General features: G+C 37.2%; 1 protein-coding gene across 1 annotated transcript; it reads left to right on the top strand.

Moving 5' to 3' along the window:
* The first annotated feature begins 77,083 nt into the window (after positions 1 to 77,083).
* Positions 77,084 to 130,610, top strand: LURAP1L (leucine rich adaptor protein 1 like). The gene is made up of 2 exons (XM_072596594.1): positions 77,084 to 78,113; positions 129,887 to 130,610. Exons 1-2 carry the CDS (start codon positions 77,829 to 77,831, stop codon positions 130,247 to 130,249), a joined length of 648 nt encoding a protein of 215 aa, XP_072452695.1. The 5' UTR covers positions 77,084 to 77,828; the 3' UTR covers positions 130,250 to 130,610.
* The last annotated feature ends 11,742 nt before the right edge of the window (positions 130,611 to 142,352 follow it).

Below are 142,352 nucleotides of genomic sequence, written 5' to 3'. Positions count from 1 at the left end.
ATATTCTAACATTTCCAAATTTCAACCCTAAAACAACCAAATAATACAATTATTATTCTCTCCTCTCCCTCACCCCCATTTTGTACAGAAAGCATTCGTTTGTGTGTATTGTTCTCTCTGGAGTACTTTCCTCATTCACCCCCTCCTTTCCTTCAAGTGAAAACAAGGTTGTGGCACGTATGCCCTCACGGTCCTACCTCACCTGAGATAGTCTTAAATGTAATGATGCAGAACATAGCTATAGACTATGTTCTCTCTCTCTGTGTTCCAAGTAACCAAGATGCATATATGTGATCTAGTAGAAATACCACTGCATGTGGCATCAGAAGACTTAGGTTCAGATTTTAACTCTAATATTTAATATTTACTTATCATTGGGAAAGTCACTTTTCCTCTGAAGGTATCAGATTCTTCTGTGAAATGAGAGGATAGATGAACTCTAAGTTACCTTTTAGCTCTAAAAACTATTAATTCATGAATGTAACCTTCATTTCAGCTTTGTCTAGAATCTGGTCTACCCTCAAAAGACTTGGATCTAAGGTAATATTTGTGTCTCCTCTTCTTCTTGAGTTTCCACCACCATCTATACAACACCAAATAGACCATAAGTTCCCTTACCTCATTTTTACCCATTTCAACTTTTGTTTAAGTGGTATATTCCAAAATTTGCTGAAGAAAGGAATCACCTTATTATTACATGTATACTTCAATATTGCTGGTGCAAAAACAGACTAGCATGGACCCACTGGGTCTACTGTTTTACCATCATCCATGATTTTATCAATTTGTATATTTTTCCCTACCAATATTCATGCATATATTATATGTCTAAGTAGGAAATTTTATGAGTTGCTACATTTGAAACAATTCATCATCTGGTGGTGCGTTTCTCTTGTAATGAGCTTTCCCAGTTTATTTAGGCTGGTCCTTGAACAAAAAATATACGATTTATTGCCCTTAAATGGCTTAACCATCAGGGTTCTACATCAACAGAGCAAAGAGTCCAGATTGTGATGAACATCACCCCACCCCCCAAAGTGGAGCCCATTCTGGATAAATAACATGCCAGCTTTCCATCCATTTGTTTACATTAGCATCGTTTGCCAAATCGACATCCTTCTTGCTATTTGGCAAAAACCAAATGTGAAAACATGGCTTACTCAGAAAGAGGACTTCTTTTTAGAGAGTTTTGGTTAGAAAAAGCAGTCAATTTCTTACATTGCTTCTTTAAAAATCATTTTTTAAATTCTATTTCCCAATTGTGTGCATTTCCCTTTGCCCCTAATTCTGTAGGACAACAAAAAGAATAAGTGAAAATGATTATAAAATGTCTTTCAGATATTAAATTTTGTAAAAAAGGAAGCAGCATAACATAATAGCTAGAGGACTGGTCCCATAGCCGGGAAGATCTTAGTTCACATTCTGTCAGTGATAGATACTGTCTGGGTAACCCTGGACAAGTCACTTGACTTGTCAAGGTTCTAAACAACTCTCTAAGACTCTAAATTGCAGAGATGCTCAGCTGCATTAGCTGAGGCTCATCTGAGTGCTCCCTATAAAAATAGAATTACACAAACACCTTACCTAAAAATGAGAAACAGTACAGTATGGTGGATAGAAATTTGGTCATGGCAAAAAAACAGTTTCAAGGTAATAGTACATATTAGCTATGTGGCTACAGGTAAGTTACTTAACCATTCAATCAACTCTTAATTTGATCAAAATGTTCTTTTAATTAATCTTTTGTGTTAATCTTTTAAATATTGCCTTGACTTTAAAGCCTCACAAATTCAAGTACATGGAGTTATGACTGGCTGATCTACATTAGGAAAGAATGTTTTCATACTGAGTTTCTAACACAGAAGAAATCACAGACCTGAACCAAAAAACTAAATTAATTTTTTAAAAATGAGTCCATCAGGAGTGCTAAATTAGTATCTCATTAATAGAAAAATGTTTTAATCCCCTTACTTTTTAGCACACTTTTTGAAATTTATGAAGTTTTCTGCCATGTGCTAAATAATTTTTCCATAATAATGTCTTCTGCAGCATTCTTCAGATTTAAATTCCCATTATCTAAAGTTCATTTAAGCAACTAAGATTACCACAAGATGGCAGTTTTGAACCTCAAAATCAACCATGACTATCCAATGAGCAAAAGAAATTAATATTAAACATTACCCTCCTTTCTTTTGAATATTATTTTGTTTTGTATGAAAGCAGCTTGAGAGTGTTTTAGATTTCTAAGTCACTCGCAAGGTGCCTCTCTGTTAAACAAGTCTAGCCACAAAATCTCCCAATCAACACTGTCACTTATTATCAAGTGTTTCAGGACCCCAAATGAAGAGTGAGTGGTAGATCACCCAAATGACTTCATGTGCCCTAAGTGACACGGATACGAACTTGGATCCTGATCATATGTGACAGGGCAGTAACCAGTGGACCTCTAAGAGAAACTCCTCAACTTGATAGCTAAGAAGACAAAGTCAAACACCAGCAATTTAGACTTCAGAAATTTGAGCTTGAAGTCACTGCTACAAAAAAAAAAAAAAATGATATGCAAAAAAAAGATTACCCAATTTCTAGCCATACAGGGAAAAGTAATGCAAATAAATGAAAATCCTAAGAGTAAAGGAAGAAATTATGTTTAAAATGAAGTTATCTAAAGACAAGAGAACCTGAAAAACTGGAGACAAAATCGGGATTGTTCTTTCCAGAGATTAAGAAAAGCAGAGGAGTGATGGTGTAAAACGGAGTCTTGCATATGGTCTGAGGGCCTGGGTTGAAAGGTTTGTTTCATTTTGTTTTTTCCCTGTTACTGCCTGTGTGAAATCAAGCAAGCTATTTCACTATTTTGTGCCTCGGTTTCCCTATCTGAAAAAAATGAAGGATCACTTCCCACTCTATATCTTTGTTCTGTGGGAAGAGATACCACATTGCAGAAAGTCATTTTGATCATTATAACTGAATTTTCTAAACATAAATTAAATATAGATTTTCCACATGCTCTAAAATCAGGGCTACTTGGGTGTTTCTTGCGTCATAAACCTTTTGGCAGTCTGTTGAAGCCTTCTCAGAGTAAAGTTTTTAAATGAATAAAATAAAATGCATAAGATTAACAAGGAAAGCAATTATATTGAAATTTGATTATCAAAATATTTTTAAAACTCTATCCGCAGACCCCAAGTTATGTGCCTCAATTTCACTTGTACACTACATGGACTCACATGGTTTATGGTGTTCTGTTGCATGTTGATTTCCAACTGAATGCTCCTATCCTTCCACTGACAACCGGGAGCATGTCAAAGCTAATTATCTGCCATCACGCCCTGTTGCATGAGCAGCACCTTGCCTGCTGCTGCTGGGACCTTGGTGCTGTCTGCTGCCTCATTTGCATGGACTTCTGAGTGTCTCTGCTGTGTACAGATCACACAGAATGCTGCCCAAGGGCCAACCGTGGGCCCACATGAATTGGGAAACATACCTAAGGCTCTTCTTTATTGCTTCAAGAGTAAAAGCAGGGCTCTTACGCAGGTTCACATACCCTGGCAGCAGAAAGGGTCATCTGTTGCCTCATCTGCTTTTTGGTGTCTGGGGTACAGTGCCAGATCGGCAGAGGACTTTGCTTCTGCTCATGCAAATGTCTGTGGGAGGCTCCTCGGGTTGGCAGAGTTTTCCTCTATCCCCCCAATTTGTGGCTGCACCGTCTGTCTGCCACGTATGTGCTTCAATCGCTTGTGGAGGAAACCTCAAATTAGATATTTCCCATTTTCAGATCTTCTATTTCTGCCTCTTTTCCTTGTAAGGATCAAGAACTTCCCCAAGCATTTTAAATGTTCCTTCCTCAAATTCAATTAATTAAAATGACATTCAGTTTTTAAACTATAAAGGAACAATTATTTATATATCTTTAAGATATTTCCAACCAGACCTCTGTAGGAACATATATGCTATTAATTTAGGGAATTATTCTAATATTCAAATATTTTATATCATTTAGATAAAAGGAAAATATGTATATATTATATATGGTATACATAAGATACAGTGCTTGCAATATGTAATGTATTGTATTATAAAGAAAGAAATAGTAGAATTCAGAGATGGAAGGAACCTTAGAGGCACTTTACTTCAACCCCATATTTTACTGTTGAGGAAACTGAGTCCAAGGACATTTAATGACTTTCTGAATGCCAGTCTTCTGATTGTGGAGCCAGGATTCCTTCTATCATAACCCTGATTCCGAATAAACTACTTGTATGCGATTCAGACATATTGCCACTTTTTGGATCTCACTAAATCTCTTAACTCCCTAAAATTTCTGGATTCACTTTATTTGTTTTATAAATTTAAATGAATTACAATTAACTTTCTTTTTGGAGATTTTAGAGGAATTGTCAGAGAAATGTCATGATATATTAGAGCAAAAACAAGAGAGTGGCTGGGACAAAGAAGGGAAAACGTATTATGCTACAATGGAACAACAACAAGATTCTTAGTCCCAAGTCAGAGGTTCAGATTCTGGATCACAAGATGAATTAAGTATCAGATGGAATTAAGAGATAAAGGACTGGATGATTATCAACTATTTTGGGGAAAGCTGGGGTGCTATGGTGGTGAGGTTTCTGAACATATAGTCAGGCAAACTGGTGTTCAGATTCCATCTCTGCAACTTTCTAGCTGCGTGACCATGGGAAAATTGTATTATCTTTCAGATTCTCAGTTTAACTATATGTAAAATGGAGATGATTTTATTTTATTCCTTCACTCACACCATTGTTGTGAGGAAAAATATTTATGTTGTTTTATACAACTTAAAATAAAAAAATGTGAGTTCCAATTTTTATTCATCATTCATGTAACCTGGGTCAAGTTATTTCTTGGGCCTTAGTTTTCACATTTGAAAAGTAAGGAACTTTAAGAAGGAAGAGAAATATTTTTCTTTAATGAATCCCAGAAAAAAAGGGGATTATTTTTTAAAAGATTAGAATAGTATTAATCTAATGGTCTCTAAGTTAATTTTCTTCCATTTCTAAATGCTATGATCCTATACTATTTTAGCTAAATTGTGTGTGGGTGTGGGTGTGTTATTCAGTAGTTTCAGTCATGTCCAACTCTTTGTGACCCCACTTAGTATTTTCTTGGCAAAGACATTAGAAGTGGTTTGCCACTTCCTTCTCCAGCTCATTTATAGATGAGGAAACTGAGGTAAACTGGGGTAAGTGACTTGCCTAATATCATATAGTAAGTGTTTGAGGCCAGATTTCAACTCAAGTCTTCCTGATACCAGGAAAGCTAGGTGGCACAATGGATAGAGCTTGGGCTCTGAGTCAAAGAAACTCATCTTCCTGAATTCAAATCTGGCCTCAGACACTAACTAGCTATGTGACCCTGGGCCAGTCACTTAACCCTGTTTGTCTCAGTTTCCTCATCTGTAAAATGAGTTGGGGGAGGAAATGGCAAACCACTCCAGTATGTCTGCCAAGAAAACCCCAAATGGGGTCATGAAGCGTTAGACATGACTAAAACAATGATTGAAAAACAAGGACACCCTCACTCAAGGCCCAGAGCTCTACCTACTGTGCCACCTACGTGCCATAGATAGATAGACAGATCAATACATGGGTGTGTATGTAAGTATATATGTATGTGTGTTGCATACATGTATGCATGTAAATTACATACATGCATGTGTGTTTTGCTTGTGTGTGTACATACACACTACACATATATGTACAGTCTTTGGTTAGTGCATTAATTTTCTCCGCTTTTTATGCTACCTCATTGGACTAATAAAAGGAATTGTATTATGATTTTAAGGTGTTAAAAATGTTAGAATAAAGCACATGAAAAGAACAATAACAAATAACCTTGATATTAAATGTTGTATACAATGACCAAGTCTATCCTCAAAGAAATGTATGCTTCTCCTTTTCAATGGGGAAGAAGCAGGAAGACTGCAGATGTTGAGCATTACATATACCATTAGTTCCAGTTGATATGAGGACTACATTTGCTCAACTGCAATTCCGTGGTTAGTGGTGGCGGTACTGGTCGCGTAGGTGGCGGTGTTCTATTTCTTTATAATTTCTTTGTTGTTGTTAGAAGGGATGATTTATTATGTAGGGGAGGGAGGAAGAGACAGTCAGAAACAAACATGATACAAAATCAAAAGATATCAATATAATTAAATTTTAAAAAATACTAATGTTCACTAGCTGTCATTTTCTTTCTAAAAGATGATTATTTTATTTCCTAATGTTTCCATGAAATTACATTTGGTTTCTTGCTTAGAAAGCTAAGAAATAAAGAGCACAGTGCTAGCACAAAATGGACTGACCCAAAAGAAAACTCTAAGCCAGTGTCTAAAACTCTGAAAACAAATACCTTAAAGTTAGTATCCTCTAGATGTCAGTATAGTACTGAATCTTGCAAATTATAATTTATAGTGAAAATAAAAATCTGAATTTATACTGGACAAAATAAAATGTGTGAACTGTGCTAGTTAATGCATGTTTAGTGGAACTAAAATATCTGCAGATAGTTTTGAGGGTTTTTTTCCCCCAACTGTAATTAAAGTCATTAATTTCTAAAAATAAATAAATAAAACTTTAAAATTCCATACTGCTCAGTTAGGGAAAATTCTAAATGTTATTAAATTTACATTGTTAAAAAATACTCCAGATTAAATTGCTAACTAAAAAAAAAATTGTAAATGGAAAGGGAATCACACGGATGAAGAAATTTTAAAGTGAAATTATTAACACTCGTAATCAGAGAGACAACACAGTTCAGTAGCAAGATAATATATTTAGAGTTAGATAACCTTAGGTTCAAACCTTGTGTCTTTATGCAAAATTTTTCCCTCTCTTATAATTTTGTAGAACTCCTCATATATAAAACAAAGAGGTTGGCTTCTAGACAATAAAGAATTTTTTTCTTTTTCTTTTTTTGTTTTTGTATTTGTATCACCAGTGCCTAGCACTGGGCCAAGAACACAGCAGCCATTTATACGTCTGTTTATTGATTGACTCTTATTATCCCCTTCTGTCTCTGGATGCATGTAATTCATTCAAGGTCCATATTCTTTTCCCTCTACCGACACAGGAAATAACCCTAATAAAAAATAAAGTTGTCAAGTCAACAAAACTTAATATTAAGTACAAAATAAGCGTTTATGATATACTAGGCACTGTGCTAAGTGCTGGGAATACAAAGAAAGGTGGGGGCTGGAAGTCTCCGGCCTCAAGAACCTCATACAGGAGACATAGCATAAAAATAACTATGTGCATGTAAGATACATACAGGGTAAACTGGAAATCATCTCCCTGGGCCAAGGGCTAGGGATAGACTGGGAAAGACTTCTTATAGAAGGTAAGATTTGAGCTGAGTCTTGAAGGAACCCAAGGAAGCCAAGAGGTGAGATGAGCATGCAAAAGGCAGGGGGGAAATCTATGAAAAGATTGTCAGGAGATGGAATGTCTTTTGTGAGGAAGATCAGGGAAGTCAGTATTAATGGATCGCAGAGTACATGAAGAAGAATGAAGTTGGAAGGGACCAGGTTGTGAAGAATTTTAAAGCCAAACAGAGGATTTTGTATTTGATTCATTTGATTTATATTGAGACAGCTAGGTGGTTCAGTGAATACAGGCCTGGGTCTAAAGTCTGGCAAACCAAAATTCAGACCTGGCCTCAGACATTTGCTAGCTATATGACCCTGAGGAAATCACTTAACTTATGTTTGCCTTAATGTACTAGAGAAGGAAATGACAAACCACTCCACTGTCTTTGCCACAAAATCCCCATGGACAATATGGTCTGGAGGTCACAATAAGTAAGACATGACAATGAATGATTTCATATATTTGATCTTAGAGATAACAGGGAGCTACTGTAGTTTATTGTGTAAGGGAGTGAAAAATTTCTGTGGCAACTGAATGAATGATGGCTTGCAGTGAGAAGAGACTTGAAACGAAGAAAACAATCAGAAAGAAGGCTATTATGACAGTCCAGGTATAAGGTGATGAAAGCCTGTCCCACTTGACAGTTGTATCAGAGTAGAGAAGTAATGTAGATAAAAGATATTGTATTTGAATATTTGCGATGAGTAAGAAGGTAAGGATAACACCTAGGTTGCATGCCTGAATGACTGGGAAGATGTTAGTTTCCACTGTAGTAATAAGAAAGTTTGGGTTTGGGGTGAAAGACAATGAGTTCTGTTCTGGACATAATGAGTTTAAGATGTCTACAGGACATTCGGGTCAAGTTGTCCAATAGGCAGGCAGAGATTTCAGACTGGAGGTCAAGACAGAGAATTAGCTGTACAAAAATGGTAATTAAATCCCTGGGCACTGATGACAACAAAAGGTCTCTTGGGATGGAATGGGATGGGATGGGATGTCTAGTAGTCATGACATATATGAAGATTCAGCAAAAGAGACTATGGTTGGGGGGGAGGGAGAGACTGGGCAGTGATCAGACAGATTGGAGGAAAAGTAGATGAGAATAGGGTCACCAGAACCTACAGAGATCATCCAGAAGAAGAAAGTAATGACAGTGTCAGAAGCTGTAGAGAAGTGAAGAAGGATGAAAATTGAGAAAGAGGGCTTCAGAGTTGGCAAGTAAGAAATGGCTGGTAACATTGGAGAAACTGTCTTCAGTTTAATAAGGATAAATGTCAGACTGCAGAGTTTAGAATGAGTGGAGGCACTATTTGTAGATGACTTTCTCAAGGAATTTAGCCAATAAAGGGAGGAAAGAATTATGATGACAGCTAGTGGGGAATGGCTGGATCAAATGAGGGTTGTTTAAGTATGAGAGTGACATGAACATGTTTGTAGATAAAAGGGAAGTATCTAGTAGACAGAGAAAAATTGAAGACTTTTAAGTTAATTTCACTTCAGGTGTCCTCCACTTAAGGTCACTGGAATCAAATGTAATAGAATCAAGTGTAACAGACTCAGGTTGTGAATTGCAAATTTAGGACTTAGCATTAAAGACGTCTCATCCCACAATAACTCTTGATACAGTTGAATGAGCAAGGAACAAGTCCCAGATTGAGATTAAGTAATTTGCCCAATTTCACCCTGGTAGAAAGAGACAAAACTCCTATTTAGACATCGGTTCTGCTGGAAGGGAGAGAAGACAACAGAAAGCTTTACCGAGAAAGAAGAAGCTAAACTGAACTTAGAAGATAATAAGTCTTAGAACACATAAGGAGGGTGTACATTCCAGAGAGGTGAGGGAGTGGGGGGGGAGGGGATAGAGGCTTATACAAATAACTGAAGCTGGAGATATTTACTTCAGTTCCATTTTGAATTGAACAGAGAAGGTAAGCTGAGTACTGTGAGATAAGGTAGGTAAGTTGCATAGAGGCAATGTCTATAATACAGTGAATGGCCTATTGAACTTAGAACCAAGTAGGTTGGAATCAAATAGTAGAGGAATTTAAATAATGGGAAAAGAAGTTTGTAGCTACTGAAGCTTTTTGAGCAAGTCAATCATTTGGTCATCTCTGCACTTTAAGAAGATTATTTGGAGAGCTGTGTATATGATAATTTGGAGATAGAAGAGGCTAAAAATACGAAGACCAATTAGCACTATTATAATCATCCAGCAAGAAGTGATGATGCCTAAAATAGAGTAGTAACAGTGAGTGAAGAGTACGTCTCAAGTCTCAGCTAAAGTCCCACCTTCTGTAAAAAGCTTGTTCCAGTCCTCCTTAATCTTAATGTTTCATCTGAGACTACTCCAATGTATCCTTTTTATATGTAGTTTGTACATATTCATTGTTGTTTCTCCTTGTGTTATCTTTGCCATTAGACTGTGAGCTACTTCAGAACAGAGACAGCTTTTTGCCTTACTTTGTATCCCCAGAGCTTTGCACATTGTATTGCTATCAAATCAAAAGAGATAGTATTTAAGTGCTTTAGCATGGTGTCTAGCAGGCACTTAAGAATTGCTGGTTGACTAAAGAGAAAGGGACAAATGTTATGCAGGTGAAATTGTCAAGACTTAGCAACTGACTAGATATTCAATTTAGCTCAACGCAACAAGCATTCACTATTTACTATGTGCCAATTCCTGGGTCAGATTTTAGGGATACAGAGGCTATAAGGAAATAGTCTCTACCCTCAAGAAGCTTTCATTCTATTGGAGAATGACAACTGAGGATGAAGGGACTTTGGAAGTGTAATGGTCATTTAAAATGGGAAGATCTTCCTCATTCATTAATAGGTCCACGTGACCCTCTGTGAGTCACATGGAACCTGTGGTGGGAGGAGTTTACTGAATGGGTGGAACAGGAAAAGATGAAGCTAGAGCAGAACTGAGAGGAACTTAGTCATGAGAGCAGTCAGAACTGAAGAACCAGGTAAGCCCACAGCTGGCTGTGAGTGTGAGAAGGGCAATTTGTTTAAGCGAGTCTGTTTGTGATTGGTTTAATGGAGCTAGTTTGTGGGAAGCCTAACAAGGGGAAAGGTTGGAGCTGGTTTTGTTCTCTGCATTGTTATTGTGTATAGATTTTTGTTACTGCGATGGATTTGGCTTTCTGGTATCTGAAGAAATGTTTTGGTTCTGTCTTCTGTGTTGTATTTCACTATTCAGAATTGTGTTGGGATATTCATGGCCACTGTAGGCACTGTGAATATCATGTTGGTGCTACAGAAAGGAAGAGTAAAAGATGACTATGAGGTTACAAATCTGGGTGAATAGTAGAACAATAGTGTCCTTAGCCGAAACAAAGAAGGCTGGAACAGTAGTAAATTTAATGGGAAAGATAATTATTTTAGGAATGTTGAGTTTCAGCTACCAATGGAACCTCCACAGCAAATCAATAACAAGTATTTAGTCAGTTCATCAATAAACATTTTATTTGTTCAATCACGGCTCTTCATGACCGCATTTGGGGTTTTCTTGGCAAAGATACTGAAGTGGTTTGCCTTTTCCTTCTTCAGCTCATTTTACAGATGAGGAGACTGAAGCCATTAAGTGTCTTGCCCAGATGCTAGTAAGTATCTGAGTCTAGATTTGAACTCAGGTAGATGAGTCTTCCTGACTCCAGGCCTGGCATTCTATCCACTGCATAACCTATATGCCAAGTACTATCTAAGGATACAAAAAAAAAAAAAGTAAAAAATCTGCACAGAGATGGCAATTAAAGCCATAGAAGTTGATGAAATCACCAAGGAAAAAGAGAAAGGAGGGGTAGGGAAATAAGAACAAAAATGGAGAGGAGCCTGTTGAAATATTTTTGTATCTGTGCATTGCTCACCTATTTCTTTATTCTCTTGGGGTATAGGCCTGAGGTATAACTGGGTCAAACAGTATTCCCAGTTTTGTGGGAATTAGTGTACACCAACAGTATGTTAGTGTGTCTGCCTTCTCCCAAACGCTCCAATTTTTGCCATTTTCCTCTCTTTTCCTTTTTGCCCATCTGATAAGCTGAAGGTTCAACCTCACAGTTGTTTTAATTTTTTTAATTGATTTTTTTAAGTTATTAGTGATTTCAATTGATTACTTGGATTTCTTCCTCTGATAACTGCTTTTTCAAATCTTTTGACCATTTATCTTTTAGGGTATGACTCAGCCTTACAAATTTAGATTCATTTTTTATATACTTTGTATATAATATCTTTATTATATTATAAAATATAATTATAATATTATGTATAATATACAATAGTATATAATGAAATTATAAACTCTAATTATAAAATATATCAAAAAATAATATATTTATAATACAATATCTGTATTAGAGAAACTCTTTGCAAAAATTTTTCCTCAGTTATGTTTTCTTTCTAACTTCAACTGCCTTAGTTTTGTATGGGCAAAAACTCTTTAGTTTTATATAATCAAAATTATTTGTTTTATATTCTATGATCCTCTATATCATTTATTTTGGTCATGAACTTCCTCTTTCTTTCTCTTGTTCTAAACAACTGAAAAGCAATTTCTTCCTTGCTCCTTTACTTTGCTTTGTGATGTCACCTCTAAGTCATGTATCTGCCTGGAGTTTATCTTGCTATACAGTATGAGATGATGATCATTACCTAAATTCTGTCAAACTGCTTTCCAGTTTTCCCAAAATATTTTGTCAAACAATGACTATTCACCCCAGAAACTGGGGTCTTTGAATTTATCAAATACCACACTACTGTAATCATTTCCTTCCATAAATTATGAACTTAATCTGTTCTGCTGATCAAGTTCTCTATTTTTTTAACCAATACCAAATCATTTTAATGATTTCTTTGTGGTACAGTTTGAGATCTGGCACTAATATATCTTTTTCTGTATCTTTTTTTTTTTTTCATTATGAGCTTTATGAGCCTCTGTTCCTCCTTAGTCCTTTTCTTATCTAAGGTATTTTCTATCATCTGTGCCAATGTATCTAATGGTATCCTTATTTTTTCACTGTGTCAAAACATCAAGAATATAACCATGTTGGCTCAGAGAAAGGATAGCTTAAAATATCTTTACAGCAGTCAAGTTTCATAAGAGGGAAATTTTTTTTTCCTTTACTTGCCCATTTAGAGCAGTTGGATCAGTTATTATATCTAGATGTAATAGAATCTACTTCCAAATTCCTGGATTTCTTTTTATTAGACTGTAATGAAAAGTTTGTTTTAGGTCACAACTGTCACTGAGAGCAAATAAACTGGTAGATTCTTCTTTTCCACATGGTAAGTAGTTCTCTGTGAGTTTTCCCATGGCTTGGTGGTGCAGTAGATAGAGCATTAGCATAAAGTCAGGGAGAACTGAGTTCAAATATGACCTCAGACACTTAACTAGCTGTGTAACTCTGGGCAAGTCAGTTGGTCTCTTTCTGTCTCAGTTTCCTCAATCGTAAATGGAGATAATAGCACCTACCTCAAAGGATTGTTGTGAGACTCAGAGGAGATATTTGTAAAGGGTGTGGCACCTCTCATAGGTGCTTAACAAACACTTGTTCCCTACCCCAACTCTTATTGCATGTCATTTTCCCCATTTGTACTCTGCCTTCTATTTCTTCTGCTTTATTGAAACACTTGCTTCTCTATGCTACTAGAGACATACTAGTGTAGTACAATATATTAAGAGATTGAATGAATATTGGAGGTAATAAACAGAATCCAGACCCTGTTTCATTTCTGGTTTTATGTCTCTCGAATCTTGCACAACAGACTGAGAACATAGCTATCTCTTACTAATTCTTTGCTGATTGATTTTTACAGATGAGGAAATTGAGGTTAAGAGAGATTCCAAAGCTTATTTCAAATTACTCTCCTTTACTCACACTACAGTAGAGTTAACCTGGCCTTTTTCTGTTCTTTACATACTGACATTTCTTCTTTCTGTACCTTCCCATGTTAACCATCATACATGATATATCATCCCTCTTCACCTTTGAACCTTATTATCTCTAATTCCTTCAAACTTTACTTCAAGGAGCAACTCCTTTATGAAGACTTCCCTGGTTCCTCAGGAAAGTATCATATTTTTCTTCCATATGTTTATGCCCATAAATACACATGTTGTCTCTCTCCCTCCCCATGGAACATAAGCTCCTTTTGTCTTTGCATTCTAGTGCCTAAAAAATAATGAGCATGTAACAAATACTTGTTTGATTGACTTCCCAAGTTCACATCACCTCTTTTGTACAGAACATATGAATATTTGTAGATAAATAACAAGTATAGAAATATACCCTTTAATTAATTATAAACATACATGTACAATTTAATAAATATAATATTTGTTATCATTAAAAGTTTTCTTTCTATAAGACATTTTTTATCACCGGTAACAAATTATCTAGTAGAGTCACTATTTCACAGAATATGCCTGTTTACTCACAAGAAAAAGATATAAACTGAGTCTAGATCTAGTTCACTATTCCAGAGTCAGTTTGTATTTCTCTGCCTCAGGATTCAGGTACCTCAGGGTATCACTGAGCATTTGTAGTGGCTTTCTCTAGTGTCATTGGCTCCAAACTCCCATCTGTGCCACCCCCATCTTTTTAACCATAGTTTCATTTGGCCACGTAATATCTATTAGCTTTTACAAAAGGACATTTACTCTTAAAGTATAGTAAGAACAAAATACAAAACAAATCCCTTTTCAATTGTGGAGCCATGCTCTACCCTATACCACCTAGCTCACTGGGCAGTGTAGGTTCTCTCTTACAACAGTTTCTACAGTTCCTTGGTCCCATCAAGTTCAGGTTCAAATGTACCATCGATACCTTAGTCCTAGTCTCAGCAACATCTGTGTGAGGTCCTACAGTCTTTGTTCCTCAAGACTGACTGTAAAACCAGACATCAACTCTTGAATTCCAGGCTTCCAGAGACTAACTCCACTAGCTCTTTGTAACTCACAATGTTATTGCCTCCAAATTAATTTCCTTCCTCTTTACCTGCCCCTTCCAAAAAATGACAAGGAAAAGGACCAAAGCTTGTTCTTATAGGATCGCGTTAGCCCCAGAGGTAGAGTGTCTGTGGCATTTGCCACATTATTGTCTCTCTCCAGATGCCATCAGTTAAGCAGTCAACACCAATCAAAGAAATCCTCTGAGAGAGAGAACCAGTGAGAGATTACTAAGGCTCTGAATGAGTGTCATTTTTTAAATGCACCTCTAGCTCTTGACTATACAACCAATCAAAAGCTGACATTTACCACATGGCTAACATACTGTAAATAGTTACTGAATGTCTACTCATGTTCCAAAGTTTTTCCAAGGTGCTTCAATTGCTCATCATCACAACTCTCTCAGAAGCAAGCCCCCCCTGTCTCTTCCATGTGGGGAATAACACCAGAGACACTCTGCATTCACTAATCTTCCATCACATTTATATATTTAGGGGAGCCAAGTTTTCTAAGGATGATGTTCTTTATGCCCCAAAGATAATAAGTCGTAGAGCTGGAATTAGAATCCATATCTTTTGATCTTGAATCTGTCTTTCTTTCCACCATGGTGCACAGTTCTCAAGGTTACAGAAATTGTAAGACATTTATTGCCAGGGTTTGAACCCATATCCTTCGACTCCCAGTCCTGGACTCTTTCCACTGCACCAATGCCTCTAGACAGAATATTTCTATCTTTCCTTCCTCATCTATACAGCTTCATTTTCTTAATGTTTTTAACAATTTTTTTTTTTTTTACAAAATCAAAATAGTCTACTCTCCCACACTAAAGAGAGTCAAGCATTCCCTCCGTCTAGTCTTGAATGAGTGTCTGAAAGGGCTGACGTTTTGACTTAAAACTCCCACCAGATGGCAACATTTCAGAGTATTGTATCCATTCATGAACAGAGGCTATCTATCTATCTATCATCTATCTATCTATCTATCTATCTATCTATCTATCTATCTATCTATCTATCTGTCTGTCTCTCTACCTATCTATCTATCTAACAATATCTATCTATATGTGTATATATATATATATATATGTATATACATATATATTTACATACTATGAAGTTTCAGGAAAATCATCTAATTTATTTTGAAAAATTATGACGCTCTAATAAGATGGTACAAAAGAAATGCTTGTATATGTGTATATATATATATACATATGTGTATTCATATATATAACCATATATATTCATAGTATTGACTATTTTAGTGTCAATATACAAAATTGTGTGCGTATACATACACGTGTGCATATACATTTTTTTCTCATTTTAATACAACTTTAGAATTTTTCAAAGTAAACTAGCTGGTTTCCCTAAAAGCAAAAAGTTAACACTATCCCAAAAGCAGTTTATGTCATTTTTCTTTTGACAAATTTCCTTTTTTTTTTATTCCATGGAAGATATTATTAACATGATTTCGCTTCTTCCTTTTTGGTAAACACCTTGTTTTTACAAAATGCTGCCAAAAACAGAACTAGGGAGAAAGTGTGTCAACAAATCAGTTTCTTCCATTGTTTTTGTAAAAGCAAAACCAAATAAGGGAATTTCCATTAGACTTGGTAGGGGAAAAGTAAACAAATAAGTATTTTGTGGGGCCTGTGGAACATCCATTCATAGCAGGAAGTTCTATCCACATGTTTGAGATGCTTCAGGTTCAATTCTGCCTAAAGGCAGGCAGCTGGATGGACCAGATAATTTCTCGAGATCCCACCTGGACCTAAAGTCAAAAGAGTTAACAAAGTGCAACTCCATGATGAAGTGGAACCTTAGGAATGAGACCACAGGGTCTAGCTACCCAGGTGACCTAAGATTAACAGAGGTATATGTGCTCTATCACCTTTTCTGCCCTTTCTTAAACTGATTCCAAGGCTCCACCCTGCTATTTCAATAAAATCTACCCCTAAATCTCCAGTTCTTTAATGTCACCAAGTTAAAGGAAATGAAATTTGTTTTCATTGAATGAGATTTGAACTAAAGCTATTATTAGACTCACTATGTTGATATCTAGGCCCTCCTTTTCCTGCTCTGTATAATGCTATCTTCCCTCCCCCTCCCTCAAGTGCATTTGACTTCCCATTAACTTATCTGAATTTACCTAACCAAATTCCCTCAGCTGAGGCCAGCGGAAATTCTGTCCAGAGTTCATCGTTTAGTGCCTTATATTTTCGTTTATTATATTTTCACAGTTAATAGCCTAACTATACAGTATTGCAACAGTAAAAATCAGATCTTTCTGGGTAAAGGCCTCCTTATTCAACATTTCCTATGCCCTAATTTGTATTACCACAACTTAACACAGGGCTTAGCACATGCTATTGTTCAATTGTGTCTGACTTTTCATCACCACAGCATGCCGATACCATCTATAAGGTTTTCTTGGCAAAGATATTGGACTGGTTTGCCATTTTCTCCTCCAGTAGATTAAAGCAAACAGAGGTTAAGTGACTTGCCCAGGATTACACAGCTAGTATGTATCTGAGGTCAGAGCTGAACTCAATTCTTCCTGACTCCAGGCCCAGGGCTCTATCCACTGTCACCTAGATGCCTAGGCCTAGCACCTAGGAAATGCTTAATACATGTTTATCGAACTGAATTGAAACTGAAATGGCGCTATGGGAAACAAATTGGGTTTGGAGTCAGGAAACTTGGATTGGATTCCTTTGTCAGTTACTTACTTTCTGTCTTACTTTGGACAAATTTATAGCTTTCAGTTTCGTCATCTATGATAGGTCAGACTAAATGATCTCTAAGGTCCCTTCTAGCTCTGCCAATCAGAAAAGTTCTCATTCAGGAACAGGCAAAGCTGTAGTACCTGCTCCCCTTGCTCCTTCAAAACATCAGCCTCATCTCTGAGGCCTAAAACTCCGCTATTAGAGTTTGTTTTGTTTTGTCATAAAACTTGTGTTACTCATTAAAAATGCAAATTTAATTGGAATAGGTAATTATTTCATCCTTGAGAATAATTTATATCTTTGTACAAATGACCCTAAGACCCCTTTCTTATGGTCAGATTTTGATACTCCAAAAGTCTGAGGAGAGAAGGAATTTGATTGGAGGTAGAGTGGTAAAGAAAGGAGAAGCTAATCTAGGCACATTTTGTTCCTCCTGAGATTTTTTTCTAAGGTAAAAACTAAAGAAAGAGAACAAAATTGGAGTAATATACATAAAAGAAATATTCTTAAATGACCTAAATTTTTAATAGCATTTATTTGTGGTAGATTAGATAAGTCATTAGACTTAGAGTCAAGAAGACCTGAGTTCAGTTTCTGAGCTATGTGACTTTGGGCAAGTTGCTTAAATTTTCTCAGCCTCAGTTTCCTCATTTATAAAATGAGGATAAAAATAGCAATTACTTCACAGGATGGTTGTGAGGAAAAAATGAAATATATATATTAAATATGTATACATACACACACATGTATATGTATAAGCACATATATGTATATGTGTATGTATGCATACATATATGTATATATGTGTGTATACATGTATGTATATATGTGTTTATATATGTGATTTGTAAGCCTTAAAATACTTTATTAATATTGACCGTTATTTCTCCAGACCTCTATATTTCCGATCTTGTTGATAAAACGGACACACCAAATAGTTGCAAAATGCCTATCCAAAATTAACCCTGCTCTCTGAGGACCAGGCCTGTTATATTCTATCTCCCCTCCCCTCCCCACACAGACACTCTGAAGAGGTCCAAGGGGTTCTTTTCCTTGCCATCAGCTTAACCTCCAATTGAATATGTGCCTCCATTTTGGGGTACCTTGGGTCCATTTAAACACTTCACTTGGGATTCCCTTTTACAATGACATTTACTTCACAGATATTGCAGAAGCAAATACACAAACATTTTTCTAACACTTTGGGAGTATTTCCCCCTAACCATCTATGTCTCTGGGGAGGGAAGCTCAAAATCTCACAGTATACCTCAATTCCTACATGGATGAATGAATGATTAAAGGGGCCATCCTTTGAGCAACTACTTAAAGAAGCCTATTCATTGAATGGGTATATCTCACTCAAAGTGAGAATGCTATAAGACCTTAGCCTGAAAGGACTCACATTGCATCCTAGGACATCCCTAGCCATCCTGATGAATATCAGGCCACTGAATCCAGATGGCTCAGAAGAAGAAAATGAGGTTGGTGACCTTGCACAGACCTCCCTGCCTCAAATCAGTCAGTTGCAAGCCATGTCATCATCTTGATGTCATGGTCCTCTTTGAGAATGAAAGACATACACACAACATGAATGAATGAATGAAGCATTTATTCAGCATTTACCATGTGCAAAATACTGTGCTATGTGCTGGGAATACAAATGGAAAAGCAAGATAGCCCCTGCTCTCAAGGAGCTCACATTCTGATAGGGGATATGACACATACTGAAGGATTGTACTGCAAATCAGATGGAAAGGTTCCATGGTCCTTAGAGTATAGTGGCAAAGCAAAGAGTAAAGACTCTTCTTTAATGTTATTTCCACTGAAAAATCATATCAGTTTCTGATATTGAGCCATTTTAGAAGGTGAAAGACTTTGGTGACAAGAACTATTTTTTCCACATCTCTAGCAGATGCGCTTATAGCACCTGCGGAACAAGTTGTTAAGCTTTATCTCCATAGCGGTTGCTTCTAGGATGATGGCTTTGGATATGAGACTCAAAGGCTCTTGATTTCAAGGTATATAGCATTACTCCCATCAAGTTCAAGTCAAAAGCCTTTCTGAACTAATATTTTCCAACATTTGCTCCACTGGACTTCGTTGCTGAGCTGGCTGCAACACCAGACTTGGGTTCCTGGATTCCCAGATCCTAATGATTCAAGTGGCCAGGTTAGAAACTCCACTCCCTGTAACTAGAATAGAATGAACCAACCAAAAGGTCAAAACCAATTCTAGTTCTTCAGGCTATGTGACCTAAGGGTGTATAGCTCTCAGGTTCCCCCTACCCATAGAGCATGATGTCACCTACTCTGAGTAAAGGAGTCCTCCATCTTTATACGTAAATGAAAGAAAACCTCCTTAGCAATTGCTCAGTCACTTTTAAAGAGACTGCCAGTTTTGTCTATGCAGCCCACAAAAAGAGCTGCTCTCAACCACATGGCATGACAATTCAAAACATCCCATCACACATGCCCCTCTTTTCCACTTTCCCAGAAGAAGGTCTTCCAGCATCTTCCATGTGGATGATGCCATCCTAAGTATGCCCCAAATCCCCTATCATACAAGAATTTGTGGCTATTCCTAGAGTTCCTTCTAACATAGAATTTAGAGCTAATATGGAGTTTGGAGGTCATTTAATCCAATCTTTTCATTTCATAACTAAGAATACTGAGGCCCAGAAAGGTAAAGTGATTTGTTTGAGGTCATACAAGTAGCAGAGCTGGAATGTAAATCCAGGTCTTCCTGCTCCAGTGCCAGAGCACTCTCCACTATGACATACTGCTGGAACCAAGCGTCTAGCAAGAGTTTCTAGAAAGCAATCAGGGTTATTCCTTTGTATACATTTCTCTGCAAACCAGAAGATTATCTGTTGCAGTGTTCCTGAAGACTGCATCTTTCTTTCCCATCAAAAAAAAAGAGAATACAAGTAAATGATAAGCATGATAGAAAGGTATTTAGAGTGTTTATATACCCCATTCTCTTCCCAGAACTGAAGTATTGGTTTAAATTGATATCTACTCAGCTTTCTTCCCAAAATGTCTCCATTTGCTGTAACTAATAATATTTTACAAAAAGTTTCAACTCCAAGAGATTTAAGGAGTTCCATCATAGCCCTGCCAGATAGATGTTAACATGCTTTTTGGTGGGGAAAGGAACAAAACCTGATACAGCCTAGTCTTTTTGTATGTAAATAAGATAATAAAGTGCAATAAACTGATAGGCAAAATTTCATCACTTTAAAGAAGGCAGCCATCCTAAAAAAAAAAAAAAAAGTTAGACCATGCTCCAGTGTCTTTTCATTGAGGATGACCCATATAGAAAACACATTCTTATTTGTTTGTTAATATTCTAAATTTCTAATTAAATTTCTAATTAAAAACTCAGGGTTCTATAGCAAGTTAAAGTAAATCCAGTTTTTCAACAAGTATTTATTTAACAAGATACTATGGTTGAGTATCTTGGGTGCTGGAAAATATTTGAATGCTTCCCACAAGGGGTTAAAATTCATGCAGTGTCTGAGGATCATAGAATCATAGACTAATAGCTGAAAGGGACCTTAAAAGTCATCTATTCCAATCTCTTCATTTCATAGATGAAATCTCAATCCCACTGAGGTTAAGTGACTTGCCTAAAGTCATGGGCATTAAACAACAGAGCTAGAATTTGAATCCAGGTTCTCTGATTCAAATCCAGCCATTTTTCCTCTACACTGTGTTTCTGGGATTTTGCTAAAAGGCCTGGGGGAAAACAGTAAACAACAGTAAAGCTTCAAAAAGGCAGGAAAGATAAGGTACATTTTTAGAGAAAGGAAGAGAGAGATAATCTCCACTATTCCTTCTAGTTCTACATTCCATAATTCTGAATAGTCTAATTTGGCTAGAACACATATAGAGGATGTGCTAAATAATTCAATATCATTCAACAAACATGTACTGTGTTTAAAGCACTATGTTTTGCTAGCTCTTGTAGGAGATATACAAGTTAAAAGGAAGCAGTGTGCCATAATGAAAGAATGATGATTCTAGAGCCAGAGAATCTGAGTTTAGATCCTACTCTTATACATAAATCATCTAATCTCCCTAGCCCTCAGTTTCCTCACCTATAAAATTAAGTAGGAAAGAGAACATACAGTAAGTTCTTTTGTTCAAGATTGTATTCGTCTTTTTCTCTTACATTGTCCATATTTCTCCTATATCCATCATTCCCCTGTATTAAAAAAAAATCAGATCTGATATACAATGTTCCAAACCCATGGAGCCTCATTTCAGCAAAGGAGAGGAGGCATAGATCTCCTCATATCTCTAAAAACAAGCTTGATCTTTATAATTTCATAATATTCAGTTTCAATTGTTTTCTGGTCATTGTTCTTCCCATTTATAGTGTTGTATTTATAATGTGCCTTATTTTCCTGACTGTTCCTACTTCACTTGGTATCAATTTATATAAGATTTCCCTCAATAGTCACGAGACTTGTTGTTCCTTACAGAACTATAATATTCCTTTTCATCATGTACTACAATTCACTTAGCCCCAATCAATGGATATTCATTAGTTTCCAGTTCCTTACTATGACTGAAATGTTATTACAAATATTTTGGTATATATAGACCTTCTCTTTTTGCCAATGACTTTTGTGGAGTATTATTTGTATAATCCTAAATTGTTTTCCAGAACTGTTTACACACACACACACACACACACACACACACACACACACACACACAAATTCAAAGCTCCACTAATCATCACATTACTGTGCTTTTTTTTTCACAACCCTTCCAACATTAACTATTCCATCTTTTGTCATCTCTAATTTGCTATAGGTCTAACCTCAGGGTTATTATGATTTGCATTTCTCTTTCAGTGAATTCTATCTCTCCTCATGTGAAGGTAACAAAAGGGGAAACACTGACTATTTTTTGGTGGTATGTTTGCTTTTAAAGCACTAGATTAATATGTCTTCATACTGCTCCACTCCCCCAGTGCCTCAGAGGAGAGACAGACTGAACCATTAAAAACAAATGGAAATTGTGTGTATGTATACATGTTGAATTATATAGAGCCCTGGGGTTCAATTCAGTGATACTTTGGTATGAGTTTTACAGATGTATTAGTGAACTAGTTTGGCCAGTTTAAAACAAAGATCCCAATAGCTAAAATATCCTAAATAACTTTCAGTTTTCAGAGGAAGGGAAAGGAGTCATGAATACTCAGGATATGATCTGATTTGAACAGAAATTTAGTAGTTAAAATTTGAAGTGACCTAAGAGGTCATCTACTCCAGGAGATGTTGATCTTTGAGTATCATTCTGAGCAAGCCCAGACACCCCCTTCTCAGAATCATGTTTGGCTTTTTATTTGATTCAGAATTGATGAAAATGCTAAATTTAAATTTTATATACTGATTAGTAGGAAAAAAAAGAAGTAATTTTGCCCACCCAAATTCATGGACCCCCTGACACCTATCCACAAAAACCCTTGAGATGACCATGAAGTCCAGGTTAGGAAACCTTGATCTAGTCTAATCTTTATTACCCAAAATATGAATTCTCTCTGCAACAACCTCAGTAAACACTTGGCTTTGGGTATCTATTTTGAAATTCCTGGAAATTAGGTTAAAAACAACTATGGATAGACTATGTATACGCAGAGGCATTTCTATATACCAGAAATAAACTAAAAGTGATGTTTAAAAGTTTATAGTCCTCCATATACTTAATACTAGATTCAAACAGAATCTGTGAGTTTGTCAGAAGAAATAACTTCTAGCGTGGGAATTCCCTCTACCAAAGAAATGGCAATTCCTCTATGGCTTTTTTTTTTTTTAGAAAATCAAAGAGAATTTCTTTATGCAAATAGAGATTAAGTGACTTGCCCAAGTTTCCCTTATCCCAGGTTGCTTCTATAAACGAATAATATTTGAGTAGGTTAACATATGGAAATTACTTTGCAAGCCTTCAAAGCTATATAAATGCTAGCTATTATTATTGTTTTTGTTCTTATTAGCTGTTCATGTAACATTGCACCTCCCATCACTTTTCCACTGAGGTGCCATCTCTTCTTTGAGGCTTTTCCTTATCCCCTCCCTTTTCAAATCTAGTGCTCTCTTCTTTATCTAGAGATTATTTTGCACATGAGAGCCTGGAATAATGTATATAGAGCAATAAGGACTTTATTTCCAAGCTATATAAAGAACTGATTCAGATTTATAAAAATAAGAATCATTTCCAAAGAAAAAAATTGTCAAATGATATAACATAAAGTTTTCAAAGGAAGACATCTGAGCTATGAAAAACTATATGAAAATATGCTTAAAATGACTAATAATTAGAACAAGCAAATTAAAGCAACTCATCTTCTTCCTCATACCTGTCAGATTGGCAAAGTTGACAAAAAAGGAAAATGACCAATGTCAGAGTGGCTACGGAGAGAGACACATTAGGTGGAGTTTTAAATTGGTCCAGACTTTCTGGAAAGTATTGTGGAACTGTGTCCAAAGTTAGTACCATATACTACATACATATCTTCTGACCCAAAGATGCCAGAACTAAGCCTTTGCCTCAAAGAGATTAAAGAATAAGGAAAGGGCCCATTGTGTAAAAAAATGTTACTAGCAGTTCTTTTTGAGGTGGTAAAAGCTGGAAATTAAGGGGCTGCCTAACTATTGGGAAATAGCTGGAAAAAAGATGGCATATGAATGTAATGTAGAATGAAGTGGGCAGAACCAGGATAGTAATTTTTATCACAAAATCATAAAGAAAAACAATTTTGAAAGATTTAAAAACTGATCAAAACCATGAGCAAATATAGTTCCAGAAAAGTAATAATGAAATATGCTTCCCCCTTCATGACAGAGATGTGAGATTCAGGGTTTAAAATGGAATGTTTGCTGTTGTGCAGTCATTTTTCAGTCAGATCTGACTCTTTGTGACCCAATATGGGGTTTTATTGGCAAAGATTCTAGAGTGGTTTGCCATTTACTTGTTCTGTTCATTTTACGCATAAGGAAACTGAGGTGAACGGGTTTAAGTGACTGCCCAGGATCACACAATTAATGTGTCTGAGGCCAGCTTTGAACTCAGGAGTGTGAGTCATCCTGACTCCAGGTCCAGCATTCTGTTCACTGCTGCTCAGACTGGGATGTATATTTCCTTAATGTGGCCAATGATGGAATTTGTTTTGTTTGACAATTCATATTTGTTACCAGGATTTTGATTTTTGAAGATTTAAAATGTGGTAGGTGGGAGGAAGAGAGAACAGATTTTTTTTAATTTTTTTTACTTTGTTTTCCCCTATCAGAATGTGAGCTCCTTGAGGGCAGGAGTTGCCATATACCTGTCTTTGTGCCCTTAGTGCTTAGCACAATGCCTGGCAAATAGTATGCACTTAATAAATGTTTATTGTCTCTGGCTGAATTGAAAATGATTAGGAATCAAAATTTTTTTAAGAACATAAGCTCCTAGAAGACAAGTACTTTTGCTTTTCTATTTGTATCTCTGGAACCTAGCTCACTGTTTCATGCATACAAAGGCTTTAATAAATGTTTTTTTCCATTCATTCTTTTTCTTTTAATGGATAGAAAACCCACCTTGGAATTAAGAAGACCTGATTTCACATCTCATATCTAATATATTAGTATGCTAGATATGTGTGTCTGTAGGCAACTTATTTAATCTCTCTAATCTATATTTCACCACTGGATCCAGATGGCTCTGGAAGAGAAAGTGAGGCTGGTGACTTGGCAATCCCTCCCTCACTTAAATTTAATTCACTTGCATGTCATGGCATCACCTTCTTGATGTCATAGTCCTCCAATAACAAAGGCCAAACAGCAACAAATAGCCCCTGATAATTATCTAAGAATACAGTACCAAAACAGTTGTAGATCTCTTGTGATGTGTATGACTGTTGGGCAAGTCATTTCATCTTCTAAATGCCCCAGGAAATTCTTAAGAAACTTAGTGGCAGCTAGCTAATAGCTAGCATTTGGATAGTTCCTATTATGTGTCAGAAACTATACTAAGAGCTTTACAAATATCTTGCCATTTAATCCTCACAACAATCCTAGGAGATAGGCAATATCATTCCTATTTTAGAGTTGTGAAACAAAAGTAAAGTGACTGGTCCAAGGTCACACAGCTGGTAAGTGTCTGAGGTCAAATTTGAACTCAGGTCTTACTGACACCAACCCCAGGGCTCCATTCCAAAGTGCTACCTAGCTGCCTAGTTTTAATACAATTGTTGATCCACACTGGTAAGAGTTTCCCTATAACAATGAAATCACCTGCCCTGACCAAAGTCAATAGTATATTTTGTTCTATTTGTATGGATATTATTATTACTTGTTGCCCCCACCACCACCAACTACCACTGTTACCACAATAGTATGCAAACTCCTTGAAGGCTGAAACTGTTTAATTTTTGCCTTTTGTACACCCAGGATCCAGTACAAAATAGCAAGGACTTCATATATGTTAATTACATTTCAAAGTATCATGTTACGTTGTATTGCTTTTCACTTTGGAATGTGAAAATTTCATTAGACTGGACAGAGAAAGAAAAGGGCCAGAAGGTGAATATTTCCTCCATTCTCCAGATATGTTGAATAAAGGGCTATTTTTTTTTTTTTTTGGAAATCCTTTAATGAGATTACCATTCAGGATATCTGAATAGGTAATTTATACATCCTGGGAAGTGACAAAAATATGTTTCCTGCTGCTTCCTGAAGACAGTGACTAGGAAACAAAATCATCAAGTTAGATTTGCCAAAGAGGTGTAACAAGATACAGTCTCATTGTTACATAAGGTATCAAACATCCAACCACAAATCAAGTTTGTTCATTGTAACACATGACAAAATTCTGTGCACAGTGTGAAATGAGCGACAAGTCAGAGATTGTGCACACATGAAAATCTTTCTGCCCCTATAAACAGCTATATAGAGGTTACTAGAAACTGAGCTAGAAAGGACCTTAGATGACATCTAGCCCATTTTATAGATGAGGAAAATGAGGTTCAGAAAGGTCCAACAACTTGTCAGGGGCCTCACAGCTAGTGTCAGAGGTTTGACTTACACATAAATCTTTCAAAATCTGACACTGTCTACTACATTATACAGCCTTGGATGTAAACCAACATTTGAATAGATAACCTTTCTCAGGAAAAATGGATGTCACAGGAAAAATCATGTCCAAAACTGTTAAAAATCTAAACAGACACACAAACAAAAAACATTGTCTGAATCCTTCAGATAAAAGAAAGAAAAAGTTTTAGAATCTGCTAATTACACTCAGATAAATGACTATTTCAATCTTTTTCTTCAGAAAAATTCAAACTTCTTGAAAAGAAATTTTGAAAGAAAGAATTAGGTTTAAAGAAAAAATCAGAATCAATAAATTCTTTTTTAGTACCTTGATTTATTGAATATGAATTAATTTAAAAAACTACTGAGAGTCAAGGATCCATTTCCTCATTCTTTTCAGATAATGCAGCTGAATCAGATGATTCAGCTTAACCTACCAGCCTAAGCTCTTTATATAACTGAGCCAACTGAAAACTAATTCTATTTTTGCCCTTTTAATGGACTGTTTCCCATTGGCTTCTCATTTTGAGCCCTTACAGGCCATTGACAATTTCTTTCAAAACCCAGTTCGAGACACAATGACCCTTACATAGAAACAGTCACTATAGCAAATGTAAGTACAGACAGGGAGTATTCATAGAAACCTTATTCTCAGCTTGGCCTTTAAAAAAGAAAACACCCCGATTTGCTAACTGTTCAAACATTTTGGAAAGCCTACCAATTCAGATCTCGCATTCACTAAAACCAACAAGCTACAAGGTATTAAAGATATCAACTTGTCTAGAGAAAGAAATGCAAAGTTATATATAGAATCTAGAAGACCTGGCATCCAATCTCAGCTCTCATTCATGTCTGTGTGACCTTGTACAAGTCACATAAATTTTCTGAACCTCTGTTTTCTTATCTATGAAATGGGGTGAAGAGTAGTCTGAAAGATAAATTCCACATTACATATTCACATGTGGGACCTCAATTTTGACTGTCTTAAGGGAAAGTGTTTGGCAAAATTGTGAAGCAAAGTTTCTCTTTAGCACCCTCTGCTGTCAGCCGCTTAGAGTCATCACCCCATTTTTCTCTCCTAAACGCTAAACATATATCCTGTGCCTCATTCCTACTCCCAGAGGCATGTCAATTTGTCATTAAGGTCTAGCTGATAATAACTAAGGTATAATCTCCACCTGTTAGTTTATAACAGCTAAAATGGAATCCCTTCCAGAAATATTTTCATTTGAAGAAGAGATGAAAAAGGTAGAGAAATCTTCAAGACCCGACCAATACGAAACAATCATGTTGAAAAGAAAGGTACTAGAGTTAATTTTCTAGTAATTGTTGATGCTGGTACCCCTCAAATCATGCTACCATAGGCAAGAAACATACTCCTTTTAATTCATGAGAACAATCTTGCAATCTATTTTAAGTATATGTTGGGATTAGATGCTATAACCACTCTGTAGCTGGCCTGAATTATAAAAGGAAATCGTAAATGAGGCCTGCAATGTTCAAACTAGGGGGAATTTATAAAAATGGACAACAGTCTATTGCTCAAAAACTAATAACAACGTTATTAAGGATGGCTAGAAGTATCTTTCAACAAAATTTGTCCTCATGCTTTCTATTTCTTTTAGGGTGACAGTCAGAGAATGAACATCTCATACTTATCCATTTGTAATCATGTAAATTTAACAGGGCAGTTGGTAGCACAATAGATACAGTGCAAGTCCTGGAGTCAAGAAGATTCATCATCCTGAGTTCAAATGTGACCTCAGACACTTACTAGTTGTGTGAACCTTGGCAAGTCATTTAATCCTGTTTGCCTCAGGTCCCTCATCTATAAAATGTGCTGGAGAAGGAAATGGCAAACCACTCCAGTGTCTTTGCCAAGAAAACTCCAAAATGGGTTCATGAATGCTAGACACAACAGAACAACAAAATTTAACAAAGTTAAGTCAGACTTTTTTGCATGTTACCGTCAATAAAAATCTACCTTTTTGTACTCTTGTACATACGTATAATACAAGAGTTTCAGGAATGTCTAGTATGTTTTATGGTGCCAACTAATAGTAAAACCCTTCAGTCTGCTAAAAAAGCCACAAAGTTCCCTCTGTCTGGCCAAATTTAGTCAGAGGGAAGTGAACACATTTTGAAAGGAAGTGGATATTCAATGTGATTGGCTGACATCCAACAAATGGAATTGAATCAATCCTCCTACTTGATTAAGGAGCTGAATTGGTTGGTCCTATCTCTTTTGACTATTACCATGATCCACATGACCAAATACATCATTTGCCATTAGTGAGCTAATGCCTCAAGCAGTCTATTCCCTTTAGGAATCATAACCATTTCATATCCTGTGTATCTGCTGCCCATTTCAGATCTCTCTAATGTAATGTTTTCAGAACTTGCATAAGATAATCATCTAATATGCTATTTTTATATACAATACAGCTTTACTAGAGCTCACATCATAGCTAATACAACACCAGAGTTGGTAGGGATCTCAAAGTCCATCTACTTCAACTAGAGCCAATCTGAAAGCCCTTTGAAAATATTCACAGTATGAGGAAGACATTGGAGAAAATCCACAGGAAGATCACCATATTGGTAAAGAACCTCTATCTCATAACATATGAGGTGAGGGAACTGTCTGTGAGCACTGTCATTTAGCAGAAAATTTTGATTTCTTATGGTTGGCCTTAGATGGTAGAACTTAGAACAATTGATGGAAGTTGAAAAGAGTAAGATTAAATTTGAAGCCAGTTAGAAAAATTGCTTAATAGAACTATCCAAAAGTAAAGTGAAGTACTTTGGGAAGTAGAGGGGACCTCCTCACTGTCAGTCTTCAAACAAAGATCACTTATTGGGCACACTTTAGTGCGGATTCATTTCCTAGTCCTAATGTGGGTTGGACTAAATAGTTGTTGTGGTCTCTCCCGAATCTGAAATTTTGTGACCATATGGTCCCAGAAAAGTGGTTAAAAGATGGAAAGATGGTTTCATCAAAAGTTATATATAAGTCAAAATCTCCTCACCACCTCAAAACATCTAGAAAGTAAATATGAAGTCATACAAAGTAAAATAATAACAACTAAAAGAGCAGAAAGGGGGGGAAACCCTTACAATGGAATTCTCACACACACAAAAAAAAACAACAGAGAAAAATCAATTAAGCAAAGAGAAACTTCCTAATACAATGTAGGAGAAAGTAATGAGAAAAGAAATGTCAAAAATTAATTCTGCATTAATTACAACTAGAACCTCAGAAATCAGAATGGATGGACCATAATATCTCTAACTGATTAGAAAGCATTATAAAGGAAATGAAAGAAGAGAAAAGAAATAAAATCAAAGGGGAGCAGAGCCAAGATGTTGGAGTAGAAAGATGCACATACTCTAGTTCTTCCCCTACAGCCCATAAAATACCTGTAAATAATGACTTCGACAAATTCTAGAGCAGCAGAAGCCACAGAACAATGGAGTGGAGGAGATTTCCAGCCCAGGGTGACCTGGAAGGCCAATGGGAAAGGTCTGTCTCACTGGACACAGAGTGGAGTGCAGTCCAGCCTTGACTGCATGGCACTGGGAGGAGCAAGACCAGAGCAGGCCTCATGGGCAGAATCCCCAGAAGCAGCAGTGAAGGTTTGCAGATCCCTCAATCCACAAATACCAAAGGCACTTCAAAGGTCAGTGAGAAAGGAGCAAGGTCCTCCCCTAGCCCCAGCCCCAGGTGGTGGCTGTAGCAACAGCAGCTTCCATTTTTGGAGCCTTCAACTTAAAGCCCCTGGGGTAATTGAGCAGCTGATCTGAATCTCAGCCATGAATATGGTTCTGGGGTGTGGCAGAGCTGGAGGCCTCTGAGGAGTAAACTCCTCTCCCTTGATTGTGCCACATTGGAGGAAATGAGAACTTACAGGTCCCCAGAATGTACCCTACTCTTGACAAAGGACCCAAAAGTCAAGTAACTGGTTGGGGAAATGCCCAAAAAAAGGGGGAAAAAATACAATTATATAAGGTTATTTTCTTGGTGAACACGTATTTTCTTCCATCCTTTTGGATAAGGAGGAATAATGCTTACCATGAAGGGAAGACATAAAAGTCAAGGTTTCTGCATCCCAAACATCTAAAATAAATATGTCATTGTCTCACACAGTGGAAGAGTTCAAAAAGGATTTTGAAAATCAAGCGAGAGAGGAGGATGAAATGTTGGGAAGAGAAGTGAGAGTGATGTAAGAAAATCATGAAAAGTGAGTCAACAGCTTACTAAAGGAGACACAAAAAGCTGCTGAAGAAAATAACACCTTTAAAAATAGGCTAACTCCATTGGCAAAAGAGGTCCAAAAAGCCAATGAGGAGAAGAATGCTTTAAAAAGCAGAATTAGCCAAATGGAAAAAGAGGGTCAAAAGCTCACCAAAGAAAATAGTTCTTTAAAAATTAGAATGGAACACATGGAAGCTAATGACCTTATGGGAAACCAAGAAATTACAAAGCAAAACCAAAAGAATGAAAAAATAGAAATAATCTGACATATCTCATTGGCAAAACAACTGACCAGGAAAATAGATCCAGGAGAGACAATTTAAAAATTATGGGACTACCTGAAAGCCATGATCAAAAAAACAGCCTAGCCATCATCTTTCATGAAATTATCAAGGAAAACTGCCCTGATAGTCTAGAACCAGAGGGCAAAATAAATATTGAAAGAATCTACCGATCACCTCCTGAAAGAGATTCAAAAGGAGAAACTCCTAGTAATATTGAAGCCAAATTCCAGAGTTTCCAGGTCAAGGAGAAAATATTGCCAGTTCCTAGAAGGAAACAATTCAAGTATTGTGGAAATACAATCAGGATAACACAAGATCTACCAGCTTCTATATTAAGGGACCGAAGGGCTTGGAATATGATTTTCCAGAAGTCAAAGGAACTAGGATTAAAACCAAGAACCACCTATCCAACAAAACTGAGTATAATACTTCAGGGGAAAAAATGGTCCTTCAGTGAAATAGAGGACTTTCAAGCACTCTTGATGAAAAGACGAGAGCTGAAAAGAAAATCTGACTTTCAGACACAAGAATCAAGAGAAGCATGAAAAGGTAAACAGGAAAGAGAAATCACAAGGGACTGATGAAAGTTGAACTGATTACATTCCTACATGAAAAGCTAATATTTGTAACTCTTGAAACTTTTCTCAGTATCTGGGTAGTTGGAGGGATTATACACACACACACACACACACACACACACATACACACGCACACACGCACACACACACATAGAGAAAGACAGAGAGCACAGAGTGAGTTGAATAGGAAGGGATCATATCTAAAAAAAAAATTAAGGGACAAGAGAGGAATATATGGAGAGGAGAAAGGGAGAAATAGAAGGGGCAAATTATCTCTCATAGAAGAGGCAAGAAAAAGCTTTTCCAATGGAGGAGAAAAGGGGGGAGGTGACAGGGGAAAAGTGAAGCTTACTTTCATCACATTTGGCTCAAGGAAGGAATAACATGCATACTCAATTTGGTATGAAAATCTATCTTACACTACAAGAAAGTAGGGGAGAAGGATATAAGCAGGGTAGGGGGGATGATGGAAAGGAGGGCAAATGAGAGGAGGAGAGTAATTAGAAGTAACACTTTTGGGGAGGGATAAGGTCAAAAGAGAGAATAAAAGAAATGGAGGCAGGATAGGATGAAGGGAAATATAGTTAGTCTTACACAACCTGACTATTATGGAATTCATTTGCAAAACTACACATATATAGCTTATTATAAATTACTTGCCATCTCAGTGGAGATGGATAGGGAGAGAGGAAAGAAGAGAAGTTGGAACTCAAAGGTTTAGGAACAAATGCTGAGAATTGTTTTTGTGTACAACTGGGAAATAATAAGAAATACAGGTAATGGAGTACAGAAATTTATCTTACCCTACAGGACAAGAGAGAAGATGGAGACAAGGGAAGGGAGGGGTGTTAGAAGAGAGGGCAGATTGGTGGAAGGGGTAATCAGAATTCAAGGTGTTTTGGGATGGGGGGAGGAGAGACATGGTGAGAAAATTTGGAACTCAAAATTTTGTGGAAATGAATGTTGAAAACTTAAATAAATAAAATAATTTAAAAAATACAATGATCCAAGATAATTCCAAAGGACTTGTAAAGAAAAATGTCTTCCACCTCCAGAGAGAAAACTGATGAACTCTGAATGCTGATTGAAACTTATTGTTTTTCATTCTATTTTTCTTTTCTTTTTCCAACATGGCTAATGTGGAAATATACTTTATATAACTTTGTACACACACACACACACACACACACACACACACACACACACACATATATATATATATATATATATATATATATATATATATATATGCTTTTCATCACATGTATAATAAGTATCATAGTGCTTCCATTCTCAAATAGGGGGGATGGGAGCTAGTGGAAGGGAAAATGTGGACCTTAAATTCTAAAAATAAATGGTTTTTAAAATATTAATATCTGACACTCTAAGAATCAAAAAAAAAAAAAAGAAATAAAATCAAAGCCCTTAGTGAAAAGGATGAAGATAAGACCAAAGAGCTTAGATAAGAAGCTACAAAATCTTCTCAAAACAACATACACCTCAAAAAACTGGAGGAAATAAAAGTTAAAAATGCAATATGAAAAAAATCATTAGATTACAGTTTCTTGAAGAAAGTATTCATGATATGTAAGTATGAGGCTTTTGGTTCCTCTACAAGCTTTTGTCCTCTCATTTCTTATTCTTCAGTTATGTTTTCTAACTTTTGTTTAACCTTTTGCACTAATTTTAGTGAATATTTTCATAAAGATATCAAATAAAATATTAGAAAGAGGAGGTATTCAAAGTTGTTTTGCTATGATCTGTTGAGATTTATACTGAAATTTAAATAATGATTCATTACTAGGAAAAATATGTGTCTATAAATAGATGAATAATCTACTATGTTAATAACAGAAACAACAAAAATCCCACAACTTTATCATTAGATTAATGCAAGGATAAAAAATCAAGGAAATAAGAATAAATCAAGAGAAAGTAAGATCATATATCTTTGCTAAGGATAGGCTGATTTACTTAAATCTAGTGTATCAAAAAAAATTAAGACAATATTTTTCAATAAAGTAACAGGGTACAAAATAAATCCACAAAAATAATCAGTTTTCTGAATTTTAATAAGATAGCCCAAAGGAAAACTGTAAAAGCAACCCACTGAAGATTATACCAAAAGCATTCAATAAAGAGCCACTGAAGTAGTTCAAGTGAGAGATGATGAGGATCTGAAATATATGACAGGGACTCTATAAATGGTGAGAAGTCAACTTCCAAAGACATCATGGAGGTATAATTGACAAGCCTTGGCAACTGTAGTAGTAAGGAAATTTGTAGATCTTCCCTACCCCTTAATAGGCCCATGTGACATGCTTTGAGCTTTGGCCCAACCCACAGTCTGAGTCACATGGAGCCAATGGTAGGAGCTTGCCAAATAGGTGGAGCAGGAAGGGTAGAGCTGAGAGAGAGTGAGGCAGAGCTGAGGCAGAGCAGCTAGCCTGAATGAGAGAGTGTAGAATTAAGCCTAGGAGAGGCCTAATGGAGGGAAGGCTTGAGAATGGTAGTGCTTCCTTTATTGGTAATGTGTACAAACTTCATTGTTACCATGATGGAACTGGTCTTCTGGTATCTGAATAAATATTTGGGTTTCATCTTTGAGGAAAAGAGTTTATATTTTGTGAATTTGCCTGGAAATACGTATGCATATCCATAGCGGCCACTGTGGGTGTCACATTGGCACTACAAATGGCAGCAAGGATGAGATCATGAAATATAAAACCTCTACTTGGAGATAGAAAGGCTCTAGGGAAGTAAATGAGTATCCTGGGATGGAAGGATTTACCTTATTCCTCCCTGGCAAGAAAATAGCATAAAAGCACAGGACTTTGTTAAAACTGGGAACAGAGGCTACAGAAGGGAGAACCCAGAGATTTAGAAAGATTTTGGCAAGGAATACCAATAAAAACAGGGAAAGAAATGGCAGGCATGTGTAGAAGAGGATGGGCATTGTTAATGAACTATCAAATTATATGTAAAAATAGAGACAAATTGCTGGAGGAAAAATTTCAGCTCAGAAAGAAGTTACCTAATTTGCAAGAGAAGCTTTCTATGCTACAGTGTCCAAACTTTCCTTTAAAAGAGCAGGCTAGAAGCATAGAAGAAAAAGGAGCTATGAGTTTAGCTCAGAAAAAAAGAGAAAAATTAACAAGAGGAAAGTGAATACAACTCTTGCAACTGCAAACAGTGTTTAAGGGAGTAACTGAGGATTTTACACAGCAAGAGGTAACAGATATTTTAAATTGATTCACCGAAAAAATGGGAGAATCAGTGATGAAGGAGCCAGAGGAGTATGGATAGATAACACAAGTTGTTTGAAATTCATAGGTATTAGAATCCTTTTGTACAACAAGATTTTAGGGATTACCATATTCAAGGAGGTAACAATGGAACTAATCTGAGGGATGCAGTAAACAGTATTCCACTGACTCTATATGGCCTAGTGGAGATAGACCCTGGTATTCACCTAGAGACTGTGTAAGAACGTTAAAGTAAGAGGTAGCGAAAACCGCAATAATGGTCAGAAATGGCCACACTTATCATAGCACTCCTTTAACAGTTCCTCATGGAAATGTAATAGTGAGCAGCTCTTCCTGCTTATAAGCATCTAATTTTGACTCTACTAATTGGGGAAATAGGGCACCTTCTTTTGGAGGTGCTGGATAAGATTTTACAGTCGAATGACTCAGGGGAATAGTGAAAAGATAAATTTCCTTAAAAGAGAAGAATAAATAGCCAGATGATTCTATCAGAATAGATTAACAAGGAAAGAGCTGTTTACTGCTTTATGAAGAACAGAGATAGATTTTGGAAGAATAGATGATATTCCAACTAACAAAATATATATGATATACCAAGAAAAGGGACTTAGTATTAGATAGACTAGGGAAGTAAGAACTGCCCCTACAGATCCTCCTGAATCATTGTACCCAAGTTCATCACACCCACAGGTAGAATAGGAAATTGGCTGAGCCCCAGCTCAGATTAAAGAAATACACAGATAGGATTACATCTGCCTTCTTACTGAGCCAGGAATTCTGCACCTCTCTAAACTTTGCTTGTACTTTGCTTTTGATAGAATTAAATGCTGCCTTCTTAGAAGTGGATGAACTATCCTGCTGGTAAATCCTGCGGAGTTCTCATTTTTCATTTAGCAGCTTCTGAATTTCCCCATTATTTTCATCAAACCAGTCTTGGTGTTTGCAAGTTTTCTAACACAGATGAGCAAATGTAGTGCTGTACACCTAATCTCTGAAAACTGCCCACTTCTTTTCTGCTCCACTGTTGCCAACTGTATGTTGGCTCAACTTTCCCTCCAAGTTAGCAACATACTGTTCTCACCCAGAGAAGAGCTCTAATTTGTTGACATTAATTCTTCTGGTAGTCATTTTGCCTTGAGGGCAGTACTTTTGATGAATGAGAATATTTAGCTTGGAAAGGATAAGTCTATGATCAGTCCAGCATTCTGCACCACACATTGCCTTTGTCACTCTCACATCTTGTCTGTTTCTTCTCCTTATAATCACATTGTCTATTGAATGTCAATGTTTACTGTGAGGGTTTTGTTGAAGTTTAGGTAAACTGAAGGCAGTGCTGGTGGTGAGAAGGTCATGTGGTGCACAAGTCTTCAGCAGTAAATGACTATTGCTATTGCTATTTCCAACTTCATTCCTCCCTAGGAGACCCTGCCAAGTCTAGTAGTCTGAGCCTACTCTAGCATTAAAGTCAGCAGGATTATAAGCTTGTCCACTTTTGGCATATTGACGATAAGGGTCTCTAGGTTTTCATAAAATTTTTCTTTGATTTCATCAGGGTTTGTCATGGTGGGAGCATAGGCACTGATGATGGTGGCATGGCATTTTCCTGTGAATGGCAATCACATTATCATGAGCTTGTCATTCACTCCTTTTGGCAGGCATACCAGCTTGCTGATTAGATTAGTTTTGATTGCAAAACTCACACCAGCTTCCTGGCACTCCCCTTCACTGTGCCTTCTCCAGAAAAGGGTGTATCCAGCTCCAATTTCAGTAATCTGGCCTTCATTTGCCAACCTTGTTTCACTCAAGGCTGCTATTTGGATGTGATTCCTGTTGAGTTCTCTTATAACAAGAGTAGTTTTTCTTTCAGGTCTACTGGATTTTGTATTGTCTATTAGTGTACACATGTTCCATATGCCAATGGTGAGTTTTCATACATTTTGTACATTTTTTTGTGTTTCAACCACCTAGTGGGATTCCTAGCCTGCTGCAGTAATCAGGCCAGGGTTGGGTAAGCAGACAATGTTTAGGGTACATTTTATAGCCCCCTTCCTCACTCCAGGGGGTGAGCAGTGCAATCCTTAAAAGGCTGCTCAGACACCCAGGGGGCTGTCGAGTCCCACTGATGCTTCCAGTGAGTAATGACCCTATGGCCTAGGCTGCCTGTATGCAAGGTTGTGACTACAGCTCCCAGTGTTTCCATACCTGGTGCTTTATCACTTGCCTGTCACCACAGGACTTTGAGGCATAATAGTGAAATGGTATGGGTGATGTCTTTTGATTCGTGAATAAATTGCTTTTAAGTGAGGCAGAGTTGCATGAAGTCATCAGCCTCACTCTGTCCTCCAGAGCCACCATAGTCCAGTAGCAGGACAGAGTCAAGATGGCTGGTGATGGTTCAGGATGCAGTGAATGACCTTGGTATCTTCAGTGTCTAGCCAAGCTCTAAGGGCTCCACATCGCCTGCTTCATCTGTCTTCATGGCCATTGGAACAATTGTTCTAATCTGCCTATTCCACCAGAGGAAGTCTTTACATGCTTGGGGTAGACACCCCCATAACTCACCAATGGGTTTGAGAACTCTTGATTACCTTCAACCTGATTTGGCCTGTTTGCCCAAATGGTTTACCTCTGTGGCCTCTGTGCATGCTATAGCTTCTTGGAGCCCCAGGTGAGAGTTAAGTGGAACGGATGGACATCAAAGGTGGAGAGAGTCCCAAAAAGGGCTCAGCAGCCATCACATCAAAGGTACTGGTCCTCCCTGAACACAACCTACACCCCTGGAAGATCTTCTACGCAAATAAGTATAATGCAAGGAAAATTGGGTTGGGAATTAGCATACTTAACTGGAAGTATAAGGGAAGGTTTCACAAAAATGGCTGACAATTTTGAGTATTGCAAGTGTATAAGGATTCTGAGGGGTAGAGAGGAGGAGGAAATGCCATGGGGAATGACTTGGATGCATTCACTGAGACAGCTCTATGGGAATGCTAATGTAATGGGAAACCATTGAAATTCTGGTGAAACGGATTGGTCATATCATCTGGCAGTCACAGAGGGAAAATTGGAGAGGAGAGGGAGTTGAATCAGGAAGCCTGATTGGGAGCCTAAGCTAGAGGTGTTGTGGGCCCAAAATGGGTTGTGGCTATATGGTTGGAAATAAAGATGAATATAAAAGAGGTGACAGCATTAGAATCAAGAAGATTTGGTAAGATCTACTAAGGCTTCCTATCTCACCTCCAAAATTTTCAGGACTTTTCTGGATGTCTGGGTTTAGGGATACCATGACATTAACATTCCTATGCTATCACCCTCACTCCCATATGACAACAGCACTAGATTTCCTCCTGGTCTGAACCCTTGCCTTCACCACTACTCTAAAGGGGGACATATAACATCCTTGAAAATGTAGTCCAGCAGTCTCTCTCCTGATGACTAATGCTCACTAGGTCCCACCATGGGAAATGAAGCCCTGGGGATGCTGCTCCTTGCTATTTCTCAGCTGTGCTGACTATTATGATGTTTGCACATAAGCTATGATTATCTTTGTAGCATTTGTTTTGTTTATTCCCACCATAAATAGTGCAAGGAGAGATAAACAAGTGATCTCTGAAGTGATATTTCTTGTTTCCCATGTCTGCATTCTGAAATTCACCCTTCCAACACTTTCATTACGTCTCTAGGGAGAACTGGTATGCCATCCTTTCCTTTAGGTGTAACTTCTCTGTCCTCTGGTTTTATTTATTATTTTTGTTGAGATCAGGCCTGTGTTTTCACTAGTGTAGGGTAGAAATTATATTTCCAGGTGAGGAAATTACCTCTACCAATGCATTTTGGTGCTTTCTAAGCAATTTATAATCTTGGAGAATTGAATAGGGACAATAAGATGCTATGACCTAACCCAAGGTCACAGAGCAAGTATATGTTAGAGGTGGAATTTGAACATAGGGCTTCCTGATTCTGAGGTCAACTCTCTATCCATTATGTTAAGATTCCTTCAGTATATGGTGAGGTTGTTGATAAGGATGATTTATCTCTTCCAGAAATCTATCAATTCTTTGGCCACTCCACAAAGATCTCACAGTCACAGAACCATTAGTTAAAAATCATGTTTTTAGTGTTTAAAAACTATGATTCTTTGCCATCTCTGCCTCTTTTTTTGTCATTCTGTCACCATCATGATGGAAGCAGAAAATTGAGAACAATTTTGCCATTTTTTTCTTCTGCTTCATGGAGTCACCATGGCCAAAACAATATATCATGTAATGGTCAAACTTCAGTCCTTTTTCATAAAGTCTATCACTAAGGCTATACTTGAAGTACCCAGGATCTGTACTGTGAACCCAGGATCACCTCCTTTCTATGATGAAGAATTAAAGTAGACCTTTGAAGGAAATATTCTTTCTTTCCTATGCATCAATGCAGCCCAATGTAAAGGTCAGGATACAAAACTGCAAGGAAACAGCAGAGTTTTACTTCCCTCAATATGAGTAGCTTTTTCCTTTTGTAGTGCTGCCAAGATGGGGAAAGGGGGGGGGGGGGGTTTCACAGCTGTACTCCTAGTTAAGGGTTCTTTCCAGGTTGCCAAGCTGTGTCATTCACATCAAGCTGACTAATAAACATCCTGAGCCTTGAGTATGAATGAAGAAAAGACATATATATTCAACACCCTACCATAAACTGGATCCAGAGGAAGAACAAAGCTGATGACATCAATGAGGGATATCAGCTGTTTAAATGTGGCCTCCAGATATCCTTAAGAGACCCAGACCACTATGAGAATTCAAAAATATAATAAACAGAATGTGACTTCCTCTTCTCTTCTCTATTGATACAAAAAAAATTCCAGCTCTCAATGAACCGCTCTGAAGATGGAACTTTGTTACATCTCATTAGACTTGAGCCTGGCAGATTGACTACCAATGCATTTTTACTTCACTTTTATGACCTTGCTTAGAATTAACTTCCACATGAAGTTGCAGTAGAATGTCTACCAGTTCTTAACATTCAGACCTATCATGAAGTCGACTGGCATCAGACTAGATCCAGATGAAATCTCTGCTAGTTGAGGGAAAATATTATTATAAGCCAGGCATTAAGTGCCCTGGTGCTGGTTCATGGGAATGGGTTTTCTGATTGTTACAGGAGGTTATGAGAAAAATACTAGGAGAAAGAAATGTTTTCATGATGACACATGCTTTTGTATGAGTTTTTATGACTCTCAGTGTACTCACTTGTGGCGTGAGACACTGCCCTTTGTCAGCTATTTATTTTGTATGATCTGCTTCATGTTCATAGGCAGCTGGTCAAATATTTCCATAACTACCAGTAAAAAGCTCACACTTGATAGAGTGTAAAGATACCTTGGTATAAACAAATCCTAGAAACAAATTCTCCTTATATACATGTGCATAAACACATATGCTCAGGTAAATGACTTTCTTAAGCTTTTTACATCATAATCTTTAAAATCTATTATGACCTAATATGTATTATATATAGTGATATAATGACATAGTTCACTTTTATCATAAAAGAAGACTAATTTAACATTTCTGATAGAAAAAGTGAGGCACTCCAAATGGTCTAATAATAAAATGTGTGCATAACTATTTAAAGATAGAAATTAGGAAATGAAATCTGAACACCCAAGAAGAATCTAGTAATTCTAAAACTCTAAAGATGCTCAGAATGCAATGGTTTAATTCAATGAACTCTGAAGCTTTATAGAATTGGAGATAAGGGCATTCATCAACCTCATCAGAAAAACTTTCAGCCTTTGTACTGCTGGCCATGAGACAGCCAGTGTAGTCTAGGGCAAACAGAATTGGACACCAGAGATCAAATCCCCAGGATGCTTCTTACTGCTTCCGTGGCTACAAATAGCTAGTTTCTTTGTGCCTCAGCTTCCTCATCTGTAAATAGCAATGATGATGATTGTACTTTCTTTAATTCTTTCGTAAGGTGACTGACATCAGTGAGCAATATATAGTGATGGGAACAGAAAAGAAAATGTCTAAGTCAGTCATTCATCATTCATCCACCTGATTTGGGTGCTGTTTTAATGGTGGATGAATGTGGCTCCAGGGAGTTGGCTGCCTATAAATTATGCAATTGAGTAGTATTCCAAGATTATCTAATGCCAGATACTCTAAAGGAAAATTGCTATTTTCCACCATATCTTGCTGTCCTTGAACAGTACTATTAAAAATTCCCAACAGTTTATTGCTAATTTTATGTACTAAATTATATACATGACTGTATGGAATACTCATCACAAGAGCAATGATGTCAGTATCCCTCAAGCTTGTCTAATCTTGTTAAGAGTATTTGATTATGATAGAAAACAAGAAAAGTTAACACGATCTTGGTCTGCATCAGAGTTTCCAGGTACAGAGAGGCAGTAGCTCGCCTATGTTCTTCCTTTATTAGACCTAATCTGGAGTACTGTATCCAGTTCTGGGATTCATGATTTAAGGAAAACAGTGATAAGCCAGAGAATATCCAAACAACAGCAACCAAGACAGTTGGTCCTTGAGTCCATTAAATATGAGAATTGAGTGAAGGAAGCAACCATGCTTAGTGTGGAGTAGAATTAAGAGGGATATGATATTTTGGGGAAAGAGGTATTAGACTTGTCCTGTTTGGTCATAGAGGTCAGAACCAGGAATGATGAGATGAAAATTTCAAAGAAGCCAATTTGAAGTTGATGTCAGAAAAAATTCTAAAACAAATGGGTTCAGTTAAATTATTTCTATGATTCCCTGGAGTTCTAAAAGTCTACAATTTTGGGACATATTGATTGTCCTTATTCTTATTTTTTCAGGAAAGTAAGTCCTTTGAAGGAAATGGAGTAGTGTAGTGTTGAAAGAGGTGGGGGGTGACTACTTTTGCATAAAGAAAAATAGTTGAATCAAAATGATAAAGAACATAAGAGATTGTCTTTTTCATAGCTGAACAGTTTAATGCCTTAAAGGAATAGGGAAGAATATCTTTTATTTTATTATCAACACTGCTAAAATACTGGTGTAAAGTTTTCAGATGAGATTCAAGCAGTTTGGGCCAGAAAATGAACTGTGGAATAAATATAAAGACTTAAATTATTTTATAAAGAATGTGAGGGGGTGTCTCGTTTCTGTGTGAATAGTTCAGTTGTTTAAAGGCATCTTGGTAACAGTGAGGTGGCAAGGTGGATAGGACACAAAATCTGGAGTTGAAAAGATCTAAGTTCAAATTTGTCCTCAAAGACTTAATAGCTTTGTGAACCATAATCAAAACATTTGCCTTCTGTATGCCTCTGTTTTCTCATCTATAAAATGGAAGTAGTCACACCACTGACTTTCCAGGCTTGTTTTTAGAACAAAATAAAATAGTATTTGCAATGCACCTTGCAAATCTTAAAGTGGTATATAAATGGTAGCTATTATTATTTAAAAGGATTGGGAAATAATTTCCAGTTGTTAAATACTGAAGACTATTGTTAAAACTTAGAGCATCAGGGCAGTATGTTCTCAGCTCATTTGCATGTGTTCTAAAACTAAAACCATAAAAAAATATATAACTCTTTAGCAACTGAAGAATGATTAAATCAGGACTATTGATTTCATTTGAGTTAAAGTGGTAAGGGAAGTAATATTCCTCCTCAACAGGGTAAGCTCTAGGACCCTGCGATGCTTTACTTGGGTTACTCTTAAAAGTAGCTGTTCTCTGGTAACTTAAATCTGCCTATGTGAGAGTAGATTGGTGTAAACAAGGCAACTAATTGCCTACCTAGGAAAAATCTATTGCTTTTCTCCCTGTACTCTGTGTTTCCCCACATACTGGTTGGTTTTTTCGTATTTAAATGTTTCCCTTTGTTTCTGCTTCCCCCACCCCCTCACATGCCTTTGTGGGAAGTTTGAGGTTCTACTTTGTCAGAGACACTCCCACTTGGATGTTACATATGAAGAGAAGGAAGGTTCATTTCTTAAGGAAATAACTTTCTGCATAAAAATCTGTTTATTTTGAACTCAGAGATTTGTATCAATGTGTTCTGAACTTTAGTGACATTTATTTTCATAGCATCTGAAAAAAAACAAACAAAATATTAATATTGTAAACAAGATTATAAAAACTACCTTAAATTTCTTTAGGAGGACATTGTATTTAAGGGTTTTTGCCAATGTCACTTTCCACTAGGGCTTAGGAAGTACTCAGGGACACCAAGAAGGTCCAAGAACAGGGTTCTTGCTCTACAATGACAAGTTATTGATACTGATATATCTGAAAATCTATTAATCAGAGGTGATATTGAATACAGTTTCAGACATTTTACATACATTATCTCATTTAATCCTCACAACAACTTTGTGAGATTACTTTTGTCATTTAGCAAGATATTATTTTCCTTAAACTACTGAAAGTAAAGGTCAAAGGAAGACATTTCCCCATGGCTCCATACCTTGTAAGTGTCAAAAAGCAAAATGTGAACTCAGTCTAGTCTTCACAGTTCCATTTCAATGTAAATGACCAAGCTCAACAGGGGAGGAAAAAGAATACTTTAAAAAAACTACTTAGAAAAATAAATTGAACAACCCATAAATGAGCTCTCAAAGGAAAAAAAAGCCTCCAGACCAGTTACAAGCTAATTCTGCCAAATTCTAATTCTACTAAAATTGCGCTAGAATTCTACCAAATTCTAATTCTACTAAACTTTTAAAAAAAGAACCAATTAATTCAAATACTATGTAAAGTACTTGAAAAATAGGTAAAGAAAGAATTCTACTTTTCTTCATATGACACAAATATGATTTTGATACCTAAACAAGGCAAAACAAAAACAGAGAAAAAAATGATAAGCCAATTTCCCTAATGAATAGCTATTTAAAAAGTTAAATAAAATACTAGCAAGGAGATTATGGCAATATATAACAAGGATCATACACTATGTATGATCAGGTAGAATTTATACCAGGAATGCAGACTAGTTCAATATTGAACATATCAATAACATAACTGAATATATCAATAATAAAAACATCATAATTGAACACATCAATAACAAAACCAACAAAAATGATATTATTATGTCACTAGATGCAGAAAAAGATTTTGATCAAATGTAACATTTATTCCTGTTGTTAAAAGAAATCACTAGAAAGCATAGGAATAAATGGAGTTTTCCTTAAAATTATAAGTATTATCTATCTAAAACAAAGAGCAAGCATTACTTGTAATGGTGATAAACTAGAAAATTTCCCAGTGAAGTCAGGGGTGAGCAAGGATGATCATTATCACCACTATTAGAAATGCGTTAGAATATAAATATATCAGAAATGCAATCTAAAGTAATAAGATAAAAAAAAGAAATTAAAGGGCTAAGAATAGGCAATGAGGAAACAAAGCTATCCCTCTGAAGACAGTATCACAATATACTTAGAGAATCAATTAAAAAACTATTTGAAACATTAACAATTTTAGCAAAGTTGCAGGATATTAAATAAATCCACATAAATCATCAGCATTTCTATATATTACTAACAAAGTCCAGCAGGAAGAGAAATTCCATTTAAAATAACTGCAGACAATATAAATATCTGAGTGTACCTGCCAAGATAAACCCAGGAACTACACAAACACAATTACAAAATACTTTTCACACAAATAAAGAGTGATCTAAATAACTGGATAAAAATTAATTGCTCATGGGTAGGCCAAGCCAATATAATAAAAAATGGCAATTCTACCTAAATTAATTTGTTTGTTCGGTGCCATATAAATCAAATTAACCAAAGAATTGTTTTATAAAACTAAAAATAAAATGTATCTAGAAGAACAAAAAGTCAAGAATAGCAAGAGAATCAATGAAAAAAATGTGAAGGAAGGTGGCTTAGCAGTACTAGATTTCAAGCTATATTATAAAACAGTGAGGTACTGGCTAAGAAATAGAGTGGTGATGGAATGGGATAGACTAGGTATACACTACACAGTAGTAAATAATTGTAGTAATCTAGTGTTTAAAAACCAAAAATCCAATTTTTAGGGAAATGACTCACTATTTTACAAAAATGTCTAGGAAAGCTGGAAGTCATTGAAAGAAACTAGGAATAGACCAACATCTCACATAGTATATGAAGATAATGTCAAAATGGGTACATGTTTTTAGACACGAAATTATAAACAAATTGGGGAAGTATGGAAAATTTAACCAGTCATATTTATGGATAAGTGAATAATCTATGAACAAGAGACAGAGAGGGTCACAGGAAGTAAAACAGATAGTTTTAATTACATTAAATTTTAAAAGGTTTGTATAAAGAAAAACAGTCAAAATTTTTAAAAAGTGGAAACTAGGGGGAAAATTTACAAGTTGTTTTGTTTTTCTGATAAAGGTCCCATTTCTCAAATACATAGGAAACTGAGACAAATTTATAAAACTAAGATTCCATTCCCCAACTGATAAACGGTCAAATGATAAACTGATAGTTTTCAGAAGAAAAAATCAAAGCTATATGAAAGTCATATGAAAAGAATGCTCTGAATTACTATTGATTCTCATTGATTTAATTGATTTAATCTCATTAATCAGACACCAATAGGTCCCAGTCCAAAAACCCCACTTAGTCATTGTTTGACTCCTGATTGGCTCAGATTGAATGTAAATAGCAATTATTTCTGTTTTAGACAAAATCCCTGAAGGACTACCCCTCCATGATTGATTTTTTTTTTAAGGAGGTAAAGAGTCCATCCTCTGCTTCATTTCTTACCTAGCCTTAATCACTGAATGGGCTCTACCTCAGTCAAACTGAGATCTGTTAGTTCTCCCACTGCACCCAGCTCCATCTCCAGTCATCCTTTCAATATCTTGCCACTGAACCCAGATGGCTCTGGCAGAGAAACTAAAGCTGATGACTTTGCACTCCTCTCCTTCACTTAAATCCATTTCACTTGCATGTCATGGTATCATCTCACTGACACATGGTCCTCTTTGAGAATGAAGGACAAAGAACAGTAACAATCACTTCTTAGAAGTACTGAAAGAGTGGTAAGGCAGTGTGATATAGCAACTAAAGAACCTGTTTCTTCTCAGAAAGACCTGGATTCAAGTCCTTACTCTGAAGTACACTGACTATGTAGTTCTAGGCAAGTCATTCAATTTCTCTGGTTGTCGACCAACTCTTTAAGACTATAAATTGCAAAGCAGTTATCAATGCTCACCAGTCGTTTTCCTCTGTATCAACGAAAGCACAAATCAGGCTGAAAAAAAAAAAAACCCAAAAACTGAAACAATGGAGGAACCCAGAAAACCAGGTGCTTCATCATGTCTCTTCCCAATCCAATATGTTTTAACAATCTTTACTGAGCAGTTACCACCAAAGAAATCACTGTAGTGCTGGGGAGTCACATATTAGCAATCATTATCAATGACCATCATCATCATCATCAATATATTCCTCCCACTATTCACACTCTAGTCAAGTCACATAAGAGAAGAATCCAGTAAAAATTCACTTCCCTCTCAGTAATATCCTATCTATAACCTAAGTTTAGAGGCAAAATCCCCGGTTCTTCATTACATAGCCTCCATACTTCCTTTCCCAACTCCTGGCTTTATTTTTCCAGTTTCTTTTTAAAAAGTAAGCCAATTTTGACTGTACAAGGGGCTAACCAGTAAAAGTTCCCTTTTAGTTCAGTCATGTTAGCCCTGCTACCCACTTTTCTAAAACATAACTGTTAAGTGAAAACAGAAGTAGATGGAAAGGGACTGACAACACTATCTCAGTTTTGCATCCTCAACCAGTAGCAGAGTGCTCGGCACATAGTACTTAAAAAATGCTCATTCATTCATTCATTCATTCATTCACTCATAATGGACACTAATCTACCAGTAAATAGATTAGGAATCTCCTAATTCTCTAGAACTTGGGAGCAAATGAAGTTTTGCACTTTCAGAATGTTTCTTGAATTGAGTTAAAAATGCAAATGATCCAGTGAGGGTTGCTCTCCAGTGCTTTTCCTCTCCTAGGAAGCATGAGAACAGGGTTTGAGAAGCACTGAAGGCAGGACATAAGGTACTGAAAGGGAAAATAGCATATTGGAGGCACAGAAGGAAAACCTCATCTATTTTAAAATCCTATGTAGGGTCAACTTACTGAAGAAGTGGTACTCTTACCCAGGAAAAACATTTAATAACACCTTGTGCTATTAAGTAAGCAGAGCTGAAAGGACTCATTTGTTGGGGGGTGCGGGGGGAAACAGTTCTTTGTGAATAGAGGGAAAGTTCTTATTTACTCCAGATCAAAAACATCACCACAGAAGGGAAGTTATCCCTGTAATACTCTGGGGAAAGGCTAAATTTGATTGACAGAGGATGAAAAAAATGATGACATGAACCTTGAATCAATTTGTTGAGTTTCTTGCTCCCTTCTGATATTTGACTTACTCTTAAAAGCAACTGTGCTCTCTTGCTTATGAAGTGACTGCATTTTCTATCAACAAGTGTTTTATTAAGCACAAATTGAGTGTTCAGCATTAGGACAGATGATGTGAGGGAGACAGAAGTATAAGACAAGTAAAGCTAGCAGTATGTAGTAGAAAGAGCCTCAGACTTTGAATTCCACATACCTGATTTCCAGGCCTAACTTTGCCACTAAATCTTTATGCCACTTTTAGGGTACATGGTATAATGAAAAGAGCACTGAGCCTGGAGTCAGAAAACCTCAGTTCAAATTCCAGGTCCACTATTTATTAGTTCAAGTCCCTTCCCCTCCCTAAGTCTCTTTTCTCAACTATAAAATAAGAGTCTTGGACTAAATGATTTCTCAACTTTCTTCTAGCTCTAAAATTCTATCAGTGTATAGGTCTAACATACCTGATCTTGATGACCTTACATGCTAGTTTGGGATGCAAGGAAAAAAAACAGAATTAAAACAAATAAAGAATAATACAGGACAATCTATCATTCAGCTATGATTTCAACAGGAAGTCAAAGAAGAAAAAGATCATTGGCATGCCAAGCAGTCAGAAAAGACATTTTAGAGAATACAATACTTGAGCTGGTCTTGAAGAAAGAATAGGGTTTGTACAGAGAGCAGCTGTTATTACATAGCATACTGATTTTCATAATAAAATATATTATATTATATAATATATATAATATATAATATTATATATAAATATATAAAATATATTATATTTTATATTATATTATATAAAATATATTATATAACAACTGAACGAAACACTCCTAAGATTTTTATACAGAACAATTTAAGGCAATAGAAAAGTAAAAGATCTCTTTACAAAATTCCACTAGAATACTGGTATAGTATTACTGACTTTTAAAAATGAATAAATGAAGATAGTTTTGTTTATAAGCTAAATTATGTGCCTGTGAATTTTTTCCAGACAAAATAAATCAGATCTTTACAATTTCTTTCATTCATTAGTTATCACTTGTTCATATATAAGAAGCTTCCACAAACATGGAATACTTTCCAGCTACATAATCCCTGGTAGTTTATGATAAATGGCTTGATGTATTATCTCCAGCCCTTGTCTGCCATGGAATGCCTTACGTTCAGTCAGCTGATTGAACTAATGTGTCCCAATAAAGCCTATTTCCATTGGTTGGCTTTAAGCATCAAGTTTTAGATAAACACATTTTCCTGGGGAAAAATTATAAAATTTAGTAAGTATCCATAGACTTGATAGTCAACTATGTAATACACTAAAATAAAGTGGCTTGAAGTAAGAACATTTGTGCATTCCAATTAGACAAATCTAAAATCTGATCAGTAGATTATTCTCTAAATAAATGTTAGTATTTTAGCCTACTAATGGCAACAGCTCAACTTATTTCCATGTGATATATTAAGAAATTGAGTCAACTTATACCCAAACCAAATGAAAACAAAATAGGAAAAAGGAAGCTTTTATTTATAGATACACGTGCATGTATGTGTATAAATAAATCAAAATAGATGAGAGTCGGTATTATATAGGGGATAGAGAGGCACCCTCAAAATCAAGGGACCCAGGGTTTAAGAATTTTATATACATACATACATACACGTACACACAAATATATATGTGTGCATACACATATATATTTATATGTGCTTGTGTGTATACACACATACATACATAATATATGTGTATATAAATGTGTGTATATATGTATATGTGTATAAATATGTGTGCATATATAAGTGTGTACATATGTATATGTGAATGTGTGTATACACACATGCACACATACACACACACACACACACACATATATATATATATATACTGGCTTGTGAACCAGGGCAAGTCACTTAACCTCTGAACAGGCATATTTTTGAATCTATAAATTGACTAACAGTTGCTGACTTGCACTGGCAAAGAAATTTTGCTTTCCCAGAGTTGACTATACCAATGAAATGGTATAGTCAAACATGTGTGAATATAGAAATATAAAGATATATGGGTTTATCATTCCCTCCAGAGTCTACCAGATTGGGGTCCCAGTGGGCTTATGATCACAGGTACTCTACTGGTATGTACTTCAAAAACAACCAGTTAGGAGCCCTTATCAGGATAGAAGGAAAGAGAGAAGGAGGGAGGGAGAAAGAGAGAGAAAAATGAGAGAGAGAGAGAGAGAGAGAGAGAGAAAGAAAGAAAGAAAGAAAGAAAGAAAGAAAGAAAGAAAGAAAGAAAGAAAGAAAGAAAGAAAGAAAGAAAGAAAGAGAGAGAGAGAGAGAAAGAAAGAAGGGAAGGAAGGAAGGAAGGAAGGAAGGAAGGAAGGAAGGAAGGAAGGAAGGAAGGAAGGAAGGAAGGAAGGAAGGAAGGAAGGAAAAAAGAAGAGAGGGGTAAGGGGGAAGGAAGGAGAAAAAAGGAAGGATAATGTAGGTATACATATAAATGTGCATAAGTATGTATGTATGTATTATTTTAAATGACTTGGCCAAGGTCACACAGTCAAAGGTGTTGCAACAGGACTTACACTCATGTTTTGGATTCCAAGACCAACTCACCATTCACTTTTCTGTTCTATATTTCTCTCAAGGCACATGTGTGGATTGTATGTAAATCTGATCTAGAGTTCAAAAGAACTTCAGAGATCCTCCAGACCTTTCTTCATTTTATGCCTAAAAAGAGTCCCAGGGCACAGCAAAGACTCTCTGAAGTTCACTAGTTAGCAGAATCAAGATCAAATTCAGGCCTTTTGACTGTAAACTCATAGCCATTTTACTCTTCCATGCTAACTCCCCTGTTCACACAGGCTCAGATATAGGCATGTCAAGGTGCTCTCCCTTCCTTGAACTTTGCCAGAATTCTAGGCAGGTTTTGGATTCTTTCTCAATCCAACCTGGAGCATCCATGGAGCAAGAAGAAATATACCTAGTAGCTTTCCATTACCAGAGTAGGCCCACAAAATAGTAAATATTTATTCAAAGAACTAAATTTAATTTAAGTGTGGAATTTCTGGCTAGGATGGAACTTATAAGTCAATTAGCCAAGCCCTCTTATTTTACAGAGCAGGGAACTGAGTCCTAGAGAGGTAATATGCCTTACCTCACATAAGAATGAGTTGTCAGTCAGAGTTGAAATCCAGGTTTTCTGATTACAAAACGAAATCTCATTAAACTACACCACTAAAGCTTCCTTTATGCCATGTATAACAGTAACAACATGAAGGCAAATGCTTCTACAGGTAGCCCATTCTCCTCACAATTTTGCAACTCTCTAGATGTCTTATTCTGATCTAATAACTATATTTATTTTCTCATCAACTTGAACAACAGAGCCCCCTGAGACAACGAGTGGCCTTAAGGTTGTATTCAATAAAGATTTATTAAATACCTAACGAGTAAATGTCAGGTACTGTGCTGGGTACAAGGGTTACCAAGTTAAAAATACAGGAGTTTCTGCCCTTAAGAAACTTACTTCCTATTGAAAGAAAGCAATTTATCTACCGGGGATGAGGATTACTACTGACCAGGGGAAACAGGAAAGGCCTCTTATAGGAAGTAGCACTTGAACTGAGACAAAGGAGGTTAGGGATTCCAAAAAGATAGACACTAGGAGGGAGAGCATTCCAAAAATTGAGACCAGGTTACGCAAAGTTAGAGATGTTGGAGATGGCAGTTCTTAAGGATGAAATTCTGATGATTCAAGAACAAATGATTCTATTTAAGACGTAAAAGGGATTTGAATTGATGTCACAGTATAGACAAATCACAAATCACAAATCACACAAATCACAGTATAGGGAAATCACTCACCATAGTGGAAGTTTAAAAATTATGTATAGAAGATATAAATAATGGCAGGTAAGTAAGTATAAATAGAAAGAGTGACAAGTTCATGTGAATATAATGTCATAAACACAAAAGCAGCCCCTCAAAAAAGAGCTCTGGAACTTTGGATAAATTTTATCCAAGACAACAAAAGAGTATGAAAGCAACTTGATGAAATAGTGGATAGAGCAATGAAACTGGAGTCAAAAAAAGGTAAGCCTGAATCCTACCTTAGACAATTACTAGCTGTGTGTCCTTTGGCAAGTGACTTAGCCTTTCTCAGTCTGCATCCTCATTTATAAAATGAGGATGATGTCACAGGGTTGTTGTGAGGATCAAATGAGTTATCTCCAATGTACTTTGCAAATCTAAAAATATTATATAAATGGTAGTTATTATTACTCATCTGTCAAAAAGTTGTACAACAGAAGAAAGAAGATGGTATTGTAGTTAAAGCATTCCTCAAGATCACAATAAAAGAAAGAAGATGGTATTTGCAGTTAAAGGATTCCTCAAGATGACAAGATCTTTTTTTTTTAAAATGAGATAGAGTTGAGCTCCTTGTAGACTGGGGAAAGAATCAGTTAATAAGGAGACATTTTAGAAGATTACCTTGAAAGGACAGCGCACAATCTGCAATGAATAAGTCCCCCAGATTCGCCTACTTTTATAAACAATCTAGGGAACAATACTCTGACAGAATGGAACTACATCACTCTTAAATGCATCTATTTGCTTCCAAAAAACTATGCAAAACATCTCTACCTGATAATCTCATCTCTAGCACTAATATGAGAGGAACAGATAATTACTTGAGTCAGTAATGAATGAACCATGTAAAATGACATAAATGAACATTCAATAAAATGGATTTCATTATTCTGTAGATGCCACCTCCTTACTATGTTGCCTATAATCTATCCATCATCCATATACTCTGGCCCCACCCTGAGCTTGGGCACTTAACACAGTGTATGGCACATAGCAATGACTTAATAAATGCTTTATCTTTCCATCCATCTATCTATATGCCAAGTAGGAATGTAAATGGATCTTTCTTGGATATATTTGAAAGACTGCTATGTTTAGTAAATGGAAGCTATTTCCAGGTGTCATAAAATCCAAGCATAACTTCTAGGTCATGAATTATTCTCATGATCTCCTGAAATAGTTCTCTGTGACATGATGAGATTCTTGTGTCATAATTCAGCAGCTAGCTAGTTCTTTCCATTTACTGATGGTTTTGACTATTTCAGGTCCCTTCTTTTCAGATGTTATGTTAGGCTACATGTTTGTGATTCCACATACCCAAATTTTCTCTTTCAATAACCACAATAGGCCAGTCCTATGACGCAATAATGACAATAAGATGATGAAATGGTACTGAGCGAATAGCCTACTGATATACTGTAGGACCTTTTTTTCCTAACCCCGAGTGGAGAGCTCTTCTCTTACACCCATTTTATGGACAAAGTCACTAAAACCCCCTCATACCAGTCAACTTTTCCACATATAGAGGCAGAAGTCAAACCCAAATCTTTCTTTAATTCAATTGGATTAATTCAAGAAACATTAGTTAAAATCTACTATGCTGTGTACAAATCACTTTGATATAGTCTAGGCAACCAGGATACCCCTAAAACAAAACAAAACAAAACAAAACAAAAACAGATCCTGCCATCTAGGAGTGAACATTCCACTGGAGGATAGAACATTTACATAGATAAGTACATACATGTATATGCAAATATGATTTGTGTGTGTACATATATATACATATATATGTATATGTATATATATGTACACACACACAAAAAAAATTTGAAGAGCACCAGTACCTAAGGGGAAATTAGTAAGGCTTTTTAAAGGAAGTATAAGAACTGGAACTTAAAGGAAAATAGAGATTCCAAGAGGCAGAAGTGAAGGAGTACATTCCAGGCAAAAGAAACATCCTAGCTACAAAAGCAGGGAGATAGATCCAAATCAGTAGGCATTTCTTAAGTATCTCCTATGTGCAAGACTTTGAGGATACAAAGACAAAATGAAAGAGATGCCTTACCATCAAGAAGCATAAATTTTATCTGGATTGAGGACACAGACAATATTTACACAGATATAAATATAATTTGAGGAGAAAGAGAGCAGTAGACACAGGGGGTGGAGTGGATTGGCAGAAGAGGTCAGGAAAACTCCCCAGAGGAAGTGGCATCTGAACTGAACATTGAAATAATCTGATAAAACAATCAACAAGTACTTATTAGACACCTACTATGCACCAGACACTGTAGCAGGTATTGGGAATGCAGAAACAAATAATAAAGAGTTCTTGTCCTTGAGAAGCTTATATTCTATGAAAGAAGACAATATGTACTTATATAAGTATATACAGAATAAGTACCCAATTAATACAAGTTATTTTGTGAGAAAAGGCACTAGTAGTGGGGGGAATCAAAAAAAAACTTTATGCAGAAAGTTTGACTTGAAGAGATTTTTAAAGAAAGTGGTCTCTGAGGCAGAGGTGAAAATAGGAAATCATTGTAGACATGAGGGACATGAATGACATGAAGTACGTATGCAAGGAGATAGGAGATGGAGCGTAATTTGTAAGGAACAAAAAATGAATTTGGCTAAGCTGTAGAGTACTGGAAGTAAAATAGTGTACAACATAGCTGGGAACAAAGATTGGGGTCAAGTACTGAAAGGCGTTACAAGTCAAACAGAGGAGTTTATAGTTTGTCTTTAAGACAACAGTCACTGTAATTTATCAGGGAGTCATTGCAGTAGGTCAGTAGAGTGGTCAAATCTAAACTAGAGAAAATCACTTCAGCAACTGTGTTGAAGATAGGTGAAAATGGAGAGAGACTTGAGATGAGATCAGTTATGAGACTATTGAATAGTCTAGGTAAGAAATGATGAGATATGTTATGGGGTGAAAATGGCAAGATTTGTCAGCTGATTGGATATGTGGGATAAAAAAGAGTAAGGCATCGTGCAAAATGCTGTGGTAATAAATCTGGGGAGACTAGAAAAATGTTTGTACTCAACAAAAAGGGGGGGGAATATGCATTTATATAGTTTTACTGTATGCCAGTCACTGCACTAAGTGCTTTTGTAAATATTATCTCATTTGGAAAATTAGATCATGGATGATGATGGATAAGACAGGCAAAGAGACTCTGCTCAGCTAAATCAAATCTAGATATCCTCATTGCCTATCTTCATTGAATATCCTCCTCCCTATGACTAAGTAAACCTCTTTTTGTTAACTGATGAATGCTTTACGAATGTCTCATTTGATTCCAATATTGAATCTAAACTGCTAGAAGACTGGCCTGAGTCAGGCCCAGCCCAGAGCAGCACAGCTGATAACCCTCTTCCTGGATAATCTCTCCTTATCAGGAAGTTTGGCAGTGGGAAAGATAAGTTCTGTTTTAGACATGTTATATTTGAGATGTCTATAGGATATCCAGTTTGAAATGTCCAGCAGATCATTAATGACATGGAAATGGAGCAACTTGTATTTAACTGTTTTGTATTTGTTATATTCCTTTTATATTTTCCCTGTATATGCTTGTGTGTCTGTCATCTGTTGAAACATAAGCTGTCACAGAGAGAGAAAAAGAGGGAGGGAGGGAGAGAGGGATGGAGAGAGAGAGAGAGAGAGAGAGAGAGAGAGAGAGAGAGAGAGAATAGAAGAATTGAACTTTGGGAAATACCCGATGGTAGGAAGAGGGATATAAATGATGCTCCAGCAAAGGATACTGAAAAGACATCAGTAAGGTAAGAGCTGAACCAAAAGACTGTCACAAAAAAACCCAGAGAGGAGAAATATATCAGGAGGAGAGAGTGGTCAACTGTGCTGTTCTGGGCTGGGCCTGAGTCAGGTCAGTCCTCCAGTAATTTAGGTTTGATAACTGAACAAAATGAGACACTCATTAGTTATTCAACAGTTAATAAAGAGATTTATTTAACAATAGGGAGAAAGATATTCAATAAGCAAAGGTGCTGTGTTTGATCTAACTAAGCTAACCCTCCTTGCCTTTATTATCAATGATCATCCACTCATCATCCAATCTTCCAAAAGTTCCGTGGCTTATTTCTGATGAGGAGACATCAGCAGTCTGAAACTTTGGGTCCCTTGCGTCAACCAAGGCTTAAGGAAGGTGTCAATATCTTTTAAGGACAAACTAGCCCAAGTGGCAGGGAAGGCAGGGGGCTCAGATAGTTTTCCTATCGAAAGTGTTAAATGTAACAGAGAATTCAAGACAGATAAATATTGAGAATAGACCATCAGATTTGACAATTGAGAAGACTGTGATGCAAACATCTATGCAAAGTCACGGAAGTAGGAAAGAGAATACTAAGTTTAGAAGCCAAGACAGTTTTCCAGAATATGTTTTGCGTATAAATATGGTATATGAAGGAGAGTTATGTCAATTAAATCTAGAAAGGTAAATTGCTATGAAAGTCTTTAAATAACAAACTGAGTAGTTTATATTTTGTCTGGAGTGTAGGGCAGTAGAAAACTGCTGGATTTATAGTCAGAAAGCCTAAGGTTAAATCCCAGCTATTCTTTGCACTCCCTGTAGAACATAAAGAAAATCATTTAACCTCTCCTTGCCTCAGTGTAGTCATACATAAAATGGGAATGAGTAGACTAGGCTTTTTTTTCCAGCTCTATGACCCTATGATCACTGAATTTTCCACTACACTATGCTATGTCTTCATTTTCTTTATACATTTGCTCATGTGATCCATTGTTTTGCACCCTTGTATCAAGAAAGAAAGAGAGGAGGGAGTCAAGAAGGCAAGAAGGCAGGAAGGGAGGAAGAGAGGAAGGAAGGAAGGAAGGAAGGAAGGAAGGAAGGAAGGAAGGAAGGAAGGAAGGAAGGAAGGAAGGAAGGAAGGAAGGAAGGAAGGAAGGAACTATAGCAAGTCCTCCAGGTTTGTGACTATGTCCTTTCCCGCTCTCAATCTATGATGCTGTGATCTTTCTTTGGTTTTCTTGCCTGGCTTGCAGCTAGTTCTGATGCAGTGTGTCAAAAATGGCAGAAATACAATAATACTCTGTGCTGCCCCTGTCTGTCTCACACACTCATGCACATGGAATTTCAGCACCGCAGAACTGGGGAGCTTTGTGTGTGACTATAACCAAATCAAAAACAAATAAGAGCTGAATTGCTCTAACAACAGTAGCCTTACCACAATTTCTGGGAACTTGGACAGCCAGGCTATCTAATGACTTGTAGTGTTTGTCCATGTCACCTCCTATCTCCCTAGCAGGTCCACAAGCCCTAAAATGTGCCCCATGAGTGGCCCCGGTCTGTATGTACTCTTAAGCACACAAAAGCAGTGACCTAGTAAACTTGGAAGGTTTAACTGCAGGGAGATTTCACAAGCCACACTTGAATACAGCTTTGAGAACATTCTGAGTTTTTATTCTGTCATACTGGAAAAGAACAGTACAAAGGTAGAACTGGTAACATCAGCTGTAATTCAGAAGTGTCCTGATTTATGGTGGTCTCAGGGTTTTAGGGCCAGTCTTCTGTTTGGTGCAAAGAACTTCCACTGCAGATTCTGTGATTTTTGTTGCATTTAATAGTAAGTGGAAGAAAAAAAAGGGAAAAATGTTAGAGGATAGCTTTATTATATATTTAAATGGAATAGTAAGTCGTCCATAACAGATTTGCAGTGTCATGTACAATCATCTGTTTTTCCTACTATGTTATAGAAATGACTATTTTATTTCATAAATTAAAAATAAGATAAAAAATTAATAGTACATGGTTTTCAGGAATGGAGCTTCAATATGCAAAAAAAAAAATCACAATTTCAGAGTTGAAAAAGAACTTCAGAGGCGAGGTAATCCAATCCATACATAAACAAGAATCTCATCTCTCATACATATGTGTGTACATATATGTGCATATATACACATACATGCATATATAGACACATTTATATGCATATTTGTTTATATCTATGTATAGATATTATTGTATGTGTGTGTCTGCATGTGTGTCTGTGTGTGTATCTTACTCAACATGTGACCATTGACCATTAACTTGAAGACCATTAGGAAAGAGGAATCCAACAGCTATTGAAGCAGCTATTCACACTTTTGGACAGCTCTGATTTTGAGAAAGCTTTCTCTTACATGAAGCCTAAATCCGCCTTCCTGTAACTTCCATCAATTCTCCTGGTACTAACCTCTAGGGTCAAGCAGAACAGGTCAAATTTTTCTTTCATATGACAAGTACTTGAAAACGGCTATTATTGGAGATAGAGGAAAGAGCTAGATTTTGAGTCAAGAGGAACTGGGATCAAATTCTATCTCAGTTACTTATTACTTATGTGTCTTTAGGCAAGTTACCTCACCTTTCTTGTTTTCCTCATTTGTAAAATGAAGTGGTTGGACTAGAATGACTCTAACGTTCTTTTTAATTCCAAATCTATGCTCCTGTGCTATGTATCTTTCCTGCAACATTCTCTTTTCCATATGAGACAGTACCATTTCCTTCAATAAGCCTCATATGGCATCCTCTTAGAACCTTTCACCTTCCTGCTTGTCCTCATAGGATCATAGTAATGGAGATCAATGAACCTTATTAGTCTAACTTTCTCATCTAATGTACATTCAGTACCTGTTATATAGTAGTAAGTGCTTAATGAGTATTGGGTGACAGACAAGGAACTGAGGTTCAGGGAGGTTAATTGACTTGATAAACAAAGTTAACACAGGAAGGAAGTCTCAGAAGTGGAATTTGAACTCATCGGGTCTTTTGGCTACAAATCCAGCACATATATAACTTTCTACCTGATCAATGTCCTTACTAAAATGTGGAATGGAATACATCAGTTAAATGCAATATACTAGATACTAGTCTCAGATCACATGATCATGGATTTAGAGCTAGGAGGAGCCTTGGAGATTATCAATTATAATTCCCTAATTTTATAGATGAGAAAATTCAGATGCAAATAGGTTAGGGTAACTGGCTAAAAGTCATACAAATGAGATTCTTCTGTAAGATGGAATCAAGGAAAGAATTAGACATATTTAGTGAAAGCAAGCTTGGGGAATGAAAATTACTACTATAAGTGATGGCAACTAAGTTCAATAAGAGTAATGAAAGTGAAATTGTTAGGTCATTCTCACATACTTGCAAGACTTTAGATTGGTTACTTGATTATTTTGTACTCTAGTTTGCTTGAATATTAAATTGAATGTTTTTTTAAAAGTGTGTATATTAATCTTTTTAAAGCAAGGAAACTTTAAATATATGGAGCTTTTAACCTTTTCTGTGACATGGACCCCATTTGCAGTCTGGTAAAGTCTCTCTTTTTTTAAGCAGGTTAGTGGCACAATAGATAAGATTTCATCTTCCTGAGTTCAAATGTGACCTCAGAATGTAGCAGCTACGACCCTAGGCAAGTCACTTAACCCTGCTTGCCTCAGTTTCCTCATATGTAAAATGATCTGAAGAAGGAAATGGCAAAGTACTCCAGTATCTTTTCTAAGAAAATCCCAAATGGAGTTATGAAAAATCGGACAAAACTGAAAAAATGACTGAACAACAACAAAAAGTTTACTCTGCATAATGTTCTTAATTGTATAAAATAAAATACAAAAGATTGCAAAGGAAGTCAATCATGTTAAAATACTTTTATCAAAATTTACTTTTAAAACACATTCATGTACCCTAAGGTAGGAACTCCTGACCTAATACAATAATGACTCTTCATTTACCTCCCTTTTCCCAGCTTCCTGGCAGTCTTTCCATATTGATGTGGCTTCCTGGTCACTAAGGGCATTAAAAGACCCACCCCCACAGAGTCTACAGCCTTCAGAGGTGGGACATGTCCCAAGACCACGAGTAACCATACCCTGCCCTGCTGACTAGATGAGTTTCCATATAGCTGCATGTGCACAGGCTAAATATACCTGTATCCTCAGCAAACATTCTTTCTACGTAAGGACTAAGTAAACCTCCTTTTGTTTAAAGTTCAATGACCTATGAGTGCTTCATTTTGCCTCAGCCTTGAACTTGAACTAATAGGATACCAGCTTAGATCAGACACACCTCTAAAAAGCTGATTCACAAAGATCTTGAATCAGGTAGAAAGAGGTTTGTCATGGATCCCAGCAGAGAGTGACTAAATAAAAGAAGCTAAGTTTAATGCTCTTTTCTGACATTTGAGCTGTTCTCCAGTGAAGTAAAATAGGGAACAAAATAAAAGACAACAGAAAAGGAGGCAAGTAAAGAACAACTAAAAGAAAGGAAGAATAAAGCAAATCAGAGTGTGTTGGAGGGGGAGCAAAGAACATAGAGAATAAGTGGAAGAATAGGTGGTGCAGGGGGATAGTGCTGAGCTTAAAGTCAGGAAGCTTTAAGTTCAAATTCCACCTCGGACAATTCCTAGCATGTGACCCTAGGCAGACATTTAACCCTGTTTGCCTCAGTTTCCTCATCTGTAAAATGATCTGGAGAAGGAAATAGAAAACTGCTCCAGCATCTTTGCCAAGATCACCCCAAATTGGGTCACAAAGAGTTGGACATGTCTGAAACAACTGAACTACAATATCAACAATGAAACTAAGTGACTTCAGATAAGTGATTTCAATTCAAAGTTTAAATATATTCAGGGCCATAGGAACTAAAGCTGTCAAGGATTTTGGAGATTATCTCATCTAACCCTTTTATTTTACAAGTGAGGAAATGAGGTGCAGAGAAATTGACTTGCAAAGAGTCACACACATCAACTTCCAAAGGGAAATGAAATTAAGTCAATATCACTTTGAATTGGGTCAGAAAAAAAATAATTGGAAAACTGCCTGAAAACTTTGTGCTGAAGTTTTAGAAACAGAAAGGGGGGAAAACTTGGCACTGAGCATATGAGAACCAGAGGGCATAGAGTAAACTATGACTTCACCTGTTTCTTCATTATGTATCTTCATACATACATAAACACACACACACACACACACACGATATTTGTTTAAATAAAGTGCAACACATTTCTTCTTAATCAAACATGGTTTGGTCCTTGCATATTATTATTTTTAAGTGTCCCTATGTAATTATAAATGGTGTTACAACACAAAGCAAAAATATTCTATTACATTAGGAAACTTGAGTTCTATAAAACAGGCTGGATTCCAGCAAAATCTTTTTTTTAAATCCCTGTTCATACACACTTCAGCATGATGTAATACCAGGTTAAATATCAACTAAAGTTTTACTTTAATGAATCTTTTTTTGGGGGGTAAATACTATTTTATTTTTTCTAATTACATGTAAAGGTAGTTTTAAACATTCATTTTTATAAGACTTTGACTTCCAAATTTTTCTCCCTTCCTTTGTTCTCCCTCCTCAAGCTAGCAAGCAATCTGATATAGGTTATACATGTGCAATCAAGGAAACATATTTCCACATTAGTCATGTTATGAAAGAAGAATCAGAACAAAAGGGAAAAGCCACAAAAAATAAAAAAAACAATAAAAATGAAAATAATATCTGTTGATCTGCATTCAGACTTCATATTTTCTTCTCCAGATATGGATAGCATTTTCCATCATGAATCTTTGGGAACTGTCTTAGATCATTGTATTGCTGAGAAGAGCTAAGTCAGTCATACTGGATACAGTGTTCTCTTGGTTCTTCTCATTTCACTCAGCATCAGTTCATGTAAGTCTTTGCAGGTTTTTCTGAAATCTACCTATTTATCATTTCTTATAGCACAATAGTGTTCCATTATATTCATGTACCACAACTTGTTCAGCCATTCCCCAACTGATGGGCATCCCCTCATTTTCTAATTCTTTCCCACCAAAAAAGAGCTGATATAAGCATTTTTGTAGCATTTCTATTCTTGTTTGGTCATAAATTCTTCCTTTCTCCATACAACTGACAGATAAACTATACTTTGCTCTCCTAATTTGTTACATATCACCCTTTACATCTAAATGATATAAACATTTTGACCTTATCTTGGTAAGTGGGGTGAGATTGTCGATAGTTCCTGTCATACTATTTTCCAGTTTTCCCAGCAGTTTTTCTCATTTTTGATACTTGTAATTTGGTTTTCTTTCTTTCTATTAATCAAATTAATCAAAAGCTTATCTATTTTATTGTTTTTTTCATAAAACCAGCTCTTAATTTTATTTACTAATTCAATAGCTTTCTTAACTTTCAACTTTATTAATCTCTCCTTTGAGTGGCAGAATTTCTAATTTGGTGTTTAATTGGGGATTCTTAATTAATCTTTTTCTAGCTTTTTTTAATTGCACACCCAATCCATTGATCTGCACTTTCTCTATTTTATTCATGTAAGCATTTAGAGATATAAAATTTCCCCTAAGTACTGCTTTGGCTACATCCCATAAATTTTGCTATATTGTTTCATTGTTGTCATTCTCTTTGATAAAATTATTGATTGTTTCTATGATTTTGATGTTTGACCCACACATTTGTTAGTAAATGAAATAAAGGGCCAAGGAAAGATAGATTTAAAATTAACTGAAAACTAAATAATCTTATCTCAAATGAATTTTTAATCTATCTTTCCATGGCCTTTTAGTTCATGTAATTTTTATTGCATCATTATCTAAAAAGGATACATTTAATATTTTTTGCTTTTCTACATTTGATGGTGAGGTTTTTATGCTCTAACACATGGCCAATTTTTGTGTAGGTACCATGTAACACTGAGAAAAGGGGTATATTCCTTTCTATCCCCATTCAGTTTTCTCCAGAAGTCTATCATAACTAACTTTTCTACAATTCTATTCACCTCCTCAACTTCTTTCCTGCATGTTTTGTGGTTAGATTTATCTAGTTCTGAGAAGGGGAGGTTGAGGTTCCCCCACTAGGATTTTTCTTTTCTAGGATTAGTCTATTTCTTCCTGTAAATCAATTAACTTCTCTAATAATATGGATGTTATATCATATGATGCATATATGTTTAGCATTGGTATTACTTTCATTGCCTATAGTACCTTTTTAGCAAGTGTCCTTCCATGTCTCTTTTAATTAGATCTATTTTTGCTTTGTCTGAGATCAGAATTGATACCCCTACTTTTTTTTTTTAACTTCAGCTAAAGCATAATATATTCTACTCCAGCCTTTTACTTTTACTGTGTGTGTGGATCTCTTTGCTTTAAATGTGTTTCCTGTGAACAATATATTGTAGAATTCTGATTTTTAATCCACTCTGCTATCTGCTTCTGTTTCATGGGAGAGTTCATCCTATTCACATTCAAGGTCATGATTACTAACCTTATATTTCCCTCTATCCTATTTTCCTCATTTTTATTTTTTTCTCTCCTTTCACTCTGTCATTCCTCATCAGTGTTTTGCTTTTGATCATCACCTCCCTCAATCTGCCCTCCCTTCTATCACACCCCAACTTTTCTTCCCTTTCCTGTCCTATTTCCCAATAGGGTAAAATAGATTTCTTTACCCAACTGAGTTTGTATGTTATTCTCTCTTTGAGCCAAATCTGATGAGAATAAGGTTCAAACAATGCTCATCCCCTCCCTTCTTTCCTTCTATTCTAATGAGATTCACATGCCTCTTCATGTAACATAATTTATCCCATGTTGCTTCCCCCTTTCCTCTTCTCCCAGTACAATCCTTTTCTTTTTACAACTTAATTACTTTTTTTAAATCATCACATCAAAATCAACTTATACCCATACCCTCTAAGTACACTCCATCTAACTGCCTTAATAAAGACATAGTTCTTAAGAATTACAAGGATCATCTTCCCATGTCAGGATGTAAACAGTTTAATTTTATTGAATACTGTTTCATTTTGTTTTGTTTTGTTTTTCTTTCCTGCTTACCTTTTTATGTTTCTCTTGAGTCTTGTATTTGAAGATCAAATTTTCTGTTCAGCTCTGGTGTTTTGCTCAAGAAAGTTTGAAAGTCCCCTGTTTCATTGAATATTCACCTTTTCCTCAAAAGATTATGCCCAGTTATGCTAGGTAGTTGATTCTTGGTTGTAATCCAAGCTCCTTTGTTTTCCAGAATATCATATTCCAAGTCCTTTGTTCCTTCTATGTAGAAGCTGCTAAGTCCTATGTAATCCTGACTCTTACTCCTTAATATTTGAATTGCTTCTTTCTGGTTGCTTGCAGTATTTTCTCCTTGATCCAATAGTTCTGGAATTTGGCTACAATATTTCTTGGAGTTTCATTTTGGCATCTCTTTCATGAGATGATTGGTGGATTCTTTCAATGACTGTTTTACCCTTTGGCTCTGGGATACCAGGGCAACTTTCCTTGATAATTTCTTGAAAGATGAGGTCCAAGTTCTTTTTTTAATCATGGCTTTTAGGTAGTCCAAAAATTTTTATATTATCTCCCCTGGATCTACTTTCCAGGTCAGTTGTTTTTCCAATGAGGTATCTTATATTTCTTTTTGTCATTCTTTTGATTTTGACTGATTCTTAATGTCCCATAGAGTCCTTAGCTTCCACTTAGCCAGTTCTAATTTTTAAAGAATTCTTTTCTTCAGTTAGTATTTGTATCTCCTTTTCCATTTAGCCAATTCTACTTTTAAAGGAGCTGCTCTCTTCACTGAAATTTTTTTCGCATTCGGCCAATTCTATTTTTAAGGAGTTGTTTTCTTCAGTGTTTGTACTTCCTTTTCCAAGCTCTTGATTCTTTTTTCATAATTCTCTTGCATAACTCTCATGCTTTTTCCCAACTTTTCTTCTACTTCTTTTATATATCCTTTTTGAGTCCTTCCATGAGGACATTTTGGCCTTTAGACCAATTTACATTCTCCTTAGAGGCTTCACGTATAGGCATTTTGATATTGTTGTCCTCTTGGGAGCTTGTGTTTTAATCTTTCCTGTCACCATAATGGTTTTCTATGCTAACGGCTTTTTTTTGTTGTTGTTTTTTTACTCATTTTTAAAACAAGCTCTGCTCCTGAGAATGGGGGCAATTTCCCAAGATTCTTGCACTGGGAAAGAGGGGTTTGGCAATTTGCTTTCTGTGCTGAAGCCTCTGGAGCTGGCAGCTTGCCCACTGCACTAGGGTGGCCTGGTCTACTCATGCTTGTTGTGCTCTGGATTCCAAGGCTGGCAGTTTGCCTGCTGTGCTGAGGCTAAAGACCTCACAGCTGGCCTGCTGTGTCACTGACCTGCTGAGGCCAGATCATGGGACACTGGTTGCTAACCTGTGCTGTAGCTATGAGTCTCCTGCTGGCTTCCCTAAACACTGCTTGTGCTGGACTGCACTCCCCTTTTACCCAAGTGAAACTGAACTTTTCTGAAGTTCTTTTAAGTTATCTTGCACTTAAAAATTGTTTCACTCCATCTTTTTGTCAATTCTGTCACTCCAGAATCCATTTAGAGGCATGATTTAATGTTGTTTCTGAGGGAAAACTGGGGAGAACTCTGGCAACTTCCTGTCTTCTCTCCACCATCTTGGCTCCAACTCCCACTCCACCTCCAACCATTTTAATAAATCTTTGACCTAAATGTGAAAAGAATCTGTCTGGAGTTGACAATATTTAAAAGAAGAGAAAATGCTTTGTGCCACATCTATCTAATATATTAATATTAGAGAGTCTACCAATGTGTATAAAAGTCTAAAATAATTCAACTTAATATTTCCATCAACTTGAAAATGTATATCAATATGTGATCTGATCATTAAATAGAATTATAAAACATTATCTAGAAACTCTTTTATATGGATTTTCAAATATTTCATATAACGTACCATCTAGTACTAGACTAATCCAACATTCCCTACTGAGGTGCCCTAACAGAGCTTGGTCTCCCTGAATATCTGATCATCCTCTGGGTCTGTTCTCATCTTTGGTCCAAATTGAACCCATTGCCCTTATATTTTATTCCTTAAGGACCTTTATCTTTGACAAGTATCAGGCAACAAACCTGATAAACTAATCTATGCTAGAGTATTACTGAAATACATTAGTTTAATGTGCATTTTAACAAGGTCATTATATGGATACAGAATCCAAACAAATGATTTCAATGCTAGTCAATTCCTTCAAGACAGGATGTTAGACACAATGACTTTAGTGGGAATTTCAGTGTCTTCATCCTAGTTTTTAGAGAACCTAAGGAGGCAGCATAACATAGAAAAAGCAATGACTTTGAATTCAAAAGGTCATAGGTTTAGAACATGAGGGCACTTCAGAAGTGCTAATGATACCCCCTCATATGACAAACCTGTTCTAACTTGAATTCTGCCAGCTAACCACAGTAAGTCACTTGACCTCATAAGGCCTTTCTTCCCTAATCTATAAATGAGAGAATTACACTAAATGGTGTCTAAATGTTACTTTGTTTGGTCTGGAAGAATGTAGACAAGTACTTTACATATGACTCAATATTAGAAGACAGCTTAGAAACCCTGCTGCACTGAGATGTTAAATGACTTGGCCAGAGCCATATAGCAGATATTTGTAGGAGAAAAGGACTGGACCCAAGGACTGGGAAACCACCTTGCTATACACTACAGTAGTACAATATATGATCAACAGTGTAATGACTATAGTGTATGGTCTACCTTACAATAACAACAGTGTATTATTGTACAGACACTATAGTAACTAAACTAATTTACCTCTTGAGGGCAAACTAGATGATCTCCAAGGGTTCCTTCATCTTTTTTTTATTTGAAGAGTAAGATGTTTTTTTTCTTTAATTCTATGATCCTACTCGATGGCTCTTCACTGTCTATTACATTTTAATAGTAACACCTATCCAAGAAAGATCATGTTCTCTGTAGCTTTGACAAACTCAATACTACATTTCCAAGAACCATGGATGGGGTTTGGAAAAGTCTGCAACTTTGAGCTGCTCTAGTCTCAAAGATGGGATCCAGGAGTGGGCACATTAATGACTCCAGGGAAAAGTCCAAATAAATAAATAACAAGGTATGATCTAGCTGAGGGATTGTGACTAATTATTTCACTTTCACTTATTTTTCCTCTAGGTATACACATTTAACATATAGGAAGCTACTTACATTCTCTTTGAAAAGGGGCTGCCATTAGGAGATATTGACATCAGAGGCATAGTCCTTTGCATAAGACCTCATGGCCCCAGAATCAGACTTGCCAGAAGGACGGTTAACTGAAAGATTCCCCTAGATTTCCTGTTCACTTATTCTTATTTTTTAAATAAAAAAAAATTCAATCGAACAAGCAACCTTAAATCAATCAATTAATAAGCATTTAATTACCTACTATTTGATAAGCTCTGTGCTAGGAGATGGGAATATAAAGAATGAACAATCCCTGTTCTCAAGAAGCTTGCATCAAAGAGTGAAGTAGATATTCCAAATGACCAACTTTTTTCAAAGAAATGCAAATGCCTGGATATAATCTGGTAACTTGCTCCAGAAAAATGGATAAATTAAATATTTACTCCACCCTTGTTTTCTCCCAGATTTGAAGAGAAAGAATCCTTCCTTCTACTCACCCTGAATCTTTATCTTCCAATCTAAAGTCCTTCTTAGGGTATATTCATGGGTCTGAAACTCCAAATTAGACTGACATCAAAAATCCTTTGAACTTTTCCCTTCTGAGAGATATCTAACTACTACTTGGTGCTAATCAAAGAACAAATGTTAGTTTGCGTATAACGAATCCTGCTTTCCCCAGCTTGCATCTCTAGGGCACAAGAAAGAAACTGCTAAGGGAGAAAACCAGTCTCTTCTCTCTGTTCTCTGATACCTTGAATTCCCTGCCTTCTCAAGCACAAAACTGCCCCCAAAGGGATTCATTACAGGAACAATGAGATGAATCTGACCTCTGAGAAGCCTGTGATTATTTTTTTCCTAATCCAAAGGTATTCTTGTCACCTGAAGACATGTCCTTTTGTTTATTTGTTTTCTTATTTAAGGAATCTGAAGTCTAGTACCCTCACTTCAGGGAACCATATACAGCAATTTCCTTATCAAGGAACTCTTACTCACATTCTTGTTTGAGATACAGACTGCTTTGTGTTAAAGGGACCTTATACTTTCCATAGCATATGACATTAAGTGTATACGATAATATATAATTTATAAGTAATTCACATAAGATATGTGACTCCCAGCATATAGCATTAAGTATATAGAAAATTATACATAAATGTACATATAAATGTGTAGGCATAATAACTAACATGTGCATAGCACTTTAAGATTTGCAAAATGCCATATGTATACATAAATGTGTATACATATATACATATATGTATATAATTTCATTTGATTTTCATTTGATTTGATCCTAAACATTTTAAAATAAGTCTTATCATTATTTTTATTCTATAGATGAGGAAACTGAGACTGAGAGAAGTTAGATGATGTACCTGGGGTCATAAGACCAGTAAGAGTTCAAGGTGGTATGAGAATGTAGGTCTTTCTGACTCCATGTCCAGCTCCAATCCACAGTGTCACCTACCTGCCTATGGAGTAATATAGAGAACTTAATAAGCTTCAGAAAAAAGATCTAAAGTGATAACTTGACCACAAGGTCATTGTCCGTATAAGGGTCAGCACCACAAAGTCAGAAGCCTAGGGAAAGGCCAATAAGGGTGTCAGGACAAGAGTTCCAAATGAGAGAATTGGTTGTGTTAATAAAAAAGGGAGATAGGGACTTCAATGCAGCCATTTGCTTCCTGTAGTGATAGAATGACTCAGCTGCTTCCCCACCCCATCCTTCCCCCAGAAGATTTATGCTGCCCAAGACATTAACCATAGAAGGGTGAGATCCAGCAACATTCTGCTCACAGGGCTGGAGACTCTCATTTCCAATCCTCTTTACTGCTCACATTTGTATACAGCTCTATTTCACTCATGCTTTTGCTCTGCCTCCATTCCTTTTAAGGCTTAGAATGACTTTCCGATCCTAAGGCTTGCCATAGTTGGTCAGACACAAGACACATTCAGCCCAGTGGTATTTGTCCTATAGTGGTGCCAACAAGGCACATCTTATAGGAAAGATTATTGTCCTGAAAGTAACCTCAAAGGATGATGAGTAACCATTTATGGATCTGATATCCATGAATTTACCTAAATCTTTTTTGAACCAATTACATATATATTCAAATTCCAACACTTTTTCATGCTTTTTTTTTTTTTAACCTCTTTGAATGTGATGAAGTAGAAAGAGTGCTGGACTTGGATTCAAGAAGACCTGGGTTCCAATCCCACCTCATACATTTCCTAGCCATGTGACCCTGGGTAAATCATATTACCTGTTAGAGTCTCAGATTCCTCATCCATTAGATGTGAAGACTAGTACTACCTATATCACGGGGTTGTTGTATCTAGTGAGATACAGCTCTTTTTGCAAACTCAAAGTACTATAAGTGCTATATAACAGATAGGTGGTGCAATGGATAGAATGCCAGGCCTGGAATCAGGAAGATTCATCTTCCTGAGTTCAAATCTGACTTTAGATACTTACTGGCTATGTAACCCTGGGCAAGTCACTTTACCCTATCTACCTTAGTTTCCTCATCTGTAAAATGAACTGGAGAAGGAAATGGCAAACCCAATTTTCTGCCAAGAAAGCCACAAATGGGGTCCCAAAGAGTCAGACATGACTGAAATGACTCAACAACAACAAAAATGCTATATAAATGTCAGTTACGATTATCTCCTCCCCTTAAATTACTTACTCTCTGAAGTTGCAATTTTACCTTGGCTTTCTTGCCAGTGTTACATAGTCTGGATAATCATCATGGGCAAGTCACTCAGCCTCTCAGTAGCCCTGGTAATTCTCTAAGACAATAAATCACAGAACTGGAGATTTGTATCGGTAGAAGGAGTTTCCTTACCAGGGGTTCCGTACACCAATCAGTCACAAGGCTAATCATCTCTCTTCCCCTCCAAAGATACTGAAGTAAAAGTGTTTAACAGCAACTGCTGTGCCAACAGTTACAATTATTGTCACGAAAAAGTGAACTGTGAAGAATTCAGAGAAGCAGGGGAACACTTACATGAACTGATATAAAGTAAGCAAAACTAGAAAAGCAACAAGATACACTGAATATAACACTGTACATAGAAACAACAGCAAAAAAGAAAGAAATTCAATCCCACAGAAATGTAGTGACCCAACTAGAGTCCAAAGAAGACAGGAGGAAATGGATCTCCCTCCTTCCTTTGAAGGAAGGACTCGAATGTGGAAAGTTGTGCATGTTGTCAAACTCAGATGATTTAGGAGTCTGTGCTAAACTGCTTTCCCTCCACTTTGTAACTCTTTATTCTAAAGGATTATATGGAAATGAAGGTGAAAAAAAAAAGATATCAATAACACATTTTAAAAGGAAATAGTCAAATATATCCCCATAAAAAATAATAACCCTAATTTTGAAGGATAACATATCTCCCTTACAAATTGAGTTAATGATCAAGCATCTATGATATGGTCTGACCATGTCACTCCCCTGCTCAAGAAGTTCTATTGGCTTTCTCTTTAACTCTAGGACTAACTATAAACCCCTATATTTGACTTTCAAAGTCTTCACAATATGGTTCTGGCTTCACTTCCCCCTACCCTTTACTTTCCCCCACCTCTTCGCTTTATTGTATGTCATTTTCCTTGTCCAAGCTGGACTACTTGCTATGTTCCCTGTGTGATAGGATAGCTATTTCCCAGGCTTCCCCCTCCTTACCTTCATTGGTTAGATTAGTGCTTTGCTTTTTGGTTTGGTTTTTGTTTTATATTTCTTTGATTTCCCTTGAAAGACTACAAAGATGTCCCCTGGACTTGATTGGCCCAGAGAGCTACGGCTAAAGTGTACTTCCTTTGGTATAGCTTCTTAGTAGCCTCTAGTCATATTGATGTGGCTTCTTGTTCACCAAAGGGTATAAAAAGACTCACTCACTTGGAGTTCGGTTCCTTTTGATTTGACTAATACCTCAAGACTAGGCTAGTCTCCACACTCTCCTCTACTGACAGTGACCATATAGAGAAGAGAGGAGGCGCATCGATTCAGGCAAACTGCCACGATATCCTTGTTGAATAGCCTTTCTATACTATGAATAAATAAATCTCCCTTTTTTCAATTCAATTCAATTCAATGGCTTATGAGTTTTCATTTTGACCCACCCTAGAGTCTGGATTAAAAGAGGACTAGCCTGTGTCTGATCCACCTAGAGCAGTAAACATGCTATTTATTCTGTCTCCTGCCTCCATGCCTTTGAGTATGCCTCTCCCAAGTCCCAAGTACTCTCTACTTCCTCCTCACCTCTGCCTAGAGGAATCTCTGCCTTCCTTCAAAGGTCATCTCAAGTGCCACCTCCTACAGGAAGTCTATCCTGATATTCCCAGGTAGTGTACTCTCCCCAGAATGGCTGATTTTGTGTTCATTTTCTGTATACTGGTTGTTTCCCACTCCCCAGGATAATGCCAACTCCTTAGAGGTAAGAGGCTTGTGTCTTTGTATCCCCATTGTCTACTATAGCACTTGGCATCCTATGGGTGTTTAATAAATGCTTGTTGAATGCTTAATAATTGGTAGGAACATCAGATGCACAATATGTCCAGGTAATAACAAACTCTTTTACTGGGTTTGTTCAAATGGGTTGACATAATGCCTATAAATATTGTAATGACAGTTAACAAATTCTGGCTTTTTTATCAAGTCTCATCATAAGAAGAGCTGAAACACTTTTGTTTTAAACTGTCTGGCAGTTGCTGACTTGCCAAATGAAGATAATGAGAAACCAGTAGGCACCTGTCCTTGATGACATAATTGTGACAATTAACCTTTATGTATGATGCAAAAACTTAATAGGACCTAAAGTGATTCACAAGATAAACCCCATCCTATCCCAGCCACACAGATATGAAGTGGAGCACTTCAGCTCCCCCATCATTGTTCTGCCACTGGAAATGTCAAATCATGAGCTACAAAGGGGTGGTTTCCTGGATCAGGACCTCTTTTACAGTCCTAAGAAAGGAACTTCCTAAATATGGCTTCCTAACAGTAGACATTAAATATTAGCTGGAAATACAGTGTTGTTACAGTGAATGGATTGGACTTGTTAAAAGTTCTGGGTCTGAATCCCAGTGCAGACACTTACTAGCATTGAGACCATGAACAGGACACTAACTGAGCTGAACCTCATTTTTCTCAGCTATGAAATGGAGAGGCTATTGATTGGAAAAGTGCTGGACTTAAAATCGGGAGATCTGTGTGACCTTAAAGAACAACATATGTGACTAGTTTATAAAATAAAAGGAAAATTTGACTCATTTCTGTCTATACCAGCGAATTGCTAAAAGAACTATGTATTCAAATTATTCAACTTGGTTTAATGAACATCTAGTAAACTCCTTTTGTGTGCCAGATTGTTGGTATGTAACAATGGTTATGTAGGTTATAGTCCTTGATAACAGAGAATTACAGTTTAGTAGGTGTATACAATACAGATACAGATGATGATATTTTAAAATGTATTATAGGTGCATTAGTGCAAATGAAAGTTACAAGAATTGACCTCACCTGTTTATGATTAGGGTTTCCTTACTTTTCATAATGTCTGATCTTTAAGGATTTTTTAATAACAGTTCAAAAAGAGATTGGCCAGGCACATTTTTTGTTATTGAAGGTATTTTTAAGTAGGGTGTGTGTTTGAAAGAACAAAAAAACAAGCTCTTTGCTGCATTTAGATCTCGTGCACATCTAACCCATCAGCCACATTTCTCTGTCAGACCTGGAATCATTCTTGCTGCTTTCTCTGAAAAGCTCATAACAGCTAATGAGGGAATCCAGTCTTCTTTTCATGTTTGCCAGGCTTAGCTCCTAAACTGCTATTCCCCTGGTCCATTATTGGGACTATTGGGAGGTATTCTGAGGTTGAGCAGTCAAGGAGAGCAAGTAATGAGAGACTATGAAGGGAGAATGAAATCAGAGGGAGATTTGATAGGGATTGGCCAGGGAGGCAGGGAAACAGATAAAGAAGACTTAGAAGTCTGTGACCTATTTTTAGTACTAACAGCTAAGTCTCCCAGGAAAGATGTGAATGCTGATTACAAATATTAATGAGATTTCAATCTTAATAATAAAGTGTCCTATGCTCAGGACAGGGAGACACTACATATAAAAACATGTATCTATGCTCAAAATTCTGTTTTATTGGAATTTTAGCTAGCTGTCTAAAGAGATTAGATAAATATTGAAAAGACAGCCTAAATAGTCATATTATTCTATGATGGAATCAGAGAGGACTCGGTTGTTTCAACAAGCATAGTAGTCTTTCTACTGAGAAGCAATGTTTCCAAGGGCACAGAGAAAGTCCTGGGTGCAAGGCCTGCCTTGGACAAGCACTAGCTGTGTGACCTTGAGCAAACCACTTAATCTCACATTCCACCAGACAACCCTTTATTTTTACAGTATTTTCTTTTTTCAAATTAGATATAAAGATAATTTTTAACATTCTTTTTTTATAAAATTTTGAGATCCAAATTTTCTCCTTCCCTCTCCTCTTTCCCCCTTCCCTAAGACAGTAAGGAATTTGATGAAGGTTACATATGCATAATCATGTAAAACATATTTCCATATTAGTCATGTTGTGAAAGAATAAAGAGACCAAAAGGAAAACACACACATACACACATATATATACACACATGAAAATAGTATACTTCAATGCAGACAACCCTTCTGAGACTTAATTTCCAGAGGAGTTGGAGCTATGAATCATTGTGGGGATTCCTACATTGGTATTTCCCTACAGATCCACCCAAAATTCTTTCACAATACTTTGACATCATCGTATTGGTTTATTCATTTCATCAAGCATGTGGGCAAAGACAATGGAAGAGAGATATACTGTTTCGTTATCCTTTTTAAAGTTAATATTCAAAAGATATTTAGTTGACGGGCAGCATGATAGAGTATAAAGTGTGCTAGATTTACTCAGAGAACCTGAAATCATGGTCCCACTTAACTATTTACTACCTATGGTACGTGGACAAGTCACTAACCTCTCTAGGCCTCAGTTTCTCCTGTCTAAAAAAGGCCCTTGGAGTAAAGGGCCTCTGAATTTCCTGAAAGTTCTAGATCTATGATTCTACAAACTCAATATGAATGCAACAATGACCCTTTAAAACCATTGGCCTTCTTACCTTTCTTTCCATTTAGAATTTTTATTTTATCGAACTTACTGTGCCCTGTAAGAAGTTCAGGGAGGGGATGCCTGGGTGAGGTTGTCTCTTGAACTGCCTTGAGCTCTGTGCCCACAATAGCTGGGAATGCTTCATAGTTTCAATCAGTGCCAAAGAGAAGGGGGAGTGCCTTTCTTCTTTTAACCACAGACCCAGAAGAGGATTAAGGAGTGGCTGTTATCCACACCACATAAAGTCTTGCTAAGACCACTTTTACCCTAAGAACGAGGTCTTGTGACGTGGAGTATTCTAAGTGAAGAATGTTTGAAGCATGCATTACATCAGCCTGTTTGTCTGCCTCGAACAACCCTAAAAAAACTTCCCTCTGAGTTTAGCAATATCCCTCCTTAATTACTAACAGGGTTTTCTGTTGAACAACAAAAACAGAACAAAACAAAAAACCACCCCCTTTTTTATTATTAGTGTTGTAATTGTTCTTGTTTATAATAATAAACAGTTACATTCATCTTGTTCTTTGGGAATTTACATCAATTTACATAAAACATTGCATTTGATTTCTATTTTAAATTTGTGAGGCAAAAAGTACACCCCATCTTACATCAATTTACATAAAACATTGCATTTGATTTCTATTTTAAATTTGTGAGGCAAAAAGTACACCCCATCTTATAGGGTAAAGTATTTGAAGGTCATAGGATCATAGATTTATCTAGATTGGCACATCAGAGGCCAATCTAGTCCAAATCCTCATTGTACAGATGAGGAAACTGAGGATCAAATGGGTTACGTGACTTGCCCAATGTCACTTACTTGGTAAATATCAGAGACAGGTGCAGAGTTGTGATTCATTTAGCATCACACCACTTGCAAGTGGTAAAAATCAATCTTGACCCTAGAAGTTCTTCTATTGATTACCTACTATACTATCCTTACTATAAGCACTTATCATTTCTTTTTGTTGTGTGTCCCAACCTGTGGGATGGGGTTGGAGAGAGGTGAGAAAGAGGGTGGGTACCACCGAGTTATGATAAGAAGTCAATGAATCCATATGTACACTAAACATTGACATTACTATGTCATAGGTATTTCTTCAATCACCAGGTACCCCTGGTATAAACGGAATCATGTGGGAAGTCCTCCAATTTGTTTTTATGAAAAAAATGTTCCTAAATACCAAAATTCTGGACCTGGTCCCATGACTGAAAGGATTTACCCTCACCTAGCAGTCCAGTAATCCCTTAAACTATAATTGATAATTATGTTTTATATTATTATATCATGTACATGTTATATGATACTAGTCACAGATAACATTAAATATCAAAAATAATTATTTGTTAACTGTCATAAGAAATAATTCAATATAAAAAGTCATCGATACTCCTCCATCAAAAAAAATACTTAATCTCTAACATGGAAATATGTCAAATAATACAGATTTTTTTTTCATGAGGGAGGAATCCTTCCTCAAGTCTCTCAAATCTTATGTAACTTTAAAAGAGACCTACTTCATCTATTAAATGACCATACATAGTAGGGATAATGAATATACATTATCCCTTCTAAAATTTCTGTGGTCCCAATGATTTATTTTTTAAAACAACTAAAATATAGAATAACATTTAAAATAGCCCTATTGAAATGTATAATACCATCATACACTAAGTTGTACCACATGCTAAACATTTATTTTTCAAACCAGTTGCAATTTGTAATATAACTCAGTTCCATTCAATTCAACCAGCATTTAATCATATTGATAGTGTTGTAGTGACTGCGTAGTTTGTTTCCCTGCTTCAGGTGACTTCAGCTTGCATCAGCTTAAATGTCTGCCTATGCCTGTCTTTATTCCTCACATTGATCATTTCTTATGACACACTAACCTTCTATTACACAGCGACAGAGCCTACCCTCAAGGAATTTACTTTTTAAGGGGGGAAGACATAATGTGCATAAAGAGGTAGAAAGGTAGGGGGAAATGAGGAAGCAGGGGGTTAGTTGTGAAATGACAAAGAAGTAGTGGAATAGTACTGATCAAGAAAAGAAAAACACTCACCTATTGGAACCTATGGTCCAAGAGGTAGAGTGAGGTCAAAGAAAATGATAAAGATGGCCACAGTGGAGATGGCAGATGGTTTGGAAGTAGGCAGGAAATACTATGGTGGCTTGGTTCCAGTCAGGATAAGGCAAAAGCTTGCCAGTGAGAACCCAGAGTGTTAGGGGGAAAGTATGAGTAAACTATTAAACTACTGTCCACTGGCACGTCAATAGGAGTTCGAGAAACCTGCTTGGTAAGCACGAAAGCACTATAAAAATGAGTTATTGTTGCAATTATTATTTTGTAGGGGCATTTATAAGAAAAGTTGCTCTATTACAGAACTAGAATCACCTTCCACCTTATCCCTCTTTGAGATAAAAGAGTTAGATGGATCAGGAATGCTAAAAGTAATAGAACTTTTTTACAGGTACATTTTAACTCACCCAAGAAAAGGTATAAGGCCTAACTTGAGACATCCAAGAACTTATGAAATCAGAGTCCAGGGTAGAGGGGATAAGGACAAAGGATGCATCCATATTTCAGTCATTAAAAGGCAAGATACTGCACCTCAGGTATGAAAGTCTTTACCTAAGAGCAGAAGGAAGGGTGTCAATGGTTGTCTTGCAAAAGGTCATCTTCTAGACATGTCACACCCAGGTTACATCAAGGTGTTTTTTTTTTTTCATTCTTTATAACTGCCAAGTTATCACCTCCATACTGGAAGAGTTCCACAACACAAGTGAGTGTCATGAATTTTATTGGGAGGGAGGTGGTTCCCAATCACTTGGGTCTTATTGGTTTCCCATCTTTGAATTAATAGTCAAGGAAATAACATGGATTGGCCATCAGTCACCACTCTAGAAGCATGGGACAAGGAAGATTCTAGAATGTAAGATGCCAGAGAAGAGAAAGGTTGGGTCAGACAAGGTGGGGGTGGGGGAATATTTGGGAGAACATACAATCAACAGAGGAAGCAGTCTAGAAGCAGCAAGAAATGTAGACTCTACAAATCAGAGTTTTTGGAACTAGTACAAAAACCCCGGGATGATTCTTTATCAAAGAAGACAGGGTTTTCTAAATACGGGACAAGGCATGCAGCTGTTTCAGTAAATTAAGATTGAATTTTCTTCTTCTCTGATTCCATAAAGGGTGGTTGTAACTTTAAATGAAACATTTGATTCACAGCTATCTGATAAATATACTCAGGCTATCGTTACTTAGAATAAGAACTAACACAAAGATTTCTGATATGTTGACTTGGGTGACAACCACATGAACAAAATAAATGCAGTTAAGTAAGATCTGTGTTTCTAGCCTTAGAAGGTGTCCTCAATGAGGCTGTACTGAACACAAATTCTAGGCTGAATGAATACACATGAAAAACTTCAGTGATGACAGTGGAAAGGGATACCAGGCTAGATCAGGAACTCAAACATTCATTGGCTGTCATCAAGTATTCATTGACAAATGCCAATGAAAATAAAATAATCTGACAGTCTTTTGGGTGAAATTCTAATTCTTTAAACAGCATATTATTTCCAAAAGCTAATTGCTGAGTCAAACCAAGGGTCTATGTAGTTCTGAAGAAGCCTACTTTGGGACTCTCTCAGGTGAGTAGATGTGACATTGCCTAGGTACAGTCAGGCTAAAAACAGTCATTAGTCAAACTAGCCAAAAAAAAAAAAATCTAACAACTTTCCAATGGTTTTCTGTAAAAAAAAAAAAAAAAAAGTGAATTTTTCTTTATTTAAAAAAATGCATCTGAGGGTTTACATAAGCTACTTCACAGTATAACGTTTTCTGGCTTGAAGTATTAAACCAAAAACATTTAGAGAAGTCTGAAGTTTCCTACACAGTATAGCAAAATTCTCTCTTTTATTTTTCTTTTTGAACATAAAGTGATTCGGATGTACCTCAAATTCCGGCCTTTCTTTTCTTCGTTTCTGGACGGTGGAAAACCTTAATGTCGGTTGTCTTTTTTTCCTTTAATTTGGGATAAAAGTGTAAGGTAAAAAGCTACCGTGTCAGAGACCACGAAACCTAATGATCCTATTAGAGACTCCCTTTAAATGTGACGCCTGGGCTCCCTTGCCACCAGCAGGGTTAGAATCATTGAGATTGCTCTTCTTGTCTGTGATCTACGGTACAAGGGTTGGCCCTGCCTCGGTCCACCTGCCAGTGGGGTTTAAAGTTTCAGAGGATCGCAGAAACACAATGCCTTGGATCCCACTGTCCAAGGGAGAAGGAGTCCGGTCGTGTGGACGTCCAGGAAGCCGTGGAACTCCAGCTATGCTGAACCTCTCTCTAATGCATATGTACACACGCCCGGCTTTTTCAATGACCAGAGATTTCTGACAATACAGGATAAATCAGAAAACTTGGAGACACGGTTGGAAAATGAAACAATCCAGGAGTCTTACTGCCTCATCATCTGGTGCCGTGTGGTTGCCGATGGGCAGTCAGTGAACACGGGCATGGTGTGAAGGGTTAGTTATTGGGATTTCCCCCCAGAAAGATTAGCCGGCTTTTATATTTTCTTTTTTCCCGTACTCGCAACTGCCTGCTTTGCAGTGGGTGGCCCCCAAAATGTAACCCAATAATAATGACGAAGTCTTTTCAGAGGAGCCGCTACCCCTAGCTAGCCGTGGCCCCCGCTCCAGCTTGCTGCCCGTGCGAATCTCCAGGGGCTCATACTGGACCCCGAAGAGGACGCTGAACTCTGCGCGCCGCGGGTAGATGGAGAGAGGAGACAGCAGGAAATCTGCTCCCGCCGCCGCAGCTTGCCAAGGCTGCAGCTCCTCTTCAGCCGAAGAGCCCGGAGGGTGTTTTATTTAATTGTTTTTTAGAAAAGAAGAAACAGCCATGGAAGACGGCCCACTGCCAGACCTGAGAGACATCGAGCTGAAGCTGGGGCGCAAAGTGCCGGAGAGCCTCGTACGCTCGCTCCGTGGGGAGGAGCCGGGCAGGGACAGGGACAGAGACAAGGACAAGGACAAGGAGCAGGGCAGGGGGGGCAGCGGCGGCAGCTTGTCCCCCTCTTCCTTCTCCTCTTCCTCGTCCTCCCCGGCCTCGGGCTCTCCTAGACGTAGCCACTCCAGTGCCCTGGAGAGACTGGAAACCAAGCTCCATCTGCTCAAGCAGGAGATGGTGAGTACCGCGCTGCGCTCCCGCCCCAGGCAGGGCCAGGCTGGCCGAGAAGTAGGGGTGCAAGGCGGCGGAGATGGGTGACAAGTGTGCAGCTCTAAGTGGGGGGTCAGGGCTTTGCTGAAGCCAACCCAGCTCAGGACGGGGGAGGAGGGGGGGGGGCAAGGAAGAAGTGAAGGGAGCGTGTGAGTGACGGAAGGGAGGGAGGGAAGAAAGGAGGGAGGGAAGCTACGGCCTCAAGTGCTTGTTTACCCTGAACTTTGTTCGGTCAGAGTCCGCTCCAGCCACAGCCGGATCCTTCTTTCCTGTGTACTTTAGGATAGAGCTGTCAAGGTGCGCCTAGTTTTTTCTCCTCCCCTCTCTACACCGCACCCCCCCACTTCTGCTCCTGAGGACCCTCCCCCACCCCCTATCCCCCAAGGCTGATGGTTCATTTACATAATAATTAAGAAGGGAAAACAGGAAAGAAAGAAAACTAGAAAAACTAAGAAGCTTCAGTGGTATTATGAAAAGAACAGCAACCCCTGGATTTGGAAAGAGCATGATCAGGAAAGGACCTTCAGGAGTAACCCCAAAGCACCCATTTTACAGAGGAGAAAACTGAGGTCTTGGGCATTAATGGGATTACAGAATTTTAAGTTTTCAGGGCCTTTGCAGTTGGAGTTGACATTCACCCCTCTCCACACTCCCTGCATTTTACTGAAGAGGAAACTGAGGGTCAGATTAGTCTCAGGATCATAAATTTTGAGCTGTAAGGGACCTATCGAATCCACCTCCTGCAGCTTATAGATGGGGATTCTGAGGCTTCCAGAAGCATTTAGGGACTTTCCCAAGTTGTCACAGGCAAGTAACTAAGTCAGTATTTGAACTCAGGGTCTTCTAGACCATGAATCCAGTGTTCTGAATCCTACACGTGGCTGTTTGGGTTTACCATTTGCTAGCTGTTACTTGTTCTCTCTGGGTCTCAGTTTCCTAGTTTATAAAATAGAGTTGGGCTCAGTGACCTCCGAAGTGTGGTCCAGTTCTAAATCTCAGTTCCTATGAGGGGGCTGGGGTAGAAAATCCCGTGTAGTTGGAAAACTTGGTGACCTTAGCAAGTTTCTTCTCCTCTCTGGGCCTCAGCCTCCTTCATAAGAGAAGAGAGCTGAGTTGGGTCGGATGATATGCCAGGCTTCGCCTCAGTTTGACTTTATGTGATTTTGTTCCATTGCATTGCCAGGAGTTGCATTCCTCCTGCAGATCACTTTGGATGGCCCATGGTCTTCCTGACTGGTGGGGAGGTGGTGACCAGGTGCCCAGGGCTTAGTGTAGCAACAGCAGCTGCAGTTACTCTGGAGGCCCTCTTTCCCCTCCATCCTCCACAGCTGGATCTTAAAACAATGGTTCCTTAGGGTCACAACACACACTTTGAATAGCTTCCCTAACCTCCCTCCTCCCCAGCTGTGTACAAGAGGAGTCACGTGACTTTGGCATCTTTGATCCTGGGGAGCAGGTGATCTCCAGACTTAGTTAGCCTTTCTGGAGTCCTTAGCTCCTCCCTGCCCTTCATCTGCAGTATAAGTTTGTGGTCACTGATTTGGCAAATGTTAACCCATGAACTCAGTACCCGGGAAAGCTTAGCACGGGTGCGTGGAAAAAGGAAATAAATGAAAAGCAACTGGTCTATGAGCAAGCCTTCCTTCTTTGCCAGATCTTGCTTCCGGGGGGGAGGGGCTCAGAGCAGCAAGAGAGTGGAGTCATGGGGAGGAGAGGTGGGTGGAGGGAGCTGGGCAGCAGGAGGGATTCACTTGACTGATTTTGGAGACTCTGGGGACTGGGCAGTAAAACGAACCAGCCAGTTGTGTTTACTTAGTTTCTGTCTTAATACACTTTCAAGAACCTTGGTAGACAGCTAAACATCTTGAAGTTACCATAGCAAACAGAGAGAAGAGCCAGTCTTTTAGGGTCACATGCTGACTTTAGCTTTTCCTCTACTGTCTATACAAGTGCTTCATGTGGTCCCATTCAAGTCTCTACAAAACAGAAAACTCAGAGCCCCTGAGAATATTCTAAAAGAAAAGCAATATGAAGCTATAACCTAGGTTTAGTTCCCCAAATGAATATGACAGTTAAAACACATAAAACTTGCAAGATCTATGATAAGCAAATTTTTGTGCAAGATATTGGTTTATATCATCCTGTAGATTGTTTGATGTAATACAACATATAAGTAATACTTTTCTTAAAATAACCCTGCAAAGTAGGATAATTATTGATGCCCCCACTTTTTTTTTCAAAATGAAGGATACATCAGTTAAGCTAGCTTACAAGGGGCACACATCTATGTGACTTCGAGTCCATTGCCCTTCCCACATAGCTGGGTTGCCCTCTGCCTCGCCCCCTAGTAATGAGATACATCATATCCTGTGTATAATGTTTCTGTATATATCCGTATATGAGAGATTCTTGTCTTTCGTTCAGCTTAGGAAACACTTAATAACCACCTAACATAGGCAAGGTATTATAGGCAGTCAATCAAGGCCTTCCAGGAATTGAAAGTTCATTAATGGGGTGATGACATGGAATGAATTTTATTTCTACCACTTAAGTGTTAGGATAAAAATAAATAGGAAAAACCTGAAAATCTAGGGAATTTCGATGAAAGCTCTGAAGGCCCCTGATCTATTCTGCTATTTTCCGTTTATGTGATGTTGCAAAAGATACGTCCTCTAAACTAATTTTTGTCATATAGTACAACTACTTTCAAAGCTGTTGCATTAACCTCCTGTTACATTTTCGGGGGGGGGGGGGGGGTATATGAATAAATGGACTGAGAAGAAATACAATATTTGTGTTGGAACTGATAGTTCAATGTTAATCTATGAAGTGGATTTCCTTTGGAATGTTTCCATTCAATCCACCAAGAGTTTATTAAGCATCTACTATGTTAAACTCTAAGGATACAAACACAAAATGAAAAACGATTCCTATCCTCAAGGCAATTATTCTTCTTGGTTTGGGTGGGATGTAGATACAACATTTATATAGACAAATATGTAGAAGAGCTAAGTGAAAAAGACTTGTTTGTAGGAGGTGGAACCCTTGAAAGTTAAAGAATCTAAGAAGTGGAGTGATGAGAGAGTACATTCCAGGTATGTGATGTCCTGGGTAAAAGCATGAAGGTGAAATTTGGAATGCAGAGTACAAGAAAAACCAAGCAGAGCAGTTGTATTTGAGCAGAGAGGAGCTAGACTGTGAAATGCTTGAAGTACAAAGCTGAGGAGTTGTGAAAGGCAATAGGGAGCTAACTAGAATCTTAAGCAGAGGAGTGATGTGGTCAGACTTATGTTTCAGGCAGCTTATTTTGGCAGCTGCCTTGACAACACATAGCAGGTACTTAATATATGTTTATGGATTGACATTGCTTTATTGATTGACTTGAATTTAATTCCAGATATGATGAGAGCTAGGAATAACTATTGGACGGCCTGTATGTTACCTTGGTATCCTCGTTGTGTCAAAAGAAATCAAGGAAGGTCCCCAGCATGTTTGGTTGACACCCTGTAGAAAACATGGGAGGATATAGACAAGACTCATATAGGTTAGGCAAACATGGATGGCTGTCTACATTGTTGTTGACTTTGCTTACGTAGGTGGGGATCACAGAGCCAATGAAGTATTTAATTACATTTACATAAAGGACTCAGTATTGAGTATTTGTATAAGGGCAATCAATCACTCCTTCAGTCATGATGAAAATAAGGTTGTAACATACACAATTAGATACTTTGAGGAGAGTACCAAAAAACTGCCATAAAAATTGCAGGGCAAAAATATCACACACACATACACACAAATAAAGACTAGTATACAATGGCAATGAATAATTAGTGGTGTCAATTTAATTGTTAATAAAATGTAACAGGTTTAAGTAGGTTGTATATGTATGCTGAAACTTGGCAAGACAAATAATGGAGTAGACAGTTTAGAAAACAGATGAAAAATCTCTCCAAAGTTGTCATCTCTGAGAAAAAAAAAGAATGTCAGATTCAGAACACATCTTTGCAGTTTGTCCACATAAGTAGTATTATAAATTTTGCCAACTATTAATTTGCCAAAAATCGAGATAAAGTATAACATTCCCCTAATCGACCATGTAATAACCTTGCCCAAAAAAGAGAGAGGAAATTAGGTTGGTCTGGGACGAGCTATTCTTGGTGAAGTCATAGCTCTTTGTCATCACTGATTCATTTTCTAGATGTTTGGAAAGCTTCTAGTTAATAAAAGCATTTGAGATTTTTGGAAGACAGATAGAACATTTATTAAGTGCTAACTATGTGCCAGGCACTGTGCTAAGCATTTGGGATACATATACAAGTAAACAAAATTGCTCCTGCCCTCAGGGAAGTCATATTGTATTGGGAGAAGACAGTTCCAGGAGGGGTGCTACAAAGAGGGTGAGGATATAGTGAGGAGATGGTCTCTAAGTGGTACTGAGGCTCAGACCCAGGGAAGATATTGCAAAAAGTCCACTTGAAGGCTAGGGAACCCAGTGGTAGAGTAATGTTTTAGTGGGAGGGGGACAGAATGATTGCTGGTCAATAGAATATATGGTGAGGAAAAAGCTAAGAAGCCAAATCAAGAACAGTTCCAATGGGCTATAGTTTATAGACTATAAGGGGTGGAAAATCTATGGCCTCTAGGTCCTCAAGTGTGGAACTTTGACTGAATCCAAACTTCACAGAACAAATCCTCTTAATAAAAGGATTTGTTCTATAAAACTTGGACTCAGTCAAAAGACCCTACCCTAGGACCTAGAAGGCCCTGTGTGGCTTCAAGATCACAGGTTCCCACCCCTGGATCCTCTACAGACAGTACTCTCTTTTCTTTGGAAATTGGAACATTTGCCCTTCTCCAGTCACGTTCTACCTCTATTATTTTCCATAATCTTTCAAACATCAGTGACAGTGACTCAGTAATTATATGTACCAATCCTTTCAAGTACCTTAGAATGTAGTTGCTTTGGGTCTGGTGTGAATGGACGTAAATTATTAATTTAATAATGTGCATTGAGTATTCAAGTTTTGTTTTCAAGTCTTAAGGTTTGGCAATTTTAGGCAAGTGTGTTCTACATCCAATTGTCTGTATGCACCTTCATAATCATAACTAGTGTTATGGCCATTTTGTTTATTTTGTATATGTGCAATTTCCCTTAAAGCACAACTTGCAACAGTATGGTTTAGCAATAGCGCTTGGAAATTATAGGGCTCTGATGTATAGCAGTTAGAAATGAAATGGCCCCATTGAGCAAAAAATGCTGCTTGGATTTGATGAGGCAGAGCCAGAGTCCCACTAGTCTCTGCAAACAGAAAGTACAGCTGTTAACCAAAGACAGACACTACCATATGCACGCAGTATAAGAACAAAACTATTAGCCATAATTATGTGTCTGCCAGTCACTCATAACTAAGGGTAGAAGTACTGTAAGGCAGAGGTTCAAATGCAAAACACTGTGAAGTAAATAGAAGTTCACAACTTATTTATGAGTGAATAATATATGGGAAAAAATGAGATTTTTAAGCTGGGAAGTTTATAGGAATGGATTCAACTAGCACATTCTTCTATGCATCTCAAGAACTATAGCGACATACAACTTCAATTTAACCACAGAATTTATGATAATATAAAGGCCATCAATGGCACACATAGAGAGGATGCAAAGATTCACATGCCAGTCAGCTCCACTGACCACCTCCATTTGTCAACTGTCTGTTCTGTTCCCTGAGAAGTAATTCAGCATATTTGTGGTATGGCCCCAGGAAAAGCCTACCACTGTCATGGCTCTATCATTCATTCTAGTTGTTTCTGTCTAGTTTTACCTTTCTCCCAGTGGGGAACCAATCATGCTTTGGCAGGACTTCATCACCTACCACATTTCTCTCCTTTCAGGTTTTTTTCTTCCTTTCCCCTTTATGCCATGTTCTTGAGGGAAGGGATATGAATATATATGTCATGTTACTTTCTTACGATCTTCTTGTGTCCCAAAATGATGAGTCAAGGAATTGGGTTCCCTGCCTCATCTCTCTTTTCTCCAAATTATCCTCCACCTAGTTGACAAATTATCCTGAAAGCATTTGTTACGTCTTTCCACTTCCCTGATAAAGAAACTTCAGCAACTATCTTTTGACTTTACTAGAATAAAATGCAAATACACATTCTCTCCTCTGATAAAATGTATGTTCCTAGAGGAAGAAGAGGCTTTCATTTTTTTCTTTCTATTCCCAAGGCCTAGCACAATGTCTGGCACATAATAGTTACTAAATAAATACTCACTGATTGATTGATTGATTGATTGGTGTTTTCCCAAATAGAATGTAAGCATCTTGAACACAAAGACTTTTCTCACTGTGTGCCCTGTGCCAGGCAAAATAGGGAGTTAATAAATAGGTGTTGATTGATGTCTTCCCAAAATAGACTATAAGCTTCTGAAAAGCAGGAATTACTTATGTTTTGTCTTTGCATCCCCTATGCCAGGAATAATACTCGGCACGTAGTAGGTACTTCATAAATGTTTGTTGAATCAGTAAAATATTTCACACTGCAATTAAAGAAAAAAATGTCTGAGACCCACCACTCATTGTTTTCGGCATGCTGACTAGTGCCAACTGTGAGCACATCCACGAGTAATCAGTGACACTGGTTCATATGTTCATCAACAGGTTGATTGTTTCATATTTTAATGACCTGGACTCATGGGAGCCTTACTTTTCTTGTAGGGAAAGTTGAGTAAAAAGTAATAGAATTAAAGTAGAGGCTAATAAGGGGTGTGGAAGGCAAGTCAGGCCAGGCCCAGAACCTAGGAAGAGAAAGAAAGGAAGTGAGTAAGATATTGATGCCTAAAGGTCTCAAACAATAAATTGGTCATCAGGTTCTCAAAAGAGTTGGTGTCTCTTCATCACATTTGGCTTTCTTGATTTTCCTTAGCAACATGACACATTTTGTTTTGATTTGTTTAAGAAAAAAAAGATAATCCATCTAAGGTCTTTATTTGTGATGTTCTTTGGGTTTTTTAAAACAATTTTACAAAGCAATAGAGTTTGACTCGAAAAGTAAAAATAAACAAAATGAGGAATTGAACTGCAAATAGAACCTTAACATCTGAACTTTATTTCTTTAGCTTGAGTGGATTCAAAGTTTGTTTACTCAGCATGTCTGAACCAAAGATTTGGAGTTAGATATTCCTTTGTCTGCGTGTTCCAATATTCCACCATGTCATTTTGACCAGTTAAAATTTTAAAGAAGTATTAGAAAATGTTAGTACTATATTAGACTTAGGAGGTTTATGGCAAATTCACTCATTAAATATTATCAAATGATGTAAAAAGTTCACAATCTACTCTTGAGCCACAGGCCTTAGGGACCCATACACTTCTTTGGATGGCACCAACTTCTTCCAAGCTGGTGCTCAAGTGGTTTCCACTCTTAAGCCAAAGACACTGTCAGCTTTCACATCTTAATTAAACTTCCCTGTCCACTGAATTTCAAGTTGTACACTTGATCTTCCTGACCACGGAGCCCAAGCTCCTTGGATTCAGAGACTCAGAGACTGCCAAAACCCAGTTATTATTTGCCCATCCTCCTACTGCTGCTATTGTTTCTGGGCGCTTCCAGGCTTTCTCCACCTCATAGGAGAGGAAAACACCAAGAAAATTGGTCCTTTACCCCTCATTGCATAAAACTCCAGCAACGTGACTTCTGGATTAAGCCACCATTATTGTAGTGGAAAAGTCAAGAGTGACAACCTGGTCAATGAATTTATAATGAGGAAATCCGGAATCATTCCTTTTGCCATTTTTAAAATTCAAAGATAGAATCGTAGAACTGTAACATAATAAACAAGACTCCAGAAATTATGACTTCATTCTGTCTTCTCATCCGATTAGTGACCTTGGTCACACTATAAAAATTTCATGACTTCTTTAGTAGACTAAACAAAAAGTTCTGCCCAATCTGACACTTTCTACATTAAAACATTGTTTTAAAATGTTTAGAAATCTCTGGAGCTACAAAGATCTCCTTAGGGTGAAAACTTGATGCCTTTTAAAAACCATGGCTTAAAACAACTTTCCATTTTCTGGGAATGCCATGATATTAGCTTATGCATGCTAACTTGGTAGTGAAGGTAGATGATATACTCAGTTGTCGCCTTTGTATTTAGAAATGAGTAACATTCCCTACCTGAAAGGTAAGACAAAACACCTTCTCTCCCAATTCCTCCTCAGACTTATTCTTTGGCTTCTGGAGAAGAGAGGAAATCAATCATTTCCCCAGCATCTTCAGCTTTGACACTTACCTACAAAAGAACTTTTTGTGCCTGCTTCAAAGGCAGACATGGTGAATTTCCTGCTGGATGCAAAGGAAAGTTCTCAAGTACATCCAGAAAATATAGGGATATTTGGGTTACTTCTATTATCTCTCTCTTCAGCCATATTCCATCTGGCTCCCTCATTGATAGTGGCTATACTCAAGGGTTCTGCTTAGCTGAGACACTATTTTCTCTATGCATAGGGTTAAAAGTGTTCATCCTGTCAAGTGAACTTACTTCTGTAACCTACTCTAGTTTACTTTGGGTTTAAGCCAATCCATTTTTACACTCCATGATAGGATAGCAGGTGGGGAAGAAGAAAGTAGAACATCAACTGGTTAGACAATCATGTTACTTTTATTTAATTCTACAAATTAATTTAACATTTCACCAGTATAAATTCTCAAGATATCAATCCTCTTGATACCTTTGGCTTAGCACATTCCTTGCTAGACATATGGAATTTTATCTTTACAATTAATTCTAAGCATACTTAGTATGTACATGTCATCTTTTATCCAAAGATTTTAGAAACATTAGCATATATTCACTAATATCACATCATTCCTCCTCTCCCCACCCCCACCCCCATTTTTTGTCCAGACTTGTGACTTTATCAGAATACAGAATTCTTGGTGAGGAAATCCCTTCTACCAGTGCAGATTGGTGATGATTCTGATTTATAGTTATTTTGATTTACAAGCTTTAAAAGTGACCCACCAGTGGATTAACTTCGAGATTACTGAACTTGACCAGAGAAAAGTTAGTTAATATACTATTGTTTATGTAAACCATCAGTCCTAAGCCGAGGTAGGTAATCAAGAATATTAAAATGTGAGACCCAGAGGTTGGACAGATCCCTAAAATGTGGCTAGTGATTTGGTTTGGTTCTGGTATTAGATGAAATTAGGAAATCTTGCTTTATCCCTGTTGTTTGTTTTGTTATTTCATCTCCAGCACCTAGAGAAGTACCTCAAGCATAATGGACATCTAATACATTTTTCTTAAATTGTTGGAGTGGAATATTTGGACCATTTAGATAGGCTGGTGATTCCTTTGCTCAAAAATCTTCAGTGAATAACGTTCAGACTCCTTTGCCTGGCATTCAAAACTTTCTACACTGGTGTTATCCAGTCTTTCAAGCTCTATGTCATTATTCTTCTCTGTCCATTAAAGACCAAATCAAATGATACCTCCTTCAAGTCTTCCTTGATCCTTCTGGTTGGTAACAATAGCCTTCTTCCTTGGACTCCTCTTAGCATTTGTTTTGTAACTCTCTGATACACTTTTCATTCAAAATTATATACTTCAATTATCTGAGTTTTTATCAGATCTCCCTGCTAGACTGTAAGCTCCATGAAGACAGGAACTGTGTCTTATTTCAACTTTGTGTCTCCCTCACCACCTGGTGCAAGGCTCTACATGTAAATAGTATGTAATTTGGCTTTGTTCAACAAATACTTATTATAGGTCTACCTTGTGCAAAGTACACTGCTAAGCTCCGGAGAAACAAAGAGAGAAATGAAAAGGCACCTAATAGCTATTCATTAGTTGAAGGAATAGAAAGCAGGTCCAACAATAGGAAGCAGGTGGGTTTCTCTGCAGGTGAGCAGAACATGGCATCCAGGTAATCTGGTTGAAGACATCAGGCAATGGTCCAGGTTGGCAGTGAGCCTCAGGGAAGTCTGGCAGGTTGTTAGTGGAGCCCTAGTCACAAGGACTGCGGTTCAGGATGGGGGAGGAGAGGTGGGAGGAGTGTAGAGGAACTAGAGTGCCGAGCAAGGTGCCAAAGCTCCCAATTAGGCAAAAAGGAACAACGTAGGGGACTGAGGTTGCTGAACATCTTGGGGCTTGGTCACAATGATCAAAGTCTGAATCTAGTTGTATAAACCAAGCCACAAAACCAAAGCAGGACCAGCCACAAGGGTGACTCCATACAGAGCTGCCTAATATATGATTAAGAAGTGGAATGCACCATAGAGATCATCCCATCCACCTCCCTCAGTTTACATATAAAGAAACAGACCTGAGAGATAAAGTGAAGTGAAAAAAATTCACCGAAGTGGTCTCAGTAGGTCCTCACAACAGTAGCATCAGTGATAGTAGCAATAATAGTAGCAGTGATGGACTTTCTAGAGCACTTTAAAGGTTACAAAGCATTTTTCTTGCCTTTATGTGACCTGAGTCTCATAACAATCCTGCAAGGCAGGTACTACAGGTATTAATAGCTTCACTTTACTGATGAAAAGAGAAAATAATGGCTCACAGAACTTGCTCACGATTAGGCAGCCATCATCAATGGATTCCAAATGCAACAAGTCTTTGTTCTGATTTTTCCCCTTTATGAAACAAAATGGTTGCAGAGATTCACCTTGGGTTAAACCTCTCTAGTTTAATTATCTCTACACATGGTGACTAGTAGGATTGGGGGCAGAAGAGTTATCACAGAAGTAGCAGAGTACTAGTGAATGCAGAATACCACACTGTTATTATAAAATTCCAAATCAGTCTGTCCCTCTTCTATTTAAATAAAAATCTATACATTCTGCCCCACCTCCTGCAACTCATGACTTTGTATTCTGCTATGACCACTAAACCAAGAACTATTCAGTTCTTAATCTCATTTTTTTTTTTTTGGCTGCCATATGACCCAGGAGATATAATCAGTTGTTTCCTTAGCCCTCAACTGTTCTTGAGAGGCTAGATGAGCAGATTAGTTGACCACATTTCAAGCTGATATCAGATACTAAACAGACTGGATATCGCTCAAATCTACCCTTCTCATTTGTTGCAGTTTTCAACAGCCTATGAACCCTGATAAGATGTATGTGGCCCTGACAGGGGGGAAACTCTAAGCTCTTAGTGATTTTTACAATTTAATATAACGGAAAGATCTGAGAATAAGATTTTTTTCAGAGGATGAAATAGTGGAAATGAGAGCATCTTGTGGGATAATGTAAGGGAAGAAAATGGCACAAAATCAGGAGACTGTGGTACAATGAAGATATGCTTTCCTCACAACACTTTACCTTGGGCAAGCTCTGCTCCTTTATCTGTTAGAGAAGGTTGCCCCAGAGAGTGGTATTTAGATAGGAAAGGACAGTACAAAATGGTTAATAAGGGATTTAAAACCAAGGTAAGAGAAGAAAAAGCAAGGGAGCACTTTGCTTCCTTCCTTCAATAACTACGTCACCAAGCCTCAGAGAATTCAACACTGAGTGAGAGTTATAAAGAGGTGAATTTAATCTAACTTAAGGGGGAAAACCTTCTAGCAATTAGAGCTATCTGAAGGTGCCAGGGACTGCCTCAAAATCCTCTTCATTGGAATTTTTTGGACAAAAGAGGAGGGAGCATTTATCAAGTATTTGTAGAAAGGATTCTTTTTTCCATATAGCTGAGAATGTTCTCAGTTGATTGTTGGGTCACCTTCAGTAATCTTGGAAACAGGATCATGGAGGATGGTCTAGGTGCTGCAGAAGGGAAAATGTGATACAGCTTTCAAAAAAAAAAAAAAGATAAGGTGAAATCTACAGAGTATAATCTCCTGATCTTAGATCTTGTTCCTGGAAAAATTCTAGGATGGATTATTGGAAAGATGGTTTGTAAGTATCTGGATGGCACATCTAGGGGCATCTAGGTGCCACAGTAAATAGAGCACTGAACTTGGAGTCAGAAATATCTGAGTTCACATCCATTTTCAGACACTTATTAGCTGTGTGACCCTGGGCAAGTCACTTAACCCTGTTTACTTCAGTTTCCTCATCTGTAAAATGGGCTAGAGATGGAAATGCCAAATCACTCCAGGATCTTTACTGAGAAAACTCCCAGATGAAGTCATGATGAGTCAGACATAAGTGAAAACAATGGAACAGCAACAAAAGAAATAGATGCAGTGATAATAAAGAACTAGTCTGGCTTCATCAGGTATAGTTCATCTGAAGATGCTTCTCTCATTTCTTTTTTTCTTTTGTTATTTTTAGCTGGTTGATTAGACTGGCAGTAAATAGAATGCTATAGCCAGTTTTTTAATTAGATTTCATCAAGTTATTGACCAAATCTCTTGTGCTTTTGAGGGCATAAACAATGTTCTCACGTGAGTAAGAATATCCATATAGCATTGGACATGTGATCAATTGTGAACAAGAAAGCTTGTGAGCTAAATGTAAGTACAAGTGTATGAGTTTGGAACTAATTAAATGACCAAACACAGTGAGTAATTATGTCAGTCTAAAGAGTTACTTGTAGTGGAGTTCTCCCAAAAGTTTGTCATTGACCCTATAATAGTTAACATATTTGTGACTTGCATAAAGATTATAGATGGAATACCTGTCAGTCAGAGAAATGACACCTAGCAGGAAGGTGTAGCTAATATGTTGTACAACCGAGTTAACCTCCCCCAAAATTTCAACATTAAAGAACATTGAGTCAAATCTAATAAGGTGAAATTTAACATTAATAATGTAAAATATTATCCTTAGATTAAAAAATTAACTTCACAAATATGAGTTGTGAGGAGGCATGGCTAAAGTTTCCCTAGAAAGGGCCTGGAGATTTTAGGTGATCTACAGTGTTATCATATTGGAGTTTAAAAAGCTAATGAAATCTTAAGCTGAATCAAGATGTATAAATTATACACGGATGTACAAAATAAGGGAAGTGATAGGCCCACTGTGTTGTGTTCAATTCTAGGCATCAAGTTTTAGGAAGAACAATGATAAGCTGGAAAGCATCTGGGGGATGGAAGAGGGTAGACCTGGAGATCATCCCATTATTAAAATGAAGTAACTCAGCATGTTTAATCTGAAGAAATGAATTACTTAAAGGTGATAGGATATCTGTCTTCAACTCTCCAAAGGGGTAGAATGTGAAACGAGGATTGAGTTTACTCTAATTGTCATCAGAGGACAGAAAGAGGAAGTTGCAGAGACATAGTTTTAATGAACTGTGTGTGTGTTCGTCCTTCATTGCCAAAGAAGACCATGCCATCAGAGAAATAATGACATGACTTGCACTTGACTTTGTTTTGAGTGAGGGAGGGCTGTGCAGGTCACCAGCCTCACTTCTCCTCCAGAGCCATCTGAATCCAGTGACCAGATATTCATCAGGATGACTGGAGATGACCCAGGATGAGGCAGTTGGGGTTAAGTGACTTGCCCAAGGTCACACAGCTAGTAAATGTCAAATGTCTGAGGTGAGATTTGCACTTAAGTCCTCCTGACTCCTGCACTGGTGCTCTATCCACTGTACCACCTAGCTTCCCAGGACCTAATATAAGGATATAAGAAAATACTTGGTATAAGACAAACTTACTAATGTTGAGAGTTGGCTTAAGACAACTCTCCCATTCTTTGTTGGAATGGGCTGCATTAGGAAGATAGAGGGAACTCTTGGGTCCTTCAAGGAAAGGTTTTAGAGAGGGATTTGCTGACCAAGTGTATCTAGCCTCTAACGGTCCCTTATGGAATTCTTACTTTCATCTTTTTATTAGATTAGTTTCCCGTTGAGCAGTTTGTCTTCAGTACCTGCTTTCCAAGAAACCATCACCTACAAGGATGTTGGAACTATAATTTTATAAGAGTAATGCTATTTTATTTTATTTTTGCTAGCTTTCTGCTGCCTTTGTGTGGAATTCTAACTTGAGCTTAAAATATTTATACAATCTCTGATAAAAAAAACTCAATAAAATAAAAACTATCCAAAGTGCCTTCTGAGATAGCCTGTTCTAAAAGTAATTGCAAACCCTGTTTCTTTTTCAGTGTAATTTGATAATAGCAAAAACAAAAGTAAAAAATTACCTATCAGCTTGAGGCAGTTCTCTAGGACTAGAGTAGGTGTTTGAGCTTATTTCAGAGTGACTCTGCAAAGTCTTTGTGCTCCCAATAGTACCCTGACCTAAAGAGTCCTTTGGAGACTGAATATAATAAATTAATTAACAAGAATATTTTAAAATACCTACTGTGAACCAATCATTGTGACATATACGGGGAATACATGTGAATACAATTTCCTTATCCTCAAGCAAATTAAGTGCTATAATATATGATCAATTTCCAGCAGGTATAGCTTCAAAATAGAAATACTAGAAATCGCCCTTCTTCTCCTTCCTTATGTACTGAGCTCTAACTTGTCAACAGCAATGTCCTAGTTATGATGACAGTGGACAGTTATGTCAAAATGCTGAAGTCCAGGGTATGGTGGAAAGAAAAATGAAATCAAATGGCCATGGTTCAAATCTCAGCTTTGCCACTTATTATTGGTAGGACTTAAATTCTCTAGGCCTCAATTTCCTAATCTGTAAAATGAGGAGTCAGCCTAGATGATCACCAAGCTTCTAGATCTATAAGTAAGTGAGTTTTAAAACCATACTATGGTCTATAAAAACCATTCTACCTGCTATGATATTTGTGTCATTGTGGAAAGAAATAAAAAAGATATTTGAGTGTGGATCAATCAATCAATCAAAATGTTCCAATTGCCATTCCATTTTAAATAATGTACAGTGTCCTAAAACTCTTAGTTAAGAGTAAGACGTCATATATGTGTGCATTTGTCCATTGCCAAAGAAGACCATGCCATCAGAGAAATGATGACATGACATGCACTTGACTTTGTTTTGAGTGAGGGAGGGCTGTGCAGGTCACCAGCCTCACTTTTCCTCCAGAGCCACCTGAATCCAGTGATCAGATATTCATCAGGATAACTGGAGATGACCCAGGATGAGGCAATTGGGGTTAAGTGACTTGCCCAAGATCACACAGCTAGTGAGTGTCAAGTGTCTGAGATGAGATTTGAACTCAAGTGCTCCTGACCCCTGCAGTGGTGCCCTATCCACTGCACCACCTAGCTGCCCTTCATCATATATGTATATGTGTATGCATGTATGTATATATACATATTTATGTGTATATGTATGTGAGTGGGTGTGTGTGTGTGTATGTGTTTGGATCAGATCCATGATTTTATTGGTTTGGTAAATTCCCAGTGGGTGAACTCCCTGTATGAGGACAGATTACTGCCTTCACAATTTACAGTCTTAGAGAATTGCTGAAGGCACTGGGTAAAGTGATTTGCCCAGAATTATATAATCTGTGTCTCATAGATAGGACTTGAACCCAAATCTTCCTGGACCTAAAGCCAATTTTCCATCCATTATGACATTCTGCCTCTCTTGGAATTTATTGTCTTTAAAATTTGGTGAAACTTTCAGGCTCAGGAAGTAGGTTATACAATAGAGGAGGATAGGGTGGTATTAATAGACAAGATAGCTTTTAACTACTTAGAAAAAATCCACAAGCCCACACCATTGTTTGATGTGACTATTATATGCAAAAAATTGTATACCATCTGGGGTTCTCACAAACATTTCTAGAAGGATATATCAGAGTTTTACTGATGAAGTTAAATAACCTAGGCAACCTCTTATTTTCACACTCACTCTTATGGCAAATTGACTCCCCACCCCCGACTTCCACAACAAGTACCAGGCATAGTCACAACATATGAAATAATCATCAAAGAGGAATCTGGGTGGGTTAACAATTACACCCTTTTGTGGAAGAGAAAGGCTTACTTTGGTCAAACTTTTTTCAACTGTTGGACCTGTTCTACCCCAAGATAACAGGTTGGTGACCTGTTGGTGACAGGTTGGTCTTACTTTCACCACTGAAATATTAATTGCTTCATCCTCTTAAATATCCCAACTTATATTCTCTTTCTCTGTTTCAATGAGGGTTAATGAGCTAGAGAACCATGTCAATAATGATCCTTGATAAAATGAAAATGATACTTCTTTAGAAAGTTAATGGGTTAGAGGGATAAGATGACCAGTCAACATTCTTTTCTAGTTCCAGTGTCATATAATGCACTAGACATTACTTCTGGTACAAATAGAAGCAAACTTAGCAATCATATTCTAGGACTGGGGAACCTGCAGCCTTGAGGCCACATGTGTCCTTCTTTGTATCTGGATGCAGCCTTTTGACTGAGTCCAAGTTATACAGAACAGATCATTTTATTAAAGGGATACACAGGCAAACGCCTTTATTTTACACATAGGGAAACTGAAACTCAGAGAAGTTAAATGACAATTCAGGGTAGTAAGTAGTAGAGTCAATCTGAACACAGATCTGGTTACTAAAAATCTAATGCGCTTTCCATTGAATCTTACTACCTCCCAACATGTTAACATTATGACCCATTTATTCCCACTGTGAGTTTTTCTATTGCCCTTTGAATTATTGGTAATGCAAATTGTTAAGAAATCACTTAAGAGATTATTCTGGGATTCATAGCCAATGAAAATTGCCAGTAGAACATTAATCTTAAAGATTTGCTACTGGAAAAAAATATATATCAAGAAAGCTGGTGGTTTTTAATGATTAAAAAAATGGGTATTTATGTGCTACTGATTATCTGTGTTTTTTTTCTAGTTTAACAAATATTTTGGGGAGTCAAAAAACCATGTTATATACATGGAGAGGTGATGTGGCCTAGAACCTAAAACAGGGAGTTTAAGGGACTTACCCAAGATAAATAGGTATCAGTGTCAGAGCCAGGATTTCAATGCAAAACTTCCGACTTCAAATGCCCTTCCCACTACTCTACCACTGCTTTCATTACTACCACCACCCCTCCACTGGTTCGTTGAGCTTTCAAGTAAGGAAGCAAACAGATCCCAAAATAGTCAACCTTCTTTTTCTGCTCCATGTTCTCTTTAGGAATTATTAGTATCACTATCACCACCCCATCTCAAGGCTTTAGAAAAGTGAAAAACAACACAGTCCCAACCTTTTTTCTTCAAGTACTTAGACAACTGTATTGTCAGCATTTTGTTTTCATTAGGCAAGTTATATCTTATCCTATTGTTGTGTTCATCCTTTGTTGCTGAAGAAGACCATGCCATCAGAGAAATGATGACATGACTTGCACTTGACTTTGTTTTGATTGAGGGAGGGCTGTGCAGGTCACCAGCCTCTCTTCTCCTCCAGAGCCATCTGAATCCAGTGATAAGATATTCATCAGGATGATTGGAGATGACCCAGGATGAGGCAATTGGGGTTAAGTGACTTGCCCAAGGTCACACAGCTAGTGAATGTCAAGTGTCTGAGGTGGAATTTGAACTCGGGTCCTCCTGACTCCTGTATTGGTGCTCTATCCACTGCACCACCTAGCTGCCCTCTTATCCTATTAATTCTTCCACAGAAGCATGAACTTACCTTGTGTGCCCATCAAAGTGACATTTAGATGCGCACTGTACATCCTGCCATTTGTTTTTTGTCATTGTTGACTTACTAAATGACAGAGTGGTGTGGATTCCTTTCCTGTGCATCAAAGCCAGTATTTGGTGAAAAGATAATAAGTGACTACCACATTTCCAAGAGCTCAGTAAAACAGACTCATTTCACAGCAGGTGGAGTGCTTTATTCTGTTCCTCTGTTCCCACTGCTCTGAAGTTGATATCTTTCATAGAGTTAGAAATGATAAGATCAGGAAGTTTCAGAGGATCTTAATGACTGTGAGGTGTCTGATTGCCCCATTCAGTGGCAATGATGTAGTCTCCCTGATGAATCACATGCTTTGCTTTGGCACTGGGCTGGGAAAAACCAAATTGCTTTAAAAGATGTTGCTAACTTGGGATGGAAATATATTAGCTTTGGATTCCTGAACTCAATTAATTTAAAATAATCTATCAGAAAGCCAGAGTTACTTTCTGATATATAGTTTTATGTTATCCTTCCTCAGACTTTTAACTCTATCCTGATCAACTCTCTATGGCTTCTCCATGTAACAGCTGTTTCAGACATCTAGTCTTAATTCACTTATACCACCCCATTCATCTCAATGGAAAACCTAGCCCCATCCTTTACTGAAAAAATTAAGGCCATCTGATGACAGCTCCTTCTCCATGGTTCCATACTTGAAATCATTTTACCATCATCCTCTCCTCCTTTGTTCCAGCATCAATGCAAGAGGGAATTCTTCTCCTTGCCAATGCCAACCCATCTGCTTATGCCCTTGATCCTATCCTACCATGTCTCCTTTGGCAACCTGCTCTTTAGATCATCCCATCTTACTCCCTGATTTCAATCCCTCTTTATCCACTAATTACTTCTCTGATACCTTCAAACATTTCCAGATCTCACTCATCTTAAAAATAAAAATTTGATCTTCACAACAACCCCATGAAGTAGGGGTTGTTGTTAACCTCTTTTTATAGTTGAAGAAACTAAGTCAAACAGGGTTAAGTGACTTACCCAGGGTCACACAGTTAGTAAGAGCCTGAGGTCACATTTGAACTCAAGTCTTCCTAACTCCAGGCCAGCAGTTCCTATCCACTGTTATCACCTAACTGATGTGATTCCTATAATACTCTACCACCACGATTTCCTTATCTTATAAAGTTACTTCATGGAAGCCTAGTTTTTTTTGTGTCCTTTGAGAGGGCTTTTCTGATTCCCTCCATTGTCAGGATCCCACTCCCATTCTCACCCCAACCTCCTCACCCTTGTCAATCGCCATGGGTATTTTTGTATCTGCCTCGTTATTTATTTGTCTATGAACTTGTAAGGACTTTGAGTGCTGGAACTTATTTGCTACTTTTGCATTTGTTACCCCAATGAATCAAATAGCACCTGGCACATTCTATGCACTTAATAAATACTTCTTCTTTGATTTGATTGATTTTTGAATTAAAATTTTAAAAATCATAGCATGATCAAATTGTTTTACTGGTGTTTCCAAATGGTCAAGTTGGAATGATAATTGTTTAGAATGCACAAAACTTTAGCTTAATTAACTACTGGACAATTATAATAGAAAGAACACTACTTTTAGAAGTGGAAGACATGAATTCAAATCCCAAATCTAACACTTACTGTCTATGTTACCTTCAGCAAATCACTTAATGTTCATGAGTTTCACTTTGCTCCTCTGTTAATCAAAGGGGATTGACTAAATAGCTTTTGGGGTCTACTCTCACTCCAGATCTAGGAACTTATGATCCTATGAGTTGACTCTCATAGAAGCTATTACTGATAACTGACTTTAATACCGCGATAGCCAAGATTTGTTCACTGCACGTCATAGGAAACTAATAAATATTTATTGCATTTTATTATATTATGCTGGGCAATGTGGCATTAAGTGTTTGTTGTTGAATCATTTCATGACCCCATTTGGAGGGTTTTCTTGGCAAAGACACTAGAATGATTTTCACCCTTTCCTTTTCCAGCTCATTTTATAGTTCCTTCTCCGGCTCATCTTACAGATGAGGAACTGAGACAAGCAAGGTTAAGTGACTTGTCTAGGGTCACACAGCTAGTAAGTGTCAGAGGTCAAATCTGAACTCAGGAAGATGAGGTTTCTTGATTCTAGGCTCACTATATCATCTAGCTGCCTACATAACAGATGGAAAATATTACATATAGAATCAGGAAGAATCTGGTTCGGATTCTGCCTCAGGAACTTACTCTTTGTGAGTCCCTGGAGAAGCCACTTAATCTCTCTGAGTCTCAAAGTTTGTGCAGACTAAGACATAGATCAATAACAATATCTAGCGGAATCTTAGGTCCTTGACATGTATCAACCTTTCCAATTGGGCTATATTCTAGTGATAGAGCTAAGCTGAACTTTACAAACTGGCTTTCTATTTTTTTAAGCAAAAATGAAAATATATTTACCTTTGTTCCAGAATTCCAGGCATAATTGACATGTACTGTTCTCCCTCTCTCTCTCAATAGAGTTCCTATATGACTAGGAACTAGACCTGGGATTTCATTCATATAGGATACACCCAGATGAAGAGATTCCCTCTATATTTCAGGTCAGCCCCTCTTCTACAACTTCTAGTCTTGGAGAGTTGACTAGCAATGAAGGGTTGATTAGAACTCTAAGAGATTAAATGACTTATCTAAGATCACCTAGTTAGTCTGTGTCAAAGGTGGGACTTGCACTCAGGTCCTCCTGGCTCCAAGACTAGTTTTCTTTACACTGTAGCATGCTACTTCTCACTGAATACCTATCCATTCTTTAAAGCCCAGCCTAACTCTATTTTTTCAACAACGACTTGGCTGGTCCTCTGGTCAGATGATAAACCTTATCCCAGATTTCACATAGGACTTTGCATCTCACTGTTGTTATACTATGTAATATACTAGGTAATACTGCATGTATTATTATGAATTTTTGTGTTTGGGTCACACTTCATCCGCTAGGCCATTAGATCCATGAAGACAAGGACCTTGCCTTTTTTAGGCTTAGAATATCACATACTACTTAGCACAGTGGTTTGCTCACCATCTTCTTACATCTTACTTCCTACACCCCTTAACATATTCTAATTCAGTGACGCTGGCCTCCTTGCTCCTGCTCCCACAAGATTCTCCATCCTCAGATTCTAAATATTTTTACTAGCTTCTTTTCCATGCCTGGGATACTCTTTCTACTTACCTCTACCTCCTGGCTTCCTTCAAGATCCAGAAAATCCTGCCTTTGGGAAGCCTTTCTCAAACCCTCTTGATTCTTGTGACTTCCTTCTGTTGACTATTTCCTATTTATCCTGCATATATAAATTATACATAGTTATTTACATGCTTTCTCTTCCCCTCCAATAGAGAGTGAACCTCTTGAAGACAGGGATTGTCTTTTGCTTTTCTTTGTATCTCAGCTCGTCACACAATGCGTGGCACCCAGGCCCTCAATAAATACTTACTGATTGAGAGTAGATGCTAATTGCTGTTGGTTATATTATATTATTATATCATATTATATTGTGTTATAATAGGTTACAGAGAGTAAAACTGGACTTTTCACACTTACCACCCCATCTTTGGTTGTTAAGGGAGTCACATTTCTAAAATAAAGTGTATTTTTGCTAACTTTAATTTTCAAGGTGAAGCATGATTACTATGGATTACCCAGTGAAAACAAATTATTGAATGTGGGGTCATTTCTCCTCACATTCAGTTTTGAGGAGAAACAATTGATAATTGAATTTCCCTTGGTTCTGAGGATGGAAAGATATACTGGTGTACTTTATATACATTTTTCTTAAATCCTCAAGATCAGATTGCTGGTTAAGTAATTAGGTTAAGTAACTTGAAAAACTAGTCTTATAAATGAAGATTCTCAACTGCTTTTATGTAAACAGAATTAGGAGCTAAACTGATGGGTTAAATTCACTGAAAGCAAACAAAATTAACTTCTAAACTTCCATTGAGAAGAGAATGTCAGATTGATTAATATATCTGGAAATGAGTCTAAAGACCCACTCAAGTCTGTGACTTCACATATGCAGTTGAATGAGCCATGACCAAAACAAAAACCCCAAGGTCATTCTAATTCACCATGGCTCATTCAAGGTGGATTTGCAGAGCAGGAACTAGGTATTTCTGGGCCCTAGTTGCTTTTATCTGCAACTGCATGGGCAAGTCACTTAACCCTGTTTGCCTCAGTTTCCTCATCTGTAAAATGAGCTGGAGAAGGAAATGGCAAACCACTCCAGTATCTTTGCTAAGAAAACCCCAAACAGGGTCATGAAAGGTCAGACAAGACTGAACAACAGCTCCCAATAGACTGTCAACTCTTTATGGTCTGGAACTGTCTTTTGCCTTTTTTTTCATCCCCCGAACTTAGTTTTACTTGACCCAAACCCGAAAAAAGTAGGCACTTAATAAATGCTTGTTGGCTAACTGAATAAATGCTTATTAACGTGATTATGCGTGTTCATGGGCATACACATATCAAATGATGGACTTTGTAGTACAAAATTTAAGTAATATAGAAATTTAGAGAAGAAAAAAATCAACATGGGGAAGTTAATAGGAAGTTTCCTGTGTATCTCAAGTTGAGCCTTCAAGTAAGCAAAGAATTTTATTTAATGGATAGAAGGGGAGAGAGGATTCTAGGTCAACCAAAGGAAAATACTTCATTTTACATTTTATATATAGTAGAAGCATCGTAAATCTTTTATAGTCTTCTTATGACTATATCTAGCAAAACTACTGTATTATTTAGCATTCTTAAAAAGTGTAAGGATGTCGTGGATTGCAAAGCATATTAAAAGTCAATATGTCCACAGCAGAACTCACAGTAGCATTTTCTCTACAACCTACCCAAATTTATTTCTCTTGATGTTCATTGATTCATCAATACCCAGCTTTCCCAACCTTGGAGACATTCTTGGCTCTACCTCTCCCATATCCAATCAAGTTTCAGCTATTAGATCTCATTGATCCTATCTTCTCAACATCTATTGCCTCCATCCCCTTTTCTCTACTCTCATAGGCTTCCTCACCTCTCACTTGGCCTATTGCCTAGCCCAATTGGTCTCCTTAAATTCAGCCTCTCCTTCCCCCAATCTGTCCTCCATGTAGCTGCCTAACAGTATCCTTAAAGAGAGACCTGAATGCAGATAGAAGAATTCCGTTTGCTCTTTTTTTCTCTCTCTCTCTTTTTATTTCATTTTGTTGTGTTTCTTCTTTCTCCTGGTTCTCATCTCATTGGTTCTAATTCTTATTTACAACATGCTAATATGAAAATAGGTTTTAATATGAGTGTTTATGTAGAGCCTATATCAGATTGTATGCTATCTTGGGGAGTGTGTAGGAGGGAGGCAGAGAAAATTTATTACTCAAAAACTTGTGGAGCTGAATGTTGAAAACTAAAAATAAATAAATATTTTTAAAAAGAGAATAAATTAAAAAATAACATATTAAATACACACAGAAAAAACAAATTTTAAATAAAGACAGATTTGACCATATCCCCATCAGTCGCCAACATTCAAAATATTTGATGGCTCTCCATTATGGCTAAGATAAAATACAAAATCTTCAGACTGGCAAACTTGAAAGCCTTTCATCATCTGGCTCCTACTTGCTTTTCCTGCCTTATTTCATTTTGCTCCCTTCACACATACTCCATGACAATCAACGTGGCTTGCTGGCTGTCGACATCAATGTCCGTGATATTTTTTGTCTTGCCTCCATGCCTTCAGACTAGTGGTCTCTCTTGTCTAAGATGCATATTTTTCCTGTCTCTGCCTTATAGTATTCCTAACTTCCTTTAAAGCACAGCTGAAGTACCTTCTTTAACTAGAAGTCTTTCCCAGATCCTCAGTGATTAGCCCTGGAATTGCTTTGTATATACACTTTATGGACTTGCATACAAGTTATATACCTTGGCAGAATGTAAGCTCCTTGAGGGGAGGGACAGATTTGTTTCCATTATTTTATCCTCAATGCCTAGGACTGCCTTGCACATAATAGGTTCTTTTTTTTATTGAATGTGTTTATTGACTTACTAGCAAAGAGTTAGTGAAGGCTAATGAAGTCACTAATAGAGTGGTAGAGGAGGGGAACAGAAAGAGCTAGAGAGGCTGCGCGGTATGTGTGAGAAACTGTGATGAAAACTATGTCAATGAAATGAAAGATGCTATTGAAAAACAACAAAAGTCAAGGTCAGACAGTTAAGCTTAGGCAAGTTAATGGAAGAAACAAAAATTATAGGTGCTTACGTGAGGAAGTGGTATGATGATTTTCACATTTAGTTGTTTAGACCTTTATCTTAAAAATACTGCTTGGGAGTTAAATGCTTTCACAATGTTTATACTGCAGGACGTACTAAGTAATGAAATAGACATAAGCAAGAAAGACTGCTGATTACTTTGCTAAGGAAGGAAGATGTATTTCATTTGCACTTTCATTACATGTTTTTGAACTGTCCAAGGTAAAGCAAAAAAAAAAAAAAATCCGCTTACAGTACCTGTAATGCACTTTATTAAAACACAGATCTTAGCACCTTTCATTAAGGCAACATCTTCCCCCTAGTTTTTTCTAGTGCCTGAGTTCTGCACTGTTTTTCCCCCACAGTGTGTATGAGTAAAAGTATGCTGACAATTTTGACTAACATATCCAGATGTCTTTTCAATTGTCCAAATTGTATTAGTTTGTTATACTCCTACTTATAAAATATTTATTTTAAAAATGTTTCTGCTAGACTGGAGCAAAACTCTACAATTTCATAGTTCTAAAGAACTTCATTCACCAGTAGCAGTGTCCTAGGTAGATGCCCAAGGGCACACAGAGAGAGGTTAAGTGATTTGTGTGTGTCAGAAACAAGAAATTACTTACTTGTCCTTACTTTGAGACCATTTTTTTTATTAACTACACCACTATATAAAGTTCCTTAAGACATTTTTAGTTGCTCTAATGATTAGGATAATTAAGGATCAGTGAATTGTATTTGTTTTCATTGAGAAATCTGTGATAGGTAAAACCAACTCAAGTTAATGTTCATACCCAAAAGAACATATTTGATTTTGCATCATCTGTCTTAGGCATATCAGACATCTTTTATACTCACTGCTAGATGTAGAATTATTTATTATTATTTATTATACTTGTAGAAACATAATAGATAAGTATAGACGTGACACTTAGAAACTGGTGATTTCTGCAGGCTTCAGTTTCCTCATCTGTGGAATACAACCGACACCTGACTTACCTACTCCGTAGGGTTGATGTAAGGATTGAACGAGAGTATATTGGTAAAAGGTCTTTGGAAACTCTAAAGACTTACAGCAATGTGAACTTCTGTAATTAGATAAAAGTAAGGTATCATTTATTGCTCCTCCACTGAAGTCTTCCTCTTTTGTCAAATGGAGGGGGCTCTGGGGTCCCCAAGGCTGTGCCAGTAAAGATGCTGATAAGTGCTGGACAGACTTTTGCAATGGTTTGGTTCATGGGAGGTATACATGTGTCATACCACGACTGGCCAAGCTAAACTGAGACAGTCTTGCCATCATATGGGTGGCCATGAGGTGCTGCATTTTTACACAACAGTTAATGAAAATAACATTCCAAGGTGTGGAGGGACTGCAGTCATCATAAGCTGAGAGAGACTGCACTAATGAAGTCAGGGATCTGTGAAGCTGAACTATAAATATTTTTCAGGGGAAACATAGGACTTCTCATTTGTAATTGTTGTTAGATGTCCTCTGATCCTACCCATATGCTCTTTTTAGAGTACAGGGTGCCAATGGACTTAGATTTATCACTTAAATGAACTTGGGTAGGTCTCAGTTTCTTCATCTGTAAAATGAGAAGTCTGGACACAGGATCTCTGAAATTTCTTCCAGTTCTAGGTCTAGGATCTTATGACCTTTTTAAAGTTTTTTCTGAATATTTCTTTGAAGGAGGTTTGAAACTAGACTGACTACTGTCCTTAAAAATGACTTAAAATTCAAACACATTGCTTCCCATACAGTAAAATAATCGAACAGCTATTTTGGATGATAGCCAACTGGGTATCACCTTGTCTAACTGTATCCTGTGGAGTGTGTTCTTGGCGCTGAGTTAGCGTTCTATAATAAGTATCATTCTTAATGCTAATTTACAATGAAAGACATGCATAATATAGAGGTTTAAATGTCCTGTAGCTGAAATCCTAGGTGTTCTTCAGGGATAGGATGCCATCTGATCAGGAGGAGTAAAGCTTTGTTTTTCAGTGGAGCCAGATGTCTGGACACGTTTTAATGAATCCACTGTGTACCATCTGTTCTAACACTTTCTGCCACCAGCAGTCATGTCTTGCCAGTGGGTATTGACCTAAATGGCTGTGCTTGTATTAGCATGTCTACAGTTGTATGGCGATTTCCATCGCAGGTTTTTATAACTGGTTCTCCCCATTGATAGGACATGAAACAAGTTAGCAGCAATGTAATCTTAGTGCCTAGGACCTTCCACAAATGATAACAAGAAATTCTAAAACATGGAGGAAGATCAGAGCTCTGCCAGTTTTAATCAGCTATGATTTTTTTTCTTCTCCCTCACCATCATCCTTTAGTATGTCCTAAGCACATGCAAAAGAGAGTGAGAAATTATTTCCAATAGTTCTCTTTAAGTGCAATGACCCATCTGCTGCCATATGCCAGACATCTGCTTTCATCACATTCATTTATGGTCTTTGAGAGCTAGAAGTGATGAATTAACATTGAATTTATGTTAATTTTTATGTGTATGAGGATTGCTTTTTTATACATCACTTAATCTGGCCGAATTAGTTTTTCAGCTCTGAAAAATGAAAACATAAGAATGGAAATAAGGAACACTGGATTTTATTCTAAGCCACCTTTGTAAACCAGGGACTGACCTTCAATAAGGTACTTGCATATTGTGGCCTAGTTTCTTTCTTTTGCATAAAATGTAGCTATAATGAGCCTAGTTTGTAAAATATTTAATGACCTGTTCAGCTAGCATGCTAGCATTTTCCATGACCGTTGACACATTTTTGTAGTTCATATGAATACTAACACAGGTTAAGATCTGTTTGTTTAATCCAAGATCAGAAATGGTCTCTTGATTGCAAGAATTATTCCTTTGGGAAGCAGGGCATCATGATTTAATGAAAATAATCAAGTCAGAAGCCCTGGTTTTGGATCCTAGCATTATCATTTAATAGCTACGACTTTAGATAAGACTCTTTAGCCTTGCTAGACTTTTTGTTTCCTTCTGCAAAATTGGGGGATTGTATAATGTGATCTATCAAAATTTTTATACTTGATGTTTCTGTGCCATAGATAATTTATTTTATTTGGGGGTAGGGGTGGGGGGAAGGGAAAGGCAATCAGGGTTAAAGTGGCTTACTCAGGGTTATATAGCTAGTAAGTATCTGAGGCCAGATTTGACCTTATGTCCTCAGTGATTTCTCTGAAGTCATAACTAAAATGTATGATATAATGATATAATATTAAAGTCTAACACTGCATTGATCAAACCATAATAAAAGTAATAAAGGTGTACTCTATGTGGTTGTGAGTTTATTTTCATTTACTGGTTGTGAATAATTTCATATGCATTTGTCAATCAGGTTTTCCTGTTTATTTATGTGGCTGTGTTAGAACTCTAGGACTGTTACAATTTAAAGATCCCTTTCAATTTAATCCAACAAATAGTATTACAAATTACATATTATATATATGCATATATATTATACAGTATAGTTGCTAGTATTGAGATGTAGAAGTTTCGTATTGCGCAATTCTATGAGAACAAATGAAAGGCGAATCATTGCTTGGTTGAGAAGCTTGTTTTACCCAGCCTGATCGATTTCATTGGGTACGTTTCATAAAATCACAGAAATCAATTAACAAGAAGGGACCTCAAAACCCTTCTAGTTTAACTAGTGTCTGACCAAGAATCCTATCTAGAATACCTTTAGTGTGTGGTCATGCAGTTTCTGTTTGCAGACTTCAAGAGAGGGCCATAAGACTATGTTCTTGGGATCTTTCTGATTTTTAGGAAACATTTTTCTCATGTCAGGCGTAAATCTGCCTTTCTGTAATTATTATTACCCATTCCTTCTTGGACCAAGCAAAACAAGTCTAATTCTTCTTCCTATTCCATATGGTAATCCCTGAAATACTAAGAAGCAGCTGCCACATTTCCTTGTAGGTGGGGGCTATTAACTTGAGGCCATGAACTCCCAAAGGTTATCTGTGGATGAGTTTAGGAGTCCATAAACTTGGATGGGAAAAAAATTCTCATGACCTGTTTTTGAAGACATAATAGTTCTTGGTTTTCTTCTCTATAAGATATAATAAATGAACTACATGAGTAAGTTTTAAAGTCTCTTGAAACTACAAATTTCTAGGATCCTATCATATGAATTAAATAGTAAATTTCCACAATTTTGCCTTCAGTTAAAACAGAAAAAAATTATTTAATTATGATATCAATAGTTTCAGTTTTCAAGGCAATCAAACGTCTTCAATATAACCAGTTTATTTTGTAATTCTTTGTGTTTTATTTTATGCATTTAAAATGTTATTTTTAAGTTGTCTTCCTCACCGTACTGCCAAAGGGATCCATAAAGCAAAAAAAGGTTAAGAATCCATGGCCCAAGCTATCTCTTCTTCAAGCTAAATCCCATATCTTTCAGCCAGTCTTTATGTATCCGGTTCTCTAGTTCCCTCAGCATCCATCACTTATTCTGAAAGTGCTCTAGCATATAAATGTCATTTCTAAACATTGGGGCATATTAAAGTGTGACTGAGCAAGGCGGAATCTCTAGCAGAATGATCACCTCTCTAGGATTCTGGGCATTATATTTGTCTTAAGGAAGTCAAGGTAGCATTAGCCTTTTTGGCTGCTGTGTCATACTCTTGATTTATATTGAACTTGCAGCCCCTCAAAATTCCCAGCTTGATTTCAGGGAACTGCTGTTGAACTATGCTTCTTCCACCTCACATTTGTGAAATTGATCTATAAAACTTTATGTCATTACCTGCTTGATTTGCCCACTGTCTAAGCCTATGGAGTGGTGGGCTACAAAGTTTATGGAACAACGTTTGCTATTCCTTCAAGCCCTCTGTAATTTTAGAAACATGACTTCTATGCTTTCATCAAGGTAACTGGTAAAAATATCAAACAACACAAGCTCCAGGACAGAATTCTGGAGTACCTAGCATCTCCCCAAGTTGAATCCAACCCTTTAATTCTTTAGAATTGCTATTCTTTGGGTCTGATGATCCCTCGAGGTCCAAATACACCAAACTGTGGTATTGTCTTATCCCTTCATCTTATCCACAATCATAGCATGAGTGATGTCAGATTCTTTGCTGAAATTAAGTGTCCAAATATCTACAACATTTCAGATGACACCCTTATGATGTCAAAGTTTAAGGCTCCAATAAAGGAAGTATCTGAACAGATCTTGAGACAAGACCAAATTTCTTTTCTTGATATTTAAAAACATTGATTTGGAATCATTCATATTTATTATTGTCTCTTTTCTAGTCCTAAATTTCTTCATCTTGGGGATTGGACATATATTTTGTGATCCACATTTTATGATTCTAAATATTATACATAACAGAATTCTGAGAAAACATCTCTTATGGGGATTTAAATGCATAATTGTGGATTTTAGCAGACTGGAAAAAAAAAAAAACTGTGGCAAAATGATCATAGTCCCACAAGGCCAAGTGCTCAAATGGAAAAATAAAAGTGACTTTAAATGACTACTTACTTCAATGTGGCCTAACCATAAAATTAATTGTCACAGTAGAGTGTGAAAGCAACCAAAAATATTTGGTGCTCTTGGATAATGATAATGACCCAAATTCTCATCCTGAGCGAGAGATGGATTTTCCCAGTGGGTTACATAAGCTAAGAATGTGGTCTGCTAATTACAACAGTAATACTGTAAACATTCATAGCACCTTTCATCCCAGGATTTCTAACTGCTTTATAAGCAGTAATTAATTAAGCCCCACAGCATTCCTCCACAATTGCAACAGTGGTATTATTTCAAAGGTGGTTAAGCATAATCACATGGGGTTAAGAGACTTGCCCCTAGTCAGCCATTGAATTAGATGCCTACTGGTAGCAAATCCCAGGAGTCCTAATTATCTGATCCCCACAGCCTAGCCCTAACCCCTGGTCAGGAATGAAGTTTCCTTTCTTTCATGTTGTATAGCACTTCGTGCCTCTCTTATCATAGTCTAGCCTACATTAGAGTAGGAGGGAGGGATTTGGAGTCAGAAAGATCTAGGTTCACCATGTGCAATTTTACATAGTCTTCCTCTGTTACCATAGCAAGTCACAACCTCTCTGATCCTGTTTCCTCCTTTGCAAAATGGGGCTATCAATACCAAAGTACTTTCCTCACAGGGAACCTCAGGAAGAGATCTCAAAGGCTACTCCATTCATATCCCTCTATTTTACTGATGAGGAAACTGTTGCTCACAGAGATTAAATGATTTTTCCTGAGATCATACTGGTAGTAAATGACAAAGTTGAGGTCTGAACTTATGTTCTGGGAATACAAAGTCAATGCTTTCTCCACAGCGCCTTGTTTGAGTCCTCCATAGAAATACCATATGTAAAACCTTTGGCAAAATTTAAAGTGCTGCTACCAATATTAATTATTAATGTATAGTATCATATATATGAGGCAACTCAAAAGATTTGGTATGATTTTAAACTGTCATAGTTATCAAAGCTTAAAAGTGCACTAAGACTTTTGAAAATATACTGTATATGTACATGTTCTATCGGTGTTGTCGTATTCCTCTACGTTCGAATGTAAACTCCATGAGGGCAGGCACCATACCTTAAATATCACTATCTCTCACCCCAGAGGCAGCTAGTCAGTGTAGTGGATAGAATGCTACAGATCTGGAGTCACGAAGACTCATTTTCCTGAGTTCAAACCCAGCTTCAGACCCTGACTAACTGTGTGACCCTGGGCACTAAGTCATTTAACCCTATTTGCTTCAGTTTTTTCATCTGTAAAATGAGCCAGAGAAGGAAATGGTAAACCACTCTAGTATCTTTGCCAAGAAAACCCCAGAAAGGGGTCACAAAAAGGCAGACATTACTGATGACTGAATGACAACCACAACAAATCTCCCTCCGTCCCTCCCCCAACCCCCAATGCTCCCACCCAGCAACCTTGTACACTATCCCAAAGTCAGTGTTTGATAGGGCCACAATATCATAGATTTAGGGCTAGAAGTGTCCTCAGATCTCCTTATTTTATAGATGAGGAAACAGACCTCAAAAGATTAAAGTGATTTGCCCAAGGACTCTCAAATAATAAGTGGAATAATCAAAATTTAAACCCATATCTTTTGACAAAAACTAGTGTTTGTTCAATGAATGAATGAATGAAATGAATGACTTTTCCTGCTCCTCCAAGAAAGAATTAAAGCGTGTCATGGTCTGTTCTGATGCAACAATGTAGACCTTAATTTCCTCAACTGTAAGATGGTAGAAATGAACTAGATGAAGCCCAGAGTCCCTTGAAAGTAGAAATTTTGGAGAGTTTGTTGTATTGATGAATTAAATAGCAATTTCTCTTAGTTATTACCTCTGGTTAAAAAATACAGAAAATAGTCCCGTTTTTCCACTTTCATTCTCTGACTCAGTCAGCTGGATTGTCCCTGGGAGTGCATTTGGCACTTTAGGAGGGACATTAACAAGGGCCACCAGGGTGCTGTTTAACAAAATGAAGCATGGTAGAGAGTGTTTGTTTCCCAAAATACATAATCTACCTCCAGAAACCAATTTGCATGCTAAGGTCAGGTCTAGACTAGTGAAATCACACTGGCCTTGATCTAACTCAAATTTACTCCTCTTCTGACTCCTCCCCAGCACAGTCTGGGATGGTTTAAACCCCCTTTGTGGTTGTTCCTCAGGCATTTCTTACACACTAATGAACAGCTCACAGATGCTTGGGAAAACTCCCTTAAGCTCTTTTGACAGCAGAGCCAAGCAGAGAACAGCAGGGGCCCAGCCCCTGTGGTCCAGGATAGATTCAACCAAAGAGAATTGGATTGAGCTTCAATTTTCCTCCTGTGCTATGACTAATGCGGGGTGGGGAGACTGGGGGCGGGGTGGGGGGGCGGGGGGGGGCAGGGGATGGACTCTTATAAAATTGTTCAATGTTGTCTCTGCTCCAGATGCGGTGGGCTGCTCCCCCACCCAGAATCAAGCTGTGTTGGAATTCAGTGTGTGCTACAAGTCCATACCTCAGTAGAAAGGGGCGTGGTGCCTGTGGGAGGGGGTGAGGAGGAAATGATGAATTGGGGAGTGTTTTGTGTAGTCCAGATACAGTTGGAGTCCAGGGTAGATAGCCCTGACCTAGTTTATTTGACCTTCTGCTGATCCCTCTGTGTTTTGAATTCAGCTGTTGTCACATAGAAATGAAAAGATTCTACCCCAAAATTTGATTGGCACAAAGGGAAAATCGCCATGTGGTGATGTACTGCTTTAAATGCCGCCAGGAAAAGTGTTAGTCTTAGGGGTTAGACAAAAGTCACCTATGGATTATACAAAAGAGAATCACTTCCCCTATTTGTAAATCTCTGTCTGGCTCTTCTATCATCTCTCAAGAAAAGAACACCATAGCTCTCTCTCTCTCTCTCTCTCTCTCTCTCTCTCTCTCTCTCTCTCTCTCTCTCTCTCTCTCTCTCTGTATATATGAGTATCTGTCTGTCTTTGTCTCTCTATCTCTTTGTCTGTGTGTGTCTCTCTCTCAAAATAATAGTATTCTATTGGACACATCAAGTATTCCTGTCCTCAGATTCCAGATGCTACCTTCATTATTTTCAGCTTACTCTAATTCAGGGAGACAGAACTACTTTCAAGTTAAAGGATTGTTCCAAACTGAGCATTTTGTAGAGAAGGAAATTGAGGCATGAAGACTGAGTTGTCCAAGGTCATATGGCAAGCTAGTGAATGGAACACAAGACTCCTTTGCCTTGTGTGTTTTCCATTCCACCAATATGTGATTGGGTTGTATTGCTACCAGAAATTCTTTTGTGATCAAAGACGCAGCTAAGAGAATGGGACATTGTGAAGAGGGTCATACATCTGTAAATCACTGGACAAAAGTTGCACAAGTGAGGAAGACAGTCCACAAGAAAACCAAGGGAAAATGGGCTTTTTAGAAAATTAAATGAAAAATTCTGAATTAAGCAAAGTGAGAATTTTGTGGGTGAGTTTCCTAAGAATTCACAATATCATAGCATTTCAGAGTTAAGAGTGCTTCAGTAACCATCTAGTCAAATGCATACTTGGAAATGAATCCTGTATAGAATATAGCTAGCAAGTGATCCTATAGGAAGATCTATAGTTTAGGCCTATAATTTAGGGGAACTCTACTTCCAAAGCTGGCCCATTTCCCTTTTGGATAGCTCTGATTGTTAAAATATTTTTTCCTCTTATTTCAAGGCTAAATTTGTATTTTTGCAAGTTTCACCCTCTGCTCCTCAATCCTATCCCCTGAGGCCAAACAGTATGAATCTAATTCCTCTTCCACATGAATTGAAGTTGAATAGTACCCAAGTATCAACAGAGAGAGACATGGTAGCTTGAGCAGCCTCCCACACATTACAAAGAAGGAAATATGTAAGAAAAGCAATGGAATGGAGGCCATCTGAGAAAGATATATTATATAATAATACATGGAAGACTGAGTGATAATGCATTGATAGGTCACGTTTTCCCTTAGTAGATGTCTGCATTGTGTCATGAAAACATAAGGAAGATTCCTAGGACGTAGGGGGAAACCTGTGTGCTGAAATTAGGGGAGAACTTAGTTGAGAATCACATAGTATGGGAAGTCACGAACAGGCTGTGATCAGTGTCATTAGGGCAAAATAATATGCACATTCCGGTGATCTCATATTCAGTGGTGTCTTCAGGCTTAGAGTATTTGGGATTCTTATCATTACCAGGTTCAACTAAAGAACTAAAGGAATATACATGTCCATGATTTTTAAATATTGTGGAAAATGGAAAAGATGTTTGAAAAAATGATTATGGGCCAAAAATGTGAATTTTTTTTTAAATGGAGAATAATATAGATTCCTCAAAATATGAATCTATTAGCTTTATTTCAATTTCTGACTTAATTCTAGGATGTTATACTTAAGTGATGGTTTGTGAACATTTAGAAAGGGAAATGGTCATTACTAAGAGCCAGTTTGAGTTTGCTAAAAATAGGCCATGCTGGACTAACTTCATTTCCTTTTTCAATTGGGTTACTGAACTGGTTAAACAGGGTAGTGCCACAGGTGTAGTATACTTTGAACTCAGAAAGATATTTGTAATTGACTCTTAACATAGTACTGTCGATAAGATGGAAAGATGTAGGCTGAGCTAAATTTAAGTTAGGTGAGTTTAGAACTAGTTGAACAACTGAACCCAAAGGGCAGTGATGAATGAATGCATAGCAATATAAAATCTCTGATGGAGTGGATAGGGTCCTTGTCCCTACTCTAGTGAACATTTTTCTTAGTCAATGATTTAGATAAAGGCATAGATTTAATAGTTATTACATTTGTGGATGACTTGAAGTTCAGGAGCATAGTATCTTTTGGCCCAAAGTATCTCTGTAGTCTAAAATGGTAGGCTAAAATAAGCAAAATAACAGTTAATCAAGATAAATGTAAGGCTCAATACTTGGGTTCAAAAGGTCAGTTGTTGAAGTACAGTATGAAAGAAGGGTAGTAAAGTATGGGAAAGGTGCAGCTGGGCAACAGTATATGTACAAAATCATAACAATTAGGTATTATAGTTCAATGCAAACTCAAGATGCACTTTATTCCAGAATCATATATCCAGATTAGGATTCTAAAGTCTCACATGAATTGAATTAGCATCATGGAACTGGCATCATGATATAGTAGAATGAAGACTGAATTTCAAATCAGATGACTTGGGTTTGAATCGCAGCTCTTTGACTTATTAGGTATGTTACCCTGGGTAAGTTTCATAACTTCTCTGCTTATCTCCTCTATAAAACTTGGCAGTTGGAGTTCTTCTTTAACATCCCTTCCAGCTCCCATGAGGAATATCCAATGGAATTAGCTTTACCCATAGAATAATTTACTGACTTTACAATTTACTGACTTGGTTATCTATAATTCTCTAGCTACTTTCAGATAAGAACTAGAAGAAGGCTTTATAGTTCAGAATGGTCAGCAGCAGAGGAGTAGCAGTCATGGGATGACCAGTGAGAAAAGGAAGGGATTTGAGAGAAGAATCCCCAATTAGGACAGCACTACCACTCTGGGACCATTTAATGAAAGGATAAATAGTCCTGTATTTTCTGTTAAACCCAGAGGGCATTACTGAGTGAAGAATCAGTAACTTGAAGATCAGAGCTATTATGCAGAAATTAGTGAGAAGATACTCTAAGCTCCATACACCTTGATAATAGCCTCTGAAAACATCACTGTATTAGATTATAGTTAAGAAGCATTCTCCTAACTATGACCCTGACCAGATTTGGTGTAGTGAAGATAACATTGTACAGTTACTTAGAAGAACTTTGTTAGTCTTGATGCTGGCTCTTTTCTCATGTCGTAAGACCTAGATTTGGAAAGTACCTTAGAGGTCAGCTAGTTCATTCCTCTCATTTTGCAAATTTGGAACCCTAGAGGAAATTACTTGCCTGGGGACATAGGTTGTGAATTGTGAGTGGAAAGCCAAACTTCAAACCCATCTCAATTGACCTAAATTTATCTGTCTCATATTGCATAGTGTTGTGGTTCTCCAGGGCTCTAATCAAGCCCTTTAATTTCTCTGAGTCTTAGTTTTCCCACTCTATCAAGTGGGAATATTGATATAGACACTATCTAGAGAATTGGCCCAGAAGTTCCAGGTTCAAATTCTGTCCCTTATATAAAGTGACTATGTGGTCCTAGGCAAGTCACGAAACTTCTCAATGCCCCCAGACAGCTTTCTAAGAAAATAAATAGGTTGAAGTTCCCAGCTTCATTGGTAGAAGAAATATCCCCACCTAGGAATTCCTTCTATCAATGAAATCCCAGATCCAATCCCATCCCTGCAACCTGTCTGACAGCACTGTTGTGAGCAAAATTCTTTTGTAAAGCCTTATATAAATGTGAGATATTATTTTTAAAAGGTTATTTATGTTCAGTATACTCTGCTTCTCAAGGAAAGTCACATTTTTTGAAGTTTTCCACGAAAATGGTTAGATAAAAAAAAGTTCCTATTTTAAAAATAAAAAGGTTAGTGCAATTATTATATTTTTACTTTCAATAAGAACTCCTCATTTCCCTGTGTCACTCTGTAAATGAAGCATTACACTACTTGAAACTATCAAATGAAACAGACTAGGTCTGCTCAACACAGTTACTGCACATCTTTCTCACATTTTAGTTTAAAAATATGAAAAAAAAATCCTAAGATTCTGATGCTTGCAATTGAAGTATTAAAATCAAGGGAAGGAAAGAATAAAACTTTTCTAGAATACATTGAGCTTTGATCCATTGTATGGGATGAGTTTATTGAGTAACATTTTTATTCTGAGCCCATGTTTTATTTCAATCAATTAAATATTAAGTGACAATTCGCTATGTACTAGCTATTTATTCATTTAAATAAATGCAAAACACACACACACACACACATATATGTATATACACACACGTGTACAAATAGGTGTAAATGAATTAAAGTAAGGCCATTTGTTGCCAGGGAGAGGGAGAGGGATTGCTGGGAGGACAGGGAAGCGTCAAAAAAATTTTCTGGTAAGACCAGGTACTTGAGTTGAACTTTGAAAGGAGAAAGATTCCTAGAGGCAGAGGAGGAAAACTTGTTTTCTACATATGGGTTAAAACCTATACAAAGAATGAAAGATGGAATGTTATGCATGAGGAGCAGCCAATAGGCCCGTTCAATTGGAATTTAAGGTGAATGAAAGAGTAGACCAAGATCCAAAAGAGGCATCTGGATTTTGTCCTAGAGGTAATTCTAGAGAAATCCATGAGTGCTTTTTTGAGCTGAGGACCAATGCAATTGGAACAGTGCTTTTTAAATATCACTTTGACCAAGCAGCATGAAGGGTGGTTCCACCTCAAATCACCCATGCTGCTACTGGAGAAGATGCCCCAAATCCTCAGAGATCTGCCTTCAAGTTGGAGATACTCTGCTGGGTTTGAAATGCAGAATCTCATTTAAAGGACACACTGCAAATGAGTGAAAATAATTGAGGATCTATTTCTAAGTGAAACTATGATTTCAGAGGAACAATAGTGATGAGAGTTGTCATTTATGAGGGGATTATATGTTTTGTTAAATCATTCTAATTAAATCCGCCTGGGCTCCAATAATTTTGCTAATGTAATCAACTGTAAATTAGAGGTTGGATATGCATAATGCAATCATGCAGGGAAGCAACTTTTCTTGTATTAATCAACACTCTTTCATTCATTTGACAAACATTTATGAAGCATTGACTGTTCAGAGGTACCAGCCTAGACACTGGGCGAGATACAAAGTTTAGGTTAAAGAGGCACTTCCTTCCCTCATGGAGATTCTTTTCTAGTATGGGGATAATGCATAAATTCAATTGCCCTAGAGAGGAGCAAACTTTATGAAGTCAGAGAAGAAGATTGTTGTCAATGCAGTCAAGAAGCCATTATTGCTACCTATTGTATTCAAAAGAAGCACCTTGTAATAGGTAGAATGTTGGCCTTCTGGTCAGGAAGACCTGGTTTCCAGCCCTGCCTCTAAACTAATAACTGTTTTACCATGAAAGAGTCACTTAACCTATCAGCTACCTAGACAACTTTATGAACCAGAATATTACAAAGGAGTTGTTAACGTGTACTTCCACAGTGGATGGTGCCCGCACCATGAAAGGTACTGGAATTTATAGAAAATGCAGCATTTCAGTTGAGATTTGAATTTAGAGTGGAAATTTAACAGGTTTGAAAAGAATGAAGAAGGACATTTTCACCACAGAGACTAGCTTGAGTAAAGACAGGGGGCAAGGCAGCCTAGAATATGCTTTGGGAGCTGAGAATAATCGAATTTTCTAGAGCACAGAATGTGTGGAGGGGAAAAAAGTGCAAGAGAAGGCTAGAAAAACCAAAGAGGATCTGAAATGATAAATAGAGGGCTTTGAAATTTATTTGAAAGGCAATTGAGAGCTACTGAAGATTTTCCAATAGGGGAGTGATGTGAAGAATATTATGTATTTTATTATGTATGGACTGGATATTAGAGGGATGGTCTTTTGGGGCTGATATTTGATGAAAAGCTGCTGCAAATGGCATCATCCTGCTCTTCTTTGGGATTCACTTGGAGATTTTAATCACTTGATAGGAGGGCATACCCAGGAATATTCCACTGCAGATGGAAGGGACAGATCTGAAACCAGAAGAGGGCTGAGAATTTTGGCTAAAGTGGACAGGCCTGGGGCACTTCTGATGCACTGAATTTACACCCAAGATTCAAGGGGGTCCTCCTGTTTGTTGCTTTTTAAGCCAGCCAGATGCAGCTTTCCTTTCAATTTCCCAAAACAACATCAATCAGACAACTGTGCTGATGACAGTGTTTTCTATGTGCATAATTTAACTGGCCTTTTGGGAAATTACTCTTCACAAAGGTTTTGTTTTTGTTTTTTGCTTTCAATTCACCAAACAAGAGCACCAATGGAGAAGAACAAAGCTGGCTGGTGCCGCTGTGGACGCCTGGGTTCTCCAGACAGCAGTAACAGTTTTATTTATTGAATTTTCCATCCTTCATTGAAAGGAACATGAAGCTGGAAAGGGGTGGGGGATAGGAGAAACAGAGATGCTCTGGAATGAGGACATAAACGTTCTGACACCCAATGTTCCTGGTATCACCATAGGCAGAAAATATCATGGCTTTACTTTGCAGACTCCAAGGAAGGAATAAAATCTTGAAGGTCCTGCTGAGAAGATAATTTGGAAGATGGCTTTATAAATATGACTGTTAATACAGCTGTCTGAAATGGAAATTCACAGTACGAGTAACAGAGAAGTGGCTTCTGAAATAATCCCTGCAGTAAACCCAGAAGGAAGGGAAAGAAGAGAAGAGACTGGGGAGAACTGGTGGAAAAGCAATTTTTCAAGCAATGGGAATCAAGGCTGTGCAATTTGGAGCATTCTGATGCTTTTTGAAATGTAAAAAAGTATGTATGGAAAGAAATGTGGCCAAGAAAGGGGCCTTGCCAACCCTAGATAAAGAACTCACTTCCTCCAACTACTGATTACTTTCCAAGCAAATCTGAATGAACAATGCTGATTCTATATTCTTGTATAGAAATTAGGGATGTAATATCTATCACACTGAAAGGCAGCTGTAATTTGTTTTCCTTTCTTCTCAGGACAGAATGCCTTTTTTTTTTCAAAATGAGCACGCAAAGTACAATACCATCCCTGGAATTCAGACTTCAGCTGCCCTAGGCATTTGTGATTTCCCTCCTGGGGCCTGGATTTTAGCATGGAAATGCACCAGCAGAAAAGATATCCCATGTTAATCTCTCTAAAATGCCCCCAAAGTAAAGCCCAAAGAACTGCAATGGAAGGAAGATGATAAAGGAAAAGATGATACTTTTTAGGCATTAGTTGCTCTAGGTTATACTCAAAGTTTTCCAAGTATGACAAACCCATTTATCTATCCATTGTATTTGAAATATTCCTTGATGGTTTGATATATTGAAGATAAATATATGCATAGAAGTACTGTAAGACAAATATTTCCCAATTCAACTCTAAAATGTCTCGAGCAGAAATTCCTGTGAAGTCCTTAACTGTTTCTTTTTTTAGCTCTTTTAAAATTTATTTTATTTGGAACTTAAGAAATAAAATAAGCATTTCCATAATATAATAAAATAGAAAAAAAAGATGATTGCACATGAAACTGCAAACCTATTATGTACAACTTTTGCTATTCCTTTTAAATGTATAATAAGGTTACCATGTAACTTTCTTTTTTCCTCTTTTTTTCTCCCTCCCCACCCTAGAGATGGCTGTCATTAGACACAAATGTATATAATATGTAAAACCATTCTATACATACTCCTATTTATCAGTTCTTCCTCTGGATGCAGATAGTGTTTTCATTATTTCTAGTAATTTGGGAATTTATAATAGTCAAAGTTGTTCTTAAAACAATATTGCTGTTCACTATATATATAGTGCTCTCGTGGCTCTGCTCATTTTGCTCTTCATTATTTCATACAATTCTATCCATGTTTTTCTAAGATCACTGAGCTCATTATTTCTTAAAACCCAATATTGTTCCATCATGATCATATACTCCAGCTTGTTAAGCTTTTCCCTGATTGATGGGCATCCCCTCAATTTCTAATTCTTTACCCCTGGAAAAGAGCTGCTATAAATATTTTAGAGCACATAGGTTCTTTTTCTCTTTCCCTAATCATCTTGCAAAAACAAATATAGTACATGTATCACTAGGTCAAAGGATATAGGCAATTTAACTGTGTTCATCCTTCATTGCCGAAGAAGACCATGCCATCAGAGAAATGATGACATGACTTGCACTTGACTTTTGTTTTGAGTGAGGAAGGGCTGTGCTGGTTATCAGCCTCACTTCTCCTCCAGAGCCATCTGAATCCAGTGACCAGATACTCATCAGGATGACTAGAGATGACCCAGGATGAGGTAACTGTGGTTAAGTGACTTGCCCAAGGTCACACAGCTAGTGAATGTCAAGTGTCTGAGGTGAGATTTGAACTCAGGTCCTCCTGACCCCTGCACTGGTGCTCTATCCACCGCACCACCTAGCTGCTCCATAGCAATTTAATTACTCTTTGGGCATAATTCCAGATTGCTTTCCAAAATGGTTGGATTAGTTCACAGTTCCACCAATAGTGAATTATTGTCCCAATTTTTCCACATCCCCTCTAACATTTGTTATCTTTTTCTTTTCAGTCATTTTAACCAATCTGATAGTTGCAAAATATTAGTTATTTTAATTTTAATTTTTCTAATCAGTAATGATTTAGAACATTTTTTCATATGATCATAAATTGTTTTGATTTCTTCATTGGAAAACTATATCTTCATACCTTTTGTCCATTTATCAATTGGGAAATGACTCATATTCTTATAGATTTCACAAAAACTATCTATAAATTCTCCTCCCCCAATTTTCTGCTCTCCTTCTTCTCTTTACTACATTTGTTTTATTTGTACAATTTTTAAAAAAATAACGTAATCAAATTGTACATTTTACACCTCATACCGCTCTCTATCTCTTATTTATTCATAAATTATTCACCCATATAAGTCTGATAGGTAATATGTTCCATGTTCTTCAAATTTTCTTGTAATATCTCTTTTCATATCTAGATGATGTATCCATTTTGACCTTATCTTGGTAAATGATGTAAGATACTGGTCTATGCCCAATTTCTGCAAGACTGCTTTCCAGTTTTCCCAACAATTTTTACCAAATGATGAATTCTTTTCCCAAAAACTTAACTCCCTAATTTCTTCTAAGATATTCTTCTAAGATACATAGAATTCTGAGTGCTTGTTTTAACTATGTGTTGTTTTTAACTAAATCTTAAATGAATTATTTGACCCCTTCTCAGTCTCTTCCTACTTTCTCTAGGTGGCTCCAATCAGTCAGAAAAAATGACTTAAAGGGACCAGAATAAGGATAAAGAAGGGAACCAAGATTCAAATCTTCCCCAATACCACTTAGTCCATGTGTGACCATGGGCAAGTTACAGTCCTTTAGAAAGTATTTCATTCATACCTTCCAATCTACAAATAGAGAAACTGAGGCCAAGAGCAAGTCAGTGATTTATCTATAAATAAATGGATACTTAGTCACTAAGCTGAACTTGTCCTTATATCTCTGGACTCCCAATTGAGTATTTTAACCACTGTGCCACAAGGGACCCAGGTACACAGTACCTTAATAATCTAAAGTCGTCGGTGCTCTTTCCCTCCCAACCTTCAGTACTTTGGCCAGTAATATTCATCCTCACCTAGATTAAACTCACAAATCCTAGAGTAGACATGAGCTCTTGAATAGTTTAGAGTTGACTGTAGCCTTCTTTGAGATAGAATGGGACTGGAGTGATTTCATCTGTTAGGAACTCCCAAGGAAAAACTTCTAAAAATTATGACAAAAACCTCCTTTCCAATTTATAGGCTTAGAGGGATGCAGGTGACAATGAGGAGTTAAGTTACTTACTCAGGGTCTCACACAGACACAGGTTTCACAGGCGGGACCTAAACCAAGGTCTTCCTAACTTCAAGGTTAATTTTTTGTTGTCATTGCCAGGCAGTCCAGGTTAAGTGACTTGCCCATTGTCACACAGAAGGTTGTGTCAAGTGTCTGAGTTGGGATTTGAACTCAGGTTCTCCTGACTCCAGGGCCAGTGCTCTATCCACTGTGCCAACTAGCTGCCGCAAGGTTAATATTTTATCCATAATGTGCAGGCATTCCTCAGGCATAACAGTTCTTTGTTCCCAAGACAGAATTACAGACCTTAGAGCACAAGTTATAATTGAAATAAACCAAAAAGTGAGGCTCCACCCCCCATACACGCACGCACACACACACACACACACACACACACACACACACACACACACACACACACACACACACACACACCCTGCCTTTTACTGTCACTAACAGTTTCATGACTTTGAGAAAAGGACACAGTTTTGTTTGTTTGATTTTAGTTGCCCTTTAATTAATAACGCTGGTCTTGCCCCCATGCTGCAGCAAATGGGATTTGGGTTAACTAGAAAGACCTTACTGGCATTTAATGCTGCTAAAAGCCAAACTGAGTAAATGGCAAAATGAGAAGAAAATCCAAATCTCTGTACTCTTTAAACCCCCTAATGAATCCTTTAGACAAGACCACTGTTCTTTTGTTCAGTGTCATTTTGGTCAGTTTCCATGAAAACAACCAATTAAAGAAGTACTTAAGTGACACCAGTCACATGCTAGTACTGAGTTATCACTATCCAAACAAAGAGATGGATATTTAGGTTGTGACTCACATCATGAGTTCACTTCCTTTTAAAGACATTGTCTTCTTACCTGGGAGATAAAACTAGAAAGAGCCATGAACTAGTCATTGTCTGATTAACTTTAGAAGTTGAATTCTTAGACCTGCCCAGATGACCTTGGCTGCCATAATACGTCATTCTTAAAATGCTATTTCCTGAAGCTACCACCCTTTTCTCTCTTTCATTTTGCTCTGCACTAATATGTGATTTGAAATTAGGAAGACCTTCCTTCCTTGATTTACCATTCTGAGAGAAAAGTATTGATAACATAAAATAATACCTTCCACTGCCCCTCCCTCCCCATTAGTAGTTCAATATTAGGAGAATACAAGTATCTATAACTCACATTTCTGTCATATATTAAGGTTAAATGGCTCACTTTTTTCACAAGTACCATATATAAAGTTGTTCAGTTGTTTTCAGTCATATCTGTGGGATTTTCTTGGCAAAGATATACTAAAGTGGTTTGCCATTTCTTTCTCCAGCCCATTTTGCAGATGAGAAACTGAGGCAAACAGGCTTAAGTGACTTGTGCAGGGTCACACAGGAAGTTTCTGAGGTCAGATTTGAACTCATGAAGATGAATTTTCTTGACTTCAGGCCCCCAGCACTCTATCCATCACTCCACCTAGCTGCCCATATATTTAATAGGTAATATTATAGGATAGGAACTCCTTGACAGCAGGGATTGTTTGCCTTGTATTGTCTGTACACCCTGTTCCTAGCACAATGTTTTACGTGTCACTTAATAAATGTGGAATTGAATAATGAGTATCATTTCATCTATTTTATAGATGAGAAAACTGACTCTGACAGATCATAGTGTGTATCAGAACTGGGATGTTATTGGTCTGCATCTGGTTCTCAGGGATTGAAGTACCAACCTCCTCCTCTCCTCCAAAAGCTAACCACAAGCTTCAGAACTCTTCAAAAATGAATGCCAGACTTCATACATGAATGTGGCAAGAAAGGGTGGGGCTGCTGCTGAAGACAGAGGCAACATTGTAATTTAGTAATTTAGTGGATTACTCACATGTTCAAGGTTGAACAGTAATTACAACCTCTCCAAAGTTAAAGAGATATCTCAGGAAACTAAGATGTCCCTGCCCTCTTTAGGTGTGAGACAGTGTTTTTTCTTCAGTTTACCCACTATGTGCAAGTCCCCGAGGCTAGTGCTGGGGATAAGAAATCTGACAAAAAGGTCCTGTCATTCTTGCATGGTCAAAAGTATATGCAAAGACATGGACGGGGGAGCAGACAGCTTGAGAACCAAGGAGCAAATGGTGCTTCTATGCTGTTTTAGGTTTGGCCACATATGTGGCCTCACATGCTTATTAGCTATGATACCTTGAGCAAGCCACTTAAACTCTCTTGCCTCAGTTTCCTCATCTGTAAAATGGGGACAATAATAATACTTACCTCTCAAGGTTGTTGTGAGGATCAAATAAGCTAATATGCGTAAAGCACTTAGCATATAGTAGGTGCTGTATAGTCATTTGTAAAGCGCTTAGCACACAGTAGGCACTATATAAATACTGTCATTTGTAAAGTGCTTAGCACATAGTAGGTGCTGTATAGTCATTTGTAAAGCATTTAGCACGTAGTAGGCACTATATAAATACTGTCATTTGTAAAGTGCTTAGCACATAGTAGGTGCTGTATAGCCATTTGTAAAGCACTTAGCACATAGTAGGTGCTACATAAATACTGTCATCGTTATCATTATCACCACTCTCATCATTATTATTATTTGACAGTGTCCATCACTCACCTCATCTTCACTGTATTACTGGGAGAACACAAGGTCAATATTAAAGCCACAGTCATTGGTCAGCCAGATTAACAAATTCCACTTGATGTCTTTTTATTTTTTCTAACTGTGTTTCAATGGCTTATAGATATTTTACGTCAGAGTCATTTTTCTAAAGTGAGTTATTTCATGATCAAAGGAAGCTTTGTTTGCTTCCTACTTCGACTCCCTCCTTTATTGCCCAATATATTTGGATAAATTTGCTTCGTGGAAACCACTAATCACTAGGGTGATTAAAATTGCTTAAGAAATCAATGGAGATAGAGAAGACTACTTTCCACATCAAATACTGAATGTGGTTAGTCCTTGATTTAACCATGACTCATGCTTACTTATGCATGGCTCTGACGTTTGCCCCTTGCCACTGGGGCCCACTTCTACCATTGGTGTTCCTTCCTCTTCTTCTAATGCCACTCTGTTCCCGTCCAGCCTTTGAAATGTTCCTTATTGCTAGAATGACACCTCTATATGTTTATGGAAGCAGCCTCACCTCCAGAATGCCTACTCTTGCACCCTGACTCCCTTTCTCTGTTAAGGCCCCAAAATGCTGAAGACTCAAGGAGCAAAAGGGCAAAGGGCTATGTTTTCAAGTTAAAGGGGTACAGGGCTTCTAATCAATTCAGTTCTACCCACATTTATTTAGTGTTTACTATGTCCAAAGTACTGTGCTAGGTACTAGATATACAAATTAAACAGTCCCTTCCCTTTAATTAATTTATTATTTCTACTGTATTATGGCATAAATAGGTTTTTGAGGGCTTGCCTTCAGTGTGAAGTCCTCTTGCATTCTCTCAACTGAAAGTATTCTTTCCTTCCTCAGGTTTCCCCAGAGGATTTTCTCTAGATCTTTGCATTGTTCCCATGGAATCATACCTTGTATGACACTTTATTTGCAGACCTGTTATATTCTCCCCACAGGCAGCCTCTTTGAGGGCAGAGACCATGATTTTTTCTCACCTTTGTATCTTCTCTGCCTGGGTTAGGTTAAGTACATAATAAAAATGAAATTAATTCAATTGAATTAGAATTGTCTAGTAATCTAACCACTTATGCATGGGACAAAGTGTTTTCAAAAGGTAAAGTTGTGGATCACAAAATCTTCATAACTGAAAAATTCTTTAATTGCTTTTACTCCAGGAGTCAGAAGATATGACTTGGCCCTAAAATGAACATTTAATGTTAACATACAGAAATACTGTTTGAACACACATAAGCTTTCACTGTTGAAAAAAAATTATTTCTGGACCCAGTCGTTCCACATATATATTATCAGCTAGATATACTAGTGGATTTCAAGTCATCCCTTCTTAGCTCCCTGGCTTCCTGGCTCTTGGGACCCTGGGCAAATCATTTACCCTCTCTCAGTCTCTATTTCCTCATCTGTAAAATAATGATACTAATAGAATCTTCTTCACTGTGTTGTTGTCAGGATCAGTTGAGTTATGTAATGTGTTTTGCAAACCTTAAAGTGCTAAATAAATGCTGGCTGTCATCATCATCATCACTTTTACTAAATGTCCTTCTTCGTGCCAGACCCTTGAGGGAAATACAGATGTAGAAGACATTAGCCATACCTTCAAGGGGGCTACAGGATGACTTGTTGTGCAGACAAAATGAACACTCCTAAAATAACACTGAGCAATATGAGATGGTTTGTAGTTATGAAAAAGGGGGAAATGGTAGTAAGAGAGCCTGCCTTGGAATCAGGAAGATCTGCCTCTGACCTCCTATCAACTATGTGTTCCTGGGCAAAGATACTTAACCTTTTAGTAGCCTCAGGCAATCCTCTAAGACTAAGTAATGGACTGATTCCTTTGGTGGAGAGAATGTCTATACGGGAGCTCCTCACCTGGGTGGATTCACAATTTCAGATATCCTCCCCCCCGTACATATATAGATATAGATATATGTAGATATAGAGATAGATACACACACACACACACACACACACACACACACACACACACACACACTCTCTCTCTCTCTCTCTCTGAAGAGGCTATAGAAATTCAGAGAAGGAGGAGATCCAGGAGATACAATAGTCAGAAAAAGCTTCAAAAAGGAAACAAAACTTGAAAGGTTGATAAGATCTGCAAAAGAGAGGGTGGGGCATTCAAAGTAAACAGAACAATTGTATAAAGGCACAGGGGTAGAGATGAGTATGGTTGGTTTGGGATGGGGAGATGGCTAGTTTAACCAGAGCAGAGATCGTATATACGTACATGTATATACATATATATACATATATATATGTATATATATCAAGAAGTAGTGACAAACATAATTAAAACTACCAGTGACCTTCACTTTTCAGTGAGCCACTTACCCATAAATATCTGTACATGCCTGACTCCTGAGCTCCGTTACCTTATTTGGGGCCCTTGCTATGTTGAACCACTCATTTTGGCTCTTGTACATGACATGGTGGAAACAGAATGGACTCATGTGACAGACCCAGGCATCAAAAACCAACTCTGATGTTTACTACCTCTGTGGTCCTGGGCAAGTCATTTTACCATTACGGTCTTAGCTTCCTAATCTGCAAAATGAGGAAGATGACCTAGATTACATCTGAGGTCTCTTCCAACTTTAATCTCTCATCATAATTACCTTAGGCAGTTTTGTTGGTGTCCATCATTTCTCTCAAACTTTATTATAAAGTACAAGAACTCAGAGACCAAGTTTACACTTCTTTTATAACCCTTTTAACACTAAAATGGTGCTAAATGAATGTGAAATAAATACTTGATGAATTAATCATTGCCTGTCTCCAGTCTGTGTCCACTCTAAGGAATGTACCCTTGCCCCAAGCAATCTTTCCAATACATAGTTAAGGTTCTGTTATTTTTCCACCTAAAATTTTAGGTGGCTCCCAGTCATCTATTGGGTAAAGTTTAAACTCTTTATCTTGTCAGTCAAGGCCTTCCAAAATTGAGCTTAATCTACCTGCCCAGCTTAATTTTAGATTACCTTTATATACTATGTTCGGGTTGAATTGTACTACTCCTTCGCCATGGTTCTCATTTTATTGTCTCCCATTTTTGTGCGATCATTCTCTGATAAAAAGTGTTGTTCCCAGTACCATCTCCCTCAAAGTACCACCTCTTGTCACAAAGATATACAGTTAAAACAAAATAGACACATTGACCTTATCTTCCAGCATATGCCTCATTTTGCACACCTGTACCCCTGCTTCCCTGCTAAGACCGTTTCCACATCTTGACTCACATCATCCTCCATGCTTTCTTCTACCCACCCCCTCATACACTTCTCCCTATTATCATCTTTAGTTATTCCACCCTTTCCTTGAGATTCAGCTCAGATATCACCTTCTCCTGGAAGCCTTCCCTGACTCCCTCAAGTGAAAATGCTTTTTCTCCACTCATGCTTCTTCTAGAATTTTGCCTAGACTTTTCCTTTCCATGTTTCTCATCCTCTCAAATCACACTTATTTGTGTATTTAACCTTCCTCCTTTAGGATGCAAGCTCCTTCGAATCAGGACCTGTGTCATCAATACCTGATACATATAACATAATAGACACTCAGTCAATATATGTTGGATTTTTAATTTTCTTGAATTAATGTTCATGACGAGGGCAGCCTCATCAATGAAGTCACCTGTACTTAAGCTGATATACTTTTACATATGTGCAGTTTCATGCAGACAAATATTTTCCTCTATTATGTTCTGTCCTGTTTATTTTGTGTGGTTTTCTGGAAGAACATCAGGAAGTCATCCAAGTCCCTTTAATTTCCTAGCCAACCAAAGACTTGTGTTTTTTTAAAAAACTTTTGTTATCTATACAGTTACTTGAAACCTGTAACCTAAGCTTCATTGTACTTCAGGTAATCTATGGAAATGTCATCGCTCTGAGTGTTAGTTTGCCAATTTCACCCTGTTTCCAAGGTTCTGTCAGATTTATGGGTTAACCCATAACCAGGAAACTCATTTTTAGAGGAACTATAATTAAAGGATGTACATGCATACATTTGGAGCCAAGAAGCCTGCTTCTCCCCATGAGCCATGAAGGCGTGCGCTGCGGTGGTCCACACCCTCACAATTCTGACACCTCAGGATTACACCTGAATCTGGAGAATCATTGGTCTCTAATTGCTATTGTGGATAAGTTCTTCATTTTCAAACCTCTGTGAGTGTGTGTGTGTGTGTGTGTGTGTGTGTGTGTGTGTGTGTGTGTGTAAGAGACAGAGAGAGAAAGAGAGAAGAAGGAGAGACAGGAGAGAAATGGGGAGAGGGAAAAACAGAGAAAGAGCCAGAGAGAGAGAGAGAGAGAGAGAGAGAGAGAGAGAGAGAGAGAGAGAGAAAGGTAAGGGAGAGGGAGAGAGAGAGCAGGACCTCTAGTGGTAAGACAGTTGTCCATGAATATCATTCCAAAGGTAGGACTATAGCTGAAGTATCCTGTGCCCACAACCATGGGAATTAAGAGCCCTTCTACAGCGAGCCATCCACTCCCCTCTCAGGCAATGGGCTGCTAATTTTTGTATAGTGCTTATAATGTACCAAGCACTGCATTAAGCATTTTACAATAATTATCTCATTCGATCTTCACAACAACCCTAGGAAGCAGATACTAACATTATCTCCATTCTACAGAGGAGAAAACTGAGGCAAACAGTGATTAAGTGACTTACTGAGAGTCATCCAGCCAGTAAGAGTCTGAGGCTACATTTGAACTCAGACCTCCCTGATTCCAGGCCTGGAACTCACTCTATTATGCCACGTAGCTGCCCCAAACAGAATTTACCTCACAACCTGAGAGAATTCAAGTTAGCTTTCCTTTAATTCTTCCATAATCTCTTCCCTTTCTCTTCCTCCAAATCTCTAGAGAATGCCAGTCATGTACACAGTCATGCCAACATGGAGGCTTAGCTCTTTGGGGGCCTCAGACATTTGCAAAATCTAGGTAAAAATCAGGAGCAGTGGAAAGTCAAGGGCAATTTTGGAGACTTTAGGCACTTTCCCTCTCCTGGAAACAAAACAAAACAAAACCAAGAACAAAAAAAATCTTATAGAAAAATAAATATTGTTATTTTTCTGGAAGTAGTAGAAAGCACATTAGATTTGTAGTAAGAGAGCCTGGACTCAAGTCTTGAGTCTTTTGTGTGACTTTGGTTGAGTCACTTCATCTTTCTAGGCTTTTGTTTCATCTGTAAAATGGTGCTTCTAAGTAAGGTCCCTCCCAGCTCTGAATCAATGACCCTATGACATTTCTTCATTCTTATCCTCCCTTAACATTTATACATTCTTACCTTCTTCCCCTGACTTTCAGCTTACATGGTCACATAAGTTACTCTCCAATATTATAGCATACAGAAACACATATTTTTCTGCAATGATTTAGTAACTTAAATATACTGTTATCTGTAACTTTAATAAAGACAAAGCACAGCTGATAGAGTGTGATAGTTGCAATGGATAGAGCACTGGGCCTGGAGTCAGGAAGACTCATCTTTCTGAGTTCAAATGTGGCCTCAGACAGTTACTACTTGTGTGACACTGTACAGGTCACTTAGCTCTGTTTCCCTCAGTTTCCTCATCTGTAAAATGAGCTGGAAAAGGAAATGGCAAATTACTCCAGTATTTTTGCCAAGAAAACCCCAGAACGGAGTCACAAAGAATTGGACACAACTGAAATGACTGAAAAGCAACAACAACAAATAATATTAATAATAAATTAATTATAATTTGGAATTGAAAAGATACCACTTTGTGCTCATTCTAGTCCAATCAGTCAGGACAAGTCCTCTTTGACTAATGTATTTAAAGTGCATAACAAGATTGGTGATCACATCTCTTATAGATTTACAGGACTTTCAGACTGGGAGATTTTAGACTTTTGTACAAGAGTTCTAATAACCTTTCAAGAATTCAAGATCTATAATTTTATCAGTGAGCTTCCCTCGTTCATACAGATTGTAGCCCCTTGCTATTTAATAGAAGTTTTTAGAGGGTTGCTAGGGCTAAACATTTCATCACCTCGTGGATAAGCTATGCTCTACCCTCCCAGCCCTCCACAAAAAAACCTAGCAAGACAGCAAAGAAAATCAGTTTCATTTCTTTAGAGTTATACCTTTTAAGTTTCTAATGTGTTTGTACAGCATTCTGTCTCATTTCTTACATCCACATTATGTGTTTAATGTTAACACACACATACACAAACCAAAATCGCTTGTCTTTGGACAGCATGGAAATATGCAGCCCCTTACTGGTTCATACTTGGAGCCTTTCAAGCTTTCTGGGACCAACATGAGCTTCTAGTCGACCTTAAGGATAAGAATCTCTAATCAGAGGTCAATCTTCAAGCAGCCCAGGCTTACCTCCATGCAAGGAAAAAGAAACAGAGTAGTGATTAAGCAATAGGGGACACTAGTGGTAATTTAGATTTGTATAGCATTTTCCCCATAGCAGCAGTATGAAGTAGATGATAAAACTATAATGAATATTATACTCTATTTATATTATACTTTATATATTTACAGTTGGGAAAATTTGGGACTTAAACTGCTTAAGTATCTTACCCAAAGTCACAGGATTGAGCAAAAGAGTCAGAAGGTAAACCGCATTCTCACTCGATTCCTGTGTTTCCCATTGTTCTCATTCTGCCTCTTTGATATCACTTCCAAGACCCTAGGTTCTTGTTGTTGTTGTTTTAAAAGAATGTTTACTATTATATTCTTTTTATAACCTAAATATGGTATAGTGTGGTGTATCACCAAAGCAATATTCACAACCCTGAGGGCGCCTATGAATATGCTGGCATAGTTCCGAATCACAAAGTATAACAGACTCTCCATATCAAAAGCAGAAGAAAAACATTTATTCAGACACCAGAAAGCCAAATCCCAATACCAGAAAGCCAAATCTATCATAGTAACCAAGAAATCACAAATACACATTAGTACTGCAGGGGACAAAGCCATTTCCAGAACTCCCTACCCCCTGGGCCTTCACACAAGCAAACACTCACAAGACTAGCTGTGCCTGCTTGCCTGCATCCTCTCCCTTCTGCCCTCCACCAGCTTCCTCCCAGTTCTGCTCTACCCTTCCTGTTCCATCCATTCAGCAAGCTTCCCTTACCACATGTGTCATAGGCTTCCATGTGATTTAAACAGGTCACATGGGCCTATTAACGAATGGGAAAGATCTTCCCATTTAAATTACCATTACATGTGTAGAGATTCATACTAACTTATTTCAACCTGTTTATTTGGGAAATTCTAAAAGCAAACTATGTTTCCTCCTTCCTCCCTGCAGGTTAATCTCAGAGCCACTGACGTCCGGCTCATGCGGCAGCTGCTGATCATCAATGAAAGCATCGAGTCCATCAAGTGGATGATGGAAGAGAAGGGTACAATCACCAGCCGAGGCAGCAGCCTCAGTGGGAGCCTTTGCAGTTTACTGGAAAGCCAAAACACCTCCTTACAAGGAAGCTATAATAGCTTACAGGACGGCAGCGATGGGTTGGATGGAATATCAGTGGGTAGTTATCTGGACACTTTGGCAGATGATGTCCCAGGTCACCAGACCCCCTCCGATTTGGACCAGTTCAGTGACACCTTAGAAGACCCTTTACACAAACGTCCCAAACTTGATTCTGAGTACTATCGTTTTGGCTAATAACAAGGGCTTTCTCATGGGACTGGTGTGCAATTAACTTATATTTATCTTCTTTCTCTGCTGCTATTTTATTTTTGTGGTAAAAATGCAAACTTTTCCAAGAAAAGCTTATTTTGAAGCCGCTTTACAACTCTTCACTTGCTCCTAACATTTCTTATAAGGATTGATTTTTCCTCTTGCCCTTCTTAATCTTCATTCTTAATTTATTGCAGACTTTTCCCTCAGACTACCATGCCACAATTAAAGTGGGAAAAAAGAAGAAGCAATAAACATTTTTTTCTGTTTTTAAAACACGTGTTCAGGGATTATCAGTAAAACTTTTTGCTAAATTTAAAAATAAACTATGTTCTGATACCAGCAATTTTGTAGCTCATGTTCTTAAGTGATTTTAATTATTATCATCTAGGTATCTGTGAGGTCTGGTGCAAATGATTTCTATTTCTTTGTTTATTTTAAATTTGCCAAACTCTTGTTTATTTCTGGGCCCACTTTTCTCACTGTTTTTGCCTTTTATATACTGAACACTTTTTTTCTCTTTTTGAGTGTGTATAGATGAAATCATTTGGATACAGGAACTCTTCTCTCCCTATCACTCTATGAAATCAGTCTCAGATTTGCTGCGTATTAACTTTCTTTAAGAGTTAGAAGCAGCACACACAAGACGTTTCAGCTGTAAATCATATGGAAAGGTTTTGAGGTCCTTAGGATGATGCATTAAAGCAGATAGCAATCCCTCTTCTATTTCATCTTTAAGTTAGGCAACCAAGTGACATAGCACTGGACCTGGCATCAGGAAGATCTAAGTTCAATTCTTTTCTCAGAGGCTTACTAGCCGACAGCTCTGAAGAAAATCATTTAACCTTTGTGTTATGTTCTTCTTCTTTAAAAAAGTGTTAATAATAGCACCTACTTTTTAGAGTTGTTGTGGGGATCAAATGAGGCCATATATACTGTAATGCTTTGCAAATCTTTTTTTTTTATTTATTTTTTATTTTTTTATTTTTTAATGTTTAACAATCACTGCCATACAATTGAGATTTTATCCTCCCCCACCTACCCCCCACTCCCCCCCTGCCTCCCCACGACTGCATACAATTCTGTATAGGTTCTACATATACTTTCCTATTGAGTATATTTTCACTATAGTCATGCTATGTAGTCAGACTAAAATAAATGAAAGAAATCGTATAACAAATCAGAACATGATACACAAACACATACACATACACAAACATGATCTGCTACATTCTGCGAATGACTTCCATATTTCTTTCTCTGAGTGTGGAAGGCATTTTGCCTTGAGAACCACCATTGGGATTTTTTTTTTTTTATAAGAAGTTTTTGCATTATTACAAAATTACAAGTCTACCAGAAAAAACTCTCACACACTGTGGTCGTTGCTGTGCACAAAGTTCTCCTGGTTCTGCTCCTTTCACTCAGCATCAGGTCATATAAGTCCTTCCAGGCCTCTCTGAAGTCTTCTTGTTCATCATTTCTTATGGCACAATAGTACTCCATTACATTCATATACCATAATTTATTCAGCCACTCCCCAATTGATGGACATCCCCTTGACTTCCAGTTTTTGGCAACTACATAGAGTGCTGCTATAAATATTTTTATACATGTGGGACCCTTTCCCATTTTTATGATCTCTTGGGGATATAGTCCTAGTAGCGATATTGCTGGGTCAAAGGGTATGCACATTTTTGTAGCCCTTTGGGCATAGTTCCAAATTGCTCTCCAGAATGGTTGGATGCGCTCACAGCTCCACCAACAATGAATTAGTGTTCCAACTCTCCCACATCCTCTCCAGCATTTATCATTTTCTTGTTCTGTCATGTTTGCCAATCTTATAGGTGTGATGTGGTACCTCAGAGTTGTTTTGATTTGCATCTCTCTAATCAATAGTGATTTAGAGCATTTTTTCATATGATTATAGATAGCTTTAATTTCTTCCTCTGAAAATTGCCTGTTCATATCCTTTGACCATTTATCAATTGGGGATGCTTTGCAAATCTTAAAGCACAATTGAAATGTTAATTTTCCATATCATTTCTATGGATAAAATCATATCCATTTTGAGTGTTGAACCAATTGATAACATCGGTTGATGTTTAGAGCTTCTTCTACATGACAAGACAGCAAAGAAGTAGAGAGAGAACCTTTCAGATGAGGGGAAATCAACATAAATAAAGTCTTAGAGGAATAGTAAGAAGGCTTTGACTAGAACGGTCTTGTGACCAAAATGGGCTCATGAAAGCAGAGTTGGGAGTGGGGAAGAAGTTGTATACATGGTATAACTTGAGAGGTATTGTGTGCTCAAAGTTTCTCTCATACCAGGTGTGCCATAGCAATGAAAATTATTGCTAGTATATTGACATAATATTTTCACCATTTCAAGATATTATGTTGCCCAGATCTTAACATATGCATAGATTATTTATTTTTGATTAAATATATTAGTATCTATTATCACTTGGGAGACTGAAGGGTCCAGTGTTGTTTTATGGTCATGTTGGAGTGGGAGAAAGGGGTAGAATGTATAGAGGATCAATTCCAAAGAACCAGTTAGAATTTCAGATACATCCACTCAGAAATGCTGCTTTGGGAAAAAAGGAGCCAAGTAAATTTTAGAACAAAATAGAGGAAATTAAAGAGGATATTTATATGTGATATTTAAATATATGTGATATTTTAAAAGTTCAAGAGACATAATTTCAGGGTAGTTAATTATTTTATTAATAATGCTAGCATATTACCAATAAAATGTGTCAGAGACACTCTTGAATGTCAAAGACAAATCATGGTGGTGGGCCCATAGTTTATATGACTTTGAAAGAGTAGATGTTCCTGAGGGTGGCAATCAATTCTGAATGGCTAACAACAAGAGAGAAAACGACTATTACAATGAGAGGTGGAGCTGTTCTAATGAGGGGTTGGGGCAATGTAACATTGATTACGTCATTTACTTCTGAATTGCCCAGCCTTGGGCAATTTATCAAAGAATTTATCCCCACCCATATGGGGTTCCCCTCCTGGGTGGGGTCCCAACAAGATAGAGGAGAAAGCTAATTCACAATCTCATTATCAGCAATGTCCTTCAGAGATAGCCTTGAAATGAGGAAAAAGAAGGAACTGTATCTCCCCAAATAATTGGTTATTAACAATTTCTCTCAATTCAAAAAATGTCACACATAATCAGTATTTTGATAGATCCTTTCATTGTAAACCTTTCAAATGGAAGAAAAAAGTATCACTAACTTTTAAATTTGCCAACCTGAAGTACCACCAGAGGAGGGTAACTAGAATGATCAAGGAAACAGAAATCATCGCATTGATAGGTTGAAAGAGTTGGGGATGTTTCACTTGGGAAAAAAATACTTAGCAGGAATATGAGAGTTAGGCAGCTAGATGGTGCAGTAGGTAGACCACCAGGCCTGAAATCAGGAAGACTCATCTTCCTGAGTTCAAATCACTGTGACACTGGGCAATTCCTCATCTGTAAAATGAGGTGGAGAAGGAAATGGCAAACCATTTTGCCAAGAAAATCCCAAATAAGGTCACAAAGAATCAGACACAACTAAAAAACTATTGAACAGCAACACATGATAGCTATCTGCAAATATTCAAAGAGAGGCAGGTTTCAGATTTCAAAAACAAACCCAACAAGTAGAGTTGAACGGGAGTGCATTCACACTAAAGCTGGATTCTCAATTGTCAGGGACCTTGAAGAAAGACTCCTGTTCAGGAAAGCATTAGACTGGATGATTCTGAGCTCTGACTTCCTACTATGAAGCTCTGAGACTTAATTAAATTGAGTTTTCTTAAATTTTTATCTCAATCTGCTGAATTACATGGAATCTCTGAGAGGGAAGAGGCTTTAGAGAACATCAAGTCTAACCTATACTTTAGAAAGAATCCCATCTACAATATACCCAAATGCTCATTCAGCCATTCAAGTGAACAAGTCCAATGGGAAGGGATCCACCACCTCCTAAGTCAGCCCAGGAAACTTTTAGATAACTCTCATTATTTACTTCTTCCTCATATCAATCTTAAGTTTAATTTTTTTTTTTTTGTAGCTTATACTCATTTTCCCTGGAACCAACTTTCTCTTCTGTGGAAGGTCAATCCAATTATTTAAAGATAACTATTATGACCAGTTTAGATAGGACTATATATGTGATTTCATAGGGATAAACAACTCTTGGCTGAGAAAACTCATTTTGCCAATGCAGGTCACCACCTTCTCTGCAACATATAGTCTTAGAGAGGTGCCTAGAGTACTGAGATGTTTCTGGCTTGCCCAGAATCCCATGGCCAATATGTGTCAGAGGTGAGACCTGAATCTATTTTTTCCTGGTTTTGAGGTCTGTTCTCTATCCACCAAACAATCCTACTTCTCTATGAACAACAATGCAACAATGTACTGGAGCCAGCTTGTACTGCTAGGGAGGGCTTATTGTTAAACTACACCCTTGGAACTGACAAATACTCCAGATTTATTGTGTTTATTTCTAGACTTAAGGATGTGATTGAGAAAATATTAACAATGAAGTAAAATTAAAAGTGTGAAATATGTACCCTTTTTTTTTGAGAGCCAGTTCTTAAATATTTATCAGTACACCCCTACTTCTAAGTCTTCTCATTTCAATTTAATTCAACAATGACAAGTTCTAGTTTAACAGCAATTTCAGGTACCCTGATTGTACCATCCAGCATGTTAACTATATCTAGCAGCTTTGTATCATCTGCAGATTTGGAAGGCATGATATGTATGCTTTTATCCAAGTCAGCGATAAAAATGTTAGAGAGTATAGGACTATACACAGATTTCTGGAGCACTTCCCAGGAGACCATCTTCCAAGCTCAAATTGAACCAAAAAAGACTAAACTAAATCACTTAACAAATTCTGAATTTACCTAATTATATATTATTTAGCCAACTTCTCTCCCTGTTTAACATGAGAGTAACATCGGAAACCTTAGAAGCAGCTGATCTAGATTCCAATAGTGAATCCAATACCTACTACGTGCATGATGAGGCACTTAACCACTCTAAGCCTCAGTTCCCTCACTAGTAAAAAGACTGGATTTAACAAGATGTCCTCTGAGACCCCTTCTGGCTTGAACTCTATGAATTCTATATTCCGCATTCTAGTGGCATTTCAGTGGAACTTATTAGATAAAATGCATTTTCTCAAACTAGGTTCTCTAGTTCATTTTGCTTACTATCCATATTTTGTGAAGATTTAGGTTATATTTCCAGCATCTATCCTGTATTTTTATCTTGGTAATTTCCGGATGTTTCTACTATTTTTCCTACATTTGTAACTGCTCACTGAGATGTGGAGTATGGTAGATATAAGTTGATATTTTTCCTCCCTCTCTCTTTACTTTTCAGTTTTTCTCTCCTTCTTTCCCTTCCAACAATCTCCTGGTGCTGACTATATCTTCCACCCATTTTCAGTTCACATTTGGTGTGGAAGGGGGTTAAGGAAGGAGGAAAAGAATACATTATAAACAAACAAACAAATAAATATTTAAGTACCTACCATGTGCCAGGAATCATACTAAGCGTTTGACAAATATCTCATTTAATCCTTTGTACAACTTTCTGAGGAAGGTGCTATTATTATTATTATTTCAGTAGAAAAAGCTGAGAGAAGTTAGTGACTTGTCCAGGGTCAAACAGCTACTACATGTCTGAACCAAGACTTGAAAACTCAAGACTCCAGACCTAACGTTCTATTCACTGGGCCACCTAGCTACCTCCAGGCAGCTGAGATAAATAGAAGAAGAGAAAAGGAGAATAGGAGGTGAAGGACATGGGTGGAATGCTTTGGAAGAGTCCCCAGTTACTTCCCCTCCAAGTATCGTATGTATGGGTGTCTTTCCTTGGAAACTTCAACTAAGGATGTGGAAACCTTGGAGAGAGCTCACTATTTGCTATATATTTCTCAGTTGCCACATTTTACAATTTCAAACCCTTTCCCATTCCTCACTGGTGGATAGCAATGTGAGTAAGACAGATGAAGCCTTATGTAAATTTCTAATGTTTCAATAGTTGATTTTACTGAGGGGATAGGAATGAGCAGTTAAACAGCATTAATTAATCCAACGTTATTTGTTGGTCACAAGAGAATGAATATACATCAGCTCCTAGCTTTCAGTCCTAAAGAATCCCCATAACTGATATCTGACCTGGGGCCCTTGATATTTGATCTCTGTCATCACTTCAGGGAAAATGGGTGAAAGTTAAGGGAAAAATTTTCCTTTAAGTTGATCCACTCAAACTGTACTATGCTATCTTGGGGAAACTGGAATTTTCCTTTACTGCTATTAAGCTAGCTATTTTCTAAGAATGTGTGTTATTTTAATGGTTCTGTTTCCCATAGAGACACAGGGAATCAGGAGGAGAGAGTGAAGCGAAAAAGTGCAATGTGGTCCCTCTGAGGTGTCTTTAACTATTTGGGAGAGCCCAGGTGACCATTTAGGACGTCTGCAAAATGTTGGGGGAGGATCTGGTCTCTGGTCTCTCATTCTTCAACTGCCAAAGGCATAAGAAATTGAATGTTGTTCCCAAAAACAGCTTCAAACCTCACCCAGACAGAGAAGTTGAACCTCCATCCACAAGATCTTCTATTGTTCAAAACCTCTTGATAAAATTCCCTGTTCTCTCCTCCTTTACTCTTGTCTCCTCACCAAGACCAGCACCTTTACTTGTGCCCTTGATCTCATCTCTTTCTCTCTTCTGGCAACTGGCCCCTTCATTCATTCCTTCTGAGTTTGTAATCTTTAATCTATCCATATCTAATGGCTTCTTCTCTGCTGCTTCCTAACATACCCAGCTCCTCTAATCCTAAAAGAATCTTCACTTGACTCTAGGTTCTTCTCAAACTTCATCCTAAATAACTCTTCCTTTTCATAACCAAACTCCTAGAAAAAGCCATCCCACTTGTCAGCACCATTTCCTCATCTCCCAAACATCTTTCAATGCCATACAATTCCTAAGCCCTGTTAACATTCAATCAAAACTCCTTTCTGGATTGGTGATGTTCCAGGGAATTTAAGTTCTTGAAAGTATGACCTTGTGTGTATGTGTGTGTGTGTGTGTGTGTGTGTGTGTGTGTGTTTATGTGCAGGAGCTAACACACAGTAGGTATTTAATAAGTGGTTGCTTATTCTTGTTGTCAAGCTGTAAGGGTCAAAGGACTTCCATAGGACTGGGGTATGAATTCAGTATTCTTTGTACCCTTAAAGAGCCAAAGAGGCCCTCAGAGCCTTACAAAGCAACCAGGAGTCTCTTTTACACTAGCATTATTACCTGTATAGATTATATACCTGGGGCAGATGAAGATAAATATAAAAGGTTCATTCTATATCCTATCAATATGGATTATAAATAAGATTTTTTTAAAAAGTGCATCTTGTTTTCCTTAATCTTAATCAATCACCCAAGGAGCTTGGGAATGAAATCACTGCAACCATTTTGAGTCAAATGAGGTAGATGCAAATCCTGGCTCTGCTACTTATTTCTTATAGGTCCCTGATCAAACCACCTAACTTCTTGAGGACTCAGTTTTCTTATCTATAAAATGAGAGGGTTGAACTACATGACCTCTTGGATCTCTTCCAACTCTAACTCAATGTAAGGACCATCTCTTTCTGGGCTCATTCTGTTCCTATGATTGTATACGTTCAAGTCATGAACTTAGAAGTCCTCAAGTCTGGAAACTGAGCTGATTCCATAATTATATTACATACCTCGTACTAGTCTGGTGGCGCTCCTAAGAAAACCGAAACAGGTGAGATCTACTACTTAGAGTTCTTCGAACACTCACTTCTTAGAATTTGGAGCTCGAAGGAGAACAAATTACAATGTGCAAAATCTCCTGAAAGAAAACTTGGTTATTTTCATTTCTGCGAAATAATCCCTTTTGACCATTTCCTTTATTGCGTTTGTGCCCCTGGTGGCACAGTCAGATGGATGATTCATTTTAATGGGATCGTCTTTTGATTGTTATGACTTGGAAAGTCATCAAAACCTCCCCACAGTCAAGATGATCATTATGAGGTAGATGTTATTAACAATCATTCATTGAAACAGGAAGCTTTTCACAAATGGTGATCCTTTTTTTATCCATCTTCAAAAACTTCTAGATCATAAGCATGTAATTAGCAAATGAGGGATGAAGAAAACTTATGCAATTGTCAGATTTTGCAAGGCATTTTACTAAAAATGTTACATTGCTTAGATGACAGGAGTCAAACAAATGACCCACAATATTCCTGAGTGCTGCCTGAACCAGATTAAAATATAGTTGGGAAATATTTAATAAAATAAATAAAATATAATAAAACATAGATAACATATTTTAAAACTATATCTGTAGCCTATAGGCATCTTTATGTTCAGATTAGGAGTCCCTGTTTCTATTAGAATTTGACATCACTGACTTTAGATCATAAAGAGGCACTTCTGAACTATTTCAGAATTATCTCCACAGTTTATTTTATACATGAGAACCATAAGAGGAACCCTATTTGAATGAATTTATAAAATTCTCAAAATTAATAACACAATTCAGGATTAGAAAAAAAGGCAATTTTAAGTCAGATCCTAATGTTAAGTTCCATGTTGTGGCCATATCCATTGCTAAAAGAATAATTTAGAACACAGGAAAGGTAAAATGGTGAGTTAAAAAAAATTAAATGTTTTGTCACTGGATTCTTCTTTTCAAAATTTTATTTTTTTCTAATTTCCAAAGTGATGAATTCAGTGAGTTGAAAGCCAAGCCCTTTTTATAATCAGACACCAAATACTGAATGGTACAGCAGGCACGTTAAATTCAGTCAGTTTTACTCTGCTGTAAATCAGTCGGTCAGTCAATAAGCTGAAACTATCATTGCTGTACAAGGATGCTAAGGAATGATCTCAGGCATAGTAGCATAGTTATTTCATTCCTCTTGTTTTTTTAATCTTAAGGTCTCTTTTACCTTTTAGTATTTAAATAACATCTTTATGGAAGCATCTGTCATTCTGTAGCTTAAAATGGATCTTTGGGAACCATATTGGTCGTGCCCAAATACTTGCCAAAGCCTATCAAATATTTTAATTTCGTTACATTTCTGTGTAATTTTCAAAATATTACAAATTGTGAACAATGTAGTATACTGAAATGGAAGAAAATATATCAAGGTAACTATTAAAAAACCAATCACTTATTAAAAACTTATTGTTTGTCATCGATGGCTTGCTTTGACCAGTCTCATGAATTGATCTACTGGACTTTTAAGTGCAATCTAAATAAGCAGACAAGTCAAATAAGTTAAATGTTTTCTTCTTTAAGTGGTGTCTCTAGTCAAAACAGCAGAATAAGTGTTCACATGGAAGCCAGAAAATACACACACAAACATACACACACACACACACACACACGTGTGTGGGTGTGTATTTTTAAAAATCATAAGTATCAAAGAAAGAAAACAGTCATGACCCCACAGAATTCAAGGATCTGTGTTTTTTGTCATTACAGGAACTCCACTGACCACAGTTCACAATTCATTGATAATTTCTGGGTTAGAAAAAAAGGCAAAAATTTGAAAGAAATATTGAAAAAAGATAAATATTGTACATATGTATAAAATATGAAATATAGAATATTTTAAAACTAAAAATGAAGATGAAAACAAATACAACTATACTTATTACTGCTAAAATAGATGAACAGGGGATGCAAAAGAGGAAGGGGTTATGGGAGGAAGTCCAGAAAATTGTTCAGCAATTGAAAGAATTGGAAATTGTTCAAATAAAAAGTGACAGAAAAGAAGTCAAAACACAAAAACCTCAAGATTATTGACATCCTATGAATTTTAGAATGAAAAAGAAAGAAAGAAAAAATTCAAATGAAACAAAGAAAAGAAGAAACTTTTGCCTAGGCATTCCATCTGTGGAATGTGTATAAAACTGATTACATGCTAGATCACAGAAAATACAGATAAATTTAGAAAAGGGGAAATTGTATACACTACATATATGGATCGCAGTGTAATCAAGTTAGTAATAAATCATGATAATCTTGGTAAAAGTTGTAGGTCCCAATGTTTTGTTTTTTTTTAATTTCCTAAAAGTTGGAATGGAAGATTAAAACAGAAGTAGCTATAATATAAAAAGTAGCCTATAATGTAAAATCAAAACTGTCTCGTAAAGGAATGCAGATACAATGCATCAATAAAAATCCAAAGAATGCAGATGCAATGTATCAATAAAAATACAAGGAATGCAGGTACAATGTAGCAATAAAAATACAACACATCAAAGTCTACGAGATACTGAAAAAATAATTAGATATAAATTATAGTACTAAATGCTATTTATAAGAAACAAAGAAAAGGTTAAGGCCATACTTTTAAAAACTAAGAAAAAGAATAAGGTAATATACCAAGAAAAAAAGAAATAAAAGCACTCATGTAGATATTCATTGGATTAAAAATAATAATGCACTAAGATCAGATGAATCTATAAATGAATTCTACCAAATTTTTAAAGAACAAATGATTCCTATACTCTATAAATTGTGTCTAACCAGAAAGACAGGAGGCTACTTCATTCCTTTTTGGAAGCAAATGTTATCTTGACCCATTAAATGGACAATAATAAATCCATTAAAAATGCCACATCATTAATGCTTATTGATACATGATATTAAATAAAATATTAACATATAAAAGTAGCTTACATACATATATATTCAGCTATGTCAGTATCTATAAAACAAGGCAGAATTTCATAGCAGATTGATTGTTGAATTTGTAGTCAGAAAGACCTGAGAGCAAAATCATTTCTTTGACAATATTTCTGTGACCATGGGCAAGTCATTTAACATCTCTGACCCTCAGACAAGTTTCTTGAAAAAGAAAGAAAAATAAAATCCGTGTAACATATATGCATAATAAATTCTTACATTGTACATGTCCAGAAAATGTCTCAATCTGCATCCTGAATCTGTAATTCTCTGTCAGGAAATGGATAACAGACCTCATCATAAATCCTCTGAAATCATGTATGATCATTGAATTTATCAGAATTCTTAAATCTTTCCAAATTATTAGTCTTTAGAATGTGTTGTAATTCTGCAAAATTATTCTGGTTCTGCTCACCTCACTCTACATCACTTCATAAAAGTCTTCCAAGGTTTCTCGGAAACTGTCATCTTCATCATTTTTTATGATACAATATTATTCCATCACATTCATACACCATAATCCTTCAACACTCATCTCAAATCCCACCTTCCACAAAAGGTTTTTCCCAGTCCCTTGCCCCAAACCTATGCTAGTACCTTCTCTCTGAGATTATCTCCCATTCATCTATTTATCTTAAAAGTACATAATTATTTGCATCCTTCCCCACTGAAATGTGAATTTCTAGAGGGTAGGGATTGCTTTGCTTTTCTTTCTATTCACAGTGCTTAGCGAATGGTGTGTATTAGACATTTAATAAATATGTGTTGAGGATAATGAAGACATCATCACCAGAAGAAAATCAATGATGAATTTCAGAATGGATTTTAAACAGGGTGAAACTTGGGTTAATTGAATGTATTTTACAATTTCCAAATTCAATCTAGCCTACTCCCTTTCTCTTATTCAATTTTGGGCCCATTTCATTGTCCAGCTGCAGTGTCTGTTGAAGATACTGCTGGGTTAGCTATTTGTGATGTCCGTTAAACTACAAATCACAGTCTGGACAGAAGTCATTCTTCATTCTCTGGGCATCTCCTGTGGGATCAGTTGGTCTTAAAGCTTTTAAGTGACTATGAACCTCCCTTCAGAGATGCTTCTATTTTTTGAGACATGATGAAAGTAATAACGTCATCTACAAAAAGAAACATTTGGAGGACATCACCACCTATCAGAAATCTCTCTTCAATTTAGACTTTGAACTAGATATCCCTATTTTTGGTGAACATACATATTCCTTCCCTTGATATTAATAATTAGATTAATGAACAGACGGTCTTTTTGTCATTGTGTTTTCCAAGGAAAGTTTTATGATATTTGCATACGCATTGGAAGCACCATGTTGAAGGCTGCC

Source organism: Notamacropus eugenii, chromosome 1, assembly GCF_028372415.1.
Source record: "Notamacropus eugenii isolate mMacEug1 chromosome 1, mMacEug1.pri_v2, whole genome shotgun sequence".
NCBI classification, from domain to species: Eukaryota; Metazoa; Chordata; class Mammalia; order Diprotodontia; family Macropodidae; genus Notamacropus; species Notamacropus eugenii.
This window is presented reverse-complemented; position numbering and strand designations above follow the sequence as displayed.

Excerpts from the sequence above, each read along its gene's own strand:
- LURAP1L (XM_072596594.1), top strand. The coding sequence starts at position 77,829 with ATGGAAGACGGCCCACTGCCAGACCTGAGAGACATCGAGCTGAAGCTG. Across the intron at positions 78,114-129,886 it reads ATCTGCTCAAGCAGGAGATG|GTTAATCTCAGAGCCACTGA; the intron begins GTGAGTACCGCG and ends TCCTCCCTGCAG.